We start from the raw sequence: 144,179 nt of genomic DNA, 5'->3' as shown, positions 1-144,179 counted from the left end.
GAACTACCTTGTGAGTAATGTCATGCCTCCCGACTTATCCTATGCTCGAAGGAAGAAGTTTCTACATGAAGTGAAGTGGTATATGTGGGATGAGCCATTTTTTTTTCGACAACGAGCTGACCAAATCATCAGGAGATGTATTCCTTACAGCGAAACGGGGGGAATCTTGCGAGATTGCCACTCAACGGCTTATGGAGGACATATGGTGGAGAAAAGACAACAGCTCGTGTTCTTCAGGCAGGTCTCTTTTGGCCAACCTTGTTTAAAGATGCTTACCGGTTCGTTTTGAAATGCGATCGATGTCAACGTGTGGGCAATATGTCTAAGAGGGATGAGATGCCTCTTAATGTGCTTCTCGAGGGTGAGGTATTTGATGTTTGGGGAATTGACTTCATGGGGCCATTCGTCTCATCTTGTAACAATCAGTATATCTTGTTGGCGGTTGATTATGTGTCAAAATGGGTTGAAGTTAAGGCGTTGCCAATGAACGATGCGAAAGTGGTGCTTAATTTTCTTCACAAGCAGATATTCACAAGGTTTGGAACTCAAGAGTCATAATCAGTGATGAGGGATCATATTTTTGCAATCGCAAGTTCACTGCTATGATGAGAAGGTATAATGTGAATCATCGCGTTGCCACGGCTTATCATCCTCAGACGAATGGTCAAGCTAAGGTTTCTAACAGAGAAATTAAGCGCATTTTAGAGAAGGTTGTGGGTCCATCAAGGAAAGATTGGTCTTTGAAGCTTGATGAAGTTGTTTGGGCTTATAGAACATCATATAAAACTCCATTGGGAATGTCGCCGTTCCAGTTGGTTTATGGTAAGGGGTGTCATTTGCCTGTGGAGCTTGAGCATAAAGCATATTGGGTTTTGAAGAAATTGAATCTGGACTTGGATGCAGCTGGAAAGAAGAGGATGCTTCAATTGAATGAACCTGACGAGTTTCGACTTCAAGCTTGTGAGAACAACAAAATGTACAAGGAGAAGGTCAAGAGGTGGCACGATAGGGGTCTAGTTCTCAAATCATTCGTGCCGGGGCAACAAGTTCTTTTGTTCAACTCTCGTCTCCTTCTTTTCCCTGGAAAGTTGAAGTCAAGATGGTAAGGGCCCTTCACAATTAAAACTGTGTTTCCACATGGAGCGGTGGAAATTTTTGAGAATGACCTGGGCCAAGCATTCAAGGTAAATGGTCAAAGGTTGAAGCATTATTATAGTGACACGGCAAACCGCGAGGTGGTTAGTGTCGTTTTATTGTCCATTTGATCTCGAGATTCTACGTCGAGCTAGCGACGTAAAAGAAGCGCTTCTTGGCAGGCAACCCAAGTTTGTTGTACATTAGGAAGTAAAAGAAGCAAGAAGAAATGAGAAAAAAAATCAAAAAACGAAAAACAATTCAGGGCCAACTTCAGAAGCTGGGCGCGCTCGTGCTGATCAAGTGCGTGGCCACGCCGTTTTTCCAGTAACCAAGCGCGCCCGCGCCGGTTTTCCAGAGAGCAAGCACGCCCACGCTGTCCTGGCGCGCGGCTGCGCCAGGTGCTATTCGGAAAAAAATTAATTCAGCAGTTTATAAGGTAAAATCAGGACTTTTACTCCAAAATCAATTCTAACCCCATTTTTACTCTTTCACATCCCATAATTCCCTCTCCAAATCAATTCCATTATTCCCACGATTCTCATAATTAATTCCCACTTCTATTCCTTATCAAATTCTCACCTCTTCACCTATAAATACATACACTTATACATAACTTCTCCACCACATCACAAACTCTCGAACACAAATTCTCTCTAAGCACTTACACTTTTATTTTATCTCATTCAATCTCGATGGTAACCAAGAGACAAAGAACACAAGTAAGCAGCAGCACCATCGATTCTTCAGCTGCGGGAGATGTGAGGCCCAGATTTTCTACTCCCGGGGCTGAAGAGGAGTACATGAGGTTTCTCTCGAAGCCTATTGCTAAGGAGCGGGGGTTTTTGCCATCGGGGAACGATGGTAAGCTTTTGAAGATGATCCTTGAGATGGGCTGGGTTCCTTTTTTCTGAGGCTCCCGTTGCTGTGCCCATGAGTGTTATGCGGGAGTTTTATGCTAACGCAAAGGCGGAGAAGAATGGCTTCACGGTGGTTAGGGGGATGACTGTCGAGTACAATGCTGAGGCTATTAGGAGGGTGATTGAGCAACCTGCGAGGAAGGTGGGTCAGGACACATGGAACGGTAAGACTCCGAAGGACTTTGATTTCGATCTTATTGTTGCTACTCTCTGTGTTCTTGAGATTCATTGGAAGTTTAAGAGGGTCACTACTGATTACTCCACGTTCCCTGCATCATGCATGAACAGGTTTGCACGTACTTGGAACTATTTTATTTGTGCTAACATCATGCCATCTTCGCATGTGCATGAGATTACTATGGAGCATGCTCGTCTATTGTGGGGGATTCTGCAGGGTGATTACATTGATTTGGGGATGGTGATTTACCAGGGGATTCTGAGATTTTTGAGGGGAGGTACTACATGTGCTATTCCGTATGCATCTGTTATGACGAAGTTGTGCGTGGCAGTTGGTGTTCATTGGACAACACATGAGCAGCTGCAGCTTTCCAGTGCTCCTATTGACAGTGCTACGCTGCATAGCATGGTTGAGTGGTATGGCGGCAAGCCCGATTCCAAGGGGCTTGGTTACTCTTATGCTCATCTGCCAGGTGGTGTGCCTATGAAGGCGACTACATCGGGAGGTTCTCAACATGCCCGTCGAGCAGCTTGGAGAGCTCAGTATGGAGAGGAGGCTGGTTCATCGCAGCAGCAGCAGCAGCAGGAGGAGGCAGCAGGAGAAGAGATGGGAGCTGGGTTGAGTTCGACGCAGTATAGGCGTCTAGCAAGGAGGATGGATGCGATGCACGACATTCATAGTCTGTTTGTACGCGATCTCACCAGGCACTTGGGACAGCTTTTAGAGCCACCGAAGTTGACATCCAGTGGCCAGTATTTGGTGAGGATTCCGTGTATCCACCTCCGGACACGTCTGATACTCCACCCGTTGAGGGTGAGGATTCTGATTCGCAGTAGGTATGCGTGATTCCTTACTATTACCTTCACCGAGGACAGTGAATATTTTAAGTTTGGGGGTAGTAGTTGAAGGAATATGTTTTTGTGTGAGTCTCATATAGTTGAATGCTCAAGTAGTTTTTAGTTCTTATAGTTGCATATTTTTCCATGTAGTTTTTTTTTTATTTTTTATTTCATTTTTGGTAGTTTATGATATTTTGTTCATATAGTTTCATGTATTTGTATTATAACATGATCTCTTAGATGATTTTTTCGATTAATTGGTGATATTGATGCTAGTGTAGTGATGTCGTGTTTAGAGATGTTAAGTTAAGTTGATTTGCATTCATATAGAGATCTCTGAGATATCGACAAGTCAATTCAACTGAATATGCAGAGATTTGCTAGACCAGAAATGGAAAGCTTTAGAGATAACTTAAAGTAGGGTTTATTACATTTCTTTGCATGTCGTGTAAACCAGTGTTTTACTAATCTATAAAGTAAACACCGGTCCTTTGCTTTTAATTATATCAAATAGATCTAGTTTTTGTTGTAACTCTCTCAAGGAAGAAGCTGAGTTATTAACATACAGAGAACCCACAATTTATAGCAAAACACTAGCTTGATTTTTATATAAAATTAAGTGAGTTTTGAAATATTGTGTGCACTGTCTTTATTTCAATTAGCATAATATTGTTATATTTCTTATTTGCTTTGATCACCAAGTTAAATAAAGTCAAAAAGCCGTTAAAATTGTCTAAAACACATTCACCCCCTCTGTGTTGTATTCATTACCTAACAAGTGGTATAAGAGCAAAATCTGAAAGTAAACAGATCAAAGATCTTGGAAGAATGAATACACCAAAGATTAGCAATATTAAAATCCTAGCCTTTGATAAAACTAACTACACACTATGGAAGAACAAGATTTTGTTGTTTATAAAGATGGCCAACCCATTATATGTTCAGATTTTCAAGAATGGTCCTTTCACTCCCATGGAAAGAGTTAAGAAATCTATAGATAGAGATATGGTCATCCTAGCTCATTATACACCTAAAGATCCCTCAAAGTACACTGAACCTGAAAAAGAAAAAGTCTCTCTGGATAGTGGCTTGGAATTGACTCTAATAGAGTCACTTGACAATGTAATGTACAATAACATTATCAACTGTGACATAACCAAACAGATTTGGGAGAAAATTGAGATTTTATGTGAGGGAACAGAGGAGGTTAGGTTAAATCAAAGGAGTATTTTGGTTTCTCAATATGAGGGTTTTATGGCTAAACCAGAGGAGAGTATAACTGATGACTTTGAAAGATTCAACTAGCTGATAAATGACTTGCAGCATCATGATAAATACTATGAAGCTGAGGAGGTTAACTTGAAAATTTTTCTCACCCTTCCTGACCACTTAGGACAGAAGATTTCAGCAATAAGATAAGGGAGAGACTTGAGCAGGATGACACTGGAGGTGCTGTATAGTATTTTAAAAATATATGAACTGCAAATGATCCAAAGGAAATCCTTGAGAGCTGGTCGAGGACACATTGTGGATGATTCAAGTGCCCCAATTATTAATGACATCCAGTCATCTGATGATGAGTTAGAAGTTTAGACTCTAGTTGCTTCAAGTAGTGAGCAAAAGAACAAGGAACAACAGAAACAAGTTATTCTTGAACTTGAAGAGGATGAATTCTACACCCTGGATGAATTGGATGAGTTAGATCATTTCATGGCTTACTTATCAAGAAAATTATCTAACATTAGAGTAAAGAAGCCAAAGTTCTTCAGAAATAAGGGACAAACATCCAACAAAGATAACAGTTGGAAGGGAAATACACAGTTCAATTCTGGAAGTAAAAATGGCTATAAAACAGGATCTGTAGACAGGTCAAAGATCAGGTGCTTCAATTGCGATGAATTGGGTCATTTTGCTACAGAATGCAGGTAGCCTAAAAAGGTGAAGAAGGACAAGGCTTATCTTGAGTTGGAGGCAAAGTATGAGGCTCTTCTAAGAAAGCAACATGGAAAAGCTTATATTGCAGAGGGAAAGAGTTGGGATGATTCAAATAATGATGATGATGAGGAAGTAGGAAACTATGCAATCATGGCCTTGGAACAAGGAGATTCATCCTCATCAAAAGCTCAGGTACCAAATCTTACCACTATTTATTTAATGAAAGTCAATATAAGGAGACTGTTGAAAAGATGAGCATAGAAATGTTTCATATCCACACTGGCATGGTAGCAGCTACTGAGGAGGTCAGTAGGCTAACTAAGGCTAATGAGAAGCTCGAGAGTGAGAAACAGGAGTTTGAGATTTTGCTTGTGGAGCTTGAGGTAGTCAAGCAAGAAAATAAGTATCTAAAGAACAAGCTAAAGTGTGCCAATGAGATTGAAGCTGTGTTAAGAGAGAAGATTGAGAAGAATGAGGTGAAACTGAAATCATTCAGGAATGCATCTCAGTTAGTGGGTCAGTACCATGAGAAGAATAAGCTTTGTGTAAACATAGATATTGGCTTGGATTATGATGCTTTGAACAGCAACAAAAAGGTTGAAGGTGACAGAGGCAAAACCAAAGTAGATGAAGATGTCCCAGTTATGTTGAGGAAAGTAGATGCACCTTTGTTCAAAGTATGTAAAGCAAATTTTAATGAAGTTGAGTTGCCAATAAAGTAAGAACTTGCTGATGAAGACAAAGAGAAGAAATACACAGAATCAACTACAATTCCTAAAGCTGAGAAGAAGCCCATGGTGGATCAAACACCCAAGAAACCAATAAAGAAAGTCAAAACTGAGAATGCAGGAAAGAAGAAGAAAAACAAAAATGGGAAAGTAGGGGTAAAAAAAGTAATAACTTTGCATTTGTTGCAGATGCTCCAAGAAAACAATGTCAAAGATGTGGCTCTGTTAATCATCTAACTCAGCTTTGCAAAAAGGTTGTTAGTAAGCCAGGAGTGGGAGCATACAAGTACAATGAAGCAAAAACTGAAGATCCATACTCATTTTGTGACAAGTTTGACTGCATACCTTGCAACATGAAAGTAATGACAAGTTGCCACAAGCTGAGAGTTAATCTTAAGGAAATCAATATTGAGTCTTCAGCTAAAAAGGACAATGCACATCATTCAATGAATTTTATTATTTCTGAATCATCAAACTCTACCTCTATCAAATCTGTTAACAAGAGAAAAGTACCCAACACTGCTTGGGTTGCTAAACACACCTAAACTCATTCTGTGCAGGGCAAAGGGAAGGAAGTCATATGGATCATAGACAGTGGATGCTTAAGACATATGACAGGTGATATGGCCCTGCTATCACAATTTAAGGAGAAGGCTGGCCCATTAGTAACCTTTGGAGACAACAACAAAGGGTTCACAATGGGATATGACAAGATTATTTCTGGAAATGTTGTCATCGAAGATGTAGCACTGGTAGCTGGTCTTGAAGTGAATCTTCTTAGTGTTAGTCAATTTGTAGACAAAGGATTTAAGGTTTCATTTGATAAAGAAGAATGCACTTTTATCAGCAAAAAGACTGGTGAAGGTGCTCTGAAAGGAGCAAGTAAGGGAAGCTTATTTGTTGCATACTTGGACTCAGCAAATGAGGATGAAATATGTTGCTTCTTCACTAAGGCATCCATAGAGCAAAGTAAGCTATGGTATAAGAAGCCGTCTCACTTGAATTTCAAAGCAATAAACACTCTAGTTAAGAAGGAATTTGTGAGAGATATGCCAAACCTGGATTTTGCTCAAGATGAATTCTGTGATGCTTGTCAAAATGGAAAAATGAAGAGATCAAGTCATAAAAGTAAAACTGTGAATTTCATAAGTGCACCTTTGCAACTTATTCACATGGATTTATTTGGACCAGTTAATGTCTTATCAATTTTAAGAAAGAAGTATGCACTTGTGATGGTGGATGACTACTCAAGGTACACATAGGTAGAATTTATGCACTCAAAAGATGAAACCCCACACATCATAATTGGACACATCAAGAAGATTGAGAAGCAAGATGAAGATCAGGAATATGTAAAAAGATTGAGGAGTGAAAATGACATGGAATTTAGGAATGCAACCTTAGCTGAATTCTGTAAAGAAAAGGGCATTGTTTAGGAGTTCTCAGCTGTAAGAACACCTCATCAAAATGGGGGTAGTTGAGAAAAAATAGAACACTAGTAGAGGCTGCTAGAACAATGCTGCAATATGCCAATTTTCCAACTAGTTTTTAGGAAGAAGCTGTCAATAGTGCATGCTACACTCAAAATATATATCTCATCAACAAGAATCTTGGCAAATCACCCTACTCAATCTTATCAAGAAGGAAGCCTACTGTAAAGCATCTTCATGTGTTTGGAAGCAAGTGCTATGTTCTAAAGGATAACTCTGAATATGTGGGAAAATTTGACTCTAAAGTTTTTGAGGCAATTTTTCTTGGATATTCATTAGAGAGAACTGCATACAAAGACTATGTGATTAAACAGAAGAAAGTTATAGAAAGCACATATGTTACTTTTGATGATGAAAAATGTCCAGGCTTGGAATGCCTTAGTGAAAATGAAGCCGAGACCCTACAATTTGAAAATCTCAAAATTGATAGTGATTCTGAGGATGAATCTGAAGTCTACACAAATCACAGAGTTGATGAAGAGTATACTGATCAAGAGAATCATAAGAATGGAAGCTCATCTCATGTACCTGAATTTAATAGCGCAAACTCAGGGGGGAGAAAGAGAAGAAGGTTCTGCAAGTCTTGCCAATGGTGAAGGAAATGCAGAAAGCTCAAGTCAAAAAACTCACACTAGAAAGTGGGATAGAAGTCACACAAGAGAAGCAATTATTGGTGATCCAACTGTTGGGGTGAGGACTAGAAGTGCAACTGTAAATGAATGTCTATATGCATATTTTCTTTCACAAGTTGAGACAAAGAAAACTGAAGAAGCTCTACTTAATCATGATTGGATATCTGCTATGCAAGAGGAGCTAAATCAGTTTGAAAGAAACAAAGTTTGGGAATTGGTTCCTGCACCAAAGAACAAATATAAAGACCTAGACTTTTTTAAATTTATTCATTATTATAAAAGTAATTTCCCCTAAAAAGAAAGGAATAAAATTTAATATTTTATTCCCGCTTATATAGTTTTCAAAATGTTATTCCGGGTTATTGTGTTATCGTTGTGTAAATTTCTTTCTAAATTAAAGTTCATATATTGTTTCTAAAAATATGGATTTATTAATTATGTGATTAAGTGATACATGTGGTTGTGTTGGTATCAGTACTAAGAAGAAATTATGAATATTATATGTGGATTTTCTGTAAAGTTATATGTGAATAATTTTCCGTAATTGTGATTTATATGTGCTAGAATTATGAATTTGGAATATTAATATTTTTCGAATGAGTTATATATTATTTAAATATTTTACAAATGAAATATTGATTGGTATATGATTTTACAAATGATTTGCGGAATTATTTAATGATTTTTATAAATAATTAGTAATTATTTGTGATTATTTGGAAACCCGCAACTTTAACGGTGTGGGGAATCGACAAACCGAAACATTTCCGAAGAATAATTTCTACACTAATTTGGTAATTCCGAGCACTTTTCGTGTTTTGAGTTTTTCAATCCGGATTACAGTTTTATCGGTAAAGATTTCGGGTCGGTTTTACGGGTATTAAAATATTATTTTATCGTCTCGATATACGTGTAATCTGGATAGTATTGTTATCCGAGATATTTTGATTAAAATACTATTTTATATTCTCTTAATACATGCAACCAAAAGCGCTGAGCCCAAAAACTGTATTAAAAGCCTAATTTTGATGTGTATTCTAAAACGGGGACCGTTTGGATCAGTTTTTATTTATTCTTAGCTATCAAGTGTTGGATTTTATATTCGACATGATCCAACAGGGTCCTAATTTCTCGTAAATATAAATATCCTTCCCTGTACTTCATTTTATATAGATAAACACAAATATACAGTAAAAATTCATAATTATCCAGAGAAACGAACCGTGTTTTTCTTGTTCAAACAAGGATTTGAGGACGTTATTGGAATTCGTTGGAGATGCTCTAATAACCGAATTGAAGGCCATGAAGAGCTCTTTCTGTTGACGCCAAGATCACGATATGAGGTTGAGTATTATGGTAATTCGTTTTTCGTCATTCATAGTCAAATTTGGGTTCTTCTTGTATGATGGTTTTTGATTGTTTCTGGGTTCAAAAACAGCTTTTCCATGTTAAATATATAGTCTAATAACGTGTTGGATTTTGTTTTTTGAGTGATATAACTGTTGGGCCGAGGTCAATGTTTTGACCGGAATTTTGAATCAATTTTCCGGACAGGATAGTCATTTTCTGTGATTGGTGTTATCAATAATAGATTCTATGTAATTGTAGCTTTAATTTTTTTTTATAAAATGCTAATTTTCAGTAAGAATCGAGTTAATTCAATGTTTCGCCGGAAAGTTCAAGTTCTTGAATGTGTTGATGATCGGAATCGGTGATGAACTGATTTTTGGTGTTTGTTGCTGCTAGAATCGAGTTTCTGAATTGTGTTCAAGTCGAATTGGATCAAAACCATGGAAAACGGGGTTGTTTGCTGGGAAATCGAGCTTGCCGGAAGCTGCAAAACCGGCCGGAGTTCGGCCGGAATCTGGGCATTCTCCAGAAACCGACGAGATTCCGGTGGAGTTCTTGCAAATTCCGGCTGTGTTCTTCAAGGCCCGACAACTTCTTTTACCAACCTGTTTTTAGACCCATTTTGACCCAGTTTTGATTGTTTCCCCCCAACTTTCAATTATAAAATCTGTTTCTGAAAATTTCCTTTTAAATATAATTCAAAAATCATTTTTAATGTCCAAAAATTTCATTTTTAATTTAAAATTTATTTAGTTAATAATTTATAAATAATTAAGTGAATTATTTTAATTCTAGAAAATTATTTTCTGTATTATTTCCAAAAAATTCAAAATTTGATTTAATTATTTATAATTTATTTTAGTTAATTATTTATTGGTTTAGTTAATTGATTAATTCATTTAATCAATTAATTTTATCTCTAAATAGTTATATAAAATGTAATTATTTATAATTAAGCCAAATAATGATTTAAAAATCATTTTGAGCTTTTTTAAATTATATAAAGGTATTTGAAATTCAATTAATATTATTAATTTAATTATTCTTATTTTATTCGTAATAAGTAGACCGTTCATCCGTTTAATACGAATCGAACGCATCTAGAATCATAAAAATACTCCGCTTTTATTAAAAATACTTTCGAGACACAAAATATTTTGTTTCGAAAGGTCGTTTGATTTTGTAAACATTTTTGAGTCACGTAAATATTAAAAAGTTATATTTCGACTTGATTTCAGTTTTAAATGTACCGAGTCGAACGTTGTGATAAATTGAGTTATATGTTATATGAATTATGTGATACATGAAATAAGTGTTTACATGTTATATGAAGTATGTGTTGATAAAAGTGTTAGAAAACTGATTTAATCGTATCTTCTGATCCGTAATTCGGATTCAGACGAAATGAAAAGTGATTATAAGCTTATAATGTTTATTTTAATATTTTGTAATAAAATAATTGAATTGAAAATGTGAGTACATGTCATTAGATATGCATAGTGTGATTATAAGTGATGTGTTAATTGACGATTATGTGAAGTACACGTGTATTTATGGTGTTAAGAATATGACAAGCGAATTGAGTAATATAATGCAGTGTTCAGATTGATATTAGAGTTTAGTTTGATTGATTGGTTATCGATTGAAATAGAATAACAGGGGGATAGTCTAATAAATAGATGAGATAATGTCAGAGTTTTGATATGGTTTATATCAGTAATGGGTTATAGAATATTTTATTTAGAATGGTTTGACTGTAAGATAAAGTCAAAGCATGATTATGTGTTAACCGATAATTGGTAAGTTAGAAAGGTTATATAGGTTAACTTATGAATATGTAATAAATGTTTATCAGTATATGTGATATGTATTTGCGAAGGGTTATAGATGCGGTTTTTGATAGTTATAAGTTAAAGTTGATATAATGTTTAGTGATTATAGTATTGTCTTATTCTCGTAAAGGATCTGGACGAGACGTGCAATGTCGACGACGTACCAAAAATCAAATGATGTCACAAAGCGAATAAGGAACAAGTCGAGAAAGCAATGATGTGCTATAAATAGACGATAGTCAGAGGTTACCTGATTATGATTCTGTTTACGGAAATAAATGTTTTATTAAATTGAATTATTAGAATTAGATTATTTTTATAAAATATGTGGATCAAATTCGGGTCAGACTAGATTCGTGGTCAAACGTAGGCCAATGTGTGTCTTGGATCCAGTATAGAGAACATGGTTGTGTGCCATGTTCCGGGTTGGTGCATGAATGATCAACAACCTAACCCTTGGTTTTAGTGAAAATGAGATAAGTCCAATTCAATAATTCCTTTGAATGATTGAATTTCCAGTTTTCAATTGATGCAAATACTACCCTGAGATTGTTAACTCTTGTTAAAGTATTTCGAATTATTGTGGCTTTATTAGTACTTACTGAGCATTGTTGCTCACCCTTACTTTTCTTATAACCATTTCAGAAAGGCTTAAAGATGAGTTGCTTGAGTTCGATAGCATTTAAGGCTAAGGCTGTGCGAAAAATATGAGTGGTTATTATAATGACTCGTATTTCTGTATTATTAAAGTGTAAATATTAAATAAATAAAGAAAATATGTTATGGTTAGGTCAGTTGTGTGATATTAAAATTTATTATTTATTATGTGTGACTTGGTGGTGTGCGAGAATTATTTGTGTGATTAATTGCTGAGCCGTAGGGTTTTATTTTTACACTTAAAAGTGGTTTTATTGAGGATTTATTTCCAAAAATATTGATATTATCTCTAAAATCATTTTTATTGCTTTATTATTTTATTAATTATTTTTGAGAATTTATAAAATTTAGAAAACTATTTTTCATTGAATATTTATCCCTGATTGATTTTCTGATTGTATTAAAGTGTACATTCAATATTAAATTCCAGAATGCTTCGAAAATTATAAAACTCATATTTTCTTAAGTTTTTAAAATTCCGAGAATTTTAGAATTATTTCGGAAATTTTTCGGATTAAATTCACCCGCACGTTCATTCGGTAAATCGTTATTGCGGGTCTGATGCACGATTCAAAATTATTTTATAAATAATGAAAATTTTATTTTACTAGTTTCTAATTATTCTGAGAATTTTAAAAGCAGTTTGGTAATTTTTGGGGTTTTATTTACCCGTGCATTTAGTCGTTAAATTGCGAAATGCGGGTTCGTAGTCAGAATCCAGGACACGTGTCTTCTATTTGATACGTGCCATTTCCCTTTTAATTTAGTTCTACGTGGCAGCAATTGTGATTTTAGAAATAATAATAAATTATTATTATTATTATTATAAGCAGCAGATACACATAACCCCGTTATCCTCAGCTATCTCTCTCGATTGATCTCTATCAATCTCTCCTCTCGACTCTCGTTTCTCTCCTGCTCTAAATATCTCTTTCTCTTTTTATTTTTTTCTTCCCTGTCCCCCTGTTCTCCCTGTTCCTGTTGCCGCGCCCCTGTTTTTTTCCCTTGCCGCGTTTCTAATTTCTCCGACGAGTTGTCGCTGCCTACTTCTTGCCTACTCGATATATATATATATATACACGTATGTATCTGTCTTGAGTGTGGTGTTCCTGTTTTATTTCCTATTATCGCCACCCCTCACCGTTTTCCGGTGCGGATGGTGGCGCGTGGCTGTTGATTTGCTGCGGTTTTGTTGCCTTTTGCTCGATTGTTTGATAGTTAGTAAATAATTTTAATTTCGATTATTAAATTCACTGAACTATTTTTGATGTTCGAATTTTATTTTTCGATTCTAAAAATTATCGGTTAATTTCATTTGTACACCCGAATTTATCGGGCACCAATGAATTTTACCGCCGTCAACGATGAATTTCGATGAGTTGACGGTGGACTGTACAATTATAAATAAATTTAGTTTGTGAAATTATATCCGAAAAAAGTAGATATTTATTATTAAAAAGTCGTACCAGTGATTGGATTATGTATTTAAATTGATTGTTGGTTGTGACGTCGATAATTTTTCGACGGGAAGTCCTATAAATAGAGGATACGCTGCCCGATTTTTGAGAAATGGATTTCAAAAATACGGGAACGTAACCTGTAATTATCGGGATTACCAGTCGAACGTATATACTTATATAATTATAAATAAGTATTTTACGGAACCTACTTGCGTGTCGTGATAAAATATTTTGTAAAATATTCGAATACCTTATCTTCTGGAATGATAGTTGTACGTATTTTCTGAAAATAATCACCGAACTAAGTTCTAAATGTTTGAACCCTAGTTGTTATTTGTATGATAATAATACGTATAATTATGAGTCGGGATATGATATAGTTCGGGTAGAATCGATAGTGAGGATATGTCAAACATAACTGGTCGTCTAACATAGGGTATTTCGACTTTGTAGGTTCTAGTCGGAAGACCCGAGAATTTACGTTGGACCAAATATAGCCTAGTGGTCAGTCGGCAAGCTCATCAAGGTTCCAATCGAAGGGCGTGAGTGTTGAATACGGATCCAGGATAGTCTAATAGTTAGGCGATAAAGCCCGAGCGTCCAAGTCGGTCCAAGGTCAATCAGTAATAGTTGTAAAGCTCTGCAAGGCAAGTACCTCTGAACAAATCTTTTACGGTTCAGTAATATATGAATAACTGTTGATTTAAATTGCGTAGTGGAACATAACGTTTTTAGTTGTGTATCCCCTGGATTTGAAAATGTTTGTTTAAATTATGTTTTAGGGAAAAGTAACTTCTAAAAATACCTACCTCTATACTGTGATTAATATGGAAAAGGTTTTGGAAGGTGTGTTGTGATAGAATTGTTTTAAAAAAAGAGATAGGTAAAAGTGGTTTTGAAAACTGGATAAAACGAATTAGATATTGGATAACGGTCGTAAGTGGATAAGTCGGTTGCATGCCCTATCTTCACCGATTAGTCCAGCGTAACTTATCAGAGACCTAGCTAGTCTCTGCAGATCCGGTACGAATTATGTGAAAGCCCGATCAGATTTCCTAGATGGATTGTGTGATAGTCCGGCCAGCTATCCTAGATAAATTTTATGGTGGCATGATCAGCTGTCACTAGGTAACGTCCGATATATATCTGATTTTAGTTTTGTGGTTCCCGTAACGGAACATATGGCTTTGTGGTTCCAGTATTGGAACAGTGGTTTTGGAAATGAAAATAGCATGCTAAAATTGGACTCTGGTATTTACACACAGCACACGACTGATGTTTTGTTTTACAGAGCATGCTAGTTGGTGATATCCAGTATATACATGTTTTACTTGTTTTGTAACAAGTTATGAATTTTGTTCCTATAACTGTTTTATCATAAATTGTTTTACTTGTTATTCATATAGTGGTACTACTGAGCAATTGATTGCTCACCCTTGCAGAATGTTTTGTATATATATATATATATATATATATATATATATATATATTGCAGATGCCTAGGAGACTCTTTCGTTGTAGTCAGGGAAGAGTTCAAGTTCCTTCCGTAACAGGCTCCTCTGAGGTAGTTGTGTCAGACTAGATGTGGTCTGTTGAGTTGCTGTAATATATATTTGTCCTGTCAGATTTGTTGAATAAGTTTGGCTGTATAGTTTTGTAACCTATGTCATACTTGAAAGGCATATGTCATAGCCTACTCGTTTATTCGAGTATTTAACTCAACTCAAATAAGAATGTAATAAGTAAATAGTGGATCAATCATCAGAGAGATCTCACAATGTAACATCTGTCAAAGAATAAAGAAACATTGTTCATCTGCAGACTTGAAGATTCACTGGAAGAAGTTCAAGAATTTGATCATGCCTCAGTGATATAAATCAAGATCGTGGATTTAATCAAGTGACAGAGATCTCGTCAAGGTATCATTTATTACAAGGATTCAATCAGAATATCAAAGTCAAGACATGAAGAAACGTCACAGAAGTTAGTCACTCATGAACCAGACAGTACATCGAGTGTCAGCATTGAAGTGGCGGAATTGATTCATAAGTCTCAGTGACTTTCAGAAGATTGTCAGAAGAATGGATGCTGCTCAGCATTAGTATTAATTCTCTATTAATTAATTAAGTCATATAATTTAATTAAGAAAATAAATTATATCTGCAAAGATTAATTTATTGATTAATTGAATTAAATTGATTAATTAATTTAGAATTAATATTAAGGATTTACAAGATTTTAATTGGTTTAAAATCTGCTTAAATTCAGCAAGACAATTCATTTGAACTAGTATGACAATCGGTATGACAATTGATAGTCATACCGAAAGTCATGCCAATACATTTATTTGTCTTATTAGAATTTCTGTTTAGATTAAAATCTGTTATTAATTCAGCAAGACAATTTATTTGAACTAATATGACAATCGGTATGACAATCAATAGTCATATCGAAAGTCTTGCTAGCTCATTTTAATTGTCTTGCTAGTTGTAAATTTTGTCATACCGAAAGTCTTGCTGGCCAAAGAAGATTGTCATGCCAGTACATTTTGCATTCGGCTGTTTGATAAAAAGGAGCAGAAGTCTGTTATTTCATTTTTAGTAAAACAGAACAAAAACTCAAGATCAAAAGAAAAAGGAGCAGAAAAATATTTCATCTCATCTGCAACTTCAAGATCAATTTCTAGATTGTAAAGTTAAATCCAATCAACTAGAAATACTTATCTTGTTCTTGTGTATCAATCTAGCGGATTAAAATCCCTAGAACTTAATCTCAAATCGCATTTAGCATTTGATCTTTTAATTACAAAAATAGAAAAAGTTCATGTCGAATTTATTCTAGATTTGTAATAATTGATTTGAGATTAATCCCTTATAACTGATACCGTAGTTGTAACACCTTTCAAGTTTAATAAAAGTTTTATTTAACTTGAATTTTGTTTCACAATTTTATTCCGCATTTTATTCGATTAAACGGTATTGTTTGCATTCAACCCCCCCTTCTACAAACAAATTGGGACCTAACAATTGGTATCAGAGCCTTCTGATTAACGTACAAATCTAGATCCTAGACTTTTGTGTTTCTTTCACTTCTTGAATTTTTTATTCACTCAAAAAATTCATAATGACTACACAAAAAGTTGGAACCGTTAAAATTCCACTTTTCGATAAAGAAAATTATGTTATGTGGAAGAAGAAGATGCTACTGTTTTTACAGGTTGCTAATCCCAAATATTTGCAAGTGTTGAAGAAGGGTCCAAAAATTCCTATGGTTATGGAACCAGAGGTAATAGAAAATGATGTGGTGATCACCAAAGCGAGAACTTATGTGAAGGATCCTGAGGACTTCTCTCCTGCTGAAATAGAAGAAGCTTCCCTGGATGCTAGCCTTCAATTAATCTTAGTAGATTCCCTTAATCCCCTGATGAATAGACATGTGATGAATTGTAAAGATTCCAAACATATCTGGGAAACTATTGAGATTATTAATGAAGGCACAGAGGAAGTTAGGGAGAACAAACTAGAAATCCTAACCTCTGAGTATGAATACTTTAAATCCAATCCAGGAGAAGGAATCACTGAAGTGTTTGAGAGGTACAATGCATTGATCAACAACCTGAACATTAATGGTAAATACTATTCCATCAGGGAGGTCAACAAAAAGTTCCTTTTAACACTGCCAACTCATCTCGAACATAGAATCACTGCCATAAGAGAAGCAAGAGATCTGAGTGAGATTTCTTTGGAAAGGCTCTATGGTGTGTTAAAGACTTATGAGTTGGAGCAGATTCAGCAGAAGGAAGTTTACGGGAAAGGAAGAGTGGTCAGCACGTCTACTGCTCTAGTAGCTGATGAACAACAACAACAACCACAATATCAACAACAATCTCAACAGTCAGAAAGAATGGTACAGTCTTCCAAGGTTGAAGATAATGTGATAGTAGCAGAATTTGATTCTCCTACTACAAATCAATCAGGAGATGATTATTATTCCTTGGAAGAACTGGAGCAATTGGAGGATGAGTCAATGGCCCTGATTGTCAAGAGATTCTCAAATGTCAGATTCAAAAGGAATCCCAAGTTCAAGTACAAGTCCAACTACAACAGATTCCTGAAAGGTGGATCTTCATCCTCTAACACCAGCAATGGTGGGTATAAAACAAGGATGGTTGATCGAAGCACCATTCGATGCTTCAACTGTAATGAGTTGGGACACTTTGTCACAGAATGCAGGAAGCCAAAACAAGCTAGGAAGAACTCTTACGATTCTAATCAGAAGAGTAAATCTGAAAGGGCGTACCTGGCAAAGGGAAGAAGCTGGGATGATACTGACAGTGAAGATGAAGAAGTTGGGAATCTTGCTCTCATGGCTAGTAATGCAAGCACCTCATCGTCAAGAAAAGAGGTAAAATTTACTGATGCTGAATTAGTTTATCATCTAGGAGGTTCCTTAGATTGTGCTCGTCGTGATAATGAATTGTTAAATCAACAAATCAAAGACCTTGAGGAAGAGGTCAATGAATTAAGACTTGTGCACATTAATCAAGATAAACTAAAAGAACAAGTATCTTTTCTAGAGAATAGAGTTGACTGTTATAGACAACTCGAAACTATTCTCGAAGACAAGATCACCGGTCTTGAGGCTAAGGTTAAAGCTTACTTTAATTCTTGTTCGAAGTCCAAAGAGTTTTACAATAAGCAAGCTGTTAATCAAACACATGGAATAGGTTATGATTACAATGCTGCTATTGGAAAATTAGGCATAAACTCCCCTCCTCATGTATGTGCTAAAGGCAGGGAAGTACCACATGTGCTTAAGGGTGTTGATGAACCCCTCTATAAAGAATCAATTACTGAACCATTTGATGAGACCTCTTTTATTATTCAAGAAGAAATCCGTGCTGAAGATAATGCTAATGGGAAAGCTGTCTCCAAGTCAAGTGTGTCAAAAGTTCCAGACAAGGTTGTGAAAGCAACTGAGACTAACTCAGACACACATGAGTTGGATAACACAAATGCCATGTCTACCATGCATAAGTTGCCTATTGTTAATCCTTCTCATAAAGCATGTGGTGTTCCTGATTGTATGTCTTGTGCTTTTAATCTGTTGTTTGCTTATTTTAATGGTAAGCATGTTTCTAATGATAAGACTACTCCTCGTCAGCATGTGAATAATAGAAAGCATGATAGGTCTAAGACTGCTAGTCCTCCTAAAGCTAGAAAGGAAACATTTGTGCCTAAGCCTAAACAGAAATTTGTCAAGGCTGTTCACAAGGTCAAATGTTCAGTCATTGAGAACGTTGAGAATATTGAAATTAAGAATGTTGTTTTGCCTGATAAAGGCCAATTTTACAAGTATGCCGGACCCAGCCAAGCTTGGGTTCCGAAGAAGGTCTAATCCATTTGTATTGCAGGGCATTAAACAGGTACAACCGGTAGTGTGGATTCTTGACAGCGGATCGTCAAGACATATGACCGGAGATAGAGCCCTGCTATCAAATGTGGTTGAGAAAGCTGGCCCAGTGGTTACCTTTGGAGATAACAGCAAAGGTTTAACGGAGGGATATGGCTGTTTGCTAGCTGGAAATGTTATCATTGAAAATGTATATGTTTTGCAAGGACTTGAACACAATCTGCTTAGCATTAGTCAGTTCTGTGACAACGGCTACAATGTTTTATTCGACAAGCTGAAGTGTCAGATTCTGCACAAGAAAAGTGAAAAACCCTCCTTAATGGGAATCCGGAAAGGAAATCTGTTCGTAGCTGACATGAACTCTGGAAGCAATCTTGAAGTCAATTGTTTCTATGCAAAGGCATCGTCAGATGAGAGTTCGCTATGGCACAAGAGACTTTCTCATCTCAATTTCAAAACAATGAATTCTCTTGTCAAAAGAGAATTGGTAAGAGGTCTGCCTCAGCTGGAATTCTCTCCAGAAGGACTATGTGAGGCTTGCCAAAAAGGAAAGTCAAAGAAAGCAAGTCACAAAGGCACTGACACATCTTCCATAACTGGTGTTCTGCAATTATTGCACATGGATTTATTTGGTCCAGTTAATATCCTTTCTATGTCAAAGAAGTGTTACTGTCTTGTGATAGTTGATGACTATTCCAAGTATACGTGGGTTTTATTTCTTCACTCTAAGGATGAAACACCACAAGTTCTGATTGATCATATCAAGATGATTGAGTTAGATTCTAACGTCCCTGTTAGAGCAATAAGGTCAGATAATGGGACAGAATTCAAGAATGCACTTCTCAATGGATTCTGTACAGACAAAGGGATTACCAGACAATTTTCAGCTCCTAGAACCCCTCAGCAAAATGGAGTGGTAGAAAGGAAGAATCGTACATTGATTGAAGCTGCAAGAACGATGTTAAGTGAATCAGGTCTTCCAATGTACTTTTGGGCTGAAGCTGTCAATACTGCATATTATACTCAGAATCGAACTCTAATCAACAAAGACTTCATTAAAACTCCTTATGAGATTTTGAATGAACAGAAACCTTCTATCAAATACTTTCATGTATTTGGTGCCAGATGCTTCGTGCTCAAGGATGGAGATGATCGTCATGGTAAGTTCGAGGCAAAGGCATATGAGGGTATTTTTGTTGGATATGGAAGAAGATCATATAGAGTGTATATCATTGATCAACACAAAGTAACTGAAAGTGTCAATGTTACATTTGATGACACTAAAATCCCTAGTATCCAAACTGAAGATCCTTCTGAGAAACTGAAGTTTGATGATACGTCAGATTCAGAATCAGAACATGGTCAAGAACCTGAGGTTGTTGCTGGTGAAGAACCTGTTAATCCTGATGATACTCAAGGTAATAGTGATGGAAACTTTGGCAACAATGGAGATACCACTGCTACTGACGGAGAATCTTCAAGTCAACATGGCAACAACTCAGGGGGAGATGCTGAAGGGTCATCTAGTAGGACACAACATCACAATGAATTTCAAGGCGAATCATCAAGATCAAGTCTTCCAAGACAGACTATCTGGAATAAAGCTCACCCTTTTGAGTTGATTATTGGTGATCCAGATGTTGGAGTCAGAACTAGACGTGCTACTCAAAATGAGTGTCTGTTCTCAGGATTTCTTTCTGAGATGGAACCTAAGAAAATTGAAGAAGCACTGACTGATCCAGATTGGGTGATTGCTATGCAAGATGAACTCAATCAGTTTGAAAGTCAACAAGTCTGGAAACTGGTACCTAGGCCTGTACATAAGAAAGCTGTTGGTACTAGGTGGGTATTCAGGAATAAACTAGATGAAGATGGTGTGGTTACAAGAAACAAGGCAAGACTGGTAGCTAAAGGGTATTCTCAAGCTGAAGGCATTGATTATGATGAAACCTATGCTCCAGTGGCTAGACTTGAGGCCATCAGGATATTTCTGGCATTCGCAGCATTTTCAAACTTTAAAGTTTATCAAATGGATGTCAAGAGCGCCTTTCTGAATGGAAAGCTGGATGAAGAGGTATATGTAGAGCAACCTCCTGGTTTTGAAGATCCAGATCATTTGGATTTTGTCTTCTTTCTTTTCAAGGCTATCTATGGGCTAAAACAGTCTCCAAGAAAATGGTATGACACTCTCTCTGAATTTCTTATTGAAAATAGCTTTATTAGAGGTGTCATAGACAAAACTCTCTTTTCTAAAACACATAAGAAGGATACTATATTAGTCCAAGTCTATGTGGATGATATAATATTTGGGTCTACTAATGATAATCTCTGTAAGAGATTTGCTAAGTTAATGCACAGCAAGTTTGAAATGAGCATGATGGGAGAGCTGAAGTTCTTTCTTGGATTACAAGTAAATCAAAGGTTAGATGGAACATTTATTTGTCAATCCAAGTATCTCAAGGAACTCCTCAAAAAGTACAATCTAGAGGATTCTGCATCAGCAAGGACTCCATCAACTACAGCTGTCAAGCTAGGACCATGTGAAAACTCCATTAAGGTAGATGTCACAAGCTACAGAGGTATGATTGGCTCGTTACTCTATCTTACTGCAAGTAGACCAGATATTATGTATGCTACATGTTTATGTGCAAGGTTCCAAGCGGATCCTAGAGATATTCATCTCGTTGCTGTTAAATGAATCTTAAGATATCTTAAGGGAACACCAAATCTAGGTATTTGGTACCCTAAAGAATCTGGTTTTAACCTTGTCGTATATACAGATTCAGATTATGCAGGAAGTGTTGTTGATAGGAAAAGCACCTCAGGAAGTTGTCAATTCCTAGGAAGCAGGCTAGTCTCATGGTACAGCAAGAAACAGCAAACAGTTTCCAACTCAACGGCCGAGGCTGAATATATTGCTGCTGGAAGCTGCTGTGCTCAGATCTTGTGGATTAGGAACCAACTACGAGACTATGGCTCTGTATTGAACAAGATTCCTATTTTATGTGACAACACAAGTGCAATAGCCATCACCAACAACCCTGTGCAGCACTCGAGGACAAAGCACATTGACATTAGGTATCATTTTATTAGAGAGCACGTCATGAATGGTACTGTTGAACTATTTTTTGTTCCAACAGAAGAACAAATAGCAGATATTTTCACTAAACCACTTGACGAATCCACATTTACCAGATTAGTTGGTAAATTGGGCATGTTGAATAGTTTTAGTGATTAATTTAGTTAATATCTGGGATCTGTTCTTGAATGAATTTACAAATGAATTTTTCATAAATGAAAAATTCATTTGCAAATTTATTTTATCATTTTATCATATTTCTTGCTTATTTCTATGTAATATATATTATCTTATCTATTTTCATTTTCCCTACTTGTTAATTTAAAATATCTCAGAATATTTTATTTCCTCTAAAAATATTTTACTATGAATTTTATTTGCTAAAATTCAATAGAAATCTATTTTTGGAATAAAAATAATAAATTCTGATATATTGTCTTTGTTTCTGTAAATATTATAGGTCTGTATTTCAGTTTTACTATTTTGTAAATATTTTCTGATATTTTTACTAAGTTATATAAGTCTTTATAAATTTATATATGTATGTGTTTCTGTGTTTAAAGCTGATATGACAATCGGCAAGACAATTGAAATTGTCTTGCTGAAAGTCATTTCAGTTTAAATTTTGTTTATTATATTATTCAGTTCAGTTTTATACTGGCAAGACAATCGGTATGACTATCAATTGTTTTGCCAGTTATAAACCATATATATAATTATTTTCCATTTATTATTATACTGGTATGACAATCGGTATGACTATCAGATTGTCATACCAGTTATAATTTTAGTATTTATTTCTGTTTTTTTTCTTTTTCTTCTTTTGCCTGGTATGACAATCGGTATGACAATCCTGGATTGTCATACCAGCTGTCATATAAAGCAGTTTGTTTGTTTCGTTTTAAACCAGTTTGATCAGTTCATTTCTTTTCAAAAAAAAAAAAAAAAAAATTCGAACAGTTTTTCTCTTCATTTTCTCTCTTCTCTCTCTTCGAACTGCTTCCTTCCTTGCTCGAGTTTTTACTCAGCACACAAATTCATCACTTTGTGATATATACATACAAGTATATATATACAGAGGTGCTGTTGAATTTTTATTAAAAAAAAAACACAAAAACCAATAAAAATCAGTTTGCCCCTTCAAATTCAATTTGTGTTTGTTGATTTTGAACTTTTTTTTAATTTTTAATTTCTGATTTGTGTCTTTTGGTTTTTCAAAACTGCGTTTGTGAGTTAAGAATTTTAACGAGATACATTTCTGTCTAAATTTTTCGATTATAATTAATTTAATTCGAATTATTAAATTAATTTAATTAATTCGAATTTTCTTAATATTATTCTTAAAATTCTGAAAAGCGTGTGTCTTATTATTATTTTAAATGGCTCTCAATTTCCAAATTGTCGCGCATAATCAGGTTGGTTATTTTAATCCGGAAAAATGTGATGTTGAAAAATTTAAGCCATGGATTAGATTTTTAAATGACCATTCGATTGTTAGCTCTTCTATTAAATCAAATGTGATTTTAAACGTCGATCTACTTAGACTGATTTGCACAACCTCTACTGTGGCCGATGATTCAAAATCTTTTTCATTCACCGTCGCAAACACACAGTATGTAGTTGATGAAACAGTCGTCAATCGTGCGTTAAATTTTCCACTAGACAATTTCTGTAATTTACCCTCTGAAAATGATATCACAAATTTTTTCAATGCTATTCACTATCAGGGGGTGATCAATTTAACCAAACTTTCTAAATCAAATTTGGTGTCTGAATGGGATATTTTCTTCGATACACTTTCCAAAGTGTTTGCCAACTGAACAAAATCCAATTTTCATAACATCACTTCCACTCTGCAGTATATTGGTCTTGCGGTTGTTTTCAATCAAAGGATCAATTTTGGCAAACTACTTTTTCCCATTCTCTTGAGACGTCTAACTTCTGCTTTACGTGATCATTCTACAAATCGTAGGGTATCATGTTACTATGCTCGTTTTCTCATGCTTATAGCAGATCATCTTCTCTCACCTGAACACAAAGCCCTTTTTGCTAACTCTGCAGTAACCGAACCCCCTCCAGTTAGCAAAAAGATTTACACTCGCCAAGACACAACCTTCAAATTCATGCAAGTTCCAGTACTTGTATCTGCTTTCATGGCCACTTATATTCCTTTACGTATTTTCAATCTTCCCGGCCATGAACAACAACCTCAACCTCCAGTGGTTCAAGCCACCCAGGCTCTTCCATTACCGGTAGTAATTCCTCACTCTCACTCTCTTCCTACTTCTGTTGAAAGACCCCCAGTGGTTGATAGGGCTGACCATGAAGTTGTAGAACCACAGCTTCAATCCCAGGTCATAGAGCCAAACACAGAGTCTCATTCTATCTCAACCTCTCCCCCACTGTCTAAAATGTTACCCAGGAGATTACTAGGAAGTAGTACATTGTTAAATATGAGTGAACCCTCAGCTCTGCCTCCTCCTAAGAAAAGAAGAACATATTCTGAGGCATCTGAAAGCCCATCCTTGTCCTCCCAACAGGACATGGACTTTGAAATGGCCAATGAACAGTTACTAGAGGCATTCTCTCAACAGGATGCATCTATTGAAATTCGCCATAGGGCCATGGCATCTTGTACTGAGTCAAGCACAATTCCATTACTCACAATGGAACCATACACTTCCCCAGATCATACTCAGGACACACAGCGAGGAGTGCACGTAGAGTCGGTTACAGTGCCTGCCATAGTTACGGCAGAAGAGCAGTCACATGCTTCAGAGGGAAAATCTGACTCTCCGCCATCTTTAATAGAGTCATTTTCTCCCCTCCCAGATCCAACACCTCTGGCTCCCTTATGGGATTCTCCACTCGCAGATTTATCTGGAGAAAGTGGAGGGCAACTCGGTCAATCTATCCCTGAAGCAATTCAGACATCTATTCCAAAAGATTTGATAGTATTGACTGAGGATCGGGACTCGCGAATTCCCATTGCACCACCACTGACCTCTCTTGAAGAGGCTAGGGTGATTTTTAATGCAGGTACAAAAGAACAGCATCAGGAAGACTCCTCACGAGCAATTATATTGAGAGAAACACATGCACGTGAGGTGAGTGAACCAAACACGAGTGAAATTCAGGTGAGAGCACACACAGAAACTGATACTGTAAACCTGTTAGCTCAGATTGCTGCCCTAAAAGAAGAACTTGCTAAAAGCCAAGCTGAAGCTCAAGCATTCAAAGCACAAGTGGTTGAACGGTCTTCTTCTTCCACCTCTGTCAACAATCAGCTTGCAATAATAAGGAATGACATCTCAGATCTAAAGACCACTGTAATACCAAAGCTCAATTCTATTCAGGACACTCCAACTTTATCAGCTGATGACATATCCAACTTCTGCTCTCTACACACAAGAATGACTTCTCTTGAAGACCTCGTTGAGATGAATCATTCACTGGACTCCTCAAGATTTCTAAAGATAGAGACGGGCATGGAACATCTCAATGAAGGGATGAAGCACCTATATTTCATGATCAAGAATTCTCATTGCCCTAATGAAGAACAAAGAACTTATTTTGAAGGACCGTCTGGTGGAGGATCAGGCTCTGGAGGTGATGGAGGTTCCAAAGGAAAGTCAGTAGAGGATCCCTCAACTAAGGGGGAGAAGAAAGGAAGTAGTGCCAAAGGGAAAGAAAAAGATACCTCTGCTGGAAATAAAGGAAAGGCTGATGATGTCTACTACAGTGGAGAACAGGATGACTTTGATATTTTTGACATTCCCACTGAACCAGTTCAGGAAGATAAAGATGGGTTATTTGAAGCTGAAGAGGAAAGTGATTTTGGAGAATGGGAAGAAGAAGCTCAAGTGGATCCTATGTTTGAGAAAGAATTTCAGAAGGAGCAGTCAGAGATGAAAAGAAAAGAAGCTGAACTCAAGAAGGTCTCTCAGATCATTGACATGAGAAAAGACATTCAAAGAACAGAAACTCTTCAAAAGCAACGTCTTCATGACATTAAGGCTCAAGAAAGGAGAAGAGATGTCAGACTAAAGATTGGTGAAAAATGGGATGAAGCTAGGAGAGTACTTGATATGCCTCAGCTGAGCACTAACAATGATAGGCAGTTCTTACATCTTCTTGACAAGCTGGAAATCTCAAATCCTAACAATGACATGTACATGAATGCTATCAAGACTGAAGTCTCAAGGATCACAGCTGCTTTTTATAGATCCCTAAATGAGATGAGCATTTTTGTATATTGTCAGAGTGAAGGATCATTCAAGGTGTCACTTCATCTATTTGAGAATCGTTCTTTGTCAGAGATTTGGGTTCTTTTAAACAAAGTCAAAAGAAGCTCAGAATTGAATGAAGTTCTTCGAGAAAAGGCTTAAAGAGTTTGCCAGCAGGGCTAGTCCTCAAGTGGTCAACAATCCTCATCAGGTGAGATTCTTTAAGTCTGATTGTCTTCAAATCTGTCAGCTAGATGTACAATCTCTTAAAGACTACTCAGCTAAGCATCTGGTCTGGATGGAACATCATTTGAGAACTGCTGGATATTCATCCATGTTGAAGACTCAAGCTGCTGACTTGATTCAAGCTTATTGTGAAAAGAATGTTAAAAGATACAATCAACTCAAGAATAAGCTGAAGTCAGTTGGAGTTCAACCAGTCAGACCAGCAAGCTTCACTTCAGAAAAGGATCGTGTCTTTGACAAGGAATTGCTTCAAGATTTAGAAGAAGGTGAAGTCAGAAGAGAAGACAACTGAAGTCAATTAGCTCAAAACTCAATGTAATATGATTAGAGCTTTATGAATCAAGATAGTCTAATGTAGTTATATGTTCAGGCTAGAGGAACATCTATCTTGTATTCACTTGTAAATTTCATTTGGAATCTGGAAAATGTTAAATATAATCCAGAACTTTTCTGCTATTTACTTTACATTACTGTTTATATCTTTTTCTTATTTGTTAGTTGAGTTATCCTCTAGGTATTTGTTGTTATTGTCTAACAAGCAAATAGGGGGAGATTGAAAGACATATGTCATAGCCTACTCGTTTATTCGAGTATTTAACTCAACTCAAATAAGAATGTAATAAGTAAATAGTGGATCAATCATCAGAGAGATCTCACAATGTAACATCTGTCAAAGAATAAAGAAACATTGTTCATTTGCAGACTTGAAGATTCACTGGAAGAAGTTCAAGAATTTGATCATGCCTCAGTGATATAAATCAAGATCGTGGATTTAATCAAGTGACAGAGATCTCGTCAAGGTATCATTTATTACAAGGATTCAATCAGAATATCAAAGTCAAGACATGAAGAAATGTCACGGAAGTTAGTCACTCATGAACCAAACAGTACATCGAGTGTCAGCATTGAAGTGGCGGAATTGATTCATAAGTCTCAGTGACTTTCAGAAGATTGTCAGAAGAATGGATGCTGCTCAGCGTTAGTATTAATTCTCTATTAATTAATTAAGTCATATAATTTAATTAAGAAAATAAATTATATCTGTAAAGATTAATTTATTGATTAATTGAATTAAATTGATTAATTAATTTAGAATTAATATTAAGGATTTACAAGATTTTAATTGGTTTAAAATCTGCTTAAATTCAGCAAGACAATTCATTTGAACTAGTATGACAATCGGTATGACAATTGATAGTCATACCGAAAGTCATGCCAGTACATTTAATTGTCTTATTAGAATTTCTGTTTAGATTAAAATCTGTTATTAATTCAACAAGACAATTTATTTGAACTAATATGACAATCGGTATGACAATCAATAGTCATACCGAAAGTCTTGCTAGCTCATTTTAATTGTCTTGCTAGTTGTAAATTTTGTCATACCGAAAGTCTTGCTGGCCAAAGAAGATTGTCATGCCAGTACATTTTGCATTCGACTGTTTGATAAAAAGGAGCAGAAGTCTGTTATTTCATTTTTAATAAAACAGAACAAAAACTCAAGAACAAAAGAAAAAGGAGCAGAAAAATATTTCATCTCATCTACAACTTCAAGATCAATTTCTAGATTGTAAAGTTAAATCCAATCAACTAGAAATACTTATCTTGTTCTTGTGTATCAATCTAGCGGATTAAAATCCCTAGAACTTAATCTCAAATCGCATTTAGCATTTGATCTTTTAATTACAAAAATAGAAAAAGTTCATGTCGAATTTATTCTAGATTTGTAATAATTGATTTGAGATTAATCCCTTGTAACCGATACCGTAGTTGTAACACCTTTCAAGTTTAATAAAAGTTTTATTTAACTTGAATTTTGTTTCACAATTTTATTCCGCATTTTATTCGATTAAACGGTATTGTTTGCATTCAACCCCCCCTTCTACAAACAAATTGGGACCTAACAATACTTAAACTTGGAAAAGATTTAGGGCATAAAAAGGGGTCGTATTTATGAGTTTGATTGTATTATATTATGGTTGGTTGTTGTTCGTGACGTCAACTCCTGACCCCGGGGTTGAGGCCGTCACAGTTAAGTCATCCAGAGGTCAAAGAAGGTATTCAAAGAGTTTGACGAAGAAGGTTCGAATTAGAGTTGTTTATTGAGATTCAGTGGTAAATCAAGTTTGGAAATAAAGTATTAGTGATTCTTCTTTTCGAAGAGGACTTAATGTTGTAAGAGATGTTGTTATTAATAATAATGGTAGATTCTAATTTCAATGTTGTAACCTGTATGCGATCCTGTTTTTAGGGGTTAAATTGTTTTCCTTTTTAAATTATTTTTAAATGTCCAGGTTTTTAAGTTCTTGGATTTTTATTATCTTTTAAAAAATACAGGTTTTCAAAGTGTTCTAAAAAGGGATTTTTGTGTGATGACATCAAAGAGCCCCAGATTTGTGGGACTAGAAGTGCAACTGCAAATGAATGTTTTCATGCATGTTTTCTTTCACAAGTTGAGCCTAAAAAAACTGAGGAAGCACTACTTGACCCTGATTGGATATCTGCTATGCAAGAGGACCTAAATCAGTTTGAAAGAAATAAAGTTTGGGAGTTGGTTCCTGCACCAAAGAACAGAAGTGTAATTGGAACAAAGCGGGTGTTCAGGAATAAAATGGATAAAAATGGGATTGTCACTAAAAACAAAGAAGGGTTGGTTGAAAAAGCTTACTCACATGAAGAAGGAATTAATTATGATGAAACTTTTGCTCTAGTTGCAAGACTTGAAACAATAAGGATCTTTCTTGCATTTGCTGCACACTCAAATTTTAAACTGTATCAAATGGATGTCAAGATTGCCTTCCTTAATGGTGAGTTGGAAGAAGAAGTTTATGTGCAACAACCACTTGGCTTTGAAGATCCAGAATTTCCAGATTTTGTATACAAGTTGCTCAAGGCTCTATATGGACTAAAACAAGCACCCAGAGCCTGGTATGGCACACTGTCAGAATTTCTACTGAAACATGGATTCACTAGAGGAACGATATACATGACACTCTTCTAGAATCTACATGGTGGTGATATGATCCTAGTTCAGATTTATGTGGATGATATCAGTAATAACTCAAATTATTGAGACTTTGTAAAACGCTTAATGAATAGTAACCCTGACAGACGGGAAAAACCTTTTAGCCCACACTATTTTGTGCATGAGAAACTGAATTTCGGAGTTGATAACATGATTATACGTACCAAATGAGTGTATGTAAATGCTATTAGTTTTCGAAGAAAACGAACTTTGAAAATGACCGAATCTACGAACCATCAAGGATTACGGAAATCACAATATAATTACAATTTAAAATCCTACGAATTCAAATCCAAGATAAAGAACGTATACGAAAGGATTTACACCGCGAACCATTTACGAGAATTTATTACGAAAATGAATAAGCGACCGAGCAAACGCGTAAATGAATAAATAAACGTATCGAACCAAGCTAGATAAATTAACTAACTATGGTAAGAAACTAACCATGGTTAAATTATTAAATATTAACCTAAATTAGGAAGCTTGATGACCTAAAGGCTAGAATAGTAAACCTAGAATCTAAACTAGAAAGGTTAGCTTGTAAACCTAGTAAGCTAGCTAAGATTTGCAAGGATTTGCTAGTCCTAGGTTATATACTAGAATATATACAAATAATATCTTCAAAAATCTTCCCAGAGTAGCATTCAAGAAGCAAGAAAATCTCTCTCTCTCTCTCTCCCCATTTCCTCTCCCATTCGGCCAAAGCAAAAAAGAAGGAGAAATCAATTTCAAAACTCTCACTTCTAGCCATGGAAAAAATCCACCATTAATTCCCAAATTCTTACATCCTAAACTAAGGTAAGATAAATTTTTGAGCTCATTTCATCAAGGTTTGATGGGTGAAATAAATTCAAGAAAAGTGATAATGAATAGTATGAATAGTAACTTTTCTTTGGTTTCTTGATTTTAATGGTTGATTTAGGTTCCAAAAACCCAACCAAGCATTCCCAAGACTCCACCATCATCAAGAACACATCTTAAGCTTTCAAGAAAGGTATATATCTTTTATCAATATTTATTTAAGGTTAAGTTTCAAGAACCTTTGAAATCCTAGTTTTAAACTTAGTTTTAGTGGTTGATTTGTTGTAATCTTGATGTTTAGTTAATTAGTTCTAAGGTTGATTATTGTTGCCGCAATAACATGATGTTCTTGAGAGGAGTTAGTGTTAGGATGATGATTTGATAATTGTTGGTGGGGGTATAATAATTTAAAACGTAAACGAAACTCGGATCGTAATCTTAATCTCGCTGAAACAAACAAAACTCAACATTAAATTTCTGCAGAAGTTCCGAGTGTGTAATTTAATATCTGGGATATCGCGTTTAATTATTTTTATCAATAAATATTTTTATGTGATTATTATGTGATTTTTGGTGAATTATCTGATGATCGGTGTGGATAAGTGGATGTTTATATGTGGTAAAGTATAAGTATGTTAATTTTATCATGACCTGAATAAAATATAGATAATTATGGTATTTTTCTGGTAATTTTTGGACTGTTGTATGATTTTATATTGATTTTTGAATTTATTAATTATTTTTCGAATAATTACAAAATTAATTTATAAAGCCGGGAATCGTCCAACTTCAACCGCTTTTACGTTTTTACAACCCGAAACTCTTCCGAAAACTCCTTCCTAACCTAATCTGGTACTTCCGGACATTTTCCGTGTTTTGACTTTTTCGATCTGGATTACGGTTTGACCCGTGCGCGTCCCGACGCACAATTTTCGATACAATAATCATTTCGATAAAGCAACAAAACCCGTATTCTCTAAAGACGGGATATTGTTACATTATTTTCGTATAAAGTGTTTTATTAGAAGCTTGGTTTGGATATTATCAAATACGGGTATCAAATCGGATCGTTTTTGCAGTTGCTTAGCGGCTAAGTAAATAATTTATCCATCCAAAATGATCCAAAATGAACCAATATTCCATAAATATATATAGCTCTTTTATTATTTTATTTTTATTCATATAATCATAATCGATCAGTAAAAATATAGAATTTACAGAGAAAAACCCTAAAAACGTTACGTTCTTCATAATCAAACGCACAAACGAAGGCGTTATCGAACTCCGATTCAAGCGTGCAATATATTAAATTGAAGCTCTTAAAAAACTTCTTCTGAATCAACCATCACTTTTGGTGCAGAAATTAAGAGTAAGCGAGGCATAGAAAAGAAAGCCAGTAATCAGTAAATAGAACTGAAGTGTAGAAAAAGAAATCAAGTGATTGATGAATAGAAGCAAGGCATAGAAAAAGAAAGAAAGTGATGCAAAAGTAAAATTGTTAGATGGGTACAAGTAAAGTTAGAAATCATCGGTGATAAGGCAAGTACTTCTGAACCTTTCTTCAAGATATATTGCAAATATTTTCGAACTTTCTCATAACATATTGCTATTATTCAAAATAACTCTTGTTTTATATTGCAAGCGCTTTAAACTATTCAACCTTGAACCCTGATTCGTATTGATCCTGAGCCATAAGCCTTATTCTTCATAAACCATTGATTTTTGAATTCTCAGATACGAGCCAAACACATACGATACTACTCCACAAATACATATCTACCACATACTGAAATCTGATATTGAATTGTTTGACATACCAACCCTTATTCATTGTTTAACAGAAGACCAGTCCTTATAACCCTTGAACCCTTGGTCTTCTACTTTCTGATTCTTTCCTTGATTGAAAGCCAATTTTTTTTGAATTCCTTATTATACCCTCATGGTATTGTGAATCACCCTATATTTCAAGATAAATGCTGTTTATGATTCAGCTTATTGAATTACATTGATTATCATATTGAATTGTTTTAGAATTGGATGGTTTTATAAATGTGGACCAGATTCGTGGTCGGACCAGATTCGTGGTCATAATAGGCCTATGCGTGCCTTAGATCCAGTATATAGAGCAAAGCTGGGAGCCTTGCTCGGGGTTAGTGCGTGACTGATCAGCAGCTTTACCTTGGTTTTAAAATGAAAAGTGAATATCCAATTATAATCATTTCTTATTCAGAAACTTGATTCTTCTGATTCATTTCAATTGGTTATTGTTTAACCTCAGTTATTGCTATTATGACTTGCTGAGCTAGTTAGCTCACCCTTGCAAACCTTTTTATGTTTTCAACAGTTGAAAAGGAAATTGTTGGTAATGAGGATTCCCAGTCCAGTGTGCGAGTTAGGATTCCAAGTTAAGTTGGATCGAGCTAGCAGGAGCTTTATATTATAGATGAGTTATGCAAGATTGTAAGAATGATATCTTTATCAGTTGTAAGTTGAGCTAGTTGGGATTTGGTACGATATAATAAAAGTTAAGGTTGTGGCTTGTTTTCATACTTTAACCTGTTGCGATCCGTGGTTGTGTAAAGAATGGTCAATGCATATAATATTTAATATATAGGTTTATATATTGGGTGTGTGTTGTGAACCCTAAACTTCTGACCCGGGTTTGGAGGGCGTTACAGGTTTGGCATCAGAGCCACAGGTTATAAGTCACTGAAACAAGCCTAGATTGTCGGGAATGGATAGAGGGTTATGATTAGGATTAGGAAATAGAAAGATAGAATGTCGAGAGGTTAAGTACGACTGTACAATAGGTTTTGGTATGATTCATGATGAGATTCGAGATTCTTATTTGGCGACTCGATTTTTAGATAGCGGCAATGGCAGATTCTTTTATCCCGGGATCGTCTGATCATTCAGAGCCTTCAGTCGGAGGACCATCAATTGATTCACGCCCTGCTCTTCCATTGGTGTTAGCTATATTACCTCCTGTTGTGACGGTTGCACCTTTTCAAGCTATTATCTCATTCCCTGATGCGAAGGTACCTATTCGAGAATCCCCCACATGCTGATTCTGGTTCTACCAAATGTTCAGCTGTAAGCACATCTTTTCTGTCTACCCTATACCTTGTTCTATAACATCAGTCTAAAACTCATCTTATGAAGTAACAACACCTATGAAGATGGATTCGAGAGCTACAACATATGGTGAGTACACAAGGTATTAAGAAATGTGAGAAAGGACCTAGAGTGAGGATACGTGTGTTCCAGAAGATAGCCGCTACCAGGTTCTATGGAACTACTAGTAAGTATGCCACCTATGATTATCTTGTGAAGTGAGCTAGATGGATTTTAAAGGAATTTGAGAAGGTTGGATATCGAGAGTTTTCTTGGAATTGATGATGATGATATGATCAATCATGATACATATAGTAGTAATGTGATGTGATATTAGTCAACCTTGTTTTATAAAATGGATTTAATGATTACTGGATAGACTTGTTATACTCAGTAATCGTAAGAGATGATGATGGGAGTGTTACCGGTATGAAAGACTAGAAGTGAAGTTACGAATAAAATAATACGCACCGGTAATTGGAATTTTTGTCGACCAATGAAAGTAAAATGGACCCAATGAAGGATAGATGAGATACAGAAATGAATGAGCTTTTATCTGATTATATTCCCAATTTGATACTTTGTAGTGGTTGAAAAGAACGACAACCAACTCATATAGTAATGACGACCAGGTGTATAATTTTCAAAATTTTAAACAGTTTTCAAAAGAGATTTTCCTAACAAATTTTTCTAAAAGTCCTTTAAACAAAACAAGTTTTAATATATGGTTGTCCAATTACTCCTTGATTTTCTCGATTGTTATAAGATTTGGATTATCTAGAAGAATACTTATTCTAGAAGTTAGTATGGTTAATTTAAAATGCCAAATAGACCCGCTATTATGGAGAAGATTTGAATGTTCCTAGCAGAAGAATATAAATGTTGTTTGATAAGTTTAACGACATAACCAATGTAGAAAGAAACTGTTCATCCAATTTCTGAGATGATTAAGGTTCAAAGAATACGTCGATTCACAAGAAGCCGAGTATGAGCAAAGAAGATCGATAAAATCTCCAGACTTTTCTAGAGGAAGAATGTTATTAACAAAGAAGTTGATATGCTGATTAGCAGCGTAAGCAAAAATTGAAGTTTTGATTGCAAATCTCGTAAGAATGCAACTAGAGTCGAATTATAAAAATATTGAACAAGGAAGTGCGACGATAAAGATACAAGACCTAATAAATGAGAAATTATTCTAATGATCGATTTAAGAAAGCATTTCAAAGAACTTTCAAAAGTTAATATATGACTCGAAATAATCTCTATTGATCGGACAAGCGTTGAAGCTGTAAACAGATGAAATGTGGATGGCGACCAATGATATCATTCTTTTATATAGCCATATATATATATATTCTCATGAAACCTTCAGTAAAGTATGAACTTCTTTCATGATCAGCTCTATAAGGTGACAAGAAAATTGTTGAATCTCTTTCAAATCATTCCTCCTTCAAAATATTGCTTTCTGATTGAGACAAGCAGTGTTATGGTGTGATGCTTTGTTGAAATGACAAAGAGTCTGGTGGGATGCCACCTAATCATGTGTTGTATGCCATATAGTATGAAAGACTGGCCATCTTGAGTACAAATATGGTTGTCTCACTCATATCCAAATCATCATTCATTCTTTCCTCTTAAATTATGATTTCTTGATTCATGGATCTTTCCGATTATTTCCTTGTACTCTTATTCCTTACAAAAGGTTTCCAAACATAATCATATACACAAATTCCTTCTTGTGTAAGGTCTATCCTTTGAATATTTTAAAAATGACGTGAAATGAACCCATGTAGCAAATGGAGTTATATGATGACTATGGATAATTACAAACCAATAAATGGTGGACATTTACGTGCAGAGAAGAACCATTATGCCGATAACGGGATTATTGCGAGGACATCACATTAGAGGCGGAAATCTGTATACATGATACGTTGCAAGTATGAGATTTTGGTGTGAGTTGGAGTAGTTAGCGAACCGTATGAGGTAATTTAACTAAAGGAATAAGAAAGTAAAGATGCGTATATCGGATAAGGCAAATAATTGATTGGACAACAGAAGCGAATGAAAAATTTCTTAATAATACCTAGATACTCGATTAATACGTTGTGAAGATGAAGCATACCTCGATCAGATGGGAGATATTTGTCATGAAGATTCAAGATCGAAGAAATGCTAGTTACGAATAAACTTTTATTGTGTTCATCAAGGGATGGTTGTGCTTTCCCACCCGTGTAAGTGAGTTATGGCAAATTTGATGCTTATAACTGGGTCAACAAAGAAGGTTCAGTATGGAAAGACATAAGGGGAGATGAAGGTATGGTGGTTTGACTGCAATAATTTTTAAGAAGTAATGCTCTAAGACCAATTAAATTCTTTCACAAGATTATAATAGTACTGGTTAAGACCACGTGCTGGTTATCAGAAGTTGAACAAGTTAACAAATAAGAATAAGTGTACGTTTCCAAGGATGGATAAATAGTTAATTAGAGAGCTTGAAATTGAAACACGAAGTACAAGAATTCTAGAATAATTTATAATTACACTCAGTAGTGATATTCTGTTATAATCAGAAGATATGAAAAAAGTATAGTATAATAAGAATTGTTCACTATAATCTTAAGTTGAACTAAAATATGGGTTATACAGACTGGTATGTGATGGTGAAATGGTGAGTTTAGAAGGTGAAAGTTGATTGGTCTACTTATGGGATAATTGTTGGTTGTTTGATTGATTGTTGGTGTCGGCTTGAGTCTGAATGGTAGTCAATAATATAAAGGAGATGTTGCCCAAATTTTTGGAAAATACCCTACTCTTAAAAATAGAAAGTATACTTCCGTGTGTTATTGATATTCATGTTGATACTCTAAGTAATTGTGATCTCGGCTCTTGAAAAAGGTTGTTACAGCCAATCCGACTATATATAATTGGTCTTTGATTTCATTTAGCTAGTCATCACTTGGTGTAATTGATCAATTAAGTGAGTTAATTGGTTAATTTTACCAATTAATGGTCAGTTAGATGGAAATTGATTCCAACTAGATTAAGTCAAATTTTGATGTGACTTTCAAATCCGAAACAAAGCAATAAGGAATTTGGAGAAGGTAAGGACACCAGTAGAATTCATAAATTGTTGTAAGTGTGTGAAGCTTTACTTGGATGAATATGCCCCTTTTAATGGACAAGAGAAATAAAAAGTTATTTGAATGGACAAGTGAGAGAAATGTTGTCAAGAACTAAAGACTTAAGATAGAGCAAAGAGAAGGAAAGAGGGAAAGAAAGAAGGGATGTGGAATAAAGAAGAGATTAATAACTACACCAATACGGATTTTATTAGACAATCAAAGAGATTTTATCATCTGCAATAAAGTTTATTAAAGGACGTCGTGTTTCTAAATTATTTTGATAATCATACAATAAATGATTTACCAAGTATTTTTGTTTTGGATAAAATATAAGATACAATTTTAATCAGTTTCTGATTGATGTTGATACTTAGGTTATTGTTAAATATCGAAAGTGGTATTAATATAGATAATTGATGTTTACTTCAGAATGGGATGTTGTGAGCATTAAAGTTCGTATTGATATCTAATTTGATATGACATCAAAATGAGTATTAATGTCAAGAGTTCGGTTTTGAATGAACTATGAGAATGAAGAACAGAAATAGGAAAGGTAGTGGAATCAAAAGGATGATAAAGAAACCTTATAAGATGCCATGATATAGGTAAGATATGGGTATAATGCGGGACAGAAGAAAAATGAAAAAATTAGGAAACATTTGTAAGTTCAGATAGGGAATGCATCCCAGGAGTACGATCAAGTACCAAGGGCTAAAAGAAAATATATAGTGACCAGATATGAGGAGAAAATGGGGGGAAAACATGTAAGTAAATGTTATACCTGCCCAAGAATTAAGGCGGGACATCAAATACTAGATGAATACATTTTTCCAGGACACGTCATAGTGAAGTCGCCTGAGAACCCAAGGTGAGGAAAGCGTGAATTGAATCATTATTGATAGGTAATCCCAAACCTAAACCATTCTCTGTTATTAATAAACAGGTTGTCCAATAAGTGGGTTAGTTGCTGCTTGAAGAAATGGTGGTACGTCATCGGATCCAGAAATTGATTATAAATGATCAAAATTATTTGATTTGAGATTTGACAAAAGTTTTCAGAATACGATAAATTATGTCGAAGCAGAATAGTATATACCAGTCTTAGATGAATCAGTATTAAGTAAGGCGGAACTAAAAGATAGGAATTTGGCTACGATAACTCAAGGGATTCAAGCTACTCCGAGAATATGATACGAGACATAGGTGTCAAAAAAGACATTCTGATAGTATGGCACAAAGAAAGAATAAACGTTACATGTAACTAGACGTCAAGGAAAGCATTGCAGTCAGTTTCATATGAGAACTTCTTAGAACCAAAATAAATGATAATATGGGCTAGAATATTCCGGTGATGCCTCCAGGTTAGTATATTTTCTTCTAAATAGTAAGAGATTTTCGCTCGATAAATATACTCGATTATGATTCAAGAAAAATAAGATATGGTGATAAATTTGTGCGGCAATCATATCCAGTCAAGATTTTCTCGTTAATTCTTAATCCTAATATAATTTCGAGAACATCAGGAATCAAATATGCCATGGTCTCAGTATATCATTCGCAGATGAACAGAAAGATTAAGAGAACGATTAAAGAGCCTCGAATGCGATTGGAAGCGATTACAAACTAGGTTAATTGAACAAAGAAATATGTGGGAATGAGGTTCAACAACCAGTTACTATTACAAATGTTCATGAGCATGAATTACTATAATTAGAAAGAAAAGAGAATTAATAAGCATTATAATGATCCTTTTGAAACAGTAAAATGAGCAAGATAAGTGTAAGTGATTTGGCTTCCCTGCCACACGTATAGCAGGTTCATAGGGTGCTTATACGGGTATACTCAGGAAGAATAATTGAGCCCCGTTATATATAAAATGGAGACTTGAATTGAGTTATATGAGCAACTAATATAATTTGATGTCAGCAAGAGACTGTTAAGTAATGAGTGATACTGTGAGTAAAAGTTTATAAAAAGTTGTAAGGTTGAGGGATCAACCTAAGGAAATGAAAGTGAGATACTTGAACGTATCATTATCTGATCCTTAGTGTGATTCTGAGGACAAAATCCTTTTAAGGGTGAAGGATGTAATATCCGGGATATCGCGTGTAATTATTTTTATCAATAAATGATTTGTACGTGATTATTATGTGATTTTTGGTGAATTATCTAATGATCGGTGTGGATATGTGGATGCTTATATGTGGTAAAGTATAAGTATGTTAATTTTATCATGACCAGAATAAAATATAGTTAATTACGGTATTTTTCTAGTAATTTTTGGACTGTTGTATGATTTTATATTGATTAATTAATTTATTAATTATTTTCTGAATAATTACAAAATTATTTTATAAAGCCGGGAATCGTCCAACTTCAACCGTTTTTACATTTTTACAACCCAAAACTCTTCCGAAAACTCCTTCCTAATCTAATCTGGTAATTCTGGATATTTTTTGTGTTTTGACTTTTTCGATCCGGATTACGGTTTGACCCATGCACGTCATGGCGCACAACACACAATTTTCGATACGATAATCATTTCGATAAAGCAACAAAACCCGTATTCTCGAAAGACGGGATATTACTACATTATTTTTGTATAAAGTGTTTTATTAGAAGCCCGGTTTGGATAATTATCCAATACGGGTATCAAATATGATCATTTTTTCAGTTACTTAGCGGCTAAGTAACTAATTAATCGATCCAAAATGATCCAAACTGAACCAATATTCCATAAATATATATAGACCCTTTATTGTTTCTTTTTTATTTATATAATCATAATAGATCAGTAAAAATATAGAATTTATAGAGAAAAACCCTAAAAATGTTACGTTCTTCATAATCAAATACACAAACGAAGGCGTTATCGAAATCCGATTCAAGCGTGCAATATATCTAATCGAAGCTCTTGAAAAACTCCTTCTGAATCAACCATCACTTTTGGTGCAGAAATCAAGAGTAAGCGAGACATAGAAAAGAAAGCCAGTGGTCAGTAAATAGAACTAAAGTGTAGAAAAAGAAAGCAAGTGATCGATGAATAGAAGCAAGGCATAGAAAAAGAAGGAAAGTGATGGAAAAGTAAAATTGTTAGATGGGTACAAGTAAAGTTGGAAATCATCGGTGATAAGGCAAGTACTTCTGAACATTTCTTCAAGATATATTGCATATATTTTTGAACTTTCTCATAATATGTTGCTATTATTCAAAATAACTCTTATTTTATATTACAAGCGCTTTAAACTATTCAACCTTGAACCCTGATTCTTATTGATCTTGATCCATAAGCCTTATTCTTCATAAACCATTGATTGTTGAATTCTCAGATACGAGCCAAACACATACGATACTACTCCATAAATACATATCTACTACATCCTGATTTCTGATATTGAATTGCTTGACATACCAACCCTTATTCCTTGTTTAACAAAAGACCAATCCTTGTAACCCTTGAACCCTTTGGTCTTTTACTTTCTGATTCTTTCCTTGATTGAAAGCCATTTTTTTTTGAATTCCTTGTTATACCTCCATGGTATTGTGAATCACCCTATGTTTCAAGATAAATGTTATTTATGATTCAGCTTATTAAATTACATTGGTTATCATATTGAATTGTTTTAGAATTGGATGGTTTTATAAATGTGGACCAGATTCGTGGTCGGACGAGATTCGTGGTCATAATAGGCCAATGCGTGCCTTGGATCCAGTATATAGAGCAAAGCTGTGAGCCTTGCTTGGGGTTAGTGCGTGACTGATCAACAGCCTAACCTTGGTTTTTAAAATGAAAAGTGAATATCCAATTCTAATCATTTCTTATTCAGAAACTTGACTCTTCTGATTCATTTCAATTGGTTATTGTTTAACCTCGGTTATTTCTATTATGACTTGCTGAGCTAGTTAGCTCACTCTTGCAAATGTTTTTATGTTTTCAACAGTTGAAAAGGAAATTGTTGGTAACGAGGATTCCCAGTCCAGTGTGCGAGCTAGGATTCCAAGTTAAGTTGGATCGAGCTAGCAGGAGCTTTATATTGTAGATGAGTTATGCAAGATTGTAAGAACGTATCTTTATCAGTTGTAAGTTGAGCTAGTTGGGATTTGGTGCGATGTAATAAAAGTTAAGGTTGTGGCTTGTTTTCATACTTGAACCTATTGCGATCCATGGTTGTGCAAAGAAGGGTCAATGCATATAATATTTAATATACAGGTTTATATATTGGGAGTGTGTTGTGAACCCCAAACTCTGACCCGGGTTTGGAGGGTGTTACAGGTAAACTATTGAAATGTAACACTTGATTATGATAGACAATGTTATAAGCATCTTTTAGGCGTTTGAATCACTTGATTTCGATTTACGGATCAAAAGTTATGATCGTTTTAGTAAAAGTGATTTACGCGATAAAAAATACTACGAATTACGAACTTTGTAAATAGAAATGATGGACTTAAAAATATTCATAAATCATGAAATTTTTACAGAGAATATTAAATAGAGTTTCTTAACTGAAATGAAATTTTCAAGTGAAAATAAGGAGTTTTCAATTTTATAAAAATATCGGAACCGAGACCGCGCGATTAGAAAACCGTTAGAAATCATAAGCTGAACCGATGATAGAAATGTAAACGGACATAAAGGATTTTGAAAATAAAGTGCCCGTAACATGAATGAGTACGTAAAATAATAACAAGAGTAGAACGAGTTGTGAGAATGATTAATAAGTAGCGCGTATGTACGAGTCACCATAAATAAGGATGGGATTTAACTAAATAATTTATGTTTATGGTTATAGATTTCTCAGCGGACCCTAGAGCATCCTCCACCTCAAAATACCCAGGAAAGTTTTCAAACCCTTCCTTTTAAGAACCGTTGTGTTGTGAATGTTTTACAAAACTGTAGTATATGCATGAGATTGCTTTAAACTGTTTTACGAAGTTTGAGATATATTATATTACTCAATTGTAGATAATTCTTTGTATATGTTCATACCGAGTTTGAAAGGTTATATTTAAACCGAGAGTCGGTCAGTGTAAGTTTTTAAAAACCCGAAAGTATTCCGGAAGAGTTTATATTTAAGAACGTTAACGCTAGCGAGTAGCATGACGTATATATTTTAGACCGAGGATCAATCAATAAAATTTGATGAAAACCCGTAAGTATTCCGAAGATGTTTTATTCAAGAATATTAACGCTATAGTAGAGCGTGATGTATAAGTTGTAAGACCAAGAGTCGGTCAGTTTTTATAAAGTATAAACCCGAGAATCATCCTGGAGATGTTTTGGACGATTAAAAGGCCGTACTTATTTTATTCCATGGGACTCGATGTCCACTTATGAAAGATTAAATACTTCGAATTTATTTAAAACGATTTCCAAAGATCGTATTCCCTCAACTCTATTAAATTACTTAAATAATGGATATTATTTTAATTATTCATTTAATATAGGAGAATTATTCTCCAACGATTATTTATTTTGAACTCGATTATTTATTAAAGATTACTTTAATTACTTAAACATAAATTAGTTGTGGAATATTATTTCAAATATTCTTTTAAAATATAATTATTCGAGGTTTAATAATTTAATAATTATTACTTAATTATTAATTATCTATTAAATGATTTAATATGATTAAAAAGTCATAAAACCTGATTTAAAATGCTTTTGAATTTCAGAAAATCATTCGAATAATTTCAGACCGCCGAAGAATATTATCTCGACATATTTTAAATATTTTGAATATAGTTTCAAAAGAAACTCTCCCTTATTTAACTATCTTTTGACAATGGTCAACTCACATCCTTAGTACTTCCTCCGAAAATTCTCGGAAGTATATATATATATATATATATTTATATATATATATTTATATATATACACTGATAAGATAAGTTGTTTCTATCAACAAACAAAATGCTTGGGGAACTTCGATGTGGTTCGAGTTCTTGAGATATGATAGGATTCTTTTAAATGACTTGGAGGGGTAGACTCTAGTACTATGTGTACTAGGGAGACTACCAAAGGTACCGCAGGCGAAGGTACTCTGTGTACTTAGGAACTTGTGAAGTATGTGTATACCCCAAATGGGACACGTAGCCCGAATGTGGCAAGGGTGATAACCGGGATACGAAGGTTTCGTCCTTCTACTAGTAGAAAAGGTTACTATTTCCGTAGTACAACTGATCATCGTATGCGGTGGCTCCAGTGAATGTCCTAAGTTCTTCCAATTGGAATTGTGATGCAATACCGTAAACCAAGCCTAGGTGCTGGGTTTACCATTAAGGTATTTGCAGGAGAATAAAAGAATTATTTTCGAAAGAAGGTGTGAATCACCGAGGAAAACTATTTTAAATAGACATATTTATCATAATTGGAATTATAGTTGAATTTCTCATACAGTCTTTTCATACTGTACATTATTATGGCTGAGTATTATTGCTCGCTCTTGCTTTCTTTTAAATGTCACAACACACCAGATAACTAGTATGCCGGTGTGGGACTTAGTCGATTGCAGTCATGGGGAGAATCCCTGGCAGTTTTGTCTCAGGTGGGCTAGAGTATCGGATAGGTATAAGATATAAGTCATAATTATTGTAACTTCATGTAGAGGTTACGAATATTTTTTTGAGATCCTGTAAAGTACATTTGAGTGGTAATAACAGATGATACTTGTTGTATGTCGTTTATAAGGCTATAACTTATGAGTGTGTGAGATTGGGGGTCTGTGATATGGAAGTATTGGACTATTGAGTTAATGCAGGTTATATATGATTGAAGGATTACGTGACGACCCAGATTCCTGACCCCGAATTTGGGGACATTACAGAAATGGTATTAAAGCAATAAGTAAGTTATAGTACTTAGAGACGAGTGTGTTAGGAATCTGTGTAGATGTGAGATTGCGTAAGAGCTCATATAGAGTTCATCATTGGACTATCGGATGTAGCCCCAATGTGTAGGTTAGGATAAAGTGTATATTGGAGGTATTAAAGTATGACTGATATGATCATTGGAGATTATCAGAATGATGAGAAGAAAAATTAGAATCGTATATGATTTGGCAAGTATGTGGATGTCGAACTCGGAGATGAGTCTCCAAGAAATTTGGGGTAGTATTAAAGTATGACTGATATGATCATTGGAGATTATCAGAATGATGAGAAGAAAAATTAGAATCATATATGATTTGGCAAGTATGTGGATGTCGAACTCGGAGATGAGTCTCCAAGAAATTTGGGGTAAAGACGGTAAAACAACACCATATGATGATTGGATAACACAAGCCTGGTTACTCGTAGTTCCCCATAAGTTGCCTATGAGGGGGCATCACAGGTGAAAACCATGAAGTCTAATTATTAGTATACAGTTGAGGTTATTGACCCAAACTAGTTGAAGGTGTCATTTTACCAACGAGGATTTAAATATCGTATTAATAACGAATTCAACAGAAATAGTGCCCAATATACCCTTAAGGATTTAATTATATTAAGGAAGATTTGAATGTAATATAAGAATGTTATCATAAGACGAGTACACTACGTGATATTATTTGTAACGCCCCCAAATCCGGGGTCAGAGGATTTGGTCGTCACTATAAAACTTCAATCCAAATTAACCTGTTAAATCAATAAATAAATGCCAGCGGAAGATAATTATCATAAATGACCCCAAACTACTCCAAGATCTTTTAAGGTTACAGTTCTAGAAACAAGAATTCCAAATTCCACAAATAAATTTTTCACTTTCTTTTAAATCTCTTTTCAATAAATTCCAACTCAAAACTAAACCCACTAGTATAACTTCGAAATGAAGTATACTAGGACCAAATAAAATACAAAACTATAATATAATATAATATAAACAACTTTACATAATAAAACTTACACTAGTCCGCAAACCCTGGACCAACCACCTTCGAAAAGCTTCTTCTTTGCTTCCTCGAATTACGCGGCTAAACAGCAAGCTAATCCTCACTGGAGGTTAAAAATTTAAAAACAGGCAAGTATGAGCGGAAGAAATGCTCAGCAAGATCATTATAGTAAATATAGGGTCGTTTGATATAAAACCGACATCTGCATCAGAGCAACACATTTAAAATCATAATTGCTGAATCATAAAACCTTAGTTGAGGAATCCCAGATTTAATTCCTTAATTATATTCAAAACCATTTTGATATTTTTGAGCGAAATGCTTCAGCAATACTTTGAATCTTGACGAGAGCAAAGCTCGTAAAATAGTGTTTACGGAAATATCGTAAACAACAATAACATGAAACAATGATTATGGATTGAATCATAAACTTTATTCAAAACTGAACTCTGGAAATTAATACTTATTTTGCTGTCATATCAAATTAGATATCAATACGAACTTTGATGCTCACAACATTCCATACTGAAGTCAACATCATTCATCTATACTAATACCACCTTTGATATTTAACAACAACGTAAGTATCAGCATAAATCACAATCTGAATCAAAATCGCACTTTACCATTATTCCAAAACAGAAACAGTTGATAAATCATTTATTCTATGAATATCAAAAATGATATGATAATTTAGATTATGATCATTCTCCGACGGACGTACTATCACATGCTGATCAGCCCGTGTGATAGCACAAGGTCATGATTCGTAGAAACGTGACCCCAAAATCACTAGTACTCAAATAAAAGGCATAACTAGCCAGTGGCAAAATGGTGTCATAATATTTCATATGGCACTTAGAAATAGCCCTCCGCTGGACCGTCCGTCCCGGTCACTTACGCAATTATGATCCAATCTTAAAACCTTTTATTGAAATGGGGTCATAATAACCGACACCCGAAATAATTTTATTCCCCCAATTCTTGGGTAGGAATATTCGCAACCAAATCACTTTTCTCAAATCCAAAACATTTGTAAATCCAGAAATTGGATAAGTAAAATCACTTGACTATTCTGAACATAGAATAACAGATGAGTATTTGCATAAACATAATTATTTAATTCAGCGATATGTAAAACATTTATCTATCTTGAACTAAATAGAGAAAGCAATACTTGCATGATACGATTCAAAATAAATATCACTTGAACGATAAGTGATGATAGAAATACTTGCATACTGTGATTCGAAATAAACATCACTTGAACAATAAGTGAAATCAGGGGTTACTTGCCTTTGGGTTTTTAGCAGTTAGTCATACTCGCAAACACGCATCTATTCTGACATTCTGTCTTAAAGTATCACCGTCTTTCTTTTCAACACTTCACCGATATGCTGCTCCTGCGATTGCTAGAAGCCAGATACCCAATACCATTCCATCTCATTCTTTATCCAACATCTTGTCCCGCTCAACTCGAGAGATCCGCATCTATAATTAAAAGATATAGCTTTAATTGTCTAAACGATAATCACTCGACGAACTGCGCGTCAAAATCCTATCGTCTACCCATACGATAGCCCACACATAAATATAACAGACAATCACAGGACTCTTGATCCACATACACACATAATTCATATAACACGTAGTCACATAACTCACGTATCACATAATTCATATAACACAGGACTCGTTACGTTTAAAACTGAAATTGGGTCAAAATACGATTTATCGATCAATAATCGACTTAGAATGATTTGAAAAATAAGTAACCTTTCGAAAAAATGATTTGGGTCCCAAAAGTATTTTTAATTGAAAGCGGAATATTTTTCTGAGTCTGTACGCGTTCGTTTCATATTAAACGGACGAACGCTTTATTTATTATGAATTTTTAAACATTTTTCGAAATTAAAACGGGTCTCCGAATCATTTTATAACTAAATAATAGGGCTCGAACACTCGAAAATAATTTTATAAGAATTATTGAGCCTGGAAAATAATTTAAAATAATATTCTCTTGGAAATCGGACAGCACCTCCTCTATTTCTCGGACTGCCAGTCGATATCATATCGACACAACCAACAACAATCAACACAATACTTTATATTTACGCATATAAACACTCCAGAAATGAATAACACGGCCACCTGAACCAAAACTCGGACCAAAAGTGACTTCTCCAACCATTTCTAAAAATTATGAAATAAATATATAAACACTAACATGCTATAATATACACAAGTACGAAGGCGGAATTTCGGAATCGTTACCCAAAATAAATTCTGATCAACCCGAAGAGAAAATCTGATGTCCGGAAAATATCTCCAGAAAAATCCGAAATTAATGGTCATAGACATATACACGCTGAGATACCATGTGGAGTAATCACCACCTCCAAACTCTTTTTCTACGCCTCGAAAATAAATTAAAACGGAAATATAACGAAAATATACCCCGCAAATTTTCTTCTCAAAACCTTGCAATATATATACCTATGCGTAGGTATTGAAGCGCTGATCGTTTATATATATACCAATTGAAATTTGGATATACGGTTGAGAAGATATGAATTTTTGAAAATTAAAAGTATATAAACAGGGAGAGAGACAGAGAGACAGAGGGGGGAGAAACTGTTTTGGTAAAAGGAAATTGGGGGGGGGGGTGGTTTGTTCACGGGTGGCAGGTGGGGGTGGTGGCCTCCTGTCACGTTTTCTTCTTCTTTTTTTTTGTTTTTTTCAACAGATCACAGCAACATATCCTTATTTATATCTGAAAATTTTGTTTTGCCCCGCATTTCTCAACTTATCGAATAAACGCGCCGGTAAATAAAATCAGAAAATTACCAAACAAATTCTAAAATTCTCAGAATAATTAAAAATTAATAAAATAAAATTTTATAATTTTTAAAGCATTTTTGACTTGCGCGTTATACCCGCATTACACAATTTAACGAACCGAGCTGCACTTGAAACAAATTCAGAAAATCACAAAAATAGTCTTAAAATGTTACAAATATCCCGAAGTTTATAAAAACATAAATTTTGAAATTTTAAAATAATTTTTGAAACGCAATTTATACCCGCTTTTAGCAATTAAACGAATCAATGCGCCGGTGAAATTAATCCCAAAAATTTCCAAAATAATTTTAAAATTCTTAGAATATTCCAAACTTACATAAATATGAGTTTCATAATTTTTGATGAATTTGCAATTAAATACGGATTCTACAAATAAATGAAATCAGAAAATCACACAGGGCTAAATAATTGATGAAATATTGATTTCTAAATTTTATAAAATCCCAAAAAAAATTATTGTAATTATAAAGTCATAAAAATATTTTTGAAAGATAATTTAAATATTTATGAAATTAGATTTTCAATAAAATTACTTTTAAAGACAAAAACAAAACGATACGACTCAGTATTTAATAATACAAATAATCCTCAATCACAACTAAGTCACACACAATTAATATTACATACAACACATAGCAGACATAATATCCATCCAATCCCTAATATTACTAAACGAACTCAATTTACCGATATCAATAAAATGATCGGTTTTCGAATAAACTTTTGAAAATAATACATTTAAGCAAATATTTTCAGAAATTAATAAGGATCAATATAACACTCAACAATTAGCACATTACCATTTAATAACACAAACTCGTCAAATAGGAATAAAATATCCCCAATTTTATTCCTTCTAAATCAGAAAATCACATAAACATATTCAAATATTAATAATAATAATTCTGAAAATACGGGATATCACAATCTACCCTCCTTATAAGGATTCCGTCCTCGGAATCAGCAGAAGACAGCACTTAGGGTTTTCTAACCAACTTTCCATTTCCAAATAACCTCAATTTTCCATAATCTTAAACAAATATTGTATTCCTGGTATAATAAAACTTTTACAGGAGCTTCACTGTGTACCACTGTATAGTCTACATCCTTTGACCAATTCCTCAATAGAATCGCTTTACTGATTGCGAGAAAGAAGAATAGAGAGAAAGATAGAGAGAAGAAAATAAAGATAGATAAAGAGAGAAATAAAGAAACAGATTGACTTCGGTATATGCCACTAATATTTTAATCGCATTGCAGTCCAATGTCGTCCTTCGTAATTTCATCACATAACCCTGCTTTGACTTGACCAGGATAACTCAGCTTAACTTGATTGGCATACCTTCGAATGTTTGGGATGACAAAATCATGGAATTTCAAAAAGAAAAGAATTTGATACCATAACGGAACCAAAATCTGAATTTGAGAAAAAGTATTGTTGAAATAAAAGAATAACTGAGAGATCAATATGATCAAACAAACTTGGTATTGCGTGTCCAAATTAAGACACTACTAAAGGTTGTTAACCTTCATGTATTCACAATACACACAAGTGATGGCGTCCCATCCAACTCCTATCACACAGACAGGTATACCTTGCGTCCCCTATAGTTAGGGTTGTTCATCTCAGTCGGAATAAAAATATCAAAGAATTCAAATTCAAATGAATAAAACTGAAAAGATTTCAAAGCTGATATTTCTGAAGGAATAGAATCCAGAGAACAAAATTCTGACACCAAATGAGCAAATGGTGTCACGTCATCAAGAAACTATCCACCAAATAAGAAAATTGGAATTAATTATCATAAGTTGACAGAGCTATCAAAACCTGAAAAAAAAATAGGCTTCATGACAGCCTCTGCCACATTTAAAACACAAATAGGATTAAAAATGAGTGTTAGGGAATATATCCTCTAACAATTACTTCTTTTTGAGAGATGTCAAAAGAAATTATAGAAAGAAAAGGTATTGCCAAAGTCTTAATATTTATCTTCAATTTGAACTCTCCAGTTGACTCGCCATCTGATTCTAGACGCTTCTTCATGTTCCAAGGATATCGATAATCTTCATCGTCGTCAAAACGTAGTAGCCTCGAAAGATTCCACCATATAAGTTTGCAGTTTCCCGGAGTTCCATCCAGCTCAACACAACCATCTCAAACGAATACGCCTTATCTTAACTTACTCGTTGGTACTATATCCAATAGTCCAACAGGAACTCGATATGAGCTCAAACGTCCTCACATAGCTATACATACTCCTACACACTCTCGTTTCTAGTTTACTATAACCTCAGCTCTGATACCAACCTGTAACGCCCCCAAATCCGGGGTCAGAGGATTTGGTCGTCACTATAAAACTTCAATCCAAATTAACCTGTTAAATCAATAAATAAATGCCAGCGGAAGATAATTATCATAAATGACCCCAAACTACTCCAAGATCTTTTAAGGTTACAGTTCTAGAAACAAGAATTCCAAATTCCACAAATAAATTTTTCACTTTCTTTTAAATCTCTTTTCAATAAATTCCAACTCAAAACTAAACCCACTAGTATAACTTCGAAATGAAGTATACTAGGACCAAATAAAATACAAAACTATAATATAATATAATATAAACAACTTTACATAATAAAACTTACACTAGTCCGCAAACCCTGGACCAACCACCTTCGAAAAGCTTCTTCTTTGCTTCCTCGAATTACGCGGCTAAACAGCAAGCTAATCCTCACTGGAGGTTAAAAATTTAAAAACAGGCAAGTATGAGCGGAAGAAATGCTCAGCAAGATCATTATAGTAAATATAGGGTCGTTTGATATAAAACCGACATCTGCATCAGAGCAACACATTTAAAATCATAATTGCTGAATCATAAAACCTTAGTTGAGGAATCCCAGATTTAATTCCTTAATTATATTCAAAACCATTTTGATATTTTTGAGCGAAATGCTTCAGCAATACTTTGAATCTTGACGAGAGCAAAGCTCGTAAAATAGTGTTTACGGAAATATCGTAAACAACAATAACATGAAACAATGATTATGGATTGAATCATAAACTTTATTCAAAACTGAACTCTGGAAATTAATACTTATTTTGCTGTCATATCAAATTAGATATCAATACGAACTTTGATGCTCACAACATTCCATACTGAAGTCAACATCATTCATCTATACTAATACCACCTTTGATATTTAACAACAACGTAAGTATCAGCATAAATCACAATCTGAATCAAAACCGCACTTTACCATTATTCCAAAACAGAAACAGTTGATAAATCATTTATTCTATGAATATCAAAAATGATATGATAATTTAGATTATGATCATTCTCCGACGGACGTACTATCACATGCTGATCAGCCCGTGTTATAGCACAAGGTCATGATTCGTAGAAACGTGACCCCAAAATCACTAGTACTCAAATAAAAGGCATAACTAGCCTGTGGCAAAATGGTGTCATAATATTTCATATGGCACTTAGAAATAGCCCTCCGCTGGACCATCCGTCCCGGTCACTTACGCAATTATGATCCAATCTTAAAACCTTTTATTGAAATGGGGTCATAATAACCGACACCCGAAATAATTTTATTCCCCCAATTCTTGGGTAGGAATATTCGCAACCAAATCACTTTTCTCAAATCCAAAACATTTGTAAATCCAGAAATTGGATAAGTAAAATCACTTGACTATTCTGAACATAGAATAACAGATGAGTATTTGCATAAACATAATTATTTAATTCAGCGATATGTAAAACATTTATCTATCTTGAACTAAATAGAGAAAGCAATACTTGCATGATACGATTCAAAATAAATATCACTTGAACGATAAGTGATGATAGAAATACTTGCATACTGTGATTCGAAATAAACATCACTTGAACAATAAGTGAAATCAGGGGTTACATGCCTTTGGGTTTTTAGCAGTTAGTCATACTCGCAAACACGCATCTATTCTGACATTCTGTCTTAAAGTATCACCGTCTTTCTTTTCAACACTTCACCGATATGCTGCTCCTGCGATTGCTAGAAGCCAGATACCCAATACCATTCCATCTCATTCTTTATCCAACATCTTGTCCCGCTCAACTCGAGAGATCCGCATCTATAATTAAAAGATATAGCTTTAATTGTCTAAACGATAATCACTCGACGAACTGCGCGTCAAAATCCTATCGTCTACCCATACGATAGCCCACACATAAATATAACAGACAATCACAGGACTCTTGATCCACATACACACATAATTCATATAACACGTAGTCACATAACTCACGTATCACATAATTCATATAACACAGGACTCGTTACGTTTAAAACTGAAATTGGGTCAAAATACGATTTATCGATCAATAATCGACTTAGAATGATTTGAAAAACAAGTAACCTTTCGAAAAAATGATTTGGGTCCCAAAAGTATTTTTAATTGAAAGCGGAATATTTTTCTGAGTCTGTACGCGTTCGTTTCATATTAAACGGACGAACGCTTTATTTATTATGAATTTTTGAACATTTTTCGAAATTAAAACGGGTCTCCGAATCATTTTATAACTAAATAATAGGGCTCGAACACTCGAAAATAATTTTATAAGAATTATTGAGCCTGGAAAATAATTTAAAATAATATTCTCTTGGAAATCGGACAGCACCTCCTCTATTTCTCGGACTGCCAGTCGATATCATATCGACACAACCAACAACAATCAACACAATACTTTATATTTACGCATATAAACACTCCAGAAATGAATAACACGGCCACCTGAACCAAAACTCAGACCAAAAGTGACTTCTCCAACCATTTCTAAAAATTATGAAATAAATATATAAACACTAACATGCTATAATATACACAAGTACGAAGGCGGAATTTCGGAATCGTTACCCAAAATAAATTCTGATCAACCCGAAGAGAAAATCTGATGTCCGGAAAATATCTCCAGAAAAATCCGAAATTAATGGTCATAGACATATACACGCTGAGATACCATGTGGAGTAATCACCACCTCCAAACTCTTTTTCTACGCCCCGAAAATAAATTAAAACGGAAATATAACGGAAATATACCCCGCAAATTTTCTTCTCAAAACCTTGCAATATATATACCTATGCGTAGGTATTGAAGCGCTGATCGTTTATATATATACCAATTGAAATTTGGATATACGGTTGAGAAGATATGAATTTTTGAAAATTAAAAGTATATAAACAGGGAGAGAGACAGAGAGACAGAGGGGGGAGAAACTGTTTTGGTAAAAGGAAATTGGGGGGGGGGGTGGTTTGTTCACGAGTGGCAGGTGGGGGTGGTGGCCTCCTGTCACGTTTTCTTCTTTTTTTTTTTTGTTTTTTTCAACAGATCACAGCAACATATCCTTATTTATATCTGAAAATTTTGTTTTGCCCCGCATTTCTCAACTTATCGAATAAACGCGCCGGTAAATAAAATCAGAAAATTACCAAACAAATTCTAAAATTCTCAGAATAATTAAAAATTAATAAAATAAAATTTTTATAATTTTTAAAGCATTTTTGACTTGCACGTTATACCCGCATTACACAATTTAACGAACCGAGCTGCACTTGAAACAAATTCAGAAAATCACAAAAATAGTCTTAAAATGTTACAAATATCCCGAAGTTTATAAAAACATAAATTTTGAAATTTTAAAATAATTTTTGAAACGCAATTTATACCCGCTTTTAGCAATTAAACGAATCAATGCGCTGGTGAAATTAATCCCAAAAATTTCCAAAATAATTTTAAAATTCTTAGAATATTCCAAACTTACATAAATATGAGTTTCATAATTTTTGATGAATTTGCAATTAAATACGGATTTTACAAATAAATGAAATCAGAAAATCACACAGGGCTAAATAATTGATGAAATATTGATTTCTAAATTTTATAAAATCCCAAAAATAATTATTGTAATTATAAAGTCATAAAAATATTTTTGAAAGATAATTTAAATATTTATGAAATTAGATTTTCAATAAAATTACTTTTAAAGACAAAAACAAAATGATACGACTCAGTATTTAATAATACAAATAATCCTCAATCACAACTAAGTCACACACAATTAATATTACATACAACACATAGCAGACATAATATCCATCCAATCCCTAATATTACTAAACGAACTCAATTTACCGATATCAATAAAATGATCGGTTTTCAAATAAACTTTTGAAAATAATACATTTAAGCAAATATTTTCAGAAATTAATAAGGATCAATATAACACTCAACAATTAGCACATTACCATTTAATAACACAAACTCGTCAAATAGGAATAAAATATCCCCAATTTTATTCCTTCTAAATCAGAAAATCACATAAACATATTCAAATATTAATAATAATAATTCTGAAAATACGGGATATCACATTATTAGTGCGCTTAATATGTAACATTATGATGGTTTGGCTCAGAGATCGAGAGCATCGAGAATTGATGGCATATCTACAATTGAATGGCGTAAGGTTACAACGAGCGGTAGTTCGATCTTAGAACCTTTTAAAAGGATAGACCAGTGAGTCTAGAGCAGAATTCTTCGGTAGAAATGATGTCAAAGACTACGTATATATACTTGTAGACCTCTAATATATTCGGTAATGTATGTTCACTTACACACACATGCCACTGAACTTATGGACTGCATTGAGATCCCTAAGAGATCTCTTTGATCTATTCCAAGGGAGAACTGGCCACTTGTAGTTAGTAACAGATGCATGTAGCAGGCCCCTATCGGCTTAAAAGATGCTTTTGGAATATTTCTGAGTAAGGACTTCGAGATAAAACACCTGAATGACCGATGTACGTGCGAAAGTCAAGTTAGTAAGTGATTTTAAAATGATTTGAAAGAGACACTAGCTGAAATAAGGAATTACAAAGACGAAGATGTGGTATCTTCCTCAGACGGATAATAACGAGATTTGGGATAATCTGTGAAATATTTTGGCACCTACTCATTGTCACGCTACTCCCCCCAAACTGTTAATAATTCGTATTGCCTTGATAAGTCATATCAGGCAATCCTTTTCGTTCCTACTTTGAACTTCTGATGTGACCATCTCGAATAGTCTTTCTCCGCATCAGGACTTGTTCAATTCTTTTAGTTGATCAATGAACTTTCATACATAGATTATGATCTTCTTATTCGGCTCAGGGCTATTTATACTTTATTTCAATTATCCAAGGAATTATTTTCATAAATTTCCTCAATTCATCGACGAATATTGATAATGAATATCTTCATTTGAGTCTTCTTTCATAATTACTCTTCTCAGTCAAGATTGTAAATATTTAACAAATTGTTAAAAACATGGATGATCTAATATCCATAGATTTCCCGGGAATCCTTTTCTTCTAATAAGGATGAAATTGTATATTAAACTTTGAAATCATAGTAAGGGTTCCAATTTGATATTGGTATTCTGAATTCAATTCTATTTGAGAATCTGATAAAGTATGTGAACGAGGGCATCTCTGAGTGTACCATTTTATTGGCAAGAAATATTTGATGAGAGGCTATCGATTGTTCCGATGCCAAGACCACTCGATTCAAAGTTATAATTGCCTTTCTCGGTCCAAATTGGAAAACTCTTTATTTTGAAATCGTCATCCAGGTAGCCACAAATTCTTTAGTGGTTACGATATTGAGATTTTCTTTTTCCGAACAAAATGAAATATGCTTAGTTGTATATGCTCTCATGAACGACTAGCTAATGTCCTAACTAGTCGAAATTTTTATTAATACGATGAAAGCCTAGCTAATCATTCTAGCTAGTTGTTATGGGTCAAACCAATTGAGCTAGCCATTTTCTTAGCCAGTTGATAATATTGCTTGATATGGACTAGTTATTATTTTGCTAGTTCCACTTCCAATCAAACTTTTATTATTCCATAGTGCATTATATATGCAAAATATTAATTTTTAATGAAATTTTCAAAGAATGATTTAATTGAGACCTAACTAGGTCGCCTACTCGAACAAGGATTCATATCCAGTTTTCTGAAATATTTGTTCATGAAATATTCTTTGGTTTGTATAACGTATATCAAATTAAAATCATAAGTGATTGAAGAACAATATACTTCCCTATTTGTTAATCATTGAATAAAATTCCTTATATCAAAATAGCATCTCATTGAAACCTCAATGATTAACCTTTGGTTGAGGATGTTATTCGATATTTCTTTTATTATTCAAAAAAAAGTATTCTTTCAATGGGGAAATCTTACAAGTGTCATTCGAATGACGTTATTATTCAGCAATCATTTCTTTCAAGAGATATTCTTTATTATATCATAATATAAAATTCTAAGGACATGAAAGGATAATCCTTGTTGTATTCTTCCTTCCAAGTTATAAATATTTTGGGTGTGGCGACTCTTTTATTCAGAGCTCATTTTTTGTTCAGATGTTAGATTTTGAAATCTTGTTAAGATTTTCTAAATTACATTGATATTGTGGAAATCATTCTTCCAAGGCTGATTGCCTTCCGAACAAATAGAGGTATAGTTGAGAACCAATTACTGTAATATGAGACTGAAAATTCAGTGCTATGATGATGCAATCGGAGCATCGTAATGAGTATGTTGTTTGAAAAAGGGGATACCTTGTTTAGTTATTATCATAAGGATCTTTAACATGGTTATAGAAGAACTATAATAGAGATACTAACGTGATTAGTGAGATACGCCTCTATGGAATATTATCGATAGGTACTAATGAATTCGGGAAAGACCAAGCATATATGAATTCGATGTATAGGATTTTCAAAAAGTGAAGGTAAGATTAGTAACAACCCCGTGTTAGCAATACTCGACACTAAGGAGAGGATTTTATGTGAAGTATAATGATATGTCTATGCGACTTAAGGACCGGTACATAAGGTGTTCTAATAATAATCTAGAATAATCACGATAAGGTTCGCACTGAAAGGGACAAAGTGTTTACCTATGAGGAAATTTTGTATTTTTTTTCTTTTTTCTTACACTGGACCCGAGATAGAGGCTATAGTCAAATTGATCAAGGTCTATTATTGAAAAATCTATTATCATCAAGGAAAGGCCAATGTGATGACCAACACTTTAATTAGGAAAAGATATATTAAGAATGACAAATTTCAGGACAACTAATGAGAAGGATCGCATGAATAAATTTTAAAGTTAAGACAAGGTGAATATAACCTTTATTACGTAACCGAAAGACTTAATGATGCCTAGAAACTTAAAAGGATGTTAGTCATGACCGAATATGAAAAGGGATGTCACTGAGTAGGTAAGTAAGTATTCAACATGGTTGAAAATGAATACGGAAAGGCGAGGATTAAAATTTTGGCAATTGTGACTTGTAGATGACCCAGATGGGAGTAAGAGTTAATTATAATAAATTTTGAAGGAGGATAATCAAGAACCAAGTTAGTCATCGTGATATTCGAGGATTCTGAGTGATAGATTAAATAAGACCACTTATTTTATTCTGCAAACGATAGATGTCCACTTTACAAAATTGTTATGAACACAGAAGAGATAATTGGTGACAGAATGACCCCGTGATAATTGCTCCGCGCAAGGACCCAAGATTTAATTTCACAACGGGACTATTTCCCAAGATATTTTGAGAAAAAGGACGGGCAGAGGCACGACTTAGAGTTCTCAAATCAACAAGTAGAATGAGAGGACTATCCTGACCATTGAAGATACGTCTAGCGGCTTACCTTTTTTTGGAACGGTTAGAGGAATCGCCTATTGTTGATGGATAATTGGTGTAGATGTACTTACCATGCTAGCATACGGAATTTTTTTTTAGCCCACACTATGTTGTGCATGAGAAATTGAATTTCGGAGTTGATAACATGATTATACGTACTAAATGAGTGTATGTAAATGCTATTAGTTTTCGAATAAAATGAACTTTGAAAATGACCGTATCTACGAACCATCAATGATTACGGGAATAAAAATATAATTACAAATTTAAAATCCTACTAATTCAAATACAAGAACAAAACTTCAAAACATAAAGAATGTATACGAAAGGATTTACACCGTGAACCGTTTACGAGAATTTATTACGAAAATGAATAAGCGACCGAGCAAACGCGTAAACGAATAAATAAATGTATCGAACCAAGCTAACTAAATTAAGTAACTATGGTAAGAAACTAAACATGGTTATATTATTAAATAGTAACCTAAACTAGGAAGCATGATGACCTAAAAGCTAGAATAGTAAACCTGGAATCTAAATTAGATAGGTTAGCTTGTAAACCTTGTAAGTTAACTAAGATATGCTAGGATTTGCTAGTCCTAGGTTATATACTAGAATATATACAAATCATATCTTCAAAAATAATCCAAGAGAAGCATTCAAGAAGCAAGAAAATCTCTCTCTCTCTCTCTCTCTCTCTCTCTCTCTCTCTCTTTTCTCTCCCCATTTCCTTTCCCATTCGGACAAAGCAAAAAAGAAAGAGAAATCAATTTCAAAACTCTCACTTCTAGCCATGGAATAACTCCACCATTAATTACCAAGCTTCATACATCCTAAAATAAGGTAAGATAAATTTTTGAGCTTATTTCATCAAGGTTTGATGGGTGAAATAAATTCAAGAAAAGTGATAATGAATAGTATGACTAGTAACTTTTCTTTGGTTTCCTGATTTTAATGGTTGATTTAGGTTCCAAAAACCCAACCAAGTATTCCCAAGACTTCACCACCATCAAGAACATATCTTAAGCTTTCAAGAAAGATATAAATCTTTGACCAATCTTTATTTAAGGTTAAGTTTCAAGAACCTTTGAAATCCTAGTTTTAAACTTAGTTTTAGTGGTTGATTTGTTGTAATCTTGATGTTTAGTTAATTAGTTCTAAGATTGATGATTTTTGCCTCAAGAACATGATGTTCTTGAGAGGATTTAGTTTTGGGATGATGATTTGATGATTTTTGGTGGTGGTATAATGATTTAAGATGTCAACGAAACTCGGATCGTAATCGTAATCTCACTAAAACAAACAAAACTTAACATTAAGTTTCTGCAGAATTTCCTGAGTGTGTAAACTATAGTTTCTTGAAAAGTAACACTTTCTAATGATATAAAATGTTATAAGGATCGTTTAGGCGCTTGAATCGCTTGATTCCGATTTACGTATCAAAAATTATGATCGTTTTAGTAAAAGTGATTTACGTGATAAAAAATGCTACGAATTACGAACTTTGGAAATAGAAATGATTAACTTAAACATATTCATAAATCATAAAATTTTTACAGAGAGTATTAAATAGAGTTTCTTAACTTCTATAAAAATTTCAAGTGAAAATAAGATATTTTCAATTTTATAAAAATATCAGAACCAAGACCGCGAGATTAGAAAACTGTTAGAAATCATAAGCGGAGCCGACGATAGAAATGGAAACGGACATAAAGGATTTTGAAAAGAAAGAGACCGTAACATGAATGAGTACTCAAAAGAATAACAAGAGTAAAACGAGTTGCGAGAATGATTAATAAGTAGCGTGCATGTACGAGTTGCCATAAATAAGGATGGGATTTAACAAAATGATTTATGTTTATGGTTATAGATTTCCGAGCGACCATAGAGTATCCTCCACCTCAAAATACCCAGGAAAGTTTTCATACCCTACCTTTTAAGAACTTTTGTGTTGTGAATGTTTTACAAAACTGTAGTATATGCATGAGACTGATTTAAACTGTTTTAAGAAGTTTGAGATATATTATATTACTCAATTATTGATAATTTTTTGTATATGTTCATACTGAGTTTGAAAGGTTATATTTAGACCGAGAGTCGGTCGGTGTAAGTTTATAAGAATCCGGAAGTATTCCGGAGGAGTTTATATTTGAGAACGTTAACGCTAGAGAGTAGCATGGCATATATATTTTAGATCGAGGATCGGTCAGTAAAATTTGATGAAAACCAGGAAGTATTCTGGAGATGTTTTATTTAAGAATATTAACGCTATAGTAGAGCGTGATGTATATGTTGTAAGTCCAAGAGTCGGTCAGTTTTTATAAAGTATAAACCCGAGAATCATCCCGGAGATGTTTTGGACGATTAAAAATTCGTACTTATTTTATTCCATGGGACTCGATGTCCACTTACGAAAGATTAAATACCTCGAATTTATTTAAAATGATTTCCAAAGATCGTATTCCCTCAACTATATTTAATTACTCGAATAATGGATATTATTTCAATTATTCATTTAATATAGGAGAATTATTCTCCAACGATTATTTATTTCGAACTCGATTAATTATTAAAGATTTTTTTAATTACTTAAACATAAATTAATTGAGGAATATTATTTCAAATATTCTTTTAAAATATAATTATTTATAAAACCTGATTTAAAATACTTCTGAATTTCAGAAAATCATTCGAATAATTTCAGACCGCCGAAGAATATTATCTCGACATATTTTAAATATTTTTTAATATAGTTTCAAAAGAAGCTCCCCCTTATTTAATTATCTGTTGACAACGGTCAACTCACATCCTTAGTACTTCCTTCGAAAATTCTCGGAAGTATATATATATATATATATATATATATATATATATATATACACTGATAAGATAAGCTGTTTCTATCAACAAGCAAAACGCTTGGGGAACTTCGATGTGGTTCGAGTTCTCGAGATATGATAAGATTCTTTTAAAGGACTTGGAGGGGTAGACCCTAGTACTATATGTACTAGGGAGACTACCAAAGGTATTGCAGGTGAAGGTACTCTGTGTACTCAGAAACTTGTGAAGTATGTGCATATCCAAAATGGGATACGTAGCCCGAATGCGGGAAGGGTGATAACCTGGATACGAAGGTGTCGTCCTTCTACTAGTAGAAAAGGTTACTATTTTCGTAGTACAACTGATCATCATATGCGGTGGCTCTAGTGAATGTCCTATGTTCTTCCAATTGGAATTATGATACAATACCATAACACAAGCCTAGGTGCTGGGTTTACCATTAAGGTATTTGCAGGATAATAAGATAATTATTTTCGAAAGAAGGTGTGACTCACCGGGGAAAACTATTTTAAATAAACATATTTATCGTAATTGGAATTATAGTTGAATTTCTCATACAGTCTTTTCATACTGTACATTATTATGGCTGAGCATTATTGTTCACTCTTGCTTTGTTTTAAATATCACAACACAAAAGATAACTAGTATGCCGGTGTGGGACTTAGTCGCTTGCTGTTATGGGGAGAATCCTTGGCAGTTTTATCTCAGGTGGGCCAGAGTATCGGATATGTATAAGATATCAGTCATAATTATTGTAACTTCATGTAAAGGTTACGAATAATTGTTTGAGTTATAATAGCAGATGATAATTGTTGTATGTCATTTCTAAGGCTATAACTTGTGAGTGTGTGAGATTGGGGGTCTGTGATATGGAAGTATTGGACTATTGAGTTAATGCAGGTTATACATGATTGAAGGATTGCGTGACGACCCAGATCCCTGACTCCGGTTTTGGGGGCGTTACAATATCATCTTTGGATCTACTAATGAAAAGCTTTATCATATATTCTCTAAGCTTATGCAAAGTGAATATGAAATGAGTATGACGGGGAATTGAGTTACTTTCTTGGACTTCAAGTCAGTCAAAGAAATGATGGAATCTTCATTAGCCAAACTAAGTATGTCAAGGATTTATTGAAGAAGTTTGGTATGGTTGATTGTTCACCTGTATCTACACATATTTTTATAGCTATAAAGTTGGATGAAGATAAAAAGAGCAAAAGTGTAAATATTTTAAGCTATAAAGGAATGATTGGATCTTTGTTGTACTTAACTGCAAGTATACCATATATCATGTTTGTAACATGTTTGTGTACAAGATTTCAAGCCAATCCAAAGGAATTACATTTGATGGCTTTGAAGAGAATTTTCAGATTTTTAAAGGGGACTCCAAACTTGGGATTATGGTATCCTAAGGGAACAGGTTTTGAAGCTGTTGGATACAAAGATGTAGATTTTGCTTGATGCGGGGTTGACAGAAAGAGTACAAATGGAAGCTGTCAATTTCTAGGACAAAGAATTGTCTCATGGTATAGCAAGAAGCAACAATCTGTGTCAACTTCTACAGTAGAGGCTGAATACATAACTGCAGAAAGTTGATGTGCTCAAGTGCTTTAGATTAGAAATCAGCTATTGGATTATGGTCTAGTGTTGAACAAAATTCCTATCATGTGTGATGGCACTAGTGCTATATCCATTGTGGATAATCTCGTTAATCACTCTAGGACAAAGCACATTGATGTAAGGTACCATTTAATTAGAGAACATGCTGCAAATGGTACCATTGAGCTAATTTTTGTTCCAACAGAAAAATAGTTAGCTGGTATTTTTACTAAACCTTTGGATGAAGCAACTTTCACCAGACTTGTTGGTTAAATTGGAATGTTAAATTCTTCATCCTAAAGGCAAGAACTCAGCTAAATGTTTTGCACAATATTAATTTCTAAGTAAATCAAAATTAATTTGATTTAAATAGAAATTAACTGAAATATGATTTATAAATATTTCAGAAATATCTGTATATTTATTTTTGAAAATTCAAATTTATCTTGGAATTTTTTCTAAGAAAACTGCCTAAATGTTGATTTTCATTTTCAATATGTGAAATTAACACAAGGCATAATCACAAATAACAAAAGTATATGGAGAACTGAGTTCTCGATAAGTCTAATTGACTTCTCGATAAGCCATTTTGACACTTCTCGAGTGAGTGCTCGATAAGTCATTTTTCTGACTTCTCGAATGACTTCTCGACAAGTTTCATTATGACTTATCGATAAGTCATTATAGAGTTCTCTACAGGTGTTAACTCACAAAGTTCTCTACAAGTATATTTTAGACTTATCAATAACTTAAAACTAATATAATTTGATTTAATAATTCTTTTTAGTGAAATACTTTTAGTAAACTTAATCTGATTTTATTTTGATATATTTAAATAAAAATTAGAAAAACTTAGTCCATTCAGGACAAACTGGGTATTTATTGGACATCTCGATAAGTCATTTTTAGTTCTCTATAAGAGTCAATAAAATGACACATCTATATGTATCTAATTTCAAAAATATGACTTCTTGATAAGAAAATTTCAAACATCCATTTTTAGTTCTCGACAAGTCATTCACTTTTACTATAAATACCTAGACATCTCAAGATACACCTCTTTACGCCTTCGAGAACTCTAGGTGACCTAATTTTTCAAATCCAAACCGATTTCTCTTTCGTTTCAAGTTCTTTCTCTCTAATTTTTCTTACCCATTCACCTTTACTCATCCACAATGACACTAAACAAGGAAAAAGCTGCAATCCCCAAGAATGGAACTAACTACCTTGCTTTCACATATGTTAACCAAGCCTTTGGTATTTTCAAGGGGTTTGTTAAGTTTTTATCTGAGTCCAATCTTGCAGGAGCTTTAACTACTAACCCAATCCTTTACTTGGATGTTCTGCATGAGTTATGGATAATAGCTGTGGTGATGACAGTTATGCATGATAAATCTATATCCATAGTGGTGAATTGCTCTATTGGAGGCCAACAGGTGGAGTTCAATGAGCAAGATGTGAATGCTGCTTTGGGCATCCCAACTGAGAACATGGTGCAGGTTCATACTCAACAGGATCTGTATGAGTTCATGGATTTTGTCAATTACAGTGAGAAAATCAATCTAGCTAGTCTCAACAAGAAGTATTTGAGGAGAGAGTGGTCCTTCTTATTTGACTCAATCATAAGGGCCTTCACCTGCAGAAAGACATGCTATGACAACATATCATGTGTGGTCTAGAAGCTGGTGTACTCCATAGCCTACAACAGACACTTAAATATGGGCTTGCTGATCCTTGAATAACTAAGTACCGGGCTCACAATGCCACTAGCTACAAGAGGTAAGGAAATATTCTTTCCTAGGTTTATAATGTCCACTTTAAATCATAAGGTTAAGGACATTCATTTACTTAATGGTATTAATAGATCATTAATAGGAAATTGTAAGAAAGTATCCAAAATTCTATTTGGATCACTTACTACAAAGAACACGGTACATGTAAGGCTTGAAATCACTCCTCTTATGTTGGAGAGATTGAAGACTTACCCTTACCCCATGCCTGATATGAGGTCTCAAATTACATCAACATCTAGTGCAGCAATGGTTCCTGAACCTATGAAAGAACAAACATACGAACACCAACATGGACCTTCCAATGCTGAGACCCTTTCTTCTGTACTGTTAGAAGCTAGGAAACCAAACACTTCACCCTCTCGAAAGGATGGAGTGAGTAAAAAGAAGAGAAAGCAGGAAAACTTGTCAATCATAAATGAGAATGGTGAGGAACAAACAGATGCAGAGTCACCCTTGGTCAAAAAGACAAAGAAGGCCAAACAAACTGAGCTGGCCACTCAAGCCACCTCTGCATCCTCTCAAAAGGGTGTAGTTGAAAAAGAGGGATAAAAACAGACTCTAGGGGCATCCTCTTAACAAGATGTCTCTATTGAAAAGAGCACTCTCCCTAGTGTATCCTGTACAGAGTCTGCACTTACATTTGAACAAATTCAAGTGTATGAACGGAGAAATAAGGATGGCACACACAAATAGAGCACATCTATTGAAGCTCCCTCATCTATTCAGGGGGAGCTGCCACCACTCAATTCTGAGATCCAAAATCTTATCTCTCAAATTTCTTCTTCATTTAATCAAGCACTTGAATTTGATTCTCAAGTGTTACAAAAATCAAGTAACATGGTTCAAGAAACTATGCTCACCACCCACAACCAAAATTTAGTTGGTGAGAGGCTACATGCTGGGGTAGACCTTGATGACACCAACACAAATACAGGGGATTCATCAGTTTTTACTGAAGACCCTGTTGTAGTCACAGATGCACCTTCATATATAAATCAATCTTCACAGGTTGTAAGGTTTAAGGGTAGTACTCTTAAGGGGGAGCTATCTAAATCCTCTCAAATTCAATTGGAGGTTCCTGTTGCAGGAACAACTCCCCTCAAAACCCTAGATGAGATTGCACTTACAATTGAAGCTAGAAGTTCAATTTCCAATGACCTTTCTATGGGAGAGGAAGGTATATCACTTTCATATGATAGTGCTTTGAAAAGAGCACAAGTGTTTGAGGCTAGAGTACATGACAGTAACCTAGCTAACTCCCCTCCAATTCCAATGGAGGTTCCCACCACAAGTGAAGAACAATAAACTGTCAAAACCACAGAGCAATCTGTGAGTCAAACTATGACTTCAGTCACAGGTGGTTCCACATATATACTCCCATCCACCTCCAACCCAACAGACCAACCCTCTACTTCTCAATCACAACAACCACAACTTATCTCCCAATGGTTACAGGCAGCTGAAGTTCAACCAACAACTATAAATGATCTTCTAGTTGATCAGATGTCTGGACTTGCTCAAATCTCTGAACAACTACTAACTTCAGACATGTCCAACCAGGATTTATCAGGCCATAATACTCACATATCAGACAGAGGTCTAAGAACAACAAGCTAAAATTGTCAATGAGCTGAACAAAATGGCAACTGTGATGCTTGGCTGAAAAAAGACTATAGTCTTGAGATGGATGCTGTTTTGGCCAAATTCAGGAAATATTATTTGACCATACTGGGCAGCATTGCAAAAGCCTCAACTCCTGAGGAAGTCTATGATGCAGTTATTGAGGTCTACAAAGCTCAACTCAAGGCTTTCCATCTCTTTAGTAAAGCTCTTCAAATGCAGTTAACTAATCATCAAGACAGGATTAGGAGATTGGTCAAGGACAAGATGGATGAGCTTATTCCCTCACAGTTGGAAATCAAACAAAAATTCTCCAAATTCATAGATCAGATGGTCAAGTTTGAATTATCAACTGTATACAAGAGCATCAAGGAGCTAAGGGAATCATTCATTGCCTTACATGGAGTTTTTCACGAACAAATCACAAACACTAATGACATGAGGGTCAAGATGGATCAACTCCACCATGCCAGTTTTGAGCCATCTTCTTTGTTAATGGAAGGAACAAGGGAGGTTGTGGAAGCACACTTTGGTACTTCAACATTAACATCATCAAATATTCAAATTTAGACCCTCCAACAGCAAGTATCCACACTCCAGGACTCTAATGATTCACTCACAGCTCAGGTTCAGGCTTTAAGCTCCTTAATGCAGAGTCAACAGAATGACATCAGGACCCTAGTAGAATCCCAAAAGCATCTTCCAATGCAAAATTCAGTTCAGTTGGGAGCTATCATGGGTGCCTTGGATATCCCTTTACCTGCACTTCCTGAGGATGTGAGGCCAAAAATTCCTAATCCACTACTTCAGCCTTCTAACAAGACTAAGGGTCAGATAGAAGCAAGGATTCAACAATCTAAGGAAGCTGGTAAATCAAAAGAGACTGGAAAGACATCAACTCACATTGGTCAAATTGTTGGGTTTCGAAGGCATAAAACGCAACGGATAAACGTAAATAAAACAAAAATTTTGAAACCCCAAAACAGGATCAATGTATAATTATGGGTAGATTATGGTTATAACGAATCATACCTTTCAAGAGCTTAACTTTCACGAACTCAACGGAGATCCTAGCTATCACGCTTTGTGTCTACCTCTCGGAGAAACACCTCTATGGTATCCACACGAGCACCTTCAAGAACGTCTCACGAACTTGACTACGGAATGGATGTACTAGCCTCCTTCTTGACGATCTAAATTGCCTCTGTCTCTCTTTGCTGCTAGGGTTTTCTAAAAAACGTACAAGCCTCTTTAACTTATCATTATGTATTTATAATGGCTGATTAAAAATGCCCATAACAGCAAAGCCCAACCCTAGTAGGTATTGGATTAAATAATAAAAACGAATTTCTATTATTTAATTAATAACTAAGTCATACTTAATTATTATGGGCAAAAACATTCCTTTTAATTCGAATTTATATTATCTCAATTAAGTCTTACTTAATTATAATAAAATTCAAATAATCATCAATTAATTTAAATCCATAATTTAAATTAACTATTCCATTAAGTGCTCTATTTGTGCGACCCTATAGGCTATTATTTAATTGGCAATAATTTTATTCTCTAATAAAATTATAAACAATGAGCGGTATCTAGTAATACATCATTGTTACCCAATTAAACAATAATTAAATCGTGATTAGATAAAACCTTTCGTGATTAATGTTTTTCGTGTAATATAATCCCTTTAACCATACATATTATAAATTAAACTCGAGGCATGTATTTAGTCATCCTCTTCAACATTTAATCCGGGTTTACTTGATCCATGAGTAGATTATCGAGACAAATCATTATTTTAGCATGGCCATGCTTTTATAATCTCACTCAGTCAAGAGGCAAATAATATCTCTCCTAATTATAGGAGGGTTAAATCCTTTATCTATCATTCATATTTCTCATACGACTCATGATATACCCGATGTCCACTTTTATCATCACCCGATCAAAAGTAACTTTTAATGTAGTCAAAGTATATTAATCCTCGTATAGAAATATAATGATTTCAAGTCAAAGGATCGTTACACCATTATCGCTGTGAGTCTTTCTTATGACTTTATTAAATATGAAGAATCTCACTGTGGGTCTGTCTAGTACCATGTACTCTCACATGTACCTATGTATTGACTTTAGTATCCCCATACTTATAACCAATGAGATGTGGTTATCTTGTCAAACAACATACTAGTCTATCTATGTATTATTATTGTCCTATATAATAATACTCGACTAGGGACCTTTAAGAATATGATATATTATATAATCTCAAGTTCAAGTCATGTACTTAAACTATACAATTTATATCATGATTCTAAGGACCTTTATTATGCTAACAAAATATCGCAGTAATTAAGGTCATAATAAATACATTTATTGAATGATCAACTGACATAAAGATTATAAAAGAAAAATGTATTGCCTCTAGGGCACCTACACTAACAATCTCCCACTTGCACTAGAGCCAATCACCCATATATCTAATACCCATGGAACTAGTGTGACCATCGTGCTTCTGCTGCGACAAGCCTTTGGTCAGTGGGTCTGCAATGTTATCATTTGTGTGCACTTTACATATGTGTATATCACCCCTTTCATTAATCTCTCGAATAAGGTGAAATCTCCTGAGTATATGTTTAGCCCGGAAGTGTGATCTAGGTTCTTTAGCCTGTGCAATGGCTCCATTATTATTGCAGTATAGATCAATGGGATCTGCGATCGATGGAACCACTCCCAAATCAGAAATGAACTTTTGAATCCAAACGGCCTCCTTAGCTGCTTCACAAGCTGCAATGTACTCAGCCTCCATTGTAAAATCAGCTACTGTTTCTTGCTTTGAACTCTTCCAGCTTACAGCACCTCCGTTTAGACAAAACACAAAACCAGACTGTGATACAGTATCATCTCTGTCTGTTTGGAAACTTGCATCGGTGTAACCTTTTACAACGAGTTTCTCTTCTCCTCCATATACCAAGAATGAATCTTTAGTTCTTTTCAGGTACTTAAGAATATTCTTAACTGCCGTCCAGTGACCTTCACCCGGATTAGACTGGTATCTGCTCGTCATGCTCAAAGTATACGAGACATCTGGGCGAGTACATACCATTACATACATGATAGATCCAATTGTTGAAGTATATGGAACTTTATTCATGTGGTCCTTCTCATCCAATGATTTCGGACACTGGTCCTTAAAGATCGTTATCCCTTGAGACATGGGGACATATCCCCTTTTTGCATTTTGCATTCCAAAATGATGCAAAACCTTATCAATGTATGTGCTCTGACTTAGACCGATCATCCTTCTAGATCTTTCTCTATAGATCCTCATTCCTAGAATGTAGGATGCCTCTCCTAAGTCTTTAATGGAGAAATTGCTCCCTAACCAAGTCTTAACAGCCTTTAGAGAAGGTATGTCATTCCCCATTAGTAGTATATCTTCAACATATAGTACTATGAATGCCACATAGCTCCCACTAACCTTCTTGTAAACACACGGTTCATCTTCATTTTGAACAAAGCCATACTCTGTGACTATTTCATCAAAACGGATATTCCATCTCCTAGAGGATTGCTTCAATCCATAAATGGATCGACGCAATTTACATACCTTGCCAGCATTCCTTGGATCGACAAAACCCTCAGGTTGTGTCATGTACACATCCTCTTCAAGGCTTCCATTAAGGAAGGCTGTTTTGACATCCATTTGCCAGATTTCATAATCATGGAATGCTGTAATGGCAAGTAAAATCCTTATAGACTTGACCATAGCCACTAGTGAGAAAGTTTCATCATAGTCAATACCATGAATTTGTTTGAAACCTTTTGCAACCAACCTAGCTTTATAGGTCTGAACATTTCCATCCATGCCCTTTTTCTTCTTAAAAACCCATTTGCACCCTATGGGTTTTACCCCTTCAGGTGGATCAACCAAAGTCCATACTTGGTTTTCGTACATGGAATCTATCTCGGATTTCATGGCTTTAAGCCATCTCTTAGAGTCTGGACTGTTCATAGCATCTTGGTATGTGAGAGGCTCATCTTCATCTATAATCATCAAATCACCACACTGAGTCATGAGAAATCCATATCTCTCTGGCTCATGGCGAAATCTACCAGATCTACGAACAACCTGTGTTTGTTGAGCATTATCATTATTCTGCTCTTGTTCCACTTCAGGTTCAATGCTATTTTGCGGTTCTCGATCTTCATCGAGATCTATAGTTCTCCCACTGTTTCTTTTGGAAACAAAATCTCTTTCCATGAAGACAGCATCTCGAGCAATAAACACTTTCTGCTCAGAAGGACTATAAAAATAATACGCCTTTGTTTCATTAGGGTATCCTACAAAAATGCACTCTTCGGATTTAGGTCCAAGCTTGTCAGATTCTTGACATTTCATAAACGCCTTACATCCCCAAACTTTCATAAAGTTCATGCCTGACCATTTCTCCTTCCATATCTCATATGGAGTCTTTTGAACCTTCTTAGTAGGAACACGGTTAAGTGTGAAAGCCGCTGTTTCTAGAGCGTAACCCCAGAAACTAATTGGAAGATCTGCATGACTCATCATCGATCGCACCATGTCCAACAAGGTGTGATTTCTCCTCTCTGAAACTCCATTCCATTGAGGTGTTCCTAGCGGAGTGAGTTGTGATACAATACCATACTCTTTCAAATACTCTCTAAATTCGGTGCTTAAGTATTCACACCCACGATCGGATCGTAAGATCTTAATACTTGCATCTCCGCCAATTTGCTTCTCTACTTCAACCTTGTATTCTTTAAATTTTTCAAAAGAATCGGATTTGTTCTTCATAAGATATACATATCCATATCTACTGAAATCATCAGTAAATGTTATGAAGTAGTAGTAGCCTCCTCTAGCCATTACACGCATTGGGCCACATACATCACTATGTATTAGCTCCAGACGTTTAGTGGCCCTTTGACCCTTACCAGTGAAAGGGGCTTTAGTCATCTTACCAAGCAAACAAGATTCACATTCTTGGTATGATTCAAAATCTAACTTATCCAAGTATCCATCCTTATGTAATTTGGATATATGTTTCTCATTTATGTGGCCTAGACGACAATGCTAGAGGTATATTTGATTTGAGTCATTCATTTTAAGTCGTTTGTTTTCTATATTACAGACAGGGTTATCTAAATCAAGAACATATAAACCATTAAATAAACGCGCAACACCATAGGTTAAATCATTCAAAGCAAAAGAGTAGCTGTTGTTCTTTATTGTAAACGAAAAACCTTTCTTGTCCAAACAAGAAACAGAAATAATGTTTCTGCGAATCGCAGGCACGTAAATACAGTCTTCTAGTTCTAAAACAAGCCCAGAGGGCATAGATAAATAATAAGTCCCTATAGCTAAAGCAACAACTTTTGCTCCATTGCCTACTCTTAGGTTCACTTCTCCCTTAGCCAAAGTTCTACTTCTCTGCAGGCCCTGCACATTTATACAAATGTGAGAAGCACATCCAGTATCAAATACCCAAGATGTAGAAATAGACAAATTGACTTCTATAACATAAATACCTGATCCAGAAATCTGAACTGCTTTCTTTTTCTTCAGATCCTCCAAGTAAATTGGACAGTTTCTCTTCCAGTGACCATCTTTCTTACAGTAGTGACATTCACCCTTGGCCACACCACCTTTAGGCTTTAAAGCCTGTTTGGGACCTGACTTTGGCTTGGGTGTAGAATCAGATCCAATCTTCTTCTTACCCTTCCATTTGCCCTTCCCTTTGGCCTTACCTTTATTTCCCACCATCAGTATGGGAGCAGGTTTAGCTGTCTTCATGTTGGTCTCATATGTTCTCAACATATGCAACAATTCAGTAGGTGTTTTGTCAAATTCATTCATATTGTAGTTCACAACAAACTGAGTGAATTTGTTGCTCAAAGAATTCATGATTAGGTCAATACCAGTTTCCGGACCAATCGGGAAACCCAAAGTTTCAAGGTACTCAATGTAACCAATCATCTTCAGAACATGTGGGCCAACTGGTTCACTCGCCCCTTGTTTGCAATTAAAAAGTGACTTACTTGTGTTGAACCTTTCTTGACGAGTTTGGCTTGCAAACATGCTTTGCAAGTGCTCATTGATAGTATATGCATCCATATGCACATGCTGTCTTTGAAGCTCAGCACTCATAGTTGCCAACATAAGACATGCAACATCATTTGCATCATTCTCATCCCTTGTGCGTGCTGCTCGTTCATCAGCAGTAGCACCCTCAGGAAGGGGGCCTGGAGGAGGAATATCAATGACATGAAGCTTGCGCTCCTGCCTGAGGACAATCCTCAAATTCCTCTGCTAGTCTAGGAAGTTGTTTCCTCATGTCAGCTTGTCCTTCTCAAGGACTGAACGTACGGATAGCGTGTTTGTGTTGTTTGCCATTACTCAGTATCTACAATAATAAAAGTGCAAAATAAACATTAGATTGTCTGAGTTAAAATTTTATGTTCATACGATTATGATATATTCATAATATATCTCCCACTATTTTTTTAATCAAATTAATAGCCCTAACTATTAATTCGGAAAGTATATCCCATAAATCTTTCTAGTGAGCCAAGATCCATATTTCGTCATGTTCTATGTCAACCACTGGTATCCTTAAAACATGATTATTTAGGTAGACAACAGTTGTCAATTATATCATATATAATTCTTGGATAATTTGGTGAACAACAATTGATCTTATCTATCTAATAGATTTTTAACCAAACTCTATGCTTCTAAGTTCATAATAGTTGAATATAACCGTTTATATTCACCTTATTATGATGACTCAGTTAAGTTAGACCCAGTGATACAACGTCCGAATATAACCGTTTATATTCGTCGCATTTCACCATGATAGATAGGAGTCCCCTGCCACTGACAGCCCTTCCCCTTATCGATCTAGGATTTAATGAGTGTTCATTCATTGGAAAACATCTGATTAAAACTTAATATTTTTACTTAGGGATTTTTAATATATAACGATCATGATCCCATCATAAAGAGATTCCCAATTTTTCCTTGAATAAAATACTTCAAATCAATACTCGTCAATGGTTTGATTTCCAGGTAGTGGAGGAATCACATCGGTCTCGCTTAAAACCCACAGCCTTACAAGTTCTATGAACCCGTTGTTGATAAAATCGCCCCATGTCAGAAATAAAGAAAATTCATATTTTATTCCGTGTTTCATAAACACGAGAATCTCATGATCGTTTGTTAATTTTAAATCTTGAGTCGTTACAGATTTTATCTTGTTTAAAGGCATGGCATGGGTGATGTATCTAATACATACATGCATCATTAATCTAATTAAAACATGCATTTTCTACTCTACACATACTATTTATACATCATATGAAAAGTGCGTAAAGTAAACGTGGAATAGTTATGGCCCAATCCTATGTGATCTTTTCAGGCTAATGAAAAGATCAAGGTCAGTCTATGGTGTAAAAATAACTATTACATATGTCTTCTCTATTGCTTCCATTGTCTCCTTGGCCTCCATAGGATGCCTCATCTTTCCCTTGTCCTTCTTGGATGTTACATTAAGAATTATACTAATGAACTTACAAAATAACTCGAGTTACATTCGAGATAAAACAACTACAAATAGAAAACGACATGCAAGTCGTATTTATTACAAACCAAAAGAATAAACCATTACAACTAAGGTCTTTAAGGCCATAACTATGCACTATGCTCAAGTAACCATTAAAGAACATGATAGATCATATAAAGATGACATACTATTTATCACTTATCATGATCCAATCAAGAATAATAAATAAGTAAAGCATATGTCATAAGCATAAATTAAAAACGAAACCCTAAGCACGAGGATCGATATCCCAGTTATCAGTATCAGAATACTAGCAAAACATGTATCAGAATACTATTCCAGAAGCATGTATCAGTATACACACGATCCATATCCCAGTTACCAAAAACATGTATCAATATACATATTTTAAGAGATCGCATACATATGAGTTATGACAGCTCTTAAACATACTAGTATCATCATATAGATCATTAACAGATTCATCATATCATTCATATAACATAACTGTTATCATGGCAGACTCATATAACATAACTGTTATCATGGCAGACTCGTCACACATGCATACTTGTAAAAATACAGTAAACACGTAACCAAATCAGCCCCTTATACACGTAGCTCTGATGCCATTGTTGGGTTTCGAAGGCATAAAACGCAGCGGATAAACGTAAATAAAAAAAAAATTTTGAAACCCAAAAACAGGATCTATGTATAATTATGGGCAGATTATGGATATTTAATAATCATACCTTTCAAGAGCTTAACTTTCACGAACTCAACGGAGATCCTAGCTATCACTCTTTGTGTTTACCTCTCGGAGAAACACCTCTATGGTATCCACACGAGCACCTTCAAGAACGTCTCACGAACTTGACTACAGAATGGATGTACTAGCCTCCTTCTTGACGAATGGAATTGCCTCTGCCTCTCTTTGCTGCTAGGGTTTTCTCAAAAACGTACAAGCCTCTTTAACCTATCATTATGTATTTATAATGGCTGATTAAAAAGGCCCATAACAGCAAAGCCCAACCCTAGTAGGTATTGGATTAAATAATAAAAATGAATTTCTATTATTTAATTAATAACTAAGTCATACTTAATTATTATGGGAAAAAACATTCCTTTTAATTCGAATTTATATTATCTCAATTAAGTCTTACTTAATTATAATAAAATTCAAATAATCATCAATTAATTTAAATCCATAATTTAAATTAACTATTCCATTAGGTGCTCTATTTGTGCGACCCTATAGGCTATTATTTAATTGGCAATAATTTCCTAATTAAACAATAATTAAATCGTGATTAGATAAAACCTTTCGTGATTAATGTTTTTCGTGTAATATAATCCCTTTAACCATACATATTATAGATTAAACTCGAGGCTTGTATTTAGTCATCCTCTTCAACATTTAATCCGGGTTTACTTGATCCATGAGTAGATTATCGAGACAAATCATTACTTGAGCATGGCCATGCTTTTATAATCTCACTCAATCAAGAGGCCAATAATATCTCTCCTAATTATAGGAAGGTTAAATCCTTTATCTATCATTCATATTTCTCATACGACTCATGATATACCCGATGTCCACTTTTATCATCACCCGATCAAAAATGACTTTTAATGTAGTCAAAGTATATTAATCCTCGTATAGAAATATAATGATTTCAAGTCAAAGGATCGTTACACCATTATCACTGTGAGTCTTTCTTATGACTTTATTAAATATGAAGAATCTCACTGTGGGTCTGTCCAGTACCATGTACTCTTACATGTACCTATGTATTGACTTTAGTATCCCCATACTTATAACCAGTGAGATGTGGTTATCTTGTCAAATAACATACTAGTCTATCTATGTATTATTATTGTCCTATATAATAATACTCGACTAGGGACCTTTAAGAATATGATATATTATATAATCTCAAGTTCAAGTCATGTACTTAAACTATACAATTTGTATCATGATTCTAAGGACATTTATTATGCTAACAAAATATCGCAGTAATTAAGGTCATAATAAATACATTTATTGAATGATCAACTGACATAAAGATTATAAAAGAATAATGTATTGCCTCTAGGGCACCTACATTAAGACAAATCTCTTCACAAGCTAAATTATCTAAAGATTTTGGAAAAGATAGACTCCTAAAAGCTGCGGAAGGACCCTGTCAAGATCAAGAATTTACGGAACTACTGACAGTCTTAAGGAAGTCTCTTCACAATAACTATATTACCTATAAAAGAGCTTTGGCCAACAACATAAATTTTCTTAGAGTTGTAATTGTCAAAGCTGATAACTTTCCGGAGAAGAGAATTATTGCAAATGTAAATGATTGTGGCTTGGACAAATGTCTACAGGTGTCTCTCTCAACTCTGCAATCCATGAGAGCATCTGAGCTGGATGTAATTATTGACAGAGTTAATCCAGTGATTCCATAGGACACCCAATTGCTAAATGAACTCAAGAAGGCTCAGATAGCTACTTTTCCTGAAGCCTATCTCTATCCAAGCAAGGGGATGGCCTAGATCTCACCTTAGTCTAAAAGATGCAAATTCTTCACAGTTCCAAAGAATTATGAAGGGGGAACTTGAGATTGATAATGACTCTTGAGACTGATCTAAAGTCTAAGAAGAATAAAAAGATTGAAGATGAGGAGATGATCAGAATCTTGGGAAGGTATCTTCAAAATGCTGACACCATGTTTCCAAATTCGCAATACAACATAAGAGAAGACAAGGATGATGACAAGGAGAAGCATGATGAGCAAAAACCTTTTGGCTCAAATCCAAGTCACTTTTCTAGAACAACTGGCAACAAAGTAAAAGAAAAGAAGAAAGATGATCAGAAAAGGGGTGATGAGAGGAGAAGAAATAAGAGGGAGGACATTAAAGGAACCAAAAGAAATTTCCAAACAATCCAAATCCAATATGCTCAAAACACTAAACCTCCAAACTCAAACACCTTACCACCTTCAACCCCAAAACCTAAACTTCTATACAAACTTACTGCAAACACCATACTGAAAACACCAATCACCTTCAGCCAAACCAATCTAAAGAAAATCTCAAACCTACCTTCATTTAAGCCACCAATCAAAACTTATTATAAATCTGTTGGAAGAAAACTAAAGATGCAAGTTAAAAAGATGGCCATCTGGAACTATTTTGATCAAGCCGATTTTCTACCACTTAATTGGTGCACCTTAGATGAAGACTACTTTCAACAATTATCTGAAGAAATAGTCAAAGTCTGTGTTGTATCACTAAAGGAAGTCAAAATCTATTATCATGATGGAACCTACACTCTACTTGGCAGAGAACTGATGGATACTTTTTCAGCCACATAAATTAAAAGGGTGATCGGCTTAAGCAAGGAGAAGGATACAAATGCAATGGCATGGAGGTCTGTATTGTGTGTATGCTTGGTAGTAAGGGAAGATAGAAGAGAAAGAGACAAGGCTACAAGAGAGGAGAGGGAAAGGAAATATGTTGAGGAAATAGAAATTTGAACAAAGATCAGAGGAACTAAAGGCAAAAGGAATGAGCAGAGTGACTGAAGATGGAAACTTTCTAAACATAAGAATTGGCAGATTTCCAAGGTTCAAAATAAATTATGTGAATGACTATTCATTGGATGATTGGCTCAAGCTTGTGGAATCTCTAAGAGGGACTCAAATCATAGAGGAATTGCAAGTGCTTGTATATCTAAAGGACCTTATTAGAAAAGAAACAGGTTATGAGAAATTTGTTTGATGCATATACTTGTTATACTCATGTAATTTATTGGTGTATAAAAGATGTATTGAATATGTCAATATGTATGTCTTTATCTGTAACTTGGGGTTAGTCTTGTTACCAGGAATGAATTTGTGATAAGCAATCTTCTCATAAATTGGGGGAAATTGTTGTGCAAGACATGTCTGTATCATAACAAGACTAAGTTAAAATGACAACCCAAAGAATTAGTTGTTTGATAATATAAATTTGTATTTTGTATTGTATTACTTGAGTTTGTAAAGAGTGGAGTATTTTTCTGTAAACAGTCTCAAGCCTAAGAATAAATTCTGGAAGAAGATCAAGAAAATCATGCCTCAGAGAAATTGTGAAAAAACTTGGAGTTGAATAAATCTGTTTTAGAAAAAATATTCTAAGTCAAGATATTACAAGTCACAAATCAAGTCATATAGAGAAGTCATTCGAGAACTCCAGAATGACTTATCGAGAAGTCCAAGATAGCTTATAGAGAAGTCTCAAAGATATCGACAAGCCAAATGAATATGTGAAGATTGGAGATATTGACAAGTCAAAGTTTCATTAGAGATCTCAGAGATATCGACAAGTCAAAATTCGTATAGAGATCTCTGAGATATCGAAAAGTCATTTATGCACTAGAGAATTAAGAGATATCAACAAGCCAAAATGAAGACATGAAGATTGGAGATATCGACAAGTCAAAGTATCACTAGAGATCTCATAGATATCTACAAGTCAAAATTCATATAAAGATCTCTGAGATATAGACAAGTCAATTATACATGAAGAAATTTGGAGACCTCGACAAGCAAAGTTAACTTATGAAGATTCAAGAGACCTCGACAAGTCAAGACACTTATTGAGAACTAAGAGATCTCGATAAGCCATTATACTTATCGAGATATCAGTTTTCAATACAACAAACTGGAGATCTCGAATGAAGCTCAAGTACAGAATGCAGAAAAGTTAAAGATCCAAGATTATCAATCAACAAACGATCTAATCAGTTAGATTGATAAGTCTACAAAAGCAGCTTGAAAAGTGCAAGATCAAAGGCCAAGATTCACTGACAAAGGAGTGTCACAATTCAACAGGATATGCTGAGATTTGCTAGGCTAGAAATGGAAAGCTTTAGAGATAACTTAAAGCAGAGTTTAGTATATTTCTTTGCATGTCGTGTAAACCAGTGGTTTACTAATCTATAAAGTAAACACTGGTCCTTTGCTTGTAATTGTATCAAACAGTTCTAGTTTTTCTTGTAACTCTCTCAAGGAAGAAGCTGAGTTCTTAACATACAAAGAACCCATAATTTATAGCAATAACTTGATTTTTATATAAAATTAATTGAGTTTTGAAATATTGTGTGCACTGTCTTTATTTCAATTAGCATAATATTGTTACATTTCTTATCTTCTTTGATCACCAAGTTAAAGAAAATCAAAAAGCCATTAAAATTGTCTAAAACACATTCACCCCCACTGTGTTGTATTCATTACCTCACAGATGTTACGAATTGTTATATCATTCATTTAACCTAGCAGCTCTCAAGGATATTTATTCATCCTTTGAGAGAGTATTGTAAACAGTTTTTATACAACAATAATAAAAACCGTTGATTCAATTGTGTCTGTTATCTCAATTTGATTGTTGATCTCTATTCACCCCCCTTATAGTTTGTTAAAGGCCTAATAATTAGTATCAGAGCTTACTGTTGATACACAATCAATTTAAGATACATAGAACAATCACCGATGGCAAACAAAAAAGGACAACAGGTTCCCCCCACCTCCGCTAGCCACAAATCCAATCAGCCATACCATGAGTAGGTATGAGGCTATCAAAATTCTAATTATGAAGATGCATGAATATCTAATATGGAAGGTAAAGATGGTTATGTATCTAGAAGCAACAGATCCTGAATATTTGAACATGATTTATGATGGTCCTCACTGGCCAATAAAACTAGTTGTTGTTGTTGCTGGCAAAAAAAAGATGATTGATAAAGATAAAAAAGACTATTCTCCTGAGGATCTTTCATCTATTATGAAAAAAGCAAAATGAAGACATATTTTGCATAGCAATCTTGATAGTGTCATGTCCAATAGAGTTATTGGACGGAAAACTGCCAAAGAAATTTGAGACAGTTTGGAGGTAAAGTGTCAAAGCACCACTGCTATCAAGAATAAAAGAACCATACTCACTCAGGAGTATGAACACTTTGAATCAAAAGCTGATGAGTTCTTGACTGAAATCTATGACAGGTTTCAAAAGCTTATAAATGACTTATCACTGGTAGATAAATAATATGATCCAAAAGATTCCAATTTGAAGTTTCTTCTTGCACTCCCTGAAAAGTGGGACTTGAAAGTCACATCAATAAGGGACAATTATGATCTTGATGATACATCTCTAGATGAGATCAATGGCATGCTGGAGACTCATAAATTGGAGATGGAGAAAAGAAGCAAAAGAAAAGGACCAAAAGCAAGACATGTTACACTTAAGGTTGAAGAAGAACCAAGGGAGAAATCTAGGAGAAAAAGTCACTCCAAAAGCAAGGTTATGATTGAAAAATATGATACGGTTTTGATGACTCAAACTCTTGAAGTGAATCAGACATTGAAGGTGATCATGATAAAAATAAAGATATTTAGCAAATGGCTGTTCTTTTGGTTAAAAACTTCAAAATGATGGTCTACAAGGACTTCAAGAAGGGAAAAAGGTTTTCCAGGAAGGGCTCTAGTTCCTCAAAAAATGATAAGAAGAATTACAGAAGAAATTCTAATGAGAAAGAGTCAAATTATGGAAAATATGACAAGTCAAAGGAAAACTGCTACAACTGTGATGGCGTAGGACACTTTGCAGTGACTGCAGGAAGCCAAGGGCTGAGAAGAAACAATCCTTGATCACCAAGAAGAAGAACAGAGATGATACATCATAATCAAATGATGGTGTTAACTATGCTCTTATGGAAAATGTTGATATTGAGGCTGACACTACCGAATTAAAGGTAACTCAAACCACACTTGCTTTTGATACTGATGATATTTATGAAATAAGGTTGTTTCTTAAATCTCTACATATTAGTTATAGGAATCAAAATCTTAAAAATACTAGGATTAAAACTGAAAAGTTTGATCTTAATAAAAGGAATGATCACCTAGAAGCTGATTTGATTTTCATGCTATAAACTCAAAAGGAAAGAGATGATGCTTTGTATGTTAAAGAAAAGCTGTTAGAAAGCATACTTACCTAGAAAATGAACTAGCTTAAGAAAGTGAAGTAATTAAGCTTTAGACTACTTCAGGAAAAACAACTCAGAGTTTAATAGAAAATGGATGTTGGGGATCATAATTAGGATATGCTGATAAAACTAATTCTAATAAGTGTAATAAAAGGAATATGAGAAATTTATACCAATAAATACTGATGATAAGGTAAAAAAGAACCAGTCTTAGTTAAGACCTATTAAGTTTAAATGAAGTTCTGATACTGTTAAGTCAGTTAATGAAAAATGGTCAACATCAACATCTAATTCAAATTTAAAAACAGATAAGTATGAACTGGTTCATATAAAGTCAGTAAATGTTGGTTTAATGACTCGGAAATAGCTTTAGCAAAAGATGAAAGATGTTAAAATGAAAAAAAGGAAAGACAACCTAGAAAGAATAGAAATGGAAAAGAAGGTGCCAATAAGGAGAACAAGTATAAACCCATACCTAATGCACCTAAAAAGGCTTGTTTTAACTATAGTAATACTAATCATCTTGTTGTTGCTTGTAGGAAGAATAAAGAAATAAATACTGTTCTTCCTAAGTCAGATTTTAGGAATAGAATAGTTAGATATAAACCATAAAATCCATGTTTTTATTGTGGTAATGTTTGGCATTCAATTTACACATGTAAAGATTATCACAGTTTGTATTATAATTACTATGAACGAAAACCCTCTTTATATAAATCAAAAGTTATTTATGCACGTGTAAACTCTGATATTAAGAATGTTAGCATAAACTCTGATTCAAAGTCTTCTATTGCAAATGTTAACAAACTTAAAAAGGCCAAAGGATCCAAGCAAGTCTGGGTCCTTAAAACACTAATTAATTGTTAAATATGATTGCAGGGTTACATGAAAAATTCTTTAGTCTTGGACAGTAGATGTTTAACACATATGAGTGGAAACAAATCCTTGTTATCAGAGTTTAAGGAGGAGGCTGGCCCAAATGTTTCTTATTGAGATGGAAACTTAGGAAAGACTTTGGGATAAGGCAAGATTAAGCTTGGAAATATCATTATTGAGAATATAGCTTTCGTTGCAGGACTCAAACATAATCTGATCAGTACGAGTCTGATCTGTGACAGAGATTACCATATGACATTTTATGAGGGATATTGTGAAATTGTCAGTAAATCAGATGGCAAGGTTGCAATGACCGGTTACAGACATAGTAACTTATATAAAGTCAGGGTCTCCACAAATACCGATGATTCAGAAATATGTCTACTTAGTAGAGCATCTGTGGAAGACAGCTGGAACAGGAATAAAATGCTTTCTCACCTCAATTTCAATAACATCAATGAACTTGTGAAGAAAGATCTTGTGAGAGGATTGCCCAATGGAGTATTTAATCCTGATGGCTTATGTGACTCATGCCAGAAAGCCAAGTTAAGCAAATTATCTTTCAAGAGTAAAACTGAATCCTCAATTCTTGAACCATATCACTTACTTCGTATTGATCTTTTTGGTCCAGTTAATGTAATGTCTATTTCAAAAAAGAGGCATGCACTTGTTATTGTTGATGAGTATACAAGATACACATGGTGTATTTTCTGCACACCAAAGATGAGACACCATCCATTCTTCTTGATCATGTAAAAGAACCGGAGAAATGATCAACTCACAAAGTCAAGTTCATTAGAAGTTATAACGACTCGTGTATTTTTGAATTATTTAAATATATAATTATGGAAGTACTAAATAAATAAAGTATATGTATAGTTTTTGTCAACTCGGTTTTATTTTATTATTATGTATGTGTGATTTATGGTATACCGGGTTGTCCCCGTAAGTAATTATGTAATTGTATTGAATTGTTTCCACTTTTAAAAGTAAATTTAATGTAAATTTATTTGTATAAATATGTGGATTGTCTCTAAAATTGTTTTAATGGTTTTATAATTACAATAATTAATTTTAGGATTTTATAAAATTTAGAAATTAATATTTCATCAATTATTTAGCCCTCTATGATTTTCTGATTGCATTTATTCGTAAAATCCGTATTTAATTCCAGAATTTTTCAAAAAATTATGAAACTCATATTTTATTAAATTTGGATTATTCCGAGAATTTTAAAATTATTTTGGAAATTTTGGGATAAAACTCACCCGCGCGTTGGTTCGTTTAATCGTCAAATGCGGGTACGAGTTGTGTTTCAAAAATACTTTAAAAATTATGAAAATTTTATTTTTAATAACTTTGAATTATTTGTGATATTTTAAAACTATTTTAGTAATTTTCAGGTAAATTTTCAACCGCGAGTTATCGTTTTTAGTCGCAAAGTTCGGAATAAAAACAGGCTGCCAGAAGAGAAAATATACGTATCCTGTATTGTACTTGCGTGTCAAATTCTCAGACTATGCTGAGACACGTGTCACACTATTATGGTTTGGAAGAAAAAAATAAAATAAAACAAAACTTTTCTCCTTTTTTCCTAATCTCTTCTCTCCCTCTCAGCACTCTCTCACAGTCTCTCCCACTCTCTTTATGCTCACAGTCTCTCTCTCTGCTCAACAACAATCTCTCCTCTTTCTTATCTTTTTCTTCTTTTCTGATCCTTCCCTGATTCCTCTTGGTTCCGCCGTTATTCTTCTTCTTTCCGGTAAGCACCGCTGCTGTTCTGGTATTGCCGCCGCTTGCCTTGATTTTCGGCGGGTTATGGTGGCGCGTGGACGTGGGGTTGTGACTGGGTATTATTGTTATCACGTGTGTGTGCGGTGTGTGTATTTTGCAGTGTATATGTGTGTATGTATATCAGTTTGTTTGTGTGTGTTGCAGTGGTATTGTGCCGCCTGCCTTCTCTTCTTTCCGGCTGTCCGCTCCTTCCGGTCACCGCCGACGATTGTTTTGGTTCCGTTTATGTTCTTGGTTGTTGCAAATGTTATTCAGGCATTAGCTTTGTGCAGGAAAATTGATTTGATTTTTAATCAATAAAATTATTTGGTTATTGTGTACTGATTATTTTAATCAGCGAAACCCGTGACTGGGAGTCCGACTCGGGTACCTCCGGGTTTTACCGCCGTCAACGATGAATTCCGATGAGTTGACGGTGGACTGTGATGTTTATTCTGAGTCCTAAAATTATAAAATATTAATTTAGTTCGTAAAATTATTTTCAAAACAAAAACTATTTATCAGGCATATAAAGATTGTATTGAGATTTTGGTTGTGTAGTTGATTGCAGTTGTTGTTGAGTGGTTTGGATTATAAATAATGATTGATAGATTAATTGTTTGGATTGATTGATTGTTGTGATTGACGTCGATATTGTGTTCGACGGGTAGTTCGATAAACAAAGGAGACGCTACCCGATTTTCGGGTATGTATCCTGTAAAATATCAGAAATACCAATCAAATGTAAATAGTTATATAGTTATAAATAAATATTTTGTAAAATATAACGGACAATTTATTTCCTAAAATGATGAGTATATGTGTTTCCCGATAATGAATATTGAATCGAGATTTGAATATATGAATCCTGTATGTTACGTGTACTATAATAATGTATATAAGTACGAGTCGGGATTGTTATCATTTGGATAGGATTGGTATCGAGGATATGTCAAGCATAACTGAGTGTCTAACACAGAGTATTTTTCCCCTGTAGGTTCTAGTCGGGCAACCGAAAGTGGACATTGGACTAAAGATAACCTAGTGGTCAGTCGACGAGCTCAGTAAGGTTTCAACCGAAAAACCTGGGTGTCGAAGTCGAATCCAAGGCAGTCTAGTGGTTGGACATTAAAGCCTGAGCGTCATATTTGGCTCAGAGTCGATCAGTAATAGTTGTAAAGCCCTGCAAGGCAAGTACTTCTAAACCTTTCTCGAGATATAGTGCAAATATTTCTAAATTCTCTTGTGACATATTGTTAAGTATTCAAGATAGTTCTGTTTTATATTGCGAGTACTCTGAATCATACAGCCTTGAACCCGGATCATATTATTTGATCTTTGAGCCGTAAGCCTTATTCTTTGTAAACCATCCCTTGTTGATTTTCCAGATACTAAACCACACAAATATGATACTACTCTCCAAATATATAACTGCACAAACACGATAATACTCGACAAATATATACCCATCATATACCATACACTGGAATAGAATTGTTTGAACATACATAAACTTTTATACTCAACCATACCTTATGACATCAAAAAACTAAACCTTGTAAAATCCTTGCTCATCTAATAACTGATTCTCCTACAGGTTGGAGGCCATTTCTTATACATACTTTGATACACCCTTGTGATACTCATGAATTGCATTACGTTTTTATTCAAGTATTTTATCATCATTGGTTATGATCTTGTTTTATTGAAGTACATTGTTTATCATACTAAACTGTTTTAGAATTGGATAGTTTTCTTTATGTTGACCAGATTCGGGGTCAGACCAGATTCGAGGTCGTAGTAGGCCAATTTGTGCCTTGGATCCAGTATATAGAGCCAAGCTGGGAGCCTTGCTCGGGGTTAGTGCGTGACTGATCAGCAGCCTAACCTTGGTTTTAAAATTTAAAATGAATATCCAATTCTAATAATTGTTTAACAAGAAACTTGATTCCTCTGAATCATCTCGCTTGATCATTGTTTAACCTCTGTTGTTGTTATTATTACTTGATGAGCTAGTTAGCTTGCTCTTGCGAATCTTTTTATGTATTTTACAGTTAAAAAGGATATGGTTGATAGTGAGGTTCCTCAGTCCAAAGTGCGAGCTAGGGTTCCAGTTTGAGTTGGATCAAGCTAGCAGGAGCTTCATATGGTAGTGAAATAGCAAGATTGTAAGAATAATTTCCTTATTAGTTGTAAGTTAAATTAGTTGGGATTTGGTACATTGTAATATAAGTTAAGTTGTGGTTTGTTTTCATACTTTAACCTGTTGTGATCCGTGGTTATGTAAAGCAGGGTCTTTGTAAATAATATTTTATATACAGGTTTATATATTGTGTATGTGTTGTCGAGCCCAAACTTCTGACCTCGGTTTGGAGGGCGCCACAGGTTGGTATCAGAGCTACAGATTATAAGTCATTGAAAGAAGCCTACATTGTCGGGATTGGGTAGAGGGTTATGATTAGGAATAGGAAATAGAAAGATAAGACGTTGTGAGGTTGAGTGCGACTGTATAATAGGTTTCCGGCATGATTCGTGTTGCGATTCGAGATTCTTAGCTTGCGACGTGATTTTCAGATAACAGCAATGGCAAATCCTGTTTTCCCGGTATCATCTGATCATTCGGAGCCTTCCATTTGAGGATCGTCATCTTCTCCCAGATTTGATTCGCACCTAGTTCTTCCATCGGTATTAATGGTATTACCTTCTGTTATGACAGTTGCACTTCTTCAAGTTATTCTACGCTATTCTCCATCTTTTGATATGAGACTACCTATTTAAGAACCTCAATCTGTTTATTCTTGTTTTACTGGACATTCGGCTGTGAATGTATCTTTTTAGTTTACCCTAGACCCTGTTCTATACCCCCAGTTTAAAACCTGTCCTATGAAGCAACAGTACCTATGAGGATGGATTGGAGAGCTACAGTAAAATGGTGAGTGCATGAGCTATTAATAAAGGTGAGAAGGAGTTTAAAAATAGAGTTCTTGTGTTTTGTACAGTAGCTGCTACCAGGTTAAAAGAAGCCATTAGTGGTTAGGCCACCCATGACTAGTTTGTGGAATGGATTAGATGAGTTTTGAAAGAGAGTTAGAGAATATTATGGATCTGGAGCTTTCTTGAAGTTAGATAATGGTGTTATGACGATGTGATATATTTATAGTAACAAGGTGATGTGACATTGGCCGACTTGTTGACTATTGGATAGTCTGTTCTACTTAACGACTGCAAAATTGATGACGGGAGTATTACCAGTATGGGAGCTTTGATGTGAAGCTACGAATAAGATAATATTCAACGAAAACTGAAGTTTTTGTCGATTAGGGAAAGCAAATGGACTCAATAAAGGAGAGAAGGTAGATTAAAGTGAATGGACCTTTATGTGATCGTGTCTTTATTTTGGTACCTTGTTATAGGTAGGAAGGACAACAACCAACTCATCTAGTAAGGACAACCATATGTGCGATTTTCAAATTTTTTTTTAAACAAACTCTCGAAAGAGATTTTCTTAACAAATTTCCAAAGGCTCTTTTTAATATAATAAGTTTTAAACATTGGTTGTCAAGTTACTACTTGAGTTTCTTGTTTGTTAAAAGACCCGTATTACCTGGAAGGATACTTGTTTCAGACTTAGTATTGTTAATTCAGAGAACAAAGTAACTCGCGATTATGAAGAAGTCGATTATTCCTAACAGTAAGGTACAAATATTGTTCGATAAGATTAACAACAGAATCAACGTACGGAGTGACTATTCATCCAATTACTAGGACTATCAGAGTTCAAAGAATTCATTGATTTAATAGAAGCCTGAGTATGACCGAAGAAGATTGAGAAGATTCCCAGACTTTTCTAAAAGAGGAATATTATTAACAAAATGATCGTTATGTTGAATGATTCATGGTTATTCTAATTACAAAGAGGAAAATCGAGGATATCTGGTAAGAATGCCATTATGATCGAATTGTTAAAGTATTATATGTGTAGGTGCGATGTTAAAGACGCAAGACGTAACAAGTAAGAATCTACCATAATGCTTAGTTTGCGAAGGCATTTCAGCGTACTTTCTAAAGTTGTTATATGACACAATTAGGATATGATCGAACAAGCTCGTAAGATGAATACAAGTGAAATGTGGATGGTGACCAATGGTATCATTCTTGTCCTCAATATTACATCGTATATTCTTTTTGATTCCTGAATATGTATGAACTTCTTTCATTAATAAATTCTTTGCGGTAATAAGAAAAAGAAAAATGTTGCATTCCATTCAAATTTGATTTTTTTCCTCTCAAATTTTGTTTTCAGATTGGGACAAGTAGTGTTATGGTGAGACGCTTTGTCGGAATTATGAAGGGTCGTGTGGGACACCACCTAATCATGTGCTGTATACCATATGGTACGAAAGACTGGCCATCTTCAGTACCAATGTGGTTGTCTCATTCATATTCAAATCATTACTTCTTCTTTCTACTCAACACTAAGTTTATTAAATTGTGAATCCTTCTAGTTGTTTCGTTGTACTATCATTCTTTGCAAAAGTTTCTCAAACAAAATTCAACCTATCATGAATCAAGCGGGCAAAGTTCCAGTTAGCTCTTATGCATGAAAAGGAAACAAGGGCATATGGTGAGGATTGCAAATCACTAGCCCCAGTCAGGGATGCACTAAGAATCAAGGGAATCTACTCCAATAAGGAATACGTCTCCGAGAACGAGAGTTTGCGATTTTCCTGTGAAATATGTTATTTAGAATACGGATGTGATGACGTGAATAATTATTGTGAATACCTTATGTGTTAAAGTATTGAAATATGAGAGAGCAACTTGATTGTTTATCTCTCAAGGTTTTGTTGATAAGATGAATGTAATAACCCCAAAATTTTGAACTTTTTTGTAACCCTTATGAATAGTGTTTTTGCTGATATTGCTGAATAAGAAAACTTTTCATGCCACACTATGTAGGGGTTCTTTTATTGTTATTCTGAGATCTTATTAGCACTCTATATGATATATAAGTGCATGTAAAGATCGTCAGAATCCAAATTCAAACACTTTGATTTTTTTCCGAAAATCCACCAGATACCGAAAGAATTGAGTATAAGGTAACAGGATAAAAAGGATTTAAATTCAAGGATTATAAGAGAGGATCATAAAAAGAATATAATGTATTGAGAAAGGTTAAGGAAACCCAGGTAATAAGATCCCGGGTATGATCCCTCAAACGATAAACGAAAACGAAAGTTAAACGAACCGTATAACAGATCAGCGGTCATTAGCCAAGTAATTAGAAGCTAATCAAAGAGGTTAGTGAGGATGATGTCATCAAACCAATAAGAAGAGGAGAAGTGTGGGAGGATGACATAACATGATGACCTAAGCATGACCAAAGAGAAGTGTGTTGTTGGTTGATTAAGAACCACACAAAATTCACCATAGTTAAAAGTAATAAATCAAAAACAAAAGCAAGCAACCAAGCAAAACAAATCACAAAATCAAAAAAACACAAAGTTGACTTCATTTCTTCAAGAAAGCTCTCGGCCTTTCTCTTTTTTTCAAGAAGAAAAATCCAAAATCCAAGATCCAAGCCTTGTTATTTAGTGAGGTAATTATCTAATACTCCCTATGCATAGATATAGCTATCCTATAAGTTTGAGCTTCAAATTCCTTCACAATCTCTTCGTAAAATTCATGGAAGAAGAGGGTGAATAGTGTTTTTCAAGAACTTAAAATTTTGTTCTTGAGTTTTTGTTTAGATTAAGCTTGGGTAAGGACTTTCAAGGGTGATTCCAAGCTAATTAGTTACTCCCACTCACAGGGAAGGTATAATCTCTTAACCTAGATTTGTTATTGAATGTTAAGAGCTTAATCTGAGTATTATAGTTCATAAGAGGCTTGATTGTTGTGTATGTAGAGATTAGTTGGTTTTGTGATGTTTTTGGAGTTGTAAATCTTGGTTATTAGTTAAAGAACTTAAGAATAGTTTTAGTTCATGTTTGAGATTAATATAAATTGGAAAAACTTGAGGTGTTGGGGCTGTTGTAGTGAGGTATGGATGGAGTTTGGTTGTATGGTTGAATTGTGGTTGGTTTGTGGTTGAATTGGAGTAGAATAAAAATTGGTAATCGCGTAAACATAGCCGTCGTAATGTCCGATTTACTTTAGACTGTTTTTGCTCTTAATATCAGGACCCAAGAACTCACTGTTAGGTTTTTACCATTGCCATGATTAGATAGTTCATGTTACGAGCTTCGTTTTGATATGTGGTTCATTTGAATCCGATATACGGTTTAGGAGAAACGACCATTTTAAGTAACGGCGTTTCGCGAACGAACCGTTACCACTCGCCTTACTTTGAAACATAGGTTAAAGACCTTCAAGGAATAATTGGAGTAAGAAACATTTATGTGAAGTGTATTATGCAGCTGGTAAGGCACTCACGAAAGAATCGCCTTAAAACCCTTAATGGTTAATTTATTAAAAATGGTGGAGCCGAGGGTACTCGAGCGACTTAAGTGAATCGTTAAGCGCAAAAGCGAACGTTAGGGTCTAATTGGTTAAAGTATAGGTTCATAAGCGACTTTGGTTTAATTCCAAATTATATGTTGTTTATAGGTTACCAGACTCGTCCCAAGCCATTTATCACCCCCAGTCGCTCAGGCAAGTTTTCTACCCGTTATACTGTTGTTGTGATGTATACATATGTATATGCATTATCTTGTGATAGATGCATGATGATTAATTAGAAAATTTTGCGATATATTAGAGCATGTGATATGGTATATATGCATGTCTGTTTCGTAATCTTGATATATATCTGTTGATTCAAATGCTTATAGTTGTATAATACCTATGCTAGAGATAAGCAGTAGTTGCGTATACCCTTAGTATAGGGGACCCAAAGGTGGACATTTTTCTAAAACCGGGAGTCGATGTTCCCGAGTATATTATATATATTTATATATATATGGATATAGTTTTCAAAACTATGAATCGAATAAGGTTTATTCGATAACTTTATTTTATTAATGAATATTATTTTGAATATTTATTCGAGGGCTTATGACTCCGTTTATTTTATTAATGAATATTGTTTTGAATACTCATTTGAGGGCTTATGACTCCGTTTATTTTATTAATGAATATTATTTTGAATATTCATTCGAGGACTTATGACTCCGTTTATTTTATTAATGAATATTATTTTGAATATTCATTCGAAGGCTTATGACTCCGTTTATTTTATTAATGAATATTATTTTGAATATTCATTCGAGGGCTTATGACTCCGTTTATTTTATTAATGAATATTATTTTGAATATTCATTCGAGGACTTAAGACTCCGATTATTTACTAATTAATATTCTTTATTTTATTAAAGAATAATGTGTCTATAATCAAACTCACTTTTGATTATTCAAATAAAGATATTACTTTCGTATAAGTATATCTTTGTTTATTTAATATTCATTTCAAGTATAAATTTTACAATTTCTACTTCAATTATTTTTATAAATATTATTCTTTATGAGAATATTATTTAAATAATAATATTCAGATATTTTCTAACATACTGGGACTGATTTATTTTATTAAATCAGCATCACTCCAAACATTCTTAAAAATATTTTCGAGTCTTCAAAATGATTTTTAAAAGTTAGAGCGGATCCCAAACCTCATTTTTATATTTAAGATCTTTCTTTCGAAGGGGATTTAAATACTCGCTCAAAACCTGAGGGATCCGACTCAGTGGTGTATTTTATATTCGCAACGAGGTTGCTATTTTGATAAATGAATTGATTACTTACCCAACGTTCGGGAAGTAAGTCCATCTATTGAGTCGGCATAAGCAACATGGACTCAGTGGGCATCCATGAAAGTGTAAGTGGCTCTGTGGGAGTCCATCAAATGCGTAAGTGGCTGAGTGGCAGTCCAGCATAAGGTGCTATTGCGGCCAGGGTGATGACCAGTGGGGAATTCGTCCATCTACTAGTAGAAAATGTTACTTATTGGTATCTTTGCCTGATCAGCAAGATATCGGGTTTATGCCAAAATTCTTTTCCTTTCCAAAATTCATTGGATGTTACAAACTCTGTTCATACTTTACATAACAGAGGTTTCCAGGAAATGTATAAAAGATATATATGTGGATATATATATCGGGACTGGATAAAGTATCTCGTAACTTCATTTCATTCAATAATATATCAAAGATTGAATCTATTCAAGTCTTAACTTGTGGTCTCATCTATGGGATGACCTTTTAAAACCTATAATACTTTGAACAGTGGTAGTTCAAGTAGCTTTATAAAATGGTATAAGTATAGAGAAGTAATTGGTAACTTCATCTTCCTTAAGCTTATATCCAGTAAGTATCTACCTTACACTTGATAAAGGTTTCCAGTAAGATATCCATTTAGATACTTGCATTATTGTTTACACTATATATTATCTTGCGAGCTGTAATGCTCACTCTTGCTTCATTTCTTCATCACACAACAATAGTTAGGAAAGATGGCCAGACTCAAGCAGACCCACCGCAAGCGCGTGGGAAGCGTCCCGTGTCTTCCCGTTGATGTTGTAGCTGCTATAGCTGCAGAGGTAGATCTATTGGTAGATCAGGAATTCTACTTTTGGGAACCAAATATTGTATAATTATAACTTGTGGCAGATAATGGCAAATAACTGTAAACTTATCAAGTAATCATTTTGGGTTGTAATAACATTTAAATTGTGGATTCAAGGACTTGTACTTATTTCAATTTCATCTCTGAGACTATAATGGGTTGTGGTGTATGTTAGTGTGGGGTCACAGCATGAGGTTATTTACTATTAATTAAGTTAATTGATATTGTGGAAAGAAAGACCGTGACGACCCGGATCCCCGACCCCGGATCTGGGGGCGTTACAATGAATTACCCTGTTGAATTGATAAGATTATCACTAAAGGACTAGCAAATCAAGAACGTGTAATTGTTAAATAAGTGAGTATCAATGGTGGAACTGAGATTTCTGGCAATAAGTTTTTGAAGAATTGATATCATTTAAGGTAAGAGGATTTGACATTATTCTAAGGAATGGATTACTATTCAAGCGTGATATCCAGATAGACCGTCATGATGAAAAGATAGTTCTGAAGACACCAAATGAGAATGTGACGAGGTTCAGAAGATGAAGGAAGGTAAAGAATTTGTTAACGACGACTTAAGCTAAGAAGTTAAAGTGACCAAGAGGTAAGCACTACGGTGATTATGAATAGAAGTCAGGAGGAAACAGAATTTGAAGGTTTTATAGTAATTAATGAGTTTCAAGATATGTTTTCAGATGAGTTACCAACATTTCCTCCAGATAGAGAAATTGAGTTCATGATTGACTTAGCATCTGAAATAAAACAAGTGTCCAAGGCCCCGTGCAGAATGGCGCCAGTTAAAATGAAGGAGTTAGCAAAGCAAATGCAAGAGATGTTAGAAGAAAGAGCGATTAGACCTAGTGTACCCCATATGGTGTACCGATATTATTTGTTAATAAGAAAGATGGAAGTAGGAGATTATGTGTGGACTAGTAAAAGCTCAAGAAGTTTACTATCAAGAGCAAGTATCTGTTACCACGAACTAATGATTTGTTTGATCAGATGAAAGAAGCAGAGTATTTTATAAGATTGATTTAAGCTTTGTGTATTATCAATTGAAGATTAAAACTATGTACATATCAAAGATAATTTTTAGAACTAGGTACTGTTGTTATAAAATTCTATTATTGTCATCTAGGTTAACCGATATACTAGTAATATTTAAACTTGATGAACATAATCTTGAAGGACGATCCGAATAAGTTGTATTTATGTTACTTAAAGTCAAAGGAGGATCATCCAAAGTATTTAATGATAGCTGGGAAGTTGAACAAGAAAGAAGTTGTATGAAAAGTTTACACGGTGAAAGTTTTGATGGTAGGAAGTATAATTCTTAGCATAAATAGTCAGTGAGGAGGAGACCAAAGGGGATCCAACATAAATTAAAGTTACTATTAATAAAGAAAGACCAAAAGCACCAAAAAAGTAAGAAGTTTTATTAATAACCGGTTAGTATCGAAAATTTGTTCAAGATTTCTTGAAAGTTGCAATACCTTTGACGAAGCTAACCAGGAAAAGCAAGAAGTTTATATGAGATGGAGAAGGCTAAAGAAAGTTTTGCGGAGTTAAATGAGAGAATGGTTACATCACCTGCTTTATCACTTTGAAAGTATCAAGGAGATTTTGTAGTTTATAGTGATACTTCTCATAAGGGAATGGGATGTGTGTTGATGCAACACGATAAAGTTATTGTATATGTATCCAGACAACTGAAACCTTATGAGCAGAAGTACCCTACTCATAATTCGGAATTAGCAGTAATAATATTCGCTTTGAAGGATTGGGAAACATGATATGTATGGAGAAAGGTGTGAGATCTATACGGACCATAAGAGTTTGAAGTATATATTTAAAAGGAAAAGTAGTGGCAAATGATAAGCAAAAAAAGAAGAAGAAAGTAAACATAGAGACTGCGCCAGAAGAATTATCTATAAAATTTTGGAAGTTAGAATTGGAAGTCATAATTTATAATCCAAAGGAAGCGAGGTAGGATAGTATGACCTTTCAGTCAGAGTTATTAAGAGAAAATAATGGAATGTCAAAAGAAGATAGTGGATCAGGATGTTAACGGTTTAGTAAGAAAATTTATGCGCCCGGAAGAATAACACAGTATTCTCAAATATTCTTCCAGAACTTGGGTACCACAAGTAAAAGATTAAGAAATGAGATCCTACAGGGAATTCACAATATAAAGTATTTAATTTATTTAAGAAATGCCAAGATATACGGAAATTTAAAGAAAAATAGTGATAACCAGGTATAAGAAGGAAATTTCAAAATGGATTAAGAAGTGTTAGACATGTCAAAGAATTAAGGTGAAGTATCGGAGGCCTAGTGGACAAGGCAGACGAAGGAATAGTTTTACAAGAAGCGAATCGTAAAGTGTACCCGTGATGTTGATGGAGAAAAGGAATGAAATTATGAGACTATGTATTGATTATCGGAAGTTTAACAAAAGAAAGAATAAGAATAAGTGACCCTTATAAAGAATTGATTACTTACGAGACCTAATTCAAGAAGTGTGTTATGTTTCGGGGATTAACTTAAGATCTGACCTGAGAACATATCAGAGATTACGAATAAAATGAGTTATGAGCATTGCAAGCTCTGGTGATATTATGTGAAATAATAAGTGTATCAGTTGACTATAAGAAATTAAGGAACATGGTGTATAAGGAGTACTCGGATAAGCGAATTGTATCTATTGAAAACATCCTCAACTATTCAAAGAATAAGAAAGTCTGTGTGGAATGCCCAAGGATTTTCCTCCAAATGTTAGAAGAAAAGCAACTATACGTTGAGTTTTCAAGTATGAAATTTTGACCGAGGTTAACAAAAGATTCTGATTAATCCATTAACAACTACCTAAACAAATCCGTATGGTAACAAATGCCTGGTGCAGAAAGAAAGGATTGGATGTAAGTAAGACTAATGAGGAGTTAATAAACGAATTGGAAAGAGTGGAATATGAAGTTGAAATACCTAAAGGTGATAATAAATGAATATATGAGATTACTTTTCAGCCTTAACTGATAGAAATGAATAGGAGATGTTTAAATATTTGGAAACTAAGTTGAAAATTAATACCGCCTATCATCCTTCAACGAAGGGTCAAAGGAAGCGATTCAGGAAATATAAGATATGTTGAGAGGTTGCGTTTTAAGGAAAAACTGGGATGATCATTATCATTGATGTTAACTTTAGAATGCCACGCAAGTGTAGGTCCCCATTTTATTGAGGTAAAGTGGGAGAAAGGAAGTTGTCAAATCCTAAGTTAATGCAGCACACCAAGGGCGTAGTGATATTGATTGCAGCAGCTCGGAGTAGACAAAGAAAGAAGGAAGATTTGTATCAAGAAAGAGTATGAATATAGAGATAGGACCAGTAGTGTTAGTAAAAGTTTCACCTTGAAAGAGATTGGATAAGTCTGAATAGAGGGGACAAGTTGAGTCCTAAATTTAGTGAACCATTCGAGGTATTGATAAATATAAATAAAGTTGTTCATGAGTTGATGTTACCATTATAACAGTATGTACATATAATGTATTCCGCGCGTCAATGTTAAGGCAATAAGTATCTGATTCAAATCAAGTGATTGATTAGGAGCCAATGGGCTCTTGTCCAAGTTTGTTCTGCATATAGTGATCGATCCAAATTCTTGATCGTTAAAGGCGAGTCCTTGGAAATGAGGGTATATCTATAGTAAGTACGTTTGAAATCCTCGGGTAGAAGAGTCTACTTGGGAATTAGAGTCAGATATGCTTGACAAATATCCTCACTTGTTTAGTTAGATCAGATTCTGAGAACAGGATCTTTTTAAGGGGGAAGGATATAACGACTCGTGTATTTTTGAATTATTTAAATATGTAATTGTGGAAGTAGTAAATAAATAAAGTATGTTTATAGTTTTTGTCAGCTCGGTTTTATTTTATTATTATGTATGTGTGATTTATGGTATACCGGGTTGTCCCTGTAAGTAATTATGGAATTGTATTGAATCGTTTCCACTTTTAAAAGTAAATTTAATGCAAATTTATTTGTATAAATATGTGGATTTTCTCTAAAATTGTTTTAATGGTTTTATAATTACAATAATTATTTTTGGGGTTTTTTATAAAATTTAGAAAATAATATTTCATCAATTATTTAGCCCTCGATGATTTTCTGATTGCATTTATTCATAAAATCTGTATTTATTCCATATTTTTTCAAAAAATTATGTAACTCATATTTTATTAAGTTTGGATTATTCCGAGAATTTTAAAATTATTTTGGAATTTTTGGGATAAAACTCACCCACGTGTTGGTTCGTTTAATCGTCAAATACGGGTACGTGTTGTGTTTCAAAAATACTTTAAAAATTATGAAAATTTTATTTTTAATAACTTTGAATTATTTTTAATATTTTAAAACTATTTTAGTAATTTTTCAGGTAAATTTTCAACCGCGAATTATCGTTTTAGTCGCAAAGTTCGGAATAAAAACAGGCTGCCAGAAGAGAAAATATATGTATCCCATATTGTACTTGCGTGTCAAATTCTCAGACTATGCTGAGATACGTGTCACACTGTTGTGGTTTGGAAGAAAAAAATAAAATAAAACAAAACTTTTCACTTTTTTTCCCCTAATCTCTTCTCTCCTTCTCAGCACTCTCTCGCAGTCTCTCCCACTCTCTCTATGCTCACGGTCTCTCTATCTGCTCAACAACAATCTCTCATGTTTCTTATCTTTTTCTTCTTTTCTGATCCTTCCCTGATTCCTCTTGGTTCCGCCGTTATTCTTCTTCTTTCCGGTAAGCACCGCTGCTGTTCTAGTATTGCCGCCGCCTGCCTTGATTTCCGGCGGGTTATGGTGGCGCGTGGATGTGGGGTTTGATGGATTTTAATCACAGCGGGGGCATGGCAAAACACTTTTACACATATAAAATCCAAATAAAAGCATATAAATCGTGGTAAAAACATAGGGATCAAATCTAACCTTTAAAATAATTCGAAGACAACGATCAGAGATCCTTAGCAGTTGCTCCTCAAGTGTGAAGCACTCCACCGGTATCCACCAAGAAAACGATGTTAAGGAGGAGGAAGGAGGTGGAGAGAATTGGGTTTTCCAAATTTTTTGGGTTTTGGGGTTCCAATCAAAAATAGGGTCTATAATAGTATATTTATAGGAAAAATTTTCAGCTGAAATTTTCCCATAAATATTATTATTATTTTCCCATTTATTATTCTCATTAATAATTAAAACACCTTTTAATTAATAATCCTTTTTCTAAACACTTTAGAAATAATTCTCTCTCTTGATTTAATTTCCAAAAATTAAATCATTAATTAATAATATTAAGAAATTTTCTTAATTAATTTATAATCAATTAAATCTCATTTAATCAATTATTAAATTTGCCAATTAATTATTTATTTCATAAATAAATAATTATTAGCCATTATTAATTAATTCCTCCCCCATTAAATCATTCTCTTTTTATGGTGTGACCCTGTAGGTTCAATATTAAGCCGGTAGTAGAAATAAATAATAATAAAACTATTTTATCATTATTTATATAAATTCTCTAATTTATTAAATATGATTAATTAATTAATCACATTTATTCTACATCGTGAGGGATACTTCTCAGCATATCGCGACTATCCGGATAATATGAATTCACTGCTTAGAATACCAAGAACCTATTCAGTGAATAATTACCGTATAATAAACTCCTTCTACCCTACAATGTCCCGATTAAATACAAGGCATGGATCCCGTGTCAAGCCTATCTAATTTAATCACTTGCTTACCATTTACTATGCTTAGTTCTATGCAAATTAGAAACTCCTTTCTAATTTCATTCACTCTGGCCAGAGATTCCTGAACTAGCATAAGTGGATCAGCCAAGAACATTCGCTTTCTTCACTGGAAGGGGTAGATCCTTTATTGATCATACACTATCTTCGTGTACAAATTCCTATACCCAGTAGAGCCCTAATAATTGTCCCTGGAGACTAAGAACTAAACCAAAGCATAGTTCAGTGTACACAAGATGACTATGATGACCTCAAGTCTAAGGATACTTGTACAACTATCACTATGTGAACAACTGCTAACACGTGAGTGAACTCCATCAGTTGTTCAGCTGTGCGAGTCATGTTCAGTGAACTTATTCCATAATAAGCACCTACATACTAGCTATAGTGTCACCACACAAATGTCTATGAGAACAGACATCCTTCATAATGAAGCAAGCATAGTATGTACCGATCTCTGCGGATTATTAATTACCAGTTAGTAATCCTACGACCTGGAACTATTTAAGTTTAGAGTTATCATCTTTTAGGTCTCACTATTATGATCTCATCATAATCCATAAAAAGCTTTACTCTAAACTATGGTATATCTTATTTAAACACTTAAATAGATAGAGCCCGTAATAAAAACAAAACAAGTCTTTTATTAATATCAATGAAATCAAAACAGATTACACAGGAAGTTATTCCTAAATCCTAATACATGATTGGACTTAGGATATATTCCTTTCAGGGTTGTGACTGGGTATTATTGTTATCACGTGTGTGTGTGGTGTGTGTATTGTGTAGTGTATGTGTGTGTGTATATCAGTTTGTTTGTGTGTGTTGCAGTGGTATTGTGCCGCCTGCCTTCTCTTCTTTCCGGCTGTCCGCTCCTTCCGGTCACTGCCGTCGATTGTTTTGGTTCCGTTTATGTTCCTGGTTATTGCAAATGTTAATCAGGCATTAGTTTTGTGCAGGAAAATTGATTTGATTCTAAATCAATGAAATTATTTGATTATTGTGTACTGATTATTTTAATCGGTGAAACCCGTGACTGGGAGTCCGACTCGGGCACCTCCGGGTTTTACCGCCGTCAACCATGAATTCCGATGAGTTGACGGTGGACTGTGATGTTTATTCTGAGTCCTAAAATTATAAAATATTTATTTAGTTCGTAAAATTATTTTCAAAACGAAAACTATTTATCGGGCATATAAAGATTGTATTGAGATTTTGGTTGCGTAGTTGATTGCGGTTGTTGTTGAGTGGTTTGGATTATAAATAATTATTGTTAGATTAATTGTTTAGATTGATTGATTGTTGTGATTGACGTTGATATTGTGTTCGACGGGTAGTTCGATAAACAAAGGAGACGCTACCCGATTTTCGGGTATGTATCCTGTAAAATATCAGAAATACCAATCGAATGTAAATAGTTATATAGTTATAAATAAATATTTTGTAAAATATAACGGACAATTTATTTCCTAAAACGATGAGTATATGTGTTTCCCGAAAATGAATATTGAATCGAGATTTGAATATATGAATCATGTATGTTACGTGTACTATAATAATGTATATAAGTACGAGTCAGGATTGTTATTGTTTGGATATGATTGGTATCGAGGATATGTCAAGCATAACTGAGTGTCTAACATAGAGTATTTTGCCCCTGTAGGTTCTAGTAGGGCAACCGAAAGTGGATGTTGGACTAAAGATAACCTAGTGGTCAGTCGACGAGCTCAGTAAGGTTTCGACCGAAAAACCTGAGTGTCATAGTCGAATCCAAGGTAGTCTAGTGGTTGGACGTTAAAGCCTGAGCATCATAGCCGGCTCAGAGTCAATCAGTAATAGTTGTAAAGCCCTGCTAGGCAAGTACTTCTAAACCTTTCTCGAGATATAGTGCAAATATTTCTAAATTCTCTTGTGACATATTGTTAAGTATTCAAGATAGTTCTGTTTTATATTGCGAGTACTCTGAATCTGTTAGATATATTTGATAATGTCATGTCTAATATGATTTGTGTTTAGTTTTCAGATCTTACTTAAACAGGACAAATCAGTACTTAACTGGAAATCAGCACTTATACTGAAGTCAGAACTTAAGTTATCAGGAGATATTTATCAGGAGATAATATCAGGACTTAAGGGGACTCTCACATAAGGAAGGCGGCTGATTGAAAGGAAAGAAGATCAAGATAAACGCAAGAAGAGATATGCATGAAGAAGGAATTCTATGAAGAATACAATACTTGGAAGAAAAGATAACTGATTGATATATTTTAGGAAGCAGAATTATATTCCATATCAATTAGAGATTATCTTGTAACTGTGTAGTATATAAACACAGACATAGTGTTTACTCTATATGTATTATCATTATCAAGAATAATATTCATTGTAACCCTAGCAGCTCTCGTGATATTTATTCATCACTGAGAGAGGACAGTTCCATATTATAACAGAGTTTATTATATTGAATAAAGTCTGTTTTCTGTTACTTGAGTTCTTTAATTCGATTTGATTGTGCTAAACATTGTATTCAACCTCCTTCTACAGTGTGTGTGACCTAACAAGTGGTATCAGAGCCTTCTGTTAACACACAAACAGTTTAAGATCCAAAATCAATCATGTCTGAAGCAGAAACTCCAACCAAGTCCACCAAAACTGAAGAACCTCCAAAGACTCAAATCCATAGTCGATACGAGACTATTAGAGTTCCCATACTGAAACTATCTGAATATCCCATATGGAAGGTGAGGATGTCTATGTTTCTGGAAGCTACAAATCCAGAATATCTTGACAGAATCAATGAAGGACCACACAAGCCAACCAAACTCGCAGTTGCAGTTGCAGGTGAACCAGCAAAGTCTGTACCAAAGGAGAAGAGTGATTACACAGCTGAAGATATCTCTTGAATTGCTAAGGATGCTCAGGTACGACACTTGCTGCATAGTGCCATTGATAATGTCATGTCAAACAGGGTAATTAACTGCAAGACTGCAAAGGAGATATGGGATGCCTTGGAGACAAGATGCCAGGGAACTGATTCAATTAAGAAGAACAGGAAGACTATACTCACTCAAGAGTATGAACACTTTGACTCAAAGCCTAATGAGTCATTGACTGATTTATATGACAGATTTGTCAAACTCTTGAATGATTTGTCACTAGTTGATAAGGAATATGATCTTGAAGATTCAAACCTTAAATTCCTGTTAGCTCTTCCTGAAAGTTGAGATTTGAAGGCCACAATTATAAGAGACAACTATAATCTTGAATAAACAACTCTTGATGAAATTTATGGGATGCTCAAGACTCATGAACTTGAGATGGAACAAAGAAGCAAGAGGAAAGGAGGAAAGTCAAGGACAGTTGCTCTTAAGGCTGAGGAGGAATCCCCCACAGCAACTACCTTAAGGAAAGGCAAGGGAAAAGCTCTCATCACAAAGTCTGATACTGAGTGATCAAGTTCTGATAGTGATGATGACTCAGAAACTAAAAGCTTACCTGAGATGGATGCTGATGAAGAGATGATGAAGCTGTGTGCTCTTATGATGAAAGGAATCACAAGGATTGCATACAGAAAATTCAGGAAGGGAAAGAAGTTTTCCAGAAAAGGTGCAAGTTCTGATAAGAAGAGTTTCAGAAAATCTGAAGGCAAAGGAGGGAAGTCTGACAGAGGAGATTACAGAAATGTCAAATGCTACAACTGTGGTGAGAAAGGCCACATATCTCCTGATTGCAAGAAAGTGAAGAGTGACAAAGGCAAGGCTCTTGTCACAAAGAAGAAAAGCTGGACAGACACTTCAGATTCTGAAAGTGAGGAGAACTATGCCTTGATGGCAAATGCTGATAGCATTTCTGATACTGCTGACTTAAAGGTACCTCAAACTACTTATGCCTTTCATACAGATGATATTAATGAGCTGAGAAGATATCTTAAAACCATGTTCATTAGTTATAGAGATCAAACTTTAACATATGAAAGATTGACTTCTGAAAATCTTGGTTGTAAAAAGAGGAATGATTATTTAGAAAAAGAGTTAGTCATGTTCCATCAAACTCAGAAAGATAGAGATGATGCTTTCTATGTTAGGGATGAAGTACTTAAAATGAATGAATATCTAAAAACTGAGTTAGAAAAGGAAAGAGAGATTATCAGGACTTGGACTAACTCTGGCATAACAACTCAGAATTTGTTAAGTAGTGGAAACTGGAAAGAGGGCTTAGGTTATGGAGATGATAAGAATGTTAAAGGAACTGTAGAAATTGAGCCTATAGTTGTTAAACAAAAGCCAAAGGTAAAATCTGTTAAGTTTGTAGCTGTAAAGTCTGATACTGAGAATTCAGAAGTTAAAGAGGAATTAACTTCTGACAAACTAAAACAGGAAAAGCCAATTGAAGTTAACATAGGCTTAATGACTAAGAATCAGCTTAAGTACAAGCTGAAAGATGTTAAGAATGTAAACAAGGTAAAGTCACCTAGGAAAAATAGGAATGAAAATGAAGGTGTGAATAAAATAAATGATTATAAGCCTGTTCCTAATGCTCCAAGAAAAACATGTCATAACTGTGGAAACTCTAACCATCTGGCTTCTTTTTGCAGGAAGAATAAGAACATAAACTCCTTACCTTCAGAGTCAAGAGTTAAGAGCCAGTCTGTTAGATATAGGCCACAAAATCCTTATTTTCATTGTGGTAGTTTATGGCATTCCATTTATACTTGTAAGGAATATCATAGTTTGTACTATGATTATTATCAAATAAAACCTTCTTTAAAGAAAGTTAGCATTGTTCCTTCTAGTATAAGTTCTGATGCAAAGTCTGATACTGTAAATGCTGATAAGAAAACTGTTAACATAAACTCTGATGCTAAATCCACTGCAAATGTTAACAAACTTAATAAGGCCAAAGGATCCAAGAAAGTCTGGGTCCTTAAAACTAATCATTAGTGGTCTTTGTGATTGCAGGGCAACAGGAAAAACATCCTAGTTCTGGACAGTGGATGCTCAGGACATATGACTGAAAATGAAGCCTTGCTATCAGACTTTGTGGAGAAAGCTGGCCCAGGTGTTTCTTATGGAGATGACAATATGGGAAAAACTGTGGGATATAGCAATATTAATCTTGGGAATGTCATCATTGAGAAAGTAGCTCTGGTCTCGGGACTTAAACACAATCTGCTGAGTTTTAGTCAAATCTGTAACAGAGGTTATCATGTGGATTTCTTTGAAGAACACTGTGAAGGTGGATGCAAATCTACAGGCAAAGTTGTTCTGAAAGGATACATGCATGGTAACATTTATGAAGCCAAGATTTCAACAAGTACTGATGGTTCTGCAATCTGTCTGTTAAGCAGAGCATCAATTGAAGAAAGCTGGAATTGGCACAAGAAACTCTCTCAATTAAATTTCGACAATATAAATGAACTAGTTAAGAAAGATCTTGTGAGAGGACTGCCAAAATCAGTATTTGCTCCTGATGGCCTTTGTGATTCATGTCAGAAGGCAAAACAAAGAAAATCTTCATTCAAGAGCAAGACTGAATTATCAATTCTTGAGCCTTATCACCTACTACATATTAATCTATTTGGTCCAGTGAATGTCAAGTCTATTGCAAAGAAGAAATATGCTATGGTCATAGTGGATGAGTTCACCAGATACACATGAGTGTATTTCTTGCACACAAAAAGTGAAAATACATCTATTTTGATTGATCATGTCAAGCAACTGGATAAATTGGCCAAAGATTCTGTGAAGATCATAAGAAGTGATAATGGCACTGAGTTCAAGAATTTGATCATGGAAGAGTTCTGCAAAGACCATGGAATCAAGCAGGAATTTTCTGCTCCTGGAACTCCACAGCAAAATGGAGTTGTTGAAAAAAAGAATAGAACTCTTATTGAAGCTACACAAACTATGCTTGATGAAGCAAAGCTACCAACCTATTTTTGGGCTGAAGCTGTGCATACTGCTTATTTTACTCAGAATGCAACACTCATTAACAAGCATGGAAAGACACCATATGAGATGGTGAAGAAAAAGAAGCCAAATCTGAAGTATTTTCATGTATTTGGATGCAAGTGTTTTGTTCTTAAGACTCATCCTGAACAGCTATCCAAATTTGATCTAAAAGATGATGAAGGAATATTTGTTGGATATCCACTTTCCACAAAAGCCTTCAGAGTCTACAATTTAAGAACAAGGGTTGTCATGGAATCTATCAATGTCTCTTTTGATGATAAGAAGATTACTGGAATTGAAGATTTCAATGATCATGATCAGCTGAGATTTGAAAATGAATTTTAAATTCTGATACTGTAAATTCTGACAGTCTAAATCCTGATATTGCAAATACTGATGTTATTAAAACTGTGGTGACTACGCCAAAAGAAAATGCACCTGTGCAGGGGGAGCATGCTGAAGATACAACCACATCTCAAGAAGCATCAGAATCTATAACAGGCTCTTTAAGTTCTGATTCATCAAGTTCTGATGGGCCAAGTTGTGATAATTCTGGAAACTCAAACGTTGATAATTCTGGAAACTCAAATTCTGAAGGATCCAACTCAGAGAGCATAATTTCAGGGGGAGCATCAGAAAATGTTGATGAAGACAGCATGGATCATGGGGGAGCATCCAGTTCTAGAGAAAATCTTCCATCTGCAAGGAAGTGGACTAAAGCACATACACCTGACTTAATTATTGGAAATCCTGATGAAGGTGTCAGAATTAGAACAGCTACATCAAATGAATGTCTCTATAATTCTTTTCTTTCTCAGACTGAACCAAAGAAAGTGGAAGAAGCTCTTCAAGATGCTGATTGGGTGCAAGCAATGCAGGAAGAGATCACAACTGGACGCTAGTGCCAAGACCAAAGAACAGATATGTTGTTGGTACAAAGTGGGTGTTCAGAAACAAAACTGATAGTGATGGCATAATTATAAGGAATAAAGCAAGGCTGGTTGCAAAAGGATATTCTCAATAGGAGGGAATTGATTATGATGAAACATTTGCACCAGTTGCTAGATTGGAAGCCATAGGGATTTTTTTGGCCTATGCTGCTCACAAAAAGTTTACAGTCTTTCAAATGGATGTGAAAAGTGCTTTCCTCAATGGAGAATTGGAAGATGAAGTATATGTTGAATAACCTCCAGGCTTTGTAGATTACAAACTTCCAAATCATGTCTACATGCTTGATAAAGCACTTTATGGCCTTAAGCAAGCTCTAAGAGCATGGTATGAGACTTTAGCTCAGTTTCTTCTGGAAAGTGGATTTAATAGAGGAACTATTGACAAAATATTGTTCTACCTCAACCATGGAAATGACTTACTTTTGGTATAAATATATGTTGATGATATCATTTTTGGTTCTACAAATGACAAACTTTGCAAGAAGTTTGCCAAACTGATGCAGTCAAGATATCAAATGAGTATGATGGGGGAACTTAGCTATTTTTTGGGCCTTCAAGTCAAGCAGAATGAAGAAGGTACTTTTATCTGTCAATCTAAGTACACCAGAAATTTGCTGAAGAAATTTGGAATGCAAGATTGTTCAAGTGCATCCACTCCCATGGCCACTGCAACAAAATTGGATAAGGATACTGGTACATCAGTAGATATTAGTGATTACAGAGGTATGATCGGCTCACTACTCTATCTAACTGCTAGTAGACCTGATATCATGTATGCTACCTGTCTTTGTGCAAGATTTCAAGCAGATCCAAGAGAACCTCACTTAACAGCTGTGAAAAGAATTTTAAAGTATCTTAAGTGTACAGCTGATCTGGGATTGTGGTATCGTAGAGAATCAGACTTTAAGCTAATAGGTTACTTAGATGCAGATTTTGCAGGATGCAAAATTGACAGGAAAAGCACAAGTGGAAGCTGCCAATTTCTTGGAGGCAGATTAGTTTCTTGGTTTAGCAAGAAACAAAAGTCAATTTCCACATCAACTGCAGAAGCAGAATACATTGCTGCAGGAAGCTGTTGTGCACAGATTCTTTAGATGAAGAACCAGTTACTGGATTATGGGTTAACATATTTTAAAATCCCTATTTACTGTGTTAATCAAAGTGCTATTACTATGACAGGTAATCCAGTTCAACACTCAATGATAAAGCACATCAGCATTAGGTACCACTTCATAAGGGAACATGTGGATGAAGGTACAGTGGAATCGCATTTTGTTCCAACAGATCAACAACTAGCAGATATCTTCACAAAACCACTGTGTGAAGCTACTTTTACAAGATTGGTAAATGAACTTTGAATGGTTTCAGGTTCTTTCTCTAAATATGCTTAGTTTATGTTCTGATATATCAGATTTTATGATCCGTATTTACAGATATTACTATCTTTGTGTATTCTGTGCTTAAATTGAAAATTGCTTAAATGCTTATTGTTGTATGATGTGAATTTCTAAACTCTGATAGTGATATGAATATTTCTGTGACTATTCAAACCAATGAGGATAATTGTGTTAGATGCTGACCTAGTAGTCTTTAATATACTAAAGATCCCATGTATGAAGTAATTGTTTATGTGGAAATCTTTTAACACAAGCAAATTCTGATATTGAGCTTAGTTAAGTTTACTTTGTGTATCTTATTACTAAGTCAAAAAATAGAATAGTGCTTCTTATCTGTTAAGTTCTGATGTTAGTAAATCTGATGGATGTACTAAGTGCTGATAAAACTCACTTATCAAAAGAAAAAGGAAAAGAAAAAGAAATAAAAATCAGGTACTCCTTTGAGATCTAGAGTAAAAATGTGGAAGGGAAGACCCAAGTGCATTTCTGGTATTAAGTAATATGCATCAGAAAAGCAAAATAAAATTTTCTTGGTGACTTTTCACACTCTATGATTACTGAAGAAATACTCTGATAATATCATAAATTCTGATAAACAGTCGTGACTCACTTACACTGAGAAGCCACTGTACAAAGGAATTTCAAAAGATGCATAAAATGAGCACAAAACAGTTTAGGTGGACTCATGCATGAACTCATTCTTAAGTAGACTTCAGAATAATAACAGATTTTGAGCAACATTCTTAGTTATGCCTTATTTCTAAGATGTACTGAAGTGAATCAGACTTTAATCTTTATCTGATATTTAGCTTACTGCACACACATACACTCCATATGAATGATGAAAATTACTATGGTGATAAATGTTATTTTAGATGAACAGTTTAAGTGTTAGTTGCATAAATTCTGAGGACAAGTTATGATGGAAATTCTGATGATTAAGTTCTGAAGAAACGAAATCAGTATTTATGTGAAGAATTACAGAAATAAACATTCACTTTTCGAGTTAAGGAGCCATGTTCTGATGACTGTTAAAATCTGATATAAGTCTAAGTTCTGATATTAACTCCTGATTCTTTACTTGACTTATTTGTGGTTAAATCTGAAACAGTCATATTTAAAATCAGAATATGTTTGGGTGAGATATAAACAGTCAACATAATTTGGGTTAGTGGTACTCGTACATGCATAGTAATTCCTACTTGTTTCGTGTGCTCATTAACTCCTGTTTTAAGCTTCCAATGGCTGTTATAATTACTCATCAGTCTAGGGAATCGAGGGGTCATTATTTTTACTTATAATTATTGCCCAATTCTCGCGTCCCTTGGTATTCCATTGGCTATTTAAACCAACGATTCATTCCACCCAAAAAATCCTTCACTTTCTCACAAACACACTATCTTTTTACTCATATCAATAAAAATGGGTGAATTTGGTTGGTTTTACAACTATGGCACGACACTGTGCATATTTTTCAAAATGGAATTCCGACTGTGTATCCTATCAACAACATTCCTCATAATCTCTGGATTCAATTTCCAGAGATCATTAAAAATGACTTGTTGACTGTCCAAAGAAATCTTCATCTCCGTTATCTTCGTCAGCAAGAACGGATCATCCGTCTTGCAGTGCTCCTCGTCAGCAGTAGAATGAGTTAGTCGTTAGGCTTCTTAGCTTAGGACTAAAGCTGTTGAAGTTAGGAATTTTAGACTAGGGCAATCTTGTAATTTTATGCATGTAATTTAAGTTTCATGAAATGTATTAATTTGATATATTAATGAAATTTTACTTTACTGCAAGATTTTGTCTCTGAGTCGTTTCATATTATGATGACCTTTTAAATTCTGATACAAATCATATTCTGATGGCCTGTTAAGTTCTGATAAAAATCAAGTTCTGATGCTGACGTGGCAGTATTTATTTACTTGGTTTATTTTTGGTCATTACCTCAATGGTCATTTTTTTTAATATTGGTTTATGAGAGATAAAGCAGTAATAATCATTTATTTAATGGGATTACTTGGTTAGTGGGACGGTTTTTCTCCTTGAAAAACTGCATGTGATAAGTAATAATTGCCTATTTACCGTTCCCATTACTTTTTGCCTTAACTACTGCATGTCTGACATGTGTCAAGATCTGTTCCACTTCATATTAACTGCTGTCACGTGGGGTGTCTAAGTAAAAGAGATAAAAGACTTTAAAATCTTTTATTTTCATTCTTATTCTACTCTTTCTCTTTTCTTATTCTCTCTCACATTTACTAACAGTTTCTTTACAGATATTTTATCAAACACCTTACAGGAAATTTTATTTCTCACTTATTTCTCATGGCACCCAAGGACATAATTTTTGATGGAGCTAAGTTTGTTCCTAATAACTTCTCCTCTATTCTTAGCAAGTCAGAAGCTCCATCCGAACTTCATTTTATTCAGGACTTTCTTGCTAGTTCTTATATTGGGTACGCTTTGACCGAACCTGAAGCAGTCTCTGGTACTCAAGTACTGGAGTTCTGGAGAAGCGGAGTATATGATAATGGTGGTGCTCAAGGGTCCCCAAGTATTATTTTTTCATCAGGGGAGGATGAGTATGTTGTGACATTGGCTATGGTCCGACAAGCACTGCAGCTACCTGAGAACTGTGTGTATTCTACTGTTGAAGAGCCAGTTCTTCAAAACATGATGGCCAGTCTGGGGTATGAGAGGACATTGGCAAAGCTGGGTCAGTTGAAGAGATCTTTCATAAGGAGGGAATGGAGTTTCTTCTTTGACTGCATCACCAAGGCTTTTACAAACAAATGTTCTAATTTTGATGCAATTCCCATATTCAGCTAACAAATCGGGTATGCTCTCATAAATCAAACTGATTTTGATTATGCAAGTGCCGTCTTAGGTTTTATTGGGGATAGAATGACAGAAGATAGAAATACTGTTTATTTTGCTAGATTATGTCAGCTTATCTATAGTTTTTGTTGTGATAATAAGCCCCAATCTGCTAGTGTATTAATTTCATCAATCAAACTAGCTAAAAGAGCTTTTAATGACTTATTATCTAATGATAATAAGAAGGCTGTGTTAAGACCCCTCCTAGTTCCTTTATCTGTCAAACAAGCCTTAATAAACTACGATCCAGTTAAATACACTGAACTATATCCGGATGTTCAACCATCCGAACCTCATCCATCAGCACCTACCACCTCTACACAAACACCTCAACCTTCAGATCCTATAGTGCATCCTTCATCTTCAAAACCCAAGAGGACTAAGAAAGTACCTCAGACTCAACAGAAGAGAAAAAGGATTGTTCTGAAGGATGAGTCAGACAGTGAGGAACAGGTTCCAGTGTCAGAACCTGTTGTTATAGAAGCTGAGAAGGTCTCTTCTCAGAAGGATACTGGGATTGGGAGTTCTAGGCCCCTAAAAAGGCTTAAAAATCTAAATTCTGATGATGCAGCTCCTACAGTCTCCTTAAAAGCTATAAGAATTAAAACATTAGCTAAAAGGCCTGCAGATTCTGGTAAAGGAATGGAAGCAATAGCTAAGGAAGAGTGTCAGGAATCTCTGATCTCACAAGACCCTGTTGAAGCTCACAATTCTCCTAGTGCTGATCCAGACCTTCATGCAACTCATCACTCTCCACTTCATGAGCCAGAAACAACTCATATTCCCACACCTCCAGTATCTCCAGTACATGCTGATAACCAGGGGCCAAGTGATGAAATTAACATTCATAACTTAGAAGTGCCTCAGGTTTTGAATCTAGAAGCTCCATCAACTCAAATCACTCCACCAACAACACCACTTCTTGATGCTGATTTTAATCCAGAATTGCCTACAACACCTTCTCTGCATTTAGATACTGAAGAGCAGATGTTAGGTGAGCATCAGAATATGGATGTTGATCAGAACTTAGTTGGAGATCAGCCCTTAGAGGATGAAGTTGAAGCCTCAATAGCCTCTCATACTATTCTTTTATCAGAGGAAGCTGATGATGCTGATTCTATAAGTTCTAATATTGCTAATGATGAAGTTACTGGTGAAGCTGCTGCTACAAATGTAGATGCTGATGCAGCTGGTCCATCAGGACATGCACCTCAACAAACTGTTTATAAAGCTGAGATATTCAAGAAGTTTGTTACAGGGGAAGCACCAGTACCTTGGAGTGAAACTCCCAGAGGACAGGAGTGGACTAAGGAGTGGAACACAGTTAGTTTTTTTCCTTCTGAAAAGATTCTTGCTGAGCATCTTGCAAAAGCTGATGAAATGCTGATAAATGATGATTTCAAGGCACAGCTGAGAGTTACTGCATTGAGTACAAGGCACCTTCAAGGTCAACACTCCATAACTCATGACAAGGTGAATAAAATTCAAGAAAACTTGATCCAACAAGATATGAATCTGAAACTTGAAAAGAAAAGGTTTTTCCAACCTACCTTTGACATAATTGCCTACATTGAGAAAACTTAGGAGAAGCAACAAGCTAAAATTGATGAAATTCTGAAGAATCAAGCTTCTCATCAAAGTCAACTCAATGAGATCCAATCCTCAGTGGAATTGCTTGTCTCTCTTCTTCTATCTGCTGATGCCAAAAAGGGGGAGAAAGTAATTAAGTCCAAATGCAAACCTATTAAGACACTGAAGGGAAAGGATGATGGAAAAGATGATCCGGGAAACTCTGGAATTGGTGGAGGTCATGGTCAAGGTAAAGGTCTTTCATCAAGTAAAGCTGGAACTACAAGTCAAAGAACAAGTTCTGATACTGGGAGAAGAATAACTTTTGATACTGGTAAAATGATAAGTTCTGATAAACATCTGGAACTTGATGAGGAGATTTCAAAACAGTTATTTCTGAAAGAAAATCCAAGAATGGACTTTGAGAGTCTAAAGGAAGAAGAAGCTAGACTTAAGTTAGAAAAAGTCAACTCCAAATCTGAAGCTTCTGTTGTTGAAAAGAAACTTCCCAAGGCTAAAGGCATTGTGATAAAAGAAAGGACAAATCCTGAGGCAACTAAGGCCAAATCACAAATGGAGATAGATCCAAGGTCCAAGGGCAAAGAGAAAGTTGGTGAACCTGTAAAGGTTTATGTGCCTCTTATGGATGAAGAAATATCTGTTGAAGATGCTAATCTTACTCTGATTTCAAAGAAGATTTCTCAAACAACCTCTGACATGGCTCAAGTTGTTTAGAGTCAAGATGTAGTAAGGTCTGATATGACAATGAAGCAAGCAACCTCTGACATAGCTTAAGTTGGCTTGATATCAGAAGATAAGTTAAAGGAAACCTCTAACATTGCTCATGTTAAATCCTCAAGGTTACTCCTACCAGGATTCACTAAAGCTAAACAGACTCAACCTTTGAAGATTACAACAGGTGGTTTTGAAGAAAGAGTGGTTACAGGAAAGGAAGCAAGAGATAAATCTGGATTGGGTAGTGCTGATGAAAGAAGAGTGCAAAACACAACCAATGATCCAATTTCCTTAAGTAAACCAGGTGTTGGAGAAACTCCTAAAAGATTGAATCAACTTGAATCTATACAGATGGTTTACCATACCTTCTTGAAAGAACACATCTTGTTATATTTCATGACAGATGGAAGGGTTTACCACATAAGGGAGAATGCTATACCACTGAAGTATTTTGAGGAACTAGAACATGTTCTATTCTTACTTCAAGTGAAGAACAGATTAACAGATAGTGCTGCAAATTATTTGAAGACTCAAATTCAGAGATAGAAGAAGCTTTATTCTGTAAAGTCTGACAGCACATACTGTCCCAAGTATAGAGATCATAAGGGTGATATTGTCAAGATAAAGCCTAACTCTGCTAAGATTATAACTGCCTTTCTGGGTTATAAAGCTGTGAAATTCAATCTTGAGTCTGACGAGGCATATTTGATCAGACTAGATCAGGAAATAAGAAAAGTTAGAATAAATGATCTCAGGGCTGCTATCTTTCAAATTGGTGAAGATACAGTTGAACTGAAGAATGCTAATAGGAGGATGATTGATGAACTTAAATATGCTGAGAGATGTTTGTTAAAGAACTATCTCAGAACAACTCCTGACATCGAAGAGATCAGTAATAGAAGCCAAGTCAAAGATCTACAACTGCTTAAATTCTGACGTGTATACAGACTGAAGTTGTTATCAGAAGTTAAAGATGGTAAAGCTTTAAGGACTGTAAGTTTTAGTTATCTAGTCAAATTCTCATGCATTTGTACTTAAAGTTTTTGACATCATCAAATATCTGTTAAACTTGTATATTATGCTAATTTACACGTTGGGGGAGATTGTTAGATATATTTAATAATGTCATGTCTAATATGATTTGTGTTTAGTTTTCAGATCTTACTTAAACAGGATAAATCAGTACTTAACTGGAAATCAGCACTTATACTGAAGTCAGAACTTAAGTTGTCAGAACTTAAGTTATCAGGAGATATTTATCAGGAGATAATATCAGGACTTAAGGGGACTTTCAGATAAGGAAGGCGGCTAATTGAAAAGAAAGAAGATCAAGACAAATGCAAGAAGAGATATGCATGAAGAAGGAATTCTATGAAGAATATTATACTTGGAAGAAAAGATAACTGATTGATATATTTTAGGAAGCAGAATTATATTCCATATCAATTAGAGATTATCTTGTAAATGTGTAGTATATAAACACAGACATAGGGTTTACACTATATGTATTATCATTATCGAGAATAATATTCATTGTAACCCTAGCAGCTCTCGTGATATTTGTTCATCACTGAGAGAGGACAATTCCATATTGTAACATAGTTTATTATATTAAATAAAGTATGTTTTCTGTTACTTGAGTTCTTTAATTCGATTTGATTGTGCTAAACACTGTATTCAACCTCCTTCTACAGTGTATGTGACCTAACAGAATCATACAGCTTTGAACCCGGATCATATCATTTGATCTTTGAGCCGTAAGACTTATTCTTTGTAAACCATCCCTTGTTGATTTTCCTGGTACTAAACCACACAAATATGATACTACTCTCCAAATATATAACTGCACAAACACGATAATATTCCACAAATATATACCCATTATATACCAACACTGGAACAAAATTGTTTGAACATACGGAAACTTTTATACTCAACCATACCTTGTGACATCAAAGAACTAAACCTTGTAAAATCCTTGCTCGTCTAATATCTGATTCTCCTACAGGCTGAAGGCCATTTCTTATACATACTTTGATACACCCTTGTAATACCCATGAATTGCATTATGCTTTTATTCAAGTGTTTTATCATCATTGATTATGATCTTGTTTTATTGAAGTACATTGTTTATCATACTTAACTATTTTAGAATTTGATAGTTTTCTTTATATGGACCAGATTCGGGGTCAGACGAGATTCGTGGTCATAGTAGGCCAATGTGTGCCTTGAATCCAGTATATAGAGAAAAGCTGGGAGCCTTGCTCGGGGTTAGTGCGTGACTGATCAGCAGCCTAACCTTGGTTTTAAAATTTAAAAGGAATATCCAATTTTAATGATTGTTTAACAAGAAACTTGATTCCTCTTAATCATCTCGCTTGATCATTGTTTAACCTCAGTTGTTGTTAGTATTACTTGCTGAGCTAGTTAGCTCACTCTTGCGAATCTTTTTATGTATTTTACAGTTAAAAAGGATATGGTTGATAGTGAGGTTCCTCAGTCCAAAGTGCGAGCTCGGGTTCCAGTTTGAGTTGGATCGAGCTAGCAGGAGCTTCATATGGTAGTGAAATAGCAAGATTGTAAGAATAATTTCTGTAATATCTGGGATATATCGTGTAAATTTTTTTGCTTGGTTTCTTGATGATTTTGATATGTCATATGACTGATTTAAAGTTCAATAACATGTTAAAAATTGAGTTCGATTTTTGAATTTTGAAATTAGGGTTTATAATTCGTTTGAATGTTCTTGATTGAATTTGGGGATTTCTTATTTCGGGATAGATAGATATTCTAGAGGGATGGGTTGTGTTCCTTATGAAATTTGCAATCGATTCGTATAAGTCTTGCAAATCGACGAGGTCTGTAGAGGAGGGAGTTGTCATTTGAAGTTTACGTCGAGCTCACCGGAAACCGGCAAACTTCTCGGCCAATTTCCGGCCAACTCAGGGATTATTAGAATGAATTGATGGCATGGTTGTGTTCCTGGTGTTGTGTAGATGTGATCTGGAGGTGGTGGGGGCCTGAGCATCCCTTGATCGTCTTCTCCGACGAGACAGGGGTGTTTTCCGGCGAACCCTGTGAAAATTACAGTTTATTACCCATACTTTTAAGAACGATGCAGTTTGGTCCCTGTAGTTTGTAAATTTTGCAAATAAGGGATTCCTGTTTATAAATTATTTAAAAATTATATTTCTTATTTATTTTAATTATAAAAAATCATTTTTAATTACTGAAAATTCCAAAAATTATTATATTAATTCTAAAAATTATTTTTAATTAAAAAATAAATTTGAATTAATTAGTTAATTAATTTTAGTTAATAATTAATTATTTAATTGGTCAATTAATTCAAAAATTAAATGATTAATTGATTTAATTAATTATTAATTGATTTTAATTAATTATTTAATTATATTTAATTATTTATTAATGATTTAAAAATTCTGAAAAATAGTTTTGAGCTTTAAAATATTATTTTAAATTGTTTTCAAGGCTCGATAATTATTATAAAATTATTTTGAAGCCAGATTTGGCCAACCGAACCCTGTCTGTTGCTTTAAAATTGACCCAACGACCCGTTTTGACTCCGAAAAATGTTTTAAAAATCATATTTAATACCCGAAAGACTGTTCAAGACCCGAGATTTCCTTATAAATAAAATTTTAGTGATTGTTTGACGTGCTATATGCTATATGTGACTTGTTTATTTGAATTTCGGTCTATATGTTTAGTGTTTTCTTGTTTTTAGCATGACTTTCAATCCGTTAGTCGGATTTGGGTAAAACGAAGGGTAGATAGAAGTGTATACCGAATAGAATCATATGAGTTGAGTATTGATAGATACTTATGGTATGTGAGCAGAATAGGCAAGGCGTAGGAAAGGGAAATAGATCGTCGAGGAGTAGGAGATTGTGATTGGAAATTGGTGAAGTATAACAAGCTAGTACCAGGCAAGTTTTCTGAACTTTCTTGAGATATATTGTAGATTATTGATAGTTCTATTTTATATTGCAAGTGCTTTGAAACACTGAACCCTAAACCTTGATTCCAGTTATTGATTTTTGAACCGTAAACCTTATTCTTTCTGAACCATTGATTGTTGAATACCCGAATATAAACCACAGATATATGATACTACTCCGCAAATACATACAAACTAAATACCAACCACTGAATCAAATTGCTTACATATTCAAACCATTGTACCTTATGCTTTGAAAGACCAAATCCTTGTAACCTTGAAACTTTGATTCCTTTGTTATCCAATTCTTTCATTACCTAACAACCATTCTTTGAAAATGCCATATTGTTCTTTTGTGAAGATCGAAACCATCTCATTATTGGACATCCAATGTTGCTTATGATTCTGTTTATTGCTTTACATTATTTATCCTGTTATTATAATAGAATTGGATTGTGTTATAAAATTGTGGACCGGATTCGTGGTCAGACCAGATTGGTGGTCAAGTTAGGCTAATGTGTGCCTTGGATCCAGTAATTAGAGCAGAGCTGTGTGCCTTGCTCGGGGGTTAGTGCGTGACTGATCAGCAGCCTAACCTTGGTTTATAAAATGAAAATATAATATCCAATTCTAAATTATTAATCATTGTTCACTTGATACCTTAACTCTTTTCACTTGATGATCATTATTCTCAGTCTTGTCAATGCGACTTGCTGAGCTAGTTAGCTCAGTTGTGCGATGTTGTTTATGTTATTTTCCAGTTAAGAAGGAAGCTGTTGGTAGCGAGGATCCCCATACCAGTGCGAGAGCTAGGGGTCCAGGTTGATCGAGTTAAGCTAGCTGACAGCTTTTGGAATAGTTTAAGTTTATGAAGTTTGTAATAATATTTAATATTCAGTTGTAAGTTTGAATAGTTGGGATTTGGGCGTTTGTAATATAAGTGTGTATGTGTGGCTTGGGTGCATACTTTAACCTGTTGCGGTCCGTGGTAGTTGGTAAGTAGGGTCACTGCATATTATTATTATCTTTATTATTGTTATAAGCAGGTTATAAATAAGGTGTGTGTGTGTGGAACCCAAACTTCTGACCCGGGTTTGTAGGGCACCACAGGTTTGGTATCAGAGCTACAGGTTATAAGTCAGTGACACAAACCTAGATTGACAGGAATGGGTAGAGAGGGTTAGGAATAGAAGTAAGAAATAGAAAGATTAAACATCGAGAGGTTGAGTGCTACAGTATAACAGGTATTAGTATGATTCATGTCATGGTTCGAGATTCTTATATTGCGATATGATTTCAGATAGCAGCGATGGCCGACTCTTTCATCCCCGTATCAACTGATCACTCAAATCCCTCAGTTGGAGGATCATCTTCAGATACACGTCCTGTTGCTTCACCAGTGTTGTCTATTTTACCTCCACCTATATTGCAGCCCGTACCACTGCAGGCTATTTCACCCCCAGGCGTGAGGCCACCTATCAGAGGACCCCCACCTGCTGATTCAGGATTTACCGGTCACTCAGTTACAGGTGTACCTTTCCAGTTCTCTTCCTATCCTGTCCCATATCATCAGTTCGAGGCTTGCCTTATGGAGCAGCGATTCCTACAGGGTCAGATTCAGGAGTTATTACATATCATGCATACCAGAGAGGTTGGGAGTGGTGAGAGACGACTCAGAGAGGGGCTCTAGGTGTTTCGAAGAGCAGCTGCTGTAAGGATTGCTGAGGCTACTCATGAGGATATCACCCCTGATTTTCTTGTGGAGTGGGCTAAGTGGGTTTTGGAGGAGCTTGAGGAGATTGGAGGTCCAGACTTGCCATGAGCCAGAGGCACAAAGATGGAGATGCTGATCAGTGCTGTTGTGGTTGTTTAGTATGTACAGTAGTGTGTAGTATGTATCAGTAAACTTTTGGGTTATATTTATAGACTAGATATGCTGACTAGTGAGTAGGTTTGTTGTACCCTTTTTCTTTTACTTTCGAAGCATTTTAACGCTTGTACTACCTAATACTTTTGATCTATATATATCAATACCTTTTCCTTTCCAGCATTGTCATTTACTTTACTGCACCTGTTTTACTTTACCTTATTTATTGCACCAGTTATACCCCCTGTGATACCATTTACCCTATTCCCTTAACTGTTTATATTCTGTAAAGAAGCATGCAATTTACTTAGTTCAACTGTTACAACTTTTTTCAAAAAAGAGATATTTCTATTTTACAAAACTTTTCTTTTATGCAAAGGATTTGATTTAAAGGTTAAATAAGTTGTTTGATTCTTTACAGAAAATGCCTCCCAGAAGAAATACCTGCACCAATACCCAGAATGAAGAAACCAACAATAACAATAACAACCAAGATGATACCAACCAGAATGCAAACCCAGGACCCATAGACCCAGCAATAGCCCAGATTCTTCAAATCTTGGCTCAATAAATAGTTCACCTGACTCAACAACAACAAAGACAAACCAATCCCCAGGTAACTTTCAAAACTTTTCAGGAGGTAAACCCACCATAATTCAAAGGTTCCTTAGATCCGATTAAAGCGAATGTTTGGTTAAAGGAAATAGAGAAGTCGTTTGCTTTAGTTAAAGTGAAGGAAGAACAGAAGGTGGAGTTTGCAAGTTATTATTTGAAGAATGAGGCCACCTATTGGTGGGAGACTGTGAAGACATTGGAAGGTACAGATGTTATTACATGGGAGAGGTTCAAAGAATTGTTTTTAGAAAAGTATTTTCCTAGTTTGTTCAGGATCAGATGGAGCTGAAGTTTTTAGAGTTAAAGCAAGGAAATATGTCGGTAGCTGATTATGAGAGTAAGTTTAAAGAATTGTCAAGGTATGTGCCATCATATGTAGATATTGATAGGAAGAAGGCCAAGAGATTCCAACAAGGTTTGAAGCCATGGATTAGAGGGAAGGTAGCCATATTTGAATTGGATACCTATGCAAGAGTTGTACAAAAGGCCATGATTGCAGAAACTGAGAGTGAGATGTCACAGAAAGAAAAGGAAAGTAAGAAGAGGAAGTTCGAAGGAAATGAAGGACAGTCACAACCAGGGAAGTTTACAAATTTTAAGAAGGGCAAGTTTCATCCAGGGAGAAATTTTAATTTCAAGAAGCAAAATGCAGGCGACGGAGGTTAGGGCAACCGTCCAGTCAATGTGAATCAGCCAAATCAGTTGAGGTTAACTTTTCCAGATTGTCAAGTATGTGGGAAGAAACTTGGAGGAGTTTGTAATAAGTTAAATGTAGTTTGTTTCAAGTGTAATCAGAAAGGGCACTATTCGAGGGAGTGCCGCAATCAGCCAGCGAGATAACCAGTAAACAAGGATCAGCCTACTCGGAATCCAGTGGTTAAGGTTTCAGCTATTAGATTTACATGCTTTAAATGTGGGAAACTAGGACATATAGCTAGGGAATGCAAAACACCAGCCCAAGTCAGTAATGCATTGAGGATAATGGGATCTACTCCAGCAGTAAATGAGACTCCAAGGGCTAGATTTTTTGATAGTCTGTGAAGGACGCTATCCAGGATACTGATGTCGTGGCAGATACGCTTAATATGAATTCTTTATATGCCAAAGTGTTAATAGATTCGGGGGCAACTCGATCATTTATTTCTCAAGATTTTGTTAGTAAGTTAAATTGTCCAGTTGAGTATTTAAATAAAATAATGACTGTGGAATTAACAAATCAAGAACGTATATCTATTAATCAAGTTTATGGGAATTGTGAAGTTGAGATTTCTGGTAGTAAGTTTTGTGTGGACTTGATACCATTTAAGCTAGGAAAGTTTGACGTTATCTTAGGAATGGATTGGTTATGTCGAAATAAGAAGGTAATGGTGAAGACGCCATACGAAAGGATAGTAACATTTAAGGGCCAGAAACAAGCAAAGAAGTTCTTAACACTGATCCAAGCTAAAAGGTTACTACGACAAGGATGCGAGCATTTCGTTGCATATGTGATTGATAGAAGTCAGGAGCCAGCAAAACTTGAAGATATTCCGGTAGTCAATGAGTTCCCAGACGTGTTCCCTGATGAGTTACCAGGACTTCCTTCAGATAGAGAAATTGAGTTTGCGATCGACTTAGCACCTGGAACGGAACCAGTATCCAAGGCCCCGTACAGAATAGTGCCCGTTGAGATGAAGGAACTAGCAAAGCAATTGCAAGAGTTATTAGAGAAAGGAGTCATCAGACCCAGTGTATCCCCGTGGGGTGCACCGGTACTATTTGTCAAAAAGAAGGATGGGAGCATGAGACTGTGTATCGACTATCGAGAGCTTAACAAGCTTACAATCAAGAACAAGTATCCGTTGCCAAGGATTGATGATTTGTTCAACCAATTAAAAGGAGCCAAGTACTTCTCCAAGATCGATTTGAGATCGGGATATCACCAACTAAAGATCAAGCCAGAGGATATACCAAAGACAGCTTTCAGAATGAGGTACGGACATTATGAATTCTTAGTGAAGTCATTTGGATTGACCAATGCCCCGACAGCATTCATGGACCTGATGAACATAATTTTCAAGGAATACTTGGACAAGTTTGTTATTGTGTTTATAGATGATATTTTGATTTATTGAAAGAAAGAAGAGGATCATGCAAAACATTTGAGAACAGCTTTGGAGATTTTAAGGAAAAAGAAGTTATATGCTAAATTTTCAAAGTGTGAGTTTTGGTTACAGGAAGTTCAGTTCTTAGGACACATAGTCAGTAATGAAGGGATCAAAGTGGACCCAGCGAATATTGAAGCAATTACAAATTGGGAAAGACCGAGAACACCAACAGAGGTAAGAAGTTCTTAGGATTAGCGGGATATTATCGCCAATTTGTTCAAAATTTCTCAAGGATTGCAACACCATTGACAAAGCTTACACGGAAGAATGAAAAGTTTATATGGAATGATAAATATGAAGAAAGTTTTCAGGAATTGAAGAGAAGATTAATCACGGCACCTGTTTTGTCACTTCTGGACGATCAAGGAAATTTCGTAATCTATAGCGATACTTCTCATAAAGGACTCAGATGCGTTCTGATGCAGCACGATAAGGTTATTGCGTATGCGTCAAGGAAATTGAAACCATATGAACAAAAATATCCTACTCATGATTTGGAGCTAGCAGCTATAGTATTCGCTTTGAAGATTTGGAGACATTATTTATATGGAGAAAAATGCGAGATTTATACGGATCACAAAAGCTTGAAGTACATATTCACACAGAAGGAGCTTAATATGAGACAAAGAAGATGGTTAGAGTATATTAAGGATTACGACTGCATGATTAACTATCATCCCGGTAAAGCAAACGTTGTGGTAGATGCGTTAAGTCCTAAAGAAAAGTTGAATGTGTTATCAGTACCCGAAGAGATATACAAGGAATTTCAGAAATTGGAATTGGAGATTAGAGTTTGCAAGCCTGATGAAGCAAGAGTGTATAGTATGACTTTCCAACCGGAGTTATTTGAGAAGATAAGGAAGTGTCAAGAAGAGGTAATGGATCAGGACATTTACCATTTGGTAGGTGAGGAATTGTGCACGCAAAAGGATGATCAAGGTATTATTAGGTTTTCTTCTAGAATTTGGATTCCACCAGTGATGGAGTTGAAGAATGAAATTTTACAGGAAACTCATAATTCAAGGTATTCAATCCATCCAGGGAGTACCAAGATGTACAGAGATTTAAAGGAAAATTATTGATGGCCAGATATGAAGAGGGAGATTGCGGAATGGGTTAACAGATGTTATACATGTCCGAGAGTTAAAGCAGAGCATCAGAGACCAAGTGGATTGTTGCAGACATTAGAGATTCCAGAGTGGAAGTGGGAGCATATTGTCATGGATTTTATAGTTGGATTACCAAGGACGAAAGCTAATCATGATGCCATTTGGGTTATAGTGGACAAACTTACTAAATCAACTCATTTTCTGCCTATAAATGAAAGATATTCACTAGATAAGTTAGTCCATATGCACCTGAAAGAAATCATAGTTCGTCATGGAGTTCCTATGTCTATCGTATCCGATCGAGATCCGAAATTTAATTCAAGATTTTGAAAGAGTTTTCAAGAATGTTTGGGAACGAGATTAAACATGAGTACGGCTTACCATCCACAGACGGACGACCAGAGTGAAAGAACAATCCAGACAATCGAAGACATGTTACGTGTTTATACTATTGATTTCAAAGGAAGTTGGGATGAGCATTTACCCTTGGTAGAATTTGCTTACAACAACAGTTATCATGCCAGTATTGGGATGCAACCTTATGGAGCTCTCTATGGACGCAAATGTCGATCTCCTGTATATTGGGATGAAGTAGGAGAACGAAAAATACTTTGACCTGAATTGGTGCAGCAGACAAAGGAAGTTATTGAAGTTATTCAAAAGAGATTGATGGCAGCGCAAGACCGTCAAAGGAAGTATGTAGATCAATCAAGGAAAGATATGGAATTCGAAGAAGGAAATCTGGTATTACTGAAAGTATCGCCGTGGAAAGGATTGACAAGATTTGGGAAGAAAGGAAAACTGAGCCCTAGATATGTTGGACCTTTTGGAATTCTAAAGCGTGTTGGCAAAGTAGCTTACGAGTTGGTGTTAACCCCCGCATATAGAGCATATTCACAGTGTTTTTCACGTATCGATGCTTAAAAAGTATAATCCAGACTCCAGGCATATCCAAACCTGCCTGGAGCGAGCCCCCCATAGAGGTACCCTTGTGAACTTTTCCGGCAGCCCTGGAAGCAGATTTGTCGTATGTAGAGAGTCCGACAGAGATTCTAGAAGAAAGAGAGAAAGTGTTAAGAAATAAAGTGGTAAAGTTAGTCAGAGTACTGTGGAGAAACCCAAAGGTTAGAGAGTCAACCTGGGAGTTAGAAAGCGATATGAGAGAAAAGTACCCTAATTTGTTTCATAAGGAGATTCTGAGAACAGAATCCATTTAAGGGGGGAAGGATGTAATATCTGGGATATATCGTGCAATTATTTTTGCTAATAAATAAATATTATGCATGTTCAGTATTTATTCTGTGAATTATTAGTGGTATATGTGTTTGGATGTTTAAAAATAATATAAATTTAGTATTTTAATTTTTATATGTCCAAAATAAAATATAGATAATTGTCATATCTTCTTATTTATTTTTATGTTGATTTATGATTTTATAGTAAATTTATGGATTTTATAAATTAATTTTCCGAGTAATTATAAACTATTTTATATATTCAGGAACCAGCCGACTTCACCCATTTTTACGTTTTTATAACCCAAAACTCTTCCGAGAACTCCTTCCTAACCCAATTGTAATATTTTGAGCATTTTCCAGGTTTCGACTTTTTCGATCTGGCGTACGGTTTGTCCTGTGCGGGTCCCGGCGCAATATTTTCGATACAAAATTCATTTCGGTAAATCAATAAAACTCGTATTTTTTATAAATGGGATCTTTTTATTAAACTATTATAATTATCACCTCGTAATACGTGTAACCAGGCGCTGAGACCAAGATCACATTACAAATTGTACTGATTTGGATAATTATCCCAAAAACCGATACCGTTTGGATCCGTTTTTATAAATAAACGTACTATTTTATATCCGGAATGATCCAACGGGATACTAATTTTCCGTAATTATAAATAGCCTTTACCGTATTTTATTTCGTACCGAAAATCATTTGCAAACAGTAATTATATAATTTTACAGAGAAAATACATATATTCATAAACCTTTCTGAGAATCAAACTACAAAATCAAGGTATTATTGAAATCTGTTCGGGAAGCTCTAGTAACCAAAACGGAGGTTTTGAAGTGTTCTATCAGATTCCAGAACTCGTTTTACTGCAAAATCAAAGGTTGATTTTATATATTTATATTTATTTTTGAATTATTTTGATTAAAAATATGAATTTCTGTTCGGATGATTGTTTGAATGATTTGATGCTTGCATGTTGTAGAGCTTGTTTTCCTGATGATTTTTATATGTCATATGACTGATTTGGAGTTCAATAACATGTTCAAAATTGAGTTTGATTTTTGAATTTTGAAATTATGGTTAATAATTCGTTTGAATGTTCTTGATTGAATTTGGGGGTTTCTTATTTCGAGATAGATAGATGTTCTAGAGGGGTGGGTTGTGTTCCTTATAAAATTTACAACCGATTCGTATAAGTCTTGCAAATCGACGAGGTCTGTAGAGGATGGAGTTGTCATTTGAAGTTTACGTCGAGCTCGCCGGAAACCGGCGAACTTCTCGGCCAATTTCCGGCCAACTCAAGTATTATTAGAATGAATTGATGGCATGGTTGTGTTCCTAGTGTTGTATAGATGTGATCTGGAGGTGGTGGTGGCCTGAGCATCCCTGGATCATCTTCTCCGGCGAGACATAGGTGTTTTCCGGCGAACCCTGTGAAAATTACAGTTTAGTACCCATACTTTTAAGAACGATGCAGTTTGGTCCCTGTAGTTTGTAAATTTTGCAAATAAGGTATAAATTATTTAAAAATTATATTTCTTATTTATTTTAATTATAAAAATTTGTTTTTAATTATTGAAAAGTCCAAATATTAATATTTTAATTCCAAATATTATTTTTAATTGAAAAATAAATATGAATTAATTAGTTAATTAATTTTAGTTAATAATTAATTAGGTAATTGGTCAATTAATTTGAAAATAATTAATTAATTGATTAATTGATTTAATTAATTATTAATTGATTTTAATTAATTATTTAATTAGATTTAATTATTTATTAATAATTTAAAAATTCCGAAAAAATAGTTTTGAGCTTTAAAATATTATTTTAAATTGTTTTCAAGGCTCGATAATTATTATAAAATTATTTTGAAGCCAGATTTGGCCAACCGAACCCTGTCTATTGCTTTAAAATTGACCCAACGACCCGTTTTGACTTCAAAAAATGTTTTAAAAATCATATTAAATACCCGAAAGACTATTCCAGACCCGAGATTTCCTTATAAATGAAATTTCATTGATTGTTTGACGTGCTATGTGATATATGTGACTTGTTTGCTTGAATGTCGGTCTATTTTTAGCATGACTTTCAATCCGTTAGTCAGATTTGGGTAAAACGAAGGGTAGATAGAAGTGTATACTGAATAGAATCATAAGGGTTGAGTATTGATAGATACTGATGGTATGTGAGCAGAAGAGGCAAGGCGTAGGAAAGGGAAACAGATAGTCGAGGAGTAGGAGATTGTGATTGGAAATTGGTAAAGTATAGCAAGCTAGTACCTGACAAGTGTTCTGAACTTTCTCGAGATATGTTGTAGATTATTGATAGTTCTGTTTTATATTGCAAGTGCTTTGAAGCACTGAACCCTAAACCTTGATTCCAGTTATTGATCTTTGAACCGTAAACCTTATTCTTTCTGAACCATTGATTGTTGAATACCCGAATACAAACCACAGATATACGATACTACTCTGCAAATACATACAAACTAAATACCAACCACTGAATCAAATTGCTTACATATTCAAACCATTGTACCTTATGCTTTGAAAGACCAAATCCTTGTAACCTTGAAACTTTGATTCCTTTGTTATCCAATTATTTCATTACCTAACAGCCATTCTTTGAAATTGCCATATTGTTCCTTTGTGAAAATTGAAACCATCTCATTATTGGACATCCAATGTTGCTTATGATTCTATTTATTGCTTTATATTATTTATCCTGTTATTATGTTAGAATTGGATTATTTTATAAAATTGTGGACCAGATTCGTGGTCAGACCAGATTGGTGGTCAAGTTAGGCCAATGTGTGCCTTGGATCCAGTAATTAGAGCATAGCTGCGTGCCTTGCTCGGGGTTAGTGCGTGACTGATTAGCAACCTAACCTTGGTTTTTAAAATGAAAATATAATATCCAATTCTAAATCATTAATCATTGTTCACTTGATACCTTAACTCTTTTCACTTGATGATCATTATTCTCACTCTTGTCAATATGATTTGCGGAGCTAGTTAGCTCATTTGTGCGATGTTATTTATGTTCTTTTCCAGTTAAGAAGGAACCTGTTGGTAGCGAGGATCCCCAATCCAGTGCGAGAGCTAGGGGTCCAGGTTGATCGAGTTAAGCTAGCTAACAGCTTTTGGAATAGTTTAAGTTTATGAAGTTTGTAATAATATTTAATATTCAGTTGTAAGTTTGAATAGTTGGGATTTTGGCGTTTGTAATATAAGTGTGTGTGTGTGACTTGTGTGCATACTTTAACCTGTTGCGGTCCGTGGTAGTTGGTAAGTAGGGTCACTGCATATTATTATTATCTTTATTATTGTTATAAGCAGGTTATAAATAAGGTGTGTGTGTGGACCCCAAACTTCTGACCCGGGTTTGAAGGGCGCCAAAATTTCCATATTAGTTGTAAGTTAAATTAGTTGGGATTTTGTACGTTGTAATATAAGTTAAGGTTGTGGCTTATTTTCATACTTTAACCTGTTACGATCCATGGTTATGTAAAGGAGGGTCTTTGTAAATAATTTTTTATATACAGGATTATATATTGTGTATATGTTGTGGACCCCAAACTTCTGACCCGGGTTTGGAGGGCGCCACAGAAGTGATAATGGAACTGAAGATAAGAACATCATTATGCAAGAATTTTGCAAGTACAAGAGGATCAAATATATGGGTATTTTTGTCCGGAACAACTTGCCAAATTTGATCTAAAAGCTGATGAAGGTATTTTTGTTGGATATCCACTGTCAATAAAAGCTTTCAGAGTTTATAATCTGAGAACAAGGGTGGTCATAGAATCTATTCACGTGTCTTTTGATGAAAAGAAGGTTACAGGTCTAGAAGATGTAGAAGACCATGAAGAGTTGAGATTTGAAAATGAAGTAACATATGCTAAATAGTTAAATCCTGATGGTCAGTCAGATCCCGATTATCTGACAAATCCTGACATCACTCTAAACTCTGTTGAGCCACATGTCAGTGAAAACTCTGCAAATACTGAATCACATGTTTGAGGGGAAACAACATGGTTCACATCAAGAGTTAAGTGATTCAAATCAAGGAATTTCAGTAGATGCTCCATCAGATTCTGATTCGTCAAATACTGATGAAGCAAATACTGATAGTACTGGAAATACTGATTTAAGGGGAGCTTCAGGAAATAATAGTAGTACAAGGCAAAATGAAACTTATGACTCCATGGATCAAGGGAGAGGTTCTACTTTAAGAAGTCAACTTACTTCTGCCAGAAAATGGACTAAGTCACACACACCTGACTTAATTATTGGAAATCCCAATAGTGGTGTAAAGACCAGAAAAGACACTCAAAATGAATGTCTATGTCATTCTTTTCTATTTCAAACTGAGCCCAAGAAAGTGGAAGAAGCTTTGCAAGATGCTGACTGAGTCACAAATATGCAAGAGGAGTTGAATGAATTTGAAAGGAACAAAGTCTGGACATGAGTACCAAGGCCAGAGAATAGATCAGTAGTTGGTTAAAACTGGGTGTTCAGAAACAAGACTGGCAGTGAGGGAATTATTACAAGGAATAAAGCAAGGCTGGTTGCAAAGGGCTATTCATAGGAAGAAGGCATTGATTATGATGAGAATTTTTCTCCAGTTGCAAGACTTGAGGCAATCAGAATTTTTCTAGCCTATGCTGCTCACATGAAGTTCAAGGTGTTCGAAATGTATGTGAAGAGTGCATTTATGAATGGTGAACTTGAAGAGGAAGTTTATATTAAACAAGCTCTAGGATTTATTGATCTAAAGTATCCAGACCACGTTCATAAGCTGGATAAAGCACTCTATGGACTTAAGCAAGCTCCAAGGGCATGGTATGAAACACGTGCTCAATTCTTATTGGAAAGTGGTTTCAAAAGAAGTACAATTGATAAAACTCTTGTAAGGAATATATTATAGGCTTGATGATAACTTACCAAAAATACTCTAAGTAGATAAGTTAAATGATTTTGTAGATTTCAATGAATGATCACATTATTTACCCGTTAAAAGAGTAGCTTATATTTGAATAAGTTTATAACACATTCGGTATACTAGATTAGTTGAGGTTTTAGAAGTTCTAGTTATTTCTAAGCCATATTGATCACTAGCAAGATATACAAAATAGGTGGACTAATTGTATATAGAATACGCCTTATAATTTTGTATAAGTGAAAGCGTATCAACTGCTATGGAAACAACTTCAAATGCTAATCTACAAAGCTTCAAGAGATGGCCCTATAAAGCTCAACGGATAATTCAACATACTTTCAACGGATGAGCTAGTCAAGTTTCAACGGATGACAGATGAAGCTACAACGAATAACACCTATGAAGCCTTAATGGATAATCAATTCAAATAGCATTTGAAAGGGACTTGAAAGACACATGGGTTGATTGTATATAAAAGGAATGTGGTAGCCTGAAATCAGGATTTAGAAGAAAATGAAGCATTTCCATTTCCATGCAAAATAGGGACGTTCAAAGATGTTGTATCTAACTGGATTGCATTGGATAGAGAAATGAAGAAATGTGTGATTTGACCTAGCTAATAGGTTTTATGTTTTTGTCTTATTTCACATGTAACTTGGTAATATATAAACTAAGATTAGCAAGTGTTAAGAATCAAACATTACATTTGATTTAAAATAACAGAGCAAGGCAATCTGCATTCTTAGTCTCTATAGTTCTAAGTTGTAAACACTTGTAAGCAGCTGTGTGCTATTTGTATCACAGAGATTTCTTAACATTTATATATATCTATGGTGGAAATATCGTTCCACCATAAATTTTTTAAACACCTGTTTATTTACTTTATGTTTGTGAATACTATCCTTGTTTATCTGCACCCAGGCATATTCAAACACTGATATATATTTAGTAAAAAGTTTTTCAGAATTTCAAAAGTAACCAGGATTTCATTCAACCCCCCCTTCTATAATTTTGTTGATATATTGTTAGGAAATAACAATTGGTATCAGAGCAGGCTCTTGACATACAAAGAGTTTAAAGATCAAGCAATCTAACAACATGAGTAGAAAGGATGTTGGAGTGAAGCTCCCAATTCTGGACAAAGATAACTATCGTCACTGGAAAGTGAAGATGCACCTTCATCTACTCTCTCAAGATGAAAGATATGTTGACTACATAGATAAAGGACCTCATGTTTTTCATAGGGCTGCAACAAATGTTGAAGAAGCTGTTGGAAATAAGCAAACAATCCCAAAGCCAAGGTCAGAATGGACAGATGAAGACATTGAGCAAGTTCATAAAGATAAAAAGGTCATGAATATCCTGTTAAATGGTCTTGATGGAGATATGTTTAAAAATGTTTAAAAATGTTATTAACTGTAATACTGCCAAGGAAATTTGGGACCAAATTTAAATGCTATGTGAGGGAACTGATCAAGTCAGAGAAAACACGATGCAACTCCTCATACAGTAATATAACCATTTTCACTTTGAAGATGGTGAGTCACTAAGTGACATTTTCAGTAGATTTCATAAACTACTTAATGGTTAAAGTTGTATGGGAGAATCTACCCAACTAAAGATTCAAATCTGAAATTCTCGAGGTCTCTACCAAAAGAATGGATACCAATGACAACCTCTCTTAGAAATTCTCAAGAGTATAAAGAATTTACTCTAGAGAGACTATATGGTTTTAAAAGCATATGAGCTCGAAATGGAGCAGGATGAGCTGTTGGAGAAATAAGGGAGGATCTGTTGCATTAGTAGCTCCACAAGAGAGAGAGAGAGGAAAAGATTTGAAGGTTGAAGCTGTTGAATCTGCACCAAACACAAGATTTTGTGAAGGCAAGGGCAAAAGGATGGTAGCTGAAGATGAATACTGCACAAGCCAGGATGAAATGGATGATATTGATGTGCATTTGGCTTTTCTGTCAAAGAGATTCTCCAAACTTAAATTCAAGAGAAACTTTGGAGCTGCTAAATACAACATAAACATGGTTGATAAAGCTAAATTCAAATGTTTCAAATATGGGATGAATGGTCACTTTCTCAAAGAATGCAGAAATCCCAGCTCAGAAAAGAGAAAGTTTGTGCCTTTGAATTATAAGAAGAAATACTTTGAATTGCTCAAACAAAAGGAAAAGGCTTTTATCGCTCAGCAAAGTGACTGGGAAGCTGATGGTGAGGATGCAGATGAAGACATGAATTATGTCAACCTAGCCCTAATGGCTAAGTCAAATAAGACAGAAGTCAGTTCATCAAGCAATCAGGTAATCACTACAAATCTAGCACACCTTTCTAAAGATGAATGCAATGATGCTATAAGTGATATGTCTACTGAAATGTATCACTTGCGTGTCACACTAAAATCACTCACTAAATAAAACAATATAATTAAAGGGAACAATGTGCTTTTGAGTGATAGAAATGCTGTGTTAGAAACTCAATTCATTGAGTTTGAGAAACTGAAAATAGAGTGTAAGATTGCCAAGGATGAACTAACTGAATCTTTGAAGAAAGAAGAGATTTTGAGAAAGCAGCTTGAACGTGAGCAAAAAGTGATCAAGGCCTAGAAATCATCAAGAGATGTGAGTGCCCAAATTTCCAAAGTTAAAGGAATTGAGTCTTTCTGTAAAGAAGCTTGGAAAAAGAGCAAGAAGAAACTAGATCAAGACTTGGTTGGTGATCTTTCAACGGATGATGAAAATTATCCATCGAAAGATAAAGCTCATCCGTTGAAAGTTGATTCTCATCCTTCAATGAGAAAAAGACCATTAGCAAAGGAAAACTAGCAAAGCTCAATGAGAAGTATGGTTCAGTGACTGAGCACTATGTTCAAGGAGAAACAAGCAAAGTCAAAGATGCACTCTAGTGAATGTAGGGTATTGATCAATGAAGCAGTTGAGTGAGAGATTGGAGAAGATTGAGGTCAAGGCAGATTTTAAAAGGAAAAACAATAGGAATGTGAAAGTAAAGGTTAACAAACAAAATAACTACACACCTAATAAGTATGCACCTAGAAAGACATGTGTTAAGTGTGGTAGTGTTAATCATTTATCTACTAACTGTAAGTCTATGATACATGCACCCAAGCATGCTTTGCCTGTTATGCTTGCACAAAATTTATCTGCACATTATGCTAATATGCCATTTGCACATAATCCTTATTATGCTGCATTCAATATGCCCCAAATGCCATTTAACAAGCAGACTGGAATAACATGTTTGCACAATCTTTTCCATACCGTGTTAATTCCAATATGTCTGATAATTATAAACTTGATCAAGGTTTTCAAGGTCCCACTCCTAAGACAAAGGTTGATTTACAGTCACCTAAGTCTAATTATGGAAAGACAAAGAAGCCTAAGAAAAAGCCTAACAAGGATGAACCTAGGGAAACTTGGGTACCAAAATCAACTTGATTTAGTTTTGTTATGTGCATGGAGATAGAAAGAATCTTTAATATCTGGATAGTGGTTTATCAAAGCACATGACTTGAGATTCTACCCTGCTCACTGAGTTCAAGGGGAGAGCTGTCACAAGCATTATCTTTGGAGATGACAACAAAGGATATACTATGGGATATGGCTAAATTTTAAGAGAATGCCATCATTGAAGAAGTTACCTTGGTTGATAGACTCAAACACAATCGTTTGAGTGTCATTCAACTATCTGACAAAGGAAACTCTGTTACTTTTACAACTGAAGCATATGTTGTTACCTACAAGAAAAATAACAAATTAGTCCTCATTGGAGTGAGGAAAGGAAATATGTACCTAGCTGATTTCAACTTAACAAATGCAGATTCTATTACTTGTCTTTTCAGAAAAGCAAGTCAAGATTAAAGTTGGATATGACACAAGAAGCTATCTCATTTGAACTTTAAGACCATGAATGAATTGGTCAGGAAAGACCTTGTTGGAGGCATTCCTGAAGTTGAGTTCTCTAAGGATGGACTGTGTGGTGCTTGTCAGAAAGAAAAACAAGTGAAAACATCATTCAAAAGGAAGATTGAATCAAAATTGATGAGCCTCTACAAGTACTTGATATGGATTTGTTTGGACCAGTCAATGTACTTTCAATCTCAAAGAAGAAGTATTGCCTAGTGATTGTGGATGAATTTTTAAAGTTCTCGTGGACATATTTTCTAGGATTCAAAGATGAAGCTAGTGAAATCATTATCAATCATATAAGGCAGGTCAACAATCATCCCGATCTCAAAGTAAGAAGAATTAGGAGTGACAATGGAACTGAGTTCAAGAATTCAACCATGAGGATATTCTCTGAAGAAAATAGAATCATGCATGAGTTCTCAGCTGCAAGGACACCATAATAAAGTAGAGTGATTGGGAGTAAGAATAGGTCATTGATTGAAGCATCTAGAACCATGCTAGAAGAATCAAAGTTACCAACTTACTTTTGGGTTGAGGCTGTCAACATGCATACTACACTCAGAATATTTCTTTGATCAATCAATTAAAATGCATCACTCCTTATCAACTGTTCAAAAATAGGAATCCAACATTGAACTTTCTACATGTCTTTGGATGCAAGTGTTATAAACTAAGGTATCAAACTGATTAACATGGAAAGTTTGATGCCAAAGCTGATGAAGGTATCTTTGCTAGATATGCTGTTGGAAAAGCATATAGAGTCTATAATCTAAGAACCAACATTGTGATGTAATATGTACATGTTGTGTTTGATGATAAAAAGATTGAAGGACTGACAGATGAAGGTATCCAAGAAAGCCTTAAATTCGATAATGTTGAGATATATTACAATGATAATGATGATGAAAGTGATCTAGAAGGAATGATAATAGAATACTTAAAGTTATCTTCAAATAAAGGAACAATAGTTGATGCACAGAGTGCTGCATCCATTGAAAGACAAAGTGTAGCATCCGTTGAATGTCAAGATATTGCATCCGTTGAAAGACAAAGTGTTACATCCATTGAGAGACACAGTGCAACATCCGTTGAAAGGCAGAATTCAACATCAGTTGAAAATATTTCTAGATCATTGTTTGACAGAACCCCATCTTCAAATCAAAGATCCACAAACTCAGGGGGAGTGTCAACTAGTCAACACTCAATTACACATGAAGAGACTAATGAGGCCACCTCATCTAGAGCAAATCTACCACCTCAAAGAAAATGGAAAAGAGATCACCCATTTGAACTGATCATTGGTGATGCAACATCTAGAGTGCAAACAAGAAAAGTAACTCAAGATAAATTTATGTATAACAGATTTCAGTCACAGGAAGAGCCAAAGAAGGTAGAAGAAACTTTGATGGATCATGATTGGATTTTAGCTATGCAGGGAGAGCTAAACCAATTTGAAAGGAATAAAGAATGGAAGTTGGTACCCAAACCTAAAGCTAGATTGGTTGCCAAGGGCTATTTTCAACAAGAAGGAATAGATTTTTATGAAACATTTGCTCCAGTTGCAAGACTTGAAGCAATCAGAATCTTTCTAGCCTATGCAGCCCATGCCAATTTCAAAGTCTATCAAGTGAATGTCAAAAGTGCATTTATGAATAGAGACTTAGAGGAGGAAGTCTATCTCAGTCAACCTTTAGGTTTTGAAGATCTCAACTTTCCAGATTATGTTTACTATCTTTAAAAAGCAATTTATGGATTAAAGCAGGCACTTAGAGCCTGGTATGATACGTTCCTTTTAGAAAATCATTTCACAAGAGTTACCGTTGACAAAACTCTTTTCTTTAGAAATATTAATGGTTCTTGTATACTTGTTCAGATTTATGTAGATGACATTATATTTAGCTCTACAGATGAGAAATTTGCAAAAAGTTTTCCAAATTGATGCCAAGTAAATATGAAATGAGTATGATGTGAGAACTAACTTACTTTCTTGGTTTACAAGTTAAGCAAGTTAGTGATGGAATATTCATTTGTCAAACCAAATGTATTCATGATCTTTTGAAGAAGTTTGAGTTAATGGATTACACATCTGCCAAAACTCCCATTGCCATTGCTACTAAGCTTCAATTGAACACTACTGAAAAGTCTGCGGATATTTCAAACTATAAAGGCATGGTTGGCTCATTTTTATATTCAACATCCAGCAGACCAGATATAATGTTTGCTACTTGTCTTTGTGCTAGATTTCAGGCTGATCCTAGAGAATCTCATTTAGTAGCTATTAAGAGAATTTTCAGATATCTCAAGGATACACCAACACTTGGTATTTGGTACCCTAGAGATTCTGGATTTGATCTAGTTGGTTATTCTGATGCAGAATATACAGGGTGCAAGATAGACAGAAAAAGCACAACTGGCACATGTCAATTTCTAGAAAATAAGCTTTTGTCCTGGTTCAATAAAAAACATAATTCAGTTTCCACTTCTACAACTGAGGCTGAATATATTGCTGCTGGCAGCTATTGTGCACAGATTTTATAGATGAAAAATCAACTATTGGATTATGGTCTACATGTGGAAAAGATTCCAATTTCTTGTGATAACATAAGTGTCATTGCCATCATTGAAAATCCTGTGCAGTACTCATGGACAAAACACATTGACATCAAATACCTTTTCATAAGAGAGCATGTTATGAATGGTATTGTGGAACTTTATTTTGTTCCAAGTGAGCAACAACTTGCCGACATCTTTACCAATGTAACGACTGAGAAATTACGCGTGTATTATATCTTAATAAAGGTGAATTATGTGTTTTAATATGTTATTAAGAGTATTGAATTGTGAAACCCTAACTGTTATATGCTGTGTGTATTATGTTTTGTCAAAATGTGTTCTGGGTAATTATCGGGTGTTTTATTCTAGGTTAAATGCTTTTATATCAAAAGTTGTACCGACCAAATAGTGTTTTAATAGCTGATATTTCAAACAAAATTATTGGCCTTATTTTTCCTAGTGTGACCTATACCATATCAATATTCTCAACATCCAGACGTTTTACAAATTTTCTCGTTTTGCAAAAAATAACTTTTTCGGACCCCTTCGGGTGTCACAAGCCCCACAAAAATCACATTTTTATTTTAATAGAATCATGAAATTATCAAGTATCATTTTTCTTTGCATTTTTGTATTATTCACAAATTTTGGGAATTTTTGGCATATATTTTTTAATTATTGAATATTTAGAAATTCAAAATTAATACCCAAAAATTATAAAAATTAGGGCCAATTAATTTTAATAGATGTATAATTAGGGCCTTAATTTTTATTAGGGGTATTTTTAATCCTACTATAAATAGTTGATTAATTGTTAATTAATTAATAAATAATTATCAAAATTAAGAAAATTAGAAAAATACAGATTGGGGGTGAGGTTCTTATTCTTGAGGAAGCTTGAGAATCAAACTGTGATTGTGGAAGATCTACTAAACCACTAATTTTGCTCGAGTAACCAAAATAATCCTTGTGAAGTGACGAATCTGTTGATACAAACATCATCAACTGAGGTTGGATATTTATTAAAATCGATTTCTTGTGTTCTTGAGCTTAAATTCGATTTTTGATTTTAAGTAATCGCTTGTTTGTTTTGATGTTAGATATAGCTTCCCCTGAGTCTGTGGAATGATTTTGTATATTTATATGGATCGTATAACCCCTGGATGATTATGACCTTATTCTTGATTTTTAGTTTTTTTTGATTTCATTTTTTTTAGGATTTATAGATGTTGGTGAGTGATTCAGATTATTGGAAGTGTTTATAGATACTTAGGGCTTTAATTTAGTACCAGAATCGTGTTGTTTGGTTTCGAATTGACCGAAAACGATTTCGCCGGACTATGAGTTGAAGGTCGCCGGATTTTTCGCCGTTGATGGCCGGACATCACGATCCTGGCATCGTGTAGTGTTTTTGTGGAATGATTTGAGATGGTGGAATGATATAGAATCGTTCTAGGCTCGAGTTTTCGCGAAACAACAGCGTTATGGGGGGTTTAGGGTGGCGGGAATCCCGCCGGAAACGGGGCTCACCGGTGAGTTTCTGGAAATCCCAGATTCCGGCGGTGTTCAACCCGAATCCGGGTTGGATTCTTGGCGACCCGGTTGGATTTAAATTCCAACCCGAGTTTAAATGTGTTTTTTAAAAATCTGAAAAATCAGTTTTTTTTTATTTAGAAAATCCAATAAATAATTTAATTAATTATTTGATTTATTTTGTAAATAATTCTAAATAATTTTCTTATTTCAGAAATTCAAAATTTTATTTATTTATTTATTTAATTAATTAATTATTTCCTAATTACTTATTATTTGATTATTTATTTTATAATTAATCAATTTAATCGAATAATTCGTAATAAATCCTATTTAATTCCAAAAATTAGGGAAACATTATTTTAAATATGATAATTCCTAGATAATTATTTAAAATATATTGAAGATTATATTATTTGTGAATAATTAATTATAATTGACTGATAATTGATTAATTTTTATTTATTACGTAACAGTTGAACCGTTTATCCAATTTATTCGAAACGAAAGCCCTTAAACTCAGAAAAATGACCTGATTCCATTAAAAATAGTTTTAAATATTAATTTCTTTTGGAGATGAGACAACTTTTGATAGTTATTCATTACTGACCTTATTATTTATAAATACGAGTCCAATAAATCTCAGAAAATTAGGAAATGAGTCAGATATTGTTTGTTAATGTGAATATAGATCCGACTTTGATTCTAAAAATATTTATAAGTCTAAATAAATTATGTGCCTCATATGCTATGTGATTTATGTGAGTACTTGAGTCCTAAATGCTAAATAATGTATATACGAGTCAGATAAAATCGTATGGGTAGACACGATGTAAGTCAACTAAAAGAGTATCTTTCTTTGATAGATTCAACATTCCCAAGGCAGATCAAGGAAGAAATAGGGGGTTGTGAACTACCCGAAGTGAAGCGTGTACCAGGAAAGTTTTTCCCTATTCTAAGTTCTGAATAGTGAATTTCCTACAAATTCTTATGACAACTATACATTGATAACTCTTGTTCACAAACACTGATACACAATAGTTATTCTTTTATTCATATTTTATTTTGATTCCTGATTTCTCCTAATTCGTTAAATCCTCTATTCATATTCCAATAGTTATATACATATACCTATACACTCAGATATTCCAATGTTTGGATACATCAAAAGTATACCGATTGTTTCAGATGCTGGTCTATGGACTGGATGGTTACGATACAGGATGGGTATGACCCGGACCCTTGATTATTAGGCCATAGTGCTTGGGTACCCTATATGTTGGTGGGTCTATACAGTTGGGTATAGATCCACACTATATCCTAACTGATCAGTGGGTTATAGTGCATATGTTGGTTTTTGTGTCCAATCTAATTCATTTATACTCGCCGATAGTGGCCTTAATTATTCCCTGCAGAGACATATGGTTGCTCGAACAATCAGATTATCGGTTCACTTAACATTTTCTTTACACTATATATATATATATGTTGCAAGCTTGTTGAGCAATTATGGATCACTCATATTATTGTTATTCACCTTGTTTTTTAATTAAAGTTGAGAATGAAACCCATTCGTACCCGAGTAGTAAAGAAGCGGGTCAGACAACGGGACCTTCTAGCACCAAGGGTGCTAATTCCAATTCCAGAAGAGAGTTTTGAATTTACTGAGCAGGTGTAGTGGGAGTAAGTGTAGATATTGTTTGAATAAAAGAAACTTATTTTAAAATTTATGTAGTTAACTGGTTTGTAATAAAGAAGGCTTGTAAGACTGTTTATTTGGGTTGTTGTAATAAAGATAGTAACTTGTTCTTGTTTTCACACCTTAACCTTAAAAGATCCTGAGTAGTAGTACTGAAGGGGTTATTATCTGTTTATTATTATTGTACAGGTTTAATAATATAATTAGTGGTAGTAATACCCCAGATCTATACCCCGGATTTAGAGGGTCTTACAGTTGGCATCAGAGCATAGGTTTTGGTCCCTGAAACAAGAACATTAAGATGAAGATAATATAGGAAGGTCACATAAGTTAGGGTTAATAATATTAGGGTTTTGCTAGTTTCTTAGATTAGGAAATTATAAGTTCTAGGAATGGGAAATGACCTTTTCTTGTGTTATGGTTATTTTGTCAGATGGCTTCATCTTCATCTGAGAGGACTGTGTCTGGACCAACATTACCACCAGATCCTATACCTCGAGTAGTACATGTGGATCCAGCTCCAGAGGTACACGATCCCATAGATTATTTCCCATATTTTGAGCCCAAGATACCTCGGCTACCACCTCTCGAGTTTCTGATGCTCGAGATACTTGACTTGATTGATAATCCACAGTTGGATGAGCTTGAGGTACCATTCCAACAGTTAGAGCCAGATATACCAGTCCAGTAGCCAGAGCCAAAGATTCCATTTCAGCAGCCAGTTGTGCATCCAGATCTGCAGATGATTGAGCCCCAGATACCACAAGTGTTATTCCCAACTCCCCTAGCTATCTATGCCCCAGTGCCAGGTATTTACCATTTTCCACCTGCTGAGTTCATGGATGAGCAGGTTATTGATCAGCCAGTGCCTTTACCTAATCGAGGATCGCAGACAGATCTTACAGAGCTCAGGACAATGCCATACCATGAGTTTGCTAGGATGAGAGATGATATGCAGATGTGGAGGGCTCAGTGTAGCGATATTTTGGGATTGTTTGAGAACTAAGAGTATGGTCTTGTATCAGCCTTACATCTAGATTATGTGATGCGGGAGAGACTCAGACAGATCTATCGGGAAGCCTCACACGAGTATAGAGAGCTGAGACAAGAGGATATCTGTCACACCCCCAACTTAAATAGCAAAATAATTATAGCTATTACATCATTTTATTGAGTACTACACAACCAAAATCCAAGATCTTACAGTTTAGGGTTTGGAACAGCCCAACACTACCAACTATTACATCTGATTACAAATACCGAGTCCTCACACAACTATTATTACTTATTCTACCTGGGCTCGAACATAAGCATCCGCATCACAGGTCTTACGGGCAGTCTGCTTGAATCTAACCATGGCTGTTAGCTGTAATATCAGGGTAAAGCAAGAAGTGAGCCAAAAGCTCAACAAGTGCTAACAATACAACGCAAAGCATAAATCGAGATATACCTTTAGGAATGACAATGGAATGACATAATCAATGATAATCGAGAGATAAAACTTATGTGAGTTGGCATCATTTTGCTTGCATCAAAACAAATTTTAAAACCATTCTTAATCAAAATCATTTTATGACGCTACGGATTACAGCCGGTGATCAGCCGCGAAGTAATCCCGAACCTCGCTGGGTTCTAAAACATTATTGGGAATCCCTAGGCAACTTTTAAGCCTAATATAAGTGTGGAAAGGACTCGCGTCTCAGTCCAGATCCACCATTCAAGAAAACATTTGTCCCCCTTTGGGACTGAAAAATCCACGTTTTAATCATTTTAAAAACTGATGCCGATTTATGACAAAATCTCTTTCGACTGTAATTATTTTTATCAAGGGATTATAGATCAACTTGAAACACTGGGAATATGACACTAAATCTCAGGGCCATGATCTACTAGACTTTACTATATTAGGGTAATTGAGAGGTTTCCATAAACAAGAACTTAGACAAGGAAATTAAGCCAGGCTATTGGATAAGATGAAAGAGTAATGCCAAACTAGGCTTAAAGCAACGGTTGTAGACAAGATATAGGTATTAGAACATCAAAAGATAGGCATCACTGGTTCCAATAGGATAAAGGGGTTAAAATATAAAGAAAGCGATCATCAGCTCAGTATATAACAGGGTATCAAGCTTTAGGGTAAGGATAGGGTTATCAAACAATCATGAATGTATTTAAGAAATGATTGGCTTTTAGGTATCAAGATAAAGTTTCTATCGAGGTTATTTCAAGAGTTGAATCAAAGCATCAGGGTGCAACATCAAGATTTCTCAGGGATCAATAGCATGATAAACAAAAGGATCAATAAGATATTATAACGCATCTCTAATTTATCATGGCATTAAACTATCATGAAAGACTTTTGAACTACTTGCAATATGTACTCGAGGGTTCATGGCATCTCTATGTAACTCAAAGATAAACAAAAGATACGCTTGATTTAAATACATCAAGATGACTCAGGATAATTGCATCGATATATATATATGAACTGTTTACAGCAAATACGAAGGTCAAGTTGAATCACTTGCCTTGAGATAGACTGGTCTGGTCTGACTGGTAGGAGCAACAACTGGAGCTTCACTCGACTTTTAAGGCAAGTTTTCCCTCGTCTCGAGATCCTACATAAATAATAATAATCCTCATTATAATATATTCTTTCTATCTTAACCTATTTACAACCCGAAATTAAACATGGATGGCACTTAGGCCTATACACACTTAATTCATATCCAACATTTATATTTTTAAATATACACACGTAGCCACATAATCACATATCGTATATTAATACCAAATAACATCACATACACCATAACGCCACACTAGGCTTGGATGATCTCGACTCACCACTTAAATTACTTGGTCGCTAACTAAGCGAAGTCTTCGAATTTGGGCTTCCTAACTCAATGTGCCTTTCCTAAATTATCCAAAACCTATTGACCCTCACTTGTGCCTTTTGTTCTATTGACCTTATACTATCTTACAACTATGGTGGTCGACCTAATACTCACTTCTAAGTGTCCTAAAACTATGTGATAAGTGAAAGTGCTCACTGGTGTAAATTTCAGAATGGTAACTAAGGTTTCTTGAGTGCATTAGACACTCTTAAACTACAAGTTTTTCTTCAAAATTTTTACACAAGACTCTCCTGACCTAAGGGCATCTCATAAGCTTGATGTGGCTCAAAGGCCTGGCTTGGGCCTTCTTGGGCCTAAGCTAAAAGTCCAAGGTTCCCCTGTTTTTCTGGGCAGAAAATGCCCTGACTTGAATTAACTTGTGGCACATGGTTCTAGCTCATATCCTATGAACTATGGTTGGAAAAACTTCTCTGACATACCCTCTAACTAAGGCCCAATTGGGCCTAATGAGGGCCTACCCATGACATGGCCAAATCTCCCTATTTCTAAGTTGCAACAAAACTGTCCCCTGCTGGACAGATTTTGTTATTCTACTTGTGCACCTAACCAAATGACATGCAAACCTCCAACCAACTCCTAAAACCTATTATATACTCCCCATACTAACTTCTGGTGGCTTGGGCCTCAAAGTGCACATCAATGACATGGTCAAAACTCACTCTAAACCTCAGGGTACTAAACTGATTTTTCTGCAGAAACTATAACTTCTCATTTTCCAAGATTTTAACTTGACAAACCCAACTAACAACAACTAAATACTTAAACCAAGACCTATACTTGGTATTCTACTGAACTAACTCCCTTTTTCTTAAAATACCCTTGGTGAGATCATCCTTACCTAAGGTGCAACTATGGCAAAACAAAAGAGACTACTCTTAACAAATCGCAAATCTTCATGCCTTTGAAACAACAAGATATATATTTTTATAAAAGATAACCACAAATTATTACCATGCAACAAGAAGCATAAATCAATATTATCACATTATTCCTACTGAAATTAAGGCTCACTAACAAAATCTTTCCAAATAATCAAAATTTCACAACAAACTAAGAGAATTCCACATGCATGCATGCCTTCGGGTTTTTCAAACCAAAACAACATGATTTCCAAATAAATTTTTATCATAATTCAACATGCAAGCCTAACATGGATTACAACTAAATGATCAACTAGCATGCAAAAGGATTTTATCAAGACTTTACTACAAAATTCATGTTATCATCACAAAATACACAAAAATGTTAACAAGGCAACAAAACACCATCCATTCGGCTCCTATCAAGTCATGGCTGAATGGATTAGGGTAAAAACAGCATTCGCATAGGTGTAACACTCTTATGTCTAGCCATTCTTGACCCTATGATACTATAACTCATGGTGAAAGCCTTAGATTCACAAGAATCAAGGAGGTTCACTTTGAGTTTAACAAAAACATCACCATGCAAGGTCAAAACATAGGTTTTTCACTCTATACTTTTGAAATATAAAAGAATAACATATAGGGAGTAAAATTACTTGAATATAAGATGATTGTTTGGGTGAAAGAATGAAGAAATGAAGGGGATGGAGGGCCTCGGCTATGGGATGGCCGAGAGTGAGGGTTGAGCCGAGAGGGAGGGAGGAGAAAAGGGGAGGGTGGAGTGAAAATGGAGTGATCATCACTTTAGTTTTGTTTTTATGTCTTTGACTAGACTAAATGTGAGTGGATTTAGGAAATGACAAGAGTAACCCTCTAGCTAAAGTTAGGCAAGTTTGCATGCAAGGTCAAGGAGGTAATTTGGCTAGCAAAATGTGAGTTAGTGGGGTGGAGAATGTCTTCTTTGCCCTTTGGTTAAATAGAAGAGAGTTTGCATGCAAGGTTATTCATGTAATTTGATAATTATTAAGCAACTAATTTCCAAAGATTTATTTTTATATAATAAAGTACAAGTTCAAAAATTATAAAATTTATACCATAAAATAACTTGGATTTTTAGAGACTTTATAAAAATCATTTTCAAAATTTGTGTACAAAATGTCTTTTAAAAGAAAATTTTTCCAAAGCTTAGAATATTCCTTATAAATCAAAAATAAAGAAATTAAATAAATTCTTGCTTTGAAAAATCATATACTACCCAAAGCAAATTTATAATGCAGAAATTTTCACTCACACAAACGTACAAGCATTGAATATATTTTTATTTAACTTAATATTATTCACAAATAATATTACATAAAATGCCGGTCGTAACATCCTCTCCCCCTTAAGGGATTCTGTCCCCAGAATCTAAGAGAACAGATGAGGATACCGGGAACGCATATCAGACTCTAACTCCCAAGTCGACTCTTCGACCTTAGGGTTCCTCCAAAGTACTTTCACTAACTTTACTGATTTATTTCTAAGACTCTTTACTTGCCAGTCGAGTACTTTAACCGGTTGCTCCACAAATGACAGGTCTGCCTGAATTTCTACAGGTTCATATTCTATCACATGGCTAGCGTCAGGATTGTACTTCTTAAGCAACGACACATGGAACACATTATGCACATGCTGATACTGAGGTGGTAAGGCCAACTCGTAGGCCACCTTTCCTACTTGACTCAAAATCTCAAAAGGACCTACGTATCTAGGTGCTAACTTTCCTTTCTTGCCAAATCTTATCAACCCTTTCCTAGGTGACACTTTTAGCAACACAGCTTCGCCAATTTGGAATTGAACATCCTTACGCGCTGGATCCGCATACTTCCTCTGTCTATCTTGAGCAGCAAGCAACCTTTTCTGAATTAACTTGACTGAGTCATGCAACTGTTGTACCAATTCTGAGCCGAGAATTCTTCCTTCTCCTACTTCATCCCAACTTGTTGGTGATCTACATTTTCGCCCGTACAAAGCTTCATATGGTGGCATGCCGATACTGGAATGATAGCTGTTGTTATATGAAAATTCAATTAATGGCAGGTGGTCGTCCCAACTTCCAGCAAAATCGATTGCACAACTGCGCAACATGTCTTCAATTGTTTGAATTGTTCTTTCACTCTGGCCATCAGTCTGCGGGTGATATGCCGTGCTCATATTCAACTTCGTGCCAAGACATTCCTGGAATTGCTTCCAGAATCTTGAGTTAAATCGGGGATCTCTGTCTGAAACTATTGATACAGGTACTCCATGCCTTAATACGATTTCGTGCACATACAGATGAACCAACTTGTCCAGTGACGACTTCTCATTTATTGGAAGGAAATGCGCCGACTTCGTAAGACGATCAATTATAACCCATATTGCGTCATGTCCGGACTTTGTTCGTGGTAGTCCTACTATAAAGTCCATAGCGATGTTTTCCCATTTCCATTCTGGAATCTTCAGGGGCTGAATTAATCCGCTTGGTCGTTGATGTTCTGCCTTTACTTTCTGACAGGTATAGCACTTCGCAACCCATTCTGCCACGTCTCTTTTCATATTTGGCCACCAAAAGTTCTTCTTTAAGTCTTGATACATCTTGGTGCTTCCCGGGTGGATTGAAAATTTCGAATGGTGGGCTTCATGGAGGATCTCATTCTTTAATTCAGATACATGGGGAATCCATATTCTGGATGAAAACCTTAGTATTCCTTGCTCATCCCTTTTAGTATTAATCTCTTCTCCAGATAACTGATTTTTCTCTTTTTCCATTACTTCCTCTTGATACTTCTTTATCTTTTCCAGTAGTGTTGGCTGAAAGGTCATTGCATGACAAACTTCTTTGACTTTCCCATAAGCACAAAGTTCCAATTCAAATTTTCCGATTTCTTCAGATAACTCTTTTGATGTTATCATTGCATTCAATCTTTCCTTCCGACTCAGCGCATCGGCCACTACGTTCGCCTTTCCAGGATGGTAATTTATCGAACAGTCATAGTCCTTAATCAATTCCAGCCATCTCCTCTGCCTCATATTGAGCTCTTTCTGAGTAAAAATGTACTTTAAGCTCTTGTGATCCGTGTGGATTTCACACTTTTCTCCATAGAGATAGTGTCTCCAAATCTTGAGTGCGAACACTATGGCGGCTAGTTCCAAGTCATGCGTCGGATACTTTAGCTCGTGCGGCTTCAACTGTCTTGACGCATATGCTATTACCTTACTGTGTTGCATCAACACACAACCCAAACCCTTATGTGAAGCGTCGCTGAATATTACAAAATTCCCTTGATCATCTGGAAGTACTAACACCGGAGCTGTTACCAACTTCTGTTTTAACTCTTGAAAGCTATTTTCACATTCTGCACTCCATTCAAACTTTTGATTCTTTCTGGTTAACTTGGTCAATGGTGTGGCGATCTTCGAGAAATCCTTGACGAATCTTCTATAGTATCCGGCCAATCCTAGAAAACTTCGCACTTCCGTAGGAGTCCTTGGCCTCTCCCAACTCATAACTGCATCAATCTTCGCCGGATCCACTTTAATTCCATCATTTCCAATAACATGCCCCAAAAATTGAACTTCCTTTAACCAAAACTCACATTTGGTAAACTTGGCATACAACTTCTCTTGTCGGAGTATCTCCAATGCTATCCAGAGATGCTGCATATGTTCTTCTTCCGATTTAGAATAAATAAGGATGTCATCAATAAATACCACGACAAATTTATCCAAATACTTCTTAAATACTCGATTCATCAGATCCATGAATGCGGCCGGAGCGTTGGTCAATCCAAACGGCATTACTAGGAATTCATAATGCCCATATCTGGTCCTAAATGCGGTCTTGGGAATATCTTCTTCCTTGATCTTTAATTGATGGTATCCCGATCTCAAGTCAATCTTCGAAAAACATTTTGCTCCCTTTAACTGATCAAAAAGGTCATCTATCCTTGGTAGCGGGTAGCGGTTCTTGATCGTTACTTTATTCAACTCCCGGTAATCTATGCATAGACGCATACTCCCATCTTTCTTCTTCACAAAGAGAACAGGTGCTCCCCATGGCGACGTACTTGGTCGTATCACTCCCTTATCCAATAATTCTTGTAGCTGGCTCGCCAACTCTTTCATTTCTGCTGGTGCCATCCTATACGGAGCCTTTGAAACTGGTTCCGTGCCTGGAGCAAGGTTGATCTCGAACTCAATTTGTCGATCTGGTGGTAAGCCTGGTAGTTCGTCGGGAAACACATCGGGGAACTCATTAACTACAGGAATATCTTCCATGCTGGGGCTGCCTCTCTCTGAATCCACTACATATGCTAGGAACGACTCACAACCTTTTCTAAGTAACTTCTTAGCCTGAATAATTGTAAGAAATAGTCGCTCTTGCCTCTGTCCCTTAAATACTACCTTCTCTCCACTCTTCGTCTTTAAATACACTCTCTTGGTCTTACAATTTATCTGCGCGCTATTCTCTCCTAACCAATCCATTCCTAAGATTATATCAAACTCTCCCAGCTTGAAGAGTATCAAGTCGGCCGAGAACTGATATCCCGAAATATCAATCTCACATTTTGGACAAAATTGATTCACAGGAATCTTCTCTTGGTTCGCAATTACCACATTTACTACCTCACTCATAACCGTTTTATCACATTGGATCTTATCAACAAAAGATTCTGATATGAAAGATCTTGTGGCTCCCGAATCAATCAATACTTTGGCTTTGACATTATTGAGTAAAAGTGTACCTGCTATCACCTCAGAATTCTGAACAGCATCTTTCATCTTTAGATCAAATGTCCTTGCTGTTGCTTGCGGGGTTGGTGCGGGTGGTGGAGGTAATGCCAATACCTCAGCTGGCACGCTTGCACTGGTACTTGCCACGTTCATCAGAGCTCTGACTGGTCCTGTTGCCTTACACTCCCTAGCCATGTGTCCAGTCTTCCCACATTTGTAGCACGTAACTCCTGGCCTCGGCATCTTGCACTCATTTGCCAAATGTCCCTTCTGATTGCACCTATAACAGGTCATACTCAGCTTATTGCATACTCCGGGGTGCCTTCTTCCACAGTGCTTGCATTCTGGCCTC

At 34.9% G+C, this 144,179-nt stretch overlaps 1 protein-coding gene across 1 annotated transcript; it reads left to right on the top strand.

Annotated features, from left to right (window-relative positions):
- The first annotated feature begins 2,134 nt into the window (after window positions 1-2,134).
- On the top strand, window positions 2,135-3,078 carry LOC141724640 (uncharacterized). The gene is made up of 2 exons (XM_074526853.1): window positions 2,135-2,218; window positions 2,343-3,078. Exons 1-2 carry the CDS (start codon window positions 2,211-2,213, stop codon window positions 3,076-3,078), a joined length of 744 nt encoding a protein of 247 aa, XP_074382954.1. The 5' UTR covers window positions 2,135-2,210.
- The last annotated feature ends 141,101 nt before the right edge of the window (window positions 3,079-144,179 follow it).

This window comes from Apium graveolens, chromosome 5, assembly GCF_009905375.1.
Source record: "Apium graveolens cultivar Ventura chromosome 5, ASM990537v1, whole genome shotgun sequence".
Taxonomy (NCBI): Eukaryota; Viridiplantae; Streptophyta; class Magnoliopsida; order Apiales; family Apiaceae; genus Apium; species Apium graveolens.
The sequence above is the reverse complement of the archived record's forward strand: the minus strand, read 5'-3'. Positions and strand labels throughout refer to the sequence as shown.